We start from the raw sequence: 111,257 nt of genomic DNA, 5'->3' as shown, positions 1-111,257 counted from the left end.
TGTACGGCGGCTCACTGAGGGGCGGGGTCCAGCTGCGAGAGGCCCCGCCCCTATACCGGTCCTGCTCCCCACCCCACCACTGGTCTCGCTTTGTGAATCTCTGGGTTCTTGGGGAGGGCCGGAGTGAGGGGCGGGGACAGGACGTAGGGACACGCCCCAGCCTGTGGCTCCACCCCCAGCGCGCCCTCTGGAAAAGCAGTTTGAGCATGGACTTGGCCTCTGCACGCCACCTTTGCCCCCTCTCGGAGCACTCAACCTCTCCTTCTCTCTTCCCCATCATCTCCAGCCGCTTCCCCCAGTGCCCTCCTCCTCCATCCTTGGCCCTTCACTGTCTTCGCCCCCACAAAAAAATTCTTGGACCTCTCTTTTAGCCCCTTCCCCCCCACCCCAACTCACTCTCCTTTCCCGCAGTGATGGCTGACCAGTGAATCCAGCAGATTAGGGCCTAGTGCCGCTTTCAATACACAGATACACACACCCATCTTCCCTCCAAGTCCCCCCTCCACTGCTCCAAGGCCCCCATTCTCCTCCTCTTTGGTGGCTTCCAAAGGTGCTTGCTGCCGCCCGCCATCTCCAGTTGCCACTCTTCCCGGTACCTGCTTTTTTTTTTTTTTTAAGGCCCCACCGTGCCGCTTGCGGGATCTTAGTTTCTCGACCGGGGATCTAACACGTGCCGCCTGCATTGGGAAGGAGGAGTCTTAACCACTAATGCGGCGGGGAAGTCCCTGGACCTGCTCATTTACTACTCATTCTCCTCAAGCATTCCATCATTCCACCTCCTGTATTCACCAATGCAAGGACTTTAGCAGAGACCGCACATGGCACTGCCCCCCTCCCTACACCCCATGGGCCTCCCAATACACCACCCTGACTGCATGCAGTTGAGGGGTACTGCCCCCTCCCCCCCCTGCAATCAGTGATTGGACCCCAGAGGTCCTGGGCTTGAAGGATTACACTCCACAGAGGCCTTGGGAACAGCTCCAAGCATTATAATTAATAACTTAGGCATGCCAGCAGGGCACATAGAATATAACCCCCAGGTACCCTATGCTCCAAAAACCCAAGTCAGGTGTAATTGGGTTTTTGCATGGGACAGTGTGCATGGCGTCCACACCATGTTATGCATGGGACGAAAGAAAGTGGAGGGGTGTGCGGAGAGCTCAGACTTCATAATGGCCAGGCTGAGGGATCTTAACAGCTACTTCCGTGGTGGTCTGAAAAGCTGGCAATCCAGAGAGGCTTCCTGCTTTCTGTCCAGCCTCCAGGCAGATGCTTGCATCCCCTCTCCCACTCCTGCTCCTCTGCAAGGAAGGTCCCAAGGCCAGGGGGTCCCCTTCATTTCCTCTGTTCACTGCCCTGAGGAAGCAGCAGCGAGAAGTCCCCAACGTAGCTGGAGGGAACTGAGACCCTGCAAAGCCCAGCCAGCTCAAGGGGGAGGGCTGAACGGAGGGCACGCAGACAGAGGGAAGGGCTCCCCTAGCAGGCCCGGAATGTGCTGAATTCTGGGGGCTCAGGTGAGGATGACGTGGAGGTGGGCCTCTTCCGGGTCCCAGAGATGCCAGGTGTCACAGCAGAGCCTGAGGGAGCATCCTGGGTGGCTGCGTCTTCTTCTGAAGTCATTTTCTTTGTCCGTGGAGGAAAAATAGAGAACCGGGTGATTTGGGGTTTCAGGATCTCGGGTTGCCCCATGTTCTGAGCCTGAGACTCCCCCAGTCCATCGGGTCTCACCTCACCCCACACACACACAGCTTCAGCGCCCTGATCCTGCTGTCTGTCATGCCTTCCTCTCTGCTGAATAGGGAACCAGACAGCCTGGGATCGAATCGCAGCTCCCCCTCTCCCTGATGAGGTGTGATGGCCCCCTTTGTGCCTCAGTTTCCCCTTTTGTACAATGGGGGAGAATGCCAACACCCCCCCCCGGGGGTGGCTACGACTCATAAATATGAACACTGTATGGCATAATTTCTGTGTAAAATCCGGAATAGGCAAATCCATCAAAGCAACAGAAAGTAGAATGGTGGGTGCCAGGGCCTGCAGTGGGGGTGAAACAGGGAGTTGGTATTTAATAGGGACAGAGTTTTATTTTTTCTGGCCACACCGTGCGGCTTGTGGAATCTTAGTTCCCCAACCAGGGACTGAACCCAGGCCACTGCAGTGAAAGTGCTGAGTCTTAACCACTGGACTGCCAGGGAAGTCCCGGGACAGGATTTGTTTTGCAAGATAATGTTCTGGGGATGATGGTGGTGACGGTTGTACAACAATATGAATACACTTAATGCCACAGAACTGTACACTGAAAAATGACTAAAATGGTAAATTTTATGTCTATTTTACAATGATTTTTTTTTAAAAACTAGCAAAGATCACTAGAATTTACTGTTAAGGAAAAGAAGCATCGTTCATAACAGTGTGGCTAGCATGCTGTCATTTGTGTTAAAAAGAGTGAGGATATAGACTTGCTATTTTTGCCTTTGCTTGTATGTGCAGGAAGCTCCTAATGGTGATTTACCTGTACGTCTGTGTGCAGAGGGGGAGACCAGTGGGTGGAGAGGGATTAAGAAAGAGAAGAGAATTTTACTATGTATATAATTTTTACATTTGGATGTATTTCATAGTCAAAAAAAAATTTAACTAAAAAAAATATATTTTTAAAGTCACCAGGACTGAAATAAGTTATTTTTCTCCTTCCTTTTCTCTGTTTTCCACCGTTTCATTTTAAATGCCTTAAAAAAAAAGGGGGGGGTGCGGGGGAGGCAGTAATCACCAGGCTAGTGCCTTGAGCGGTGTGACTTCTCACAGAAGGTTTCAGAACTCGCCCCACCTGCCAGGCTTTTCTTAACAGCTCAGGATTTGTTCCCTGAGCTGAGATCTCAGAGGGCTGGACAGGCCAGTGCCAAGCCCCTTCCTTCCCACCATCTGTATACCAGTGACTGGGGTCCAGTCTCCATCTGCTCTGTGGCAGCACTGAGTGAGGTGACCTGTCTCTTGTCTCTCCGGAACTCCGCCACGCCTCCTTCTCCCTCGGCCCACTCATCCACTCCAAAATCAGTGCCGTGTTTCCCATCCCCTGAATCTACCTGACCTGCATCTGTTCGCTTCTTCCACCTCCGCTGCAACACACTGGCCCAAACTACCCGCCACGTCTGGCGCCTGAACCATTGCCGGGTCCCCCAGCTCCCGTCCGTCCACGGTCCCCCACAGTCTATCCTTCACGAAGCCGCCAGAGGGCGCCCGTGAGCACATAGATCACGTCAAGTCCCACCTCTGCCCTGAACCTTTCCTGGCTCACCCTTCACTTGGGGTCAAAGTCAAAGTTCCGCGCGGCGCCCCTCTCTACTCCTCACTCCGCTGCACCCCTACTGGGCCGCGCCAAGAACGTGTCCTGAGCCTGGATCAATCCTCCGCAGCTACCTCCTGCTTGTCGCTAATCTCAGAGACCTCCCGGATCTCCCACCTAAGTGAGCTTCCTGGTCACTCCTACCCCACATGGCATTGTCTGTCTCCCCCTGTAGAATTAAGAAGCTCTGAGGGATGAAGGGCCTCATCTTGTTCTTGTCCAGATGCCCAGGAAGGCTATGTTGAACCCATCCAAACCTCCCCCCACCCCCCTCCCCACCATGGTGCCCCGAGCAGACTGACTCCACCCCAGGCTCCCTGACTGAAGTCCCAAAGCGTCCACTTACACAGATGGAACTTCTGAGGCCGCCTCAAGGGGGACCACCTGCACCCCAGACCTGTACCCCTCTCTGCATGGAGAAGAGCTAGCTGCACATTTTCTTTTCTTTTTTCTTTTTTTTTTTTTGGGCGGGCCATGCCGCACCAGGGATCAAACCTGGGCCCCCTGCAGTGCAAGTGTGGAGTCCCAACCACTGGACCACCAGGGAATTCCCCTAGCTGGACATTTTCTTGATCCATCGTGTCCAGGGGTCGGATATCTCTAATTTAGTAAACTAATAATAATAAGTACCCCAAGGCCATCACAAGATGCAGCTGTGTAGAGGAGTCCCATAGACCTGGGTTCAAATCCCAGCCGGGACACTGTGTGATCTGGCAGAGCAACACCCCTTGCTAAGCAGGGGGTGGGGAGTGGGGATGGGAATGAGGGTTGAGACCCTCCCCCTTGAAAGGGAGACGCATGTCTGGGACAGCTAAGCTGAAGTTCCTGAAACTGAACACAAAAGTAGGCTTTTCTTTATACCAGGAGCGAACCACAGTGTGCACCAGATTGTCACAAGGCTCCATGACCCCAAAGAAGCCACCAGGTCACCCTGAGTCCCTTGTCACCATTCTGAGTGCAAAGGCAGTGCTGACAACCAGGGGCCTGCCCACTGCCCCACGAAGGCCTGGACAACGTGCCTACCTCCAATCCCCTGGCATTTTCCAGTGCCAACTCTCAGCTCACAAACAATCCCTGCTCAGTGATTCTGGGCTTTTCCCAGACCCCAGAAGCTCAGAGACAAACAGGTCAACCCAGCCTGGTGGTAGCCCCAAACTTCCCATGGTCATGACAGTCAGTAGAAAATCGGGACCGAGAAACAGGACGACTTACGGAGATGGTGAACAGGGAGTTATCGAAGGACATGTCTGCAACAGAAAGAGAAGACCAGGATGGGGGCCGGTTCAGATTTCCTGCTCACCGCCCTCCCCGGGCCCTCCCCGCAAGCCCACAGGCCCCAAGTCAACCATGAGGAAGGGCGTAAGGTCCATCACCCCTCATCCTCTTTGCCCCCTTCCAGCCCATTCTACAGGGTGCACTGTGCACAGCTGCAAATTGAACTGTGTCCCTCCACTGCTCAGAACCCTCCCTCAGGGACCTCTGGCTGACCTCTGGGAAAATGGTGCCTTGTCTCCACTTCCACTTTCCAGAACACCTCTCAGCTCCTCCCCCACCCTGGGTTGCCCGCTCTTCACCCAGCTACTCCCTGCTCCCCCCTATAGGTCTCTGATTCAACACCACTTCCTCTGGGGACTAGCCTCCTAGCCCAGACAGGGTCCGGCCCACCATGGGCTGTTTCCCCACCAGAGTATGGGCTTGTGGACAGAAACCACCTCTGTCTTGGTTATCTTGGGAGACCCCAGACCTTAGCACATAGTCGGGGTGCTCAATAAATACATGAGACAGTGAAAGAAGTACAGAGAATGGAGTTTTCTCTGCTTGGAGCCCCTTCCTGGGCATCGTACTTCACAGGCTGGGTCCCTCTCCCCACCCCCAGCAGAACAGCACATTCTGGACCACAAGTGGGGCTCCATTTAAGGACGGTGCCAGGTACTGTGAAAGCCGGGTGCCCTGATGGTGGACAAGACAGATGCAGTTCCCCACCCCCTTGGAGCTGATGGTCCAGTGGTGGAGGCGAGTGTCACACACCCAAGCACACAATGATTACTTAATTGTGTTTCTACTGAGGGGGTAAGAAGAACGACAGGGCTCTGGGGGCATGTAAGTAGAAAGAGTAGATCCTGCCTAGGAAGTCAGGGAAGGCTTCCCGAAGGAGGCGACCTTTAGACAGACCACAGGGAGGAAAAGTATTCTAGGCAGAGGGCAGAATGAGTGAAAGGCATGAGGATGGGGCAAGGAGAGGTAAGAGGTGAAAGATGTTCACACCAAAAAAAAAAAAAGGTGAACCTGGTCGGGAAACGGCAGGGGATGGGGGAGAAAGAGGGGAGCGTGTGTTCTCAACTCTAAGGGAAGTGAGCAGCTACAGAAGGGGCTCAGTAGCGAGTAGTGAGACCCGATGGCATTTTGAGGCAGTGACCCTACCCCGGTGAGGGACGGGAACGGGGAGGCACAGACCTGTGGTGGCGAAGTTAACCTGGGCCCAGCAGGATTCTCGCTCCCTGCAGAGGGTTTCGGGAGAAAGTGATGACTTGTCTCAGGCAGGAGGCTCGTTCCAGGTAGCCCTGGTCAAACTTGGCCCTTCCTCCCCACCCCACCTCCGCATCCTCCCTGAATCCCCTCAGATGGAAATTCTCTCGCAGGAGCCCCACAGCCAGGTGAAGTCAGGATTCCATCACCGGGGCTACTGCTAGTTCTCTGCCACTAGGCAGCACGGTGTCCACCCCTCTCTCAGAGGGGAGAAACCGAGGCTGGAGCCAGTAGATTCTGATGCCCAGGAACAGGGCCACTGTCTACAGGCTACAAGTTGGGCGCTGCACAACCCCAGGGGGCACCACTCGCCTCTCCCACAATTGTGGATTTCTAGAATGATTACTTAGCAAATTTTGGCAAATGGCCGTAAAGGGATGCGAGGAAGCCTCAGCTTCCTCATCTGTAAAATGGGGCCATTCCTAGTGCCTGCTTCCAGTGCTGCCACGAGGATCACGTGAGCTCAGGGTCCAGAGTCCCGCAGCACAATGCTGGGCACACTGTAGGCGCTTCCTGAATAGCACCTGTTTCTATTAAGCCAGCCTCCCACCAGAAGACGCTGTTTGGGGTGGAGCCCTGGAAGGACCCTTCTTCCCCCAGAACCCGGCCAGCTATCAGAGTGCTTAATGGCCATCAGGAACTCCTGCCTTGGGACTGAGTTTTCTTTCCCCAAAACCACCCTCTGAGGGTCTCCAGGGATGGTCTCACCGTTTCTTCTGCAAGTTTTTTACTTTAACTGGGAGAGAAAAAAAAGCGTTTGTTAGATTTTGGTCCTGGTTGCATCCTGGTTGCAAAAAGCCAAGAAACCAAAAGGCCCACATACATTTGTAGCCCAGCCTTTCCTTCTTCGCTGGCAAATTTCCCACTCAACAGGGGAGCTACTGAAGACACTTTTTCCCCCCCAATTTCATGATCAATGTAGGTTGGTAAAAACTTCAAACAAGGTATGAGCATGTAAAATTGTTGGGTTTTTTGTTGTTGTTTTTTTAAGTCCACGCCATGTGGCTTGCAGGGTCTTAGTTCCCCGAGCAGTGATGGAACCCATGGCCCCTGCAGTGAAAGCACAGAGTCCAAACCACTGGACCACCAGGGGATTCCCGCTTAATTTTGTTTTTAAAGACTGAGTTCAGTGGTGCCAGGGGCTGTGGGAAGGGGGAACGGGGAGTCGGTGTTTAAAGGGGACAGTTACAGTTTGGGAAGATGAAAGAGTTCTGGAGATGGATGGTGGCGATGGTTGTACAACCAAGTGAATATACTTAATGGTGCTGAACTGGACACTTAAAAAGGGTTAAAATGAAAAAAATTAAAAATTTAAAAATAATTTTTTTAAAAAAAGGAATTCCCAGGCGATCCACTTTCACTGCCAGGGCCCGGGTTTGATGCCTGGTCAGGGAACTAAGATCCCACGAGCTACGCAGCATGGCCAAAAAAATAATAATTTTTAAAAAAGGGTTAAAATGGTAAATTTTATGCCATGTATATTTTACAACAATTTATATATATATACACATATACATGTATATATACATATATAAATTGCCCTTGCCCACCACCATCATTGAAATTCTGGAAGGTTCTTCACTGCTAAACCTTTGTAGTAAGGACTCCCAACCGTGCTCCTAAAAATGGGTATGAGTGGGAGTGCATACACAAGTTCTGGTGGGCCATGCTTTCTCTGACTGCCGTTACCTTTCCTGACGACCAACGCAGTGGTCACCAGCCCAGCGAGGAGGAGGAAGGCTCCAGCCAGGCTCAAGGAGAGTGCCAGGATCCAGGTGGGCACTAGAGGAAGATGGGAAAAGAGAGATTGGGCAGGTCATGGAACTGTGGGGTTGCAGGGAGAAGGTGGGACTCCTGTCATTCCTCCATTTGGTTTGGGTGTTGCTAGACCCTGGGGATCTAGCAAACCTGTTTCTGGCCAATTAGCATATTCCTTCCCCCTGGCCAACCTGATTGGTTCAGGGAGGGTATGTTGCCCAAGCTGAGCCAATGAAAGTAATTTCTGGACTTTGGCTAGACCACTGGGAAGAGAGGTTTACTCCTCAGGCCAGCGTTACAAAGCTGGTAGGATATACACCTGGGGCTCCAAGGTACAATTTTGACACCCTGAGAGGGAGGGCCTGCCTGAGAATAAGACACAGAAGAAAGCGGAGCTGAGAAGTGGCACATGATTCCTGACATCAGTGAGCACCTGGATCCAGCCATGCCTGAAGTCAGTGCTGTTCAGTGAACCAACAAATCCCCTTTTGTCGCTGAAGCCAATTTGAGTCAAGTTTTCAGTTACTTGTGGCCTGAAGAGTCCTGCTGGCTGGGTAATAGGGAGTCAGACAATATCCACCCCCAGCCACATGGTGGACCCTGAGGCCCACGTAGAGGTCAGCCACAAAAGCATGAAGCCCCAGCTCCAGTTAATGTCTCTGCAGAAGATTCGGCTGCCCCTCCCTGGAGAGAGGGGGAAGCCAGCAGGAGATGCCCTGATCCCAGTGGAGGTCAGGAACTAGCCCGGAGGGGAGGAGAGGCACACACTTGGTGTTCTCAGTGTTAGCCCTTGTCCATTCATTCACCTGGGGCAGGAGGGGTGTCACTTCCCCACTCTGAGACCACAGGACCAAGGTGAGAGAAGGGGGCCTTTGATTGTGGAACTTGAGGCCGGGGAAGGACACAGAGACTGTTCTGTCATCACAGCCGGTGGGCCTCTGCTGGCAACAAAGTTCTCTTTGCAGCAGGAAAATTCTGACTGATGGTGAAGCAGAGACTCCACCCAGAGGCTCCTCCTTCCCTCCGGCTCCTTGATCCAGAGCCCAGGCCCAGCCCCCTCTCCTGGAAAGACCAGAGGAAGACATCAGCCTTCCCAGGGCTTCTGTCTCACTCAGACGAAAAGCCAGAGCCCTTGCTGCAGCCACAAAACCCTGCACAGTCCTCGTCGCCTCCCCCCTGCCCTCATCTCCCCCACCTTTCCCCCTTGCTCACTATGCTTCAGCCGTATGGGGCGCCTCTATGTCTCTCAAACACACCAGGCACGCTCCAGTCCCAGGGCCTTTGCACAGCCTGCTTCCTCTGCCTGGAACACTCCTGCCCCCGACACTCACGTGGCTGACTCTTCATCCTTCAGGTCTTTGCTCAAACATTTCCTCCTCAGAGAGACCTTCCTTGGCCACTCTCCTCTCTATTTAAAATGACACCCTTGGGGGGCTTCCCTGGTGGCGCAGTGGTTGAGAGTCCGCCTGCCGATGCAGGGGACGCGGGTTCGTGCCCCGGTCCGGGAAGATCCCACATGCCGCGGAGCAGCTGGGCCCGTGAGCCATGGCCGCTGAGCCTGCGCGTCCGGAGCCTGCGCCCCGCAGCGGGAGAGGCCACAACAGTGAGAGGCCCGCGTACCGCAAAAAAAAAAAAAAAATGACACCCTTGGGAATTCCCTGGCAGTCCAGTGGTTAGGACTTGGCGCTTTCACTGCCAGGGCTATATTTCATCCCTGCCACTTTCCTTGTCCCCTGTTGGCAGACTGAATGTTTGCCAAACTCCTTATTTATCGTTTGTCCCCATCCCTCGGAATGTCAACTGTGAGACATCAGGGACTTTGTTTCATTCACTGCCGAACCTGCAGTGCCAAGGACAGTGCCTGGTACATAGCAGGGGCTCAAGGGAGGGTGCAGGAGAGCATGCAGGTTTAACGCCTGGATTTCAGGGAGGGTGAACGCATGCCAGGTTTAACGCTCTGCCACCTGCTGGCTGGGTGACCTGGGCCAGTCTCTTCATCTCTTGTGCCTCAGTTTCCTTATCTGGAAAATGGGGAGAATGGCTGTACCCATTGCATGGGGGTGACTGTGAGGATTAAACAAGGAAAAGTGAGAAAGTCCTGGCAAGTTGCAAGAGGTGGCTCGTCCTGTGATGACTTCCAGGTGGAGGGAACAGCACCTACAAAGCCTCGGAGGTGAGAAGATGGAGCCCGGGGCAGTGAGGAATGATGGAAGGGCCTTACCTGGGAAGGAGACGTGCATGGGCTCACTGAGGTTCGACAGTTGAGGCTGCCTGAGCTCGCCGAGCACGCCATACTGGCAGCGGAATGGTCCCCCTGGAACCTCCCTGCTGCCACCACTCAGGTTGAAGATGACCTCGAGCTGGTCCACGGGGGCCTGCAGGAGCTGCACCACCTCCTCCCCTTGATACAGTGTGAAATTCGCCCCCGGGAAATCCCTGGGGGCCATGCATGCGATGTGGATGGGGTCCTTCTGGCTGCTGGGATGTGGGGGCACCAGCATGATGGATGGCGCCGGGATAGCCAAGGAGCCTGCGAAGCAAGATAGGGGAGGCTGTCTGGGTGGTTAGAGCAGAGGCCAGCCTGGCTGTGTAGCCTTGGGCAAGTGGCTCACCCTATCTGGGCCTTGGCTTTCATGTACAACCGGAGGCTAGTCTTCCCTACCCTACTGTGATGTTTAAGGGGTAGAGTGCCCAGCATGTGGTGAGAGATCGCTGCATTTGAGTCATTTTATTATAATAGCCGCGGATGTTACAGCAGCGCAATTATACTCGTACTACTTCGATCAACAGAATTGACTACGTGCCAGTCCCTGTTTAGGTGCTGGGGATAGAGCAGCAGACGAGATAGACAGATAGAGGGACAGATAAGGTATGCGGACAGATAAGGTATGCCTGCCCCGGGGAGGGGTGGGGGCTGACTTTCTCAGGGAGACAAGGGTGGTAGGGTAGCCACAGAAGGCTTCCATGGAGACACGGCACAGGAAGAACTGGGGGCGAGCATTCCAGGCAGAGGGACAGTCTGGGGCAAAGGCCACAGGCTGGAAGGGATGCGGTGTGTTCAAGGAGCCTGGGTGGCAGGAGGGAGGGTGACCGAGGGGAGAAGGGGAGGGCAGAGGGGTTCTATCTTGTTTTCCAGGCTGTGGTGAAGAATATGATTTTGGGGCACGACTTCTTGCAGGAGGGACCAGTGTCTCCCCAGCTGCTCACAGGCTCCCGGGCAGAGTGCCTGGCTCAGGTGAGGTCGACACAAGCCTTCCCTTATCTAGCTTCCCCGCCCCACCCTCTGAGCCCCCAGCAGATCCTCCTGTTGCCCCAGCCCTGGAGGTAGGAGCCTGCAGAGGTCAAGTAGGGCTGAGTCATGGGGCGTGGGCACTGCTGTCTCTTGTGGGCTGGCATTTCTGGTACCCTTGATGTGGGTGGGGATAATGAGACCGGACAAGAGAAATCCGTGCTCCTGGGGCATTTCCAAGGCTCTGGGGCAAATCGGTCAGGGCTCAGCTTCTCCAGCACCTGGTTTCTGCACACACACACCCTCCCTGCCACCCCCCAGCAGAGGCAAGGTTGGGGAGGTGGAGGGAGCGGAGCAGGGGTGGCACAGGGGCACCAGGCTCACCGGCTGCAAAGAGCAGGACGGTCCAGGGCATCTCTCCTCGCGCGTTTGGCCAGGAAATCTGGCTGAGACCAGCGCGGCCCACGGCTCACTGCCAGCTCCTCCTGTGAGGCCAGAGCAAGGAAAGAAGAACCAGGGCTGATTTGAGCCGAGTGTTTCCTCATTGGCAGGAAGTTGCACACACACACTTGGGCGCTGAAAGGGACTCTCTCCCCTCCCCACCCCTTCCATGGACGCACATCAGACCCTGGCACCTCGCTGTTCCTTAGGGGCCAAGGTTCGGCAGATGGGAGGGGAAAAATGAATGAGATGGTCCAGTGCGTGGTTTTTTTTGTTTTTTGTTTTTCCCCTGAGAACTCCTGGGCATGAGGAAGCACAAGGAACATAGGTTTTTTGGGAAACCCAGGCCCAAGTCACAAAATGTGGCCCAACCAGTGCTGAAGTTGAAACATGTGGGGTGGAAGTTGGTAGGGCATAGTGGTTAGAGCTTGGCCTCTGTGACCTCAGGCAAGACAAGGTCCTTCTTGGAAGCCTCAGCTTGCTGCTCTGAAGAATGGGGCTAAGAGTAGTAGACACTAGCTCCAAAGAATTCATGTCATGAAGTGCAATGCCTAGGGTAGTGTGAGTGTTCCCAGTGTGAGGCCACAGGGGAGGAAAGCCTCAGGGGCTTCACCAACCAGGTGGAAGGAAACACTAGCTGCAGAACTGAGGAAATGACATTGTTTGCAGCATAACTTGCCTCCCGCTGATAGCCCAGAAACTTCCAAAGGTCTGTCTTACCAGATTTGCTTTGGTCTCCAAACATTTCTGGTCAAGTCCAGCAGGTAGGTCCACCTGGAGGTTTACACCCAGGAAGGATGTAAGCATGTAGTTGCCAAATACGAAAAAGGGCCATTAGAGTGGACTTTTTTCTTTGGATACACAAAGCTCATTTCAACCTCAGGGCCTTTGCATGTGTTCCATCATCGCTGCCTGGAACACAATTCTATAGACCTGGTCAAATCCCACTTCTGCTTCAGGTCTCAGTTTAAGTGCCATTTTTTAGGAAATCTTTCCAGATTCCTCTGGACTTAGAAAAATGCCTTTGCTGAAGCCTGCCATAGTACCTTGTAATTTTCTTTGACTCCAACTAGCATGCTTGTATTTTCATGTTTGTCCATTTCATCTAACTTATCAAACGTATTGCTATAAGCCTGTTCATATTCCCTTGTTAGGCTTTTAATATCTGTGGGGTTTGTAGTGATGTCTCCTCTTTCATCCCTGATAATAGATATTTGTGTTTTTTCTCTTTTTTTCTTGATTAGCTTTGCTAGGGGTTAATCAGTTTTAATAATCTTTTCCAAGTACCAACTTTTGGCTTTGTTGTTTTCTCTATTTTCAGTTTTCTATTTCATTATTTTGTTCTTTCTTCCAGTTACCATGTGTTTAATTGGCTCTTCTTTTCCTAGCTTCTTTTATTTTTAATTTATTATTTACTTTTTTGGCTGCATTGGGTCTTCACTGCTGCACGTGGGCTTTTTCTAGTTGCAGCGAGCGGGGGCTACTCTTCGTTGTGGTGCGCGGGCTTCTCATTGCAGTGGCTTCTCTTGTTGCGGAGCACGCGCTCTAGGCGTGCGGGCTTCAGTAGTTGTAGAGCACGGGCTCAGTAGTTGTGGCTTGCGGGCTCTAGAGCGCAGGCTCAGTAGTTGAGGCGCACAGGCTTAGTTGCTCTGCAGCATGTGGGATCTTCCTGGACCAGGGCTCAAATCCGTGTCCCCTGCATTGGCAGGCGGATTCTTAACCACTGCGCCACCAGGGAAGTCCCTATAACCTGGAATTTTGAATTCAGAAATAGCCACACATACATGTATTGGTCAGCTGACACACAGATTATGCCCTTAAGAGACAGCACTGAGGAGTCATGGGCAGGGTGAAGGGAAAGCAATGACGGATGGTGACTCCCTGGAGTCAGGGAACTGTTAGCAGCCAGTTGTTGGGTTGCTGAAGTTGCTGGGGAGAAAACAGTTCTGGAACTTGGAGAGAGCTGGAGTTACAAGCTGTGGTGGAAAGATGCAGACCAACAGGGTAGGAGCCAGGGAATAGATACCTAGACCTTCCTTTCCTTCGGCCCTCAGATATCCTACCAGGGCTGAACCCAACTGGAAATAAGAGGAAAAGGAAGCCAAGTTGACCCGGTGTGTAGATATCAGCTCCCTGCCTCCCACTGCGAAGCAGTACAGGGAATGGTAGAGAACAGCTCTGGTGGGGCAAACAAACACAACTACTTCAAAATGTCCAAGTAGTGAGTCTGCCCAGCACATGGTCTTGTAATCTTTTGGTTATAATTTCAGGGGATTCCTGACCTCCAGAAGCCAGTCTGCTAACTCCCCATGGTTCTAAGAACCCCAGGCTAAGATCCTAGGCCAACATTACAAACGGAAGAGGGACTCTGTATGATGTGGCCTCTGCCGAAGGCTCCCATCTCTTCTCTGGCTACTTCTCTCACCCACCCCACCCTCGTCTCCCTTCTGCCTCTTGAAGTCTCTGAGAGCCTTTGACCTCAGAGCACTGTTCTTTTCTGCTTACCTCTTCTCCCTTCTATTTCAAACCTGAGCTTCAATGCCACCTTCTTGGGGTATCTCTCCGACTCCATCCAGGTGAGATGAACCATCCCCACCTACCCACCTAGCATTTACTTCTCAGTGCCTCTGACTTCCTGAAATCATTTAGTGGAGGAGCACTGGGATGACAGCTCCATGAGGACATTGTCTGTTTTATTCACAGTGTCACTCAGTAAATTTTATTGAATACTTGGGGAGGGGGATGGTTTTGTTTAATTGAGGGAAACAAGAATCACCCATTCACCCCAGACAACAGTGAAAATGGCAGAGCTCGTAGCTCCATGGGCCTCTACCTCCACCAAAACATCGACCAACTGAGCAGAAGTGGTAAGAATTAACTTTATCCAAACTCTGGAAAACAGCTCAATGTTGATGCCAACCAAGGAAATGCTGAATCAGGAAGAGGCAACTTGATCATGGCAGGAAAGCTTTTTATGGTGTTTTCCCTGCCCTTCCTCATCTCCTTTCCCAGCACAGTGGAGGACTTGAAGACAGCAGCCTGTGTCTTCAAGTGAAGTATAGGGCCCTGGTCCCCAGTTTCTAAGGGAGCAGAGCAGCCCTCGTTCTCACAGTATTGTGTGTGTCTGTTCGAATATGTCTGGGGGTTACCTGAGGGACTGCCTCAAGGTGCTTGTCTGTTTAACTCAGAACACATTCTTGGAAAACACAGTTCTCTGGGGCACAAGATTACAACTGACTTACCAAAAGCTGGGAGGAAAAGCTGGGGTGAGAGTTTCTTTGGGTAATTAAGGCATTCAAAAGTACCCATACACACTGGGTAACTTAGAAAGCAATGTGCATGCCCAGGGCAGGACAAATGCTCAGAAAAGACCTGAGAAGACCCTACTCTTTCATCTCTGGCTGATTTCTAAACTTGGTGCAAACAGGAAGAGAAGACTACGGCAGAGTTATAAACACCCAGGTGAAGTATGGATGTGCCCCAGCAGAGACTGGCAAAGAGTGGGAGAGGTTTTTCACTGTTTTTCTTTCTTCCTTTTCCATTCCATAATATATGAATCAACACCACCCCAATTTAAAAATGTACAAAAGACTTGAACAAACATTTTTCCAAAGAAGATATACAAGTGGCCAATGAGCGCATGAAAGGATGCTCAATATCATTAGGAAAATGCAAATCAAAACCACCATGAGCTTTCGGGAGTTCCCTGGTGGCCTAGTGGTTAGGATTCTGGGCTTTCCCTGTTGTTGCCAGGGTTCAATTCCTGGTCGGGGAACTGAGATCCCACAAGCTGTTTGGCACAGCCAAAAAACCCAAAAAACCAGAATCACTATGAGCTTTCAGAGACTGTGAAGCTGAGAAGATCCCAGGGCCGGGAGAAGGATGTCAGATATCACTGTCCTCCCAGCTCTAAGGCCCTCTCCCGATGCCCCTCAATAAAATGGCTTGATCCCCCAAAAAGAAACAAACAAACCACTATGAGATACCACTTCACATCCATTAGGAGGGACATACTAAAAATAAAATAGAAAATAACAAGTGTTGATGAGGATGTGGAAAAATTGGGACCCTCGTACATGGTTGGTGGGAATGTAAAATGGTGCAGCCACTGTGGGAAAGTTCAGCAGTTCCTCAAATAGTTAAGCATAGAATTACCATATGACCCAGCAATTTCACTCCTAGGAATACACCGTAAAGAACTGAAGGCAGATACTCAAAATACACATGTTCTTAGCAGCACTACTCACGACAGCCAAAAGGTGGAAACAACCCAAGTGTCCAACAGATACCCACACAATGGAATACTACTCAGCTATAAAAAGGAATTAAATACTGATATTATGAACATTAAAAACATGCTAAGTGAAAGAAGCCAGACACATCCCATTTATATGAAATACCCAGAATTGCTAATTCCATAGAGGAAGATTGGTTGCCAGAAGCTGGGGTGAAGGGGGAATGAGGAATAATTGCTTAATGGGTACAGGGTCTCCTTCTAGGCTGATGAAATGTTTTGGAAGTGGGTAGAAGTAGTGGCTGCACAACATTGTGAACATACTAAATGCCACTCCACTGGGTTGCTCACTTAAAATTATTAATCTAATGCAATGTGAAATTCATCTCATTAAATAAAAAAGTTATCACTCGTTCTCCACAACTACTTCAAAATGTCCAAGTAGTGAGTCTGAATGATAGACAAACTTGGAACGAAAAGGAGTACGAAGTGTGATCATACATAAACTTTGACATTACAAAGTGTTACTTCCCCAAGCTCTCCAAACGCCAAAAACAGTTGACAGCCACCAGCTGTATTCGAAGAGTAATTACCACCACCTGCCAACCTCTCTCAGGCCTATCTTGAAAGACTCAGAATTTCCATCTGAGCATTTTTCTTATGTTTATATGGAAGCACCAGAGTCCACTTCTCCAGCGACATCTTTGCTTATCTGCTTAGGTCGCCTCCAAATCCTCTAAGCCAGACTGAGGGAGAGGTTAATTGGCGGCATGCCCAAGGAAGGGCGATAAACCTGGAATATAACGGATAATATTTACTGAGGGCCTATGATATGCCATGCACTAAACAAGCATCTCACTTAATCTTCACAACAGCCCAGTGAAGGAGGACTAGTATCACCCGCCCCCGCCTTTTCTTTAAATATGTATTTGGTTGCGCCAGGTCTTAGTTGCGGCAGTTGGGCTCCTTAGTTGCGGCACGCAAACGCTTAGTTGCAGCATGCAGGTGGGATCTAGTTCCCTGACCAGGGATGGAACCCGGGCCCCCTGCACTGGAAGCGCCGAGTCTTAACCACTAAGCCACCAGGGAAGTCCCCATACCCCTTTTATGGATGTGAAAAGTGAGGCTCAGCAGAGTGATGCCTCAAGTAAAGCGTGAGGCGTGCTTTGAACTAGGCAACCTGCCTCCCAAACCCACAGTCTCTTCTCCGCTCTTCTCTTCTGACGCTAAGCACCTCGGCTGTTATTCTTCTTACCCTGGGCCACTTCAATCACTGTTTACCTTCTGGCCCTCGAGTTTGAGACCATTGGGGTGCAGGGCGGGGCCAAGCCGCCGTGCTAACTATATGCAAGAAATGCGGGGCGCTCACTATAGACCAGGCCTCATCTCAATTCTCATCACCTCTAATTCACAAACGAGGAAACTGATAAAGTGACGGTTCTAAGGCGCCAAGGAATGAGTGGTTAGGCATCCGACCCGGGACCAAACTCACAGACCTGACACAAGTCGCCCCCCACGTTAACATAAAAGGGTCTCCGCCCACCCTAGCTGAGCATTTTTAGACGAGCCCTACGGGTCGCGTGCAGGGCCATGCCCTGTCTCTATTTCCGATCCGCTGCACCCAGGCTGGATCGCACAATCCTCGTCGCGCGCGGGGTACTCTGGGAAAACCGCAGGAAGGACCCGGCCACCTCCACTACAGTTGTCTTAACTTTTGCCTGAGAAGAATGTGCCATCGTGTCTTATTTTTGTACTTTTGCCCCCCCCCCACCAGCATTTGAGACTAGAAGTGGAGACTTTGCAAAGAAAACGTCTGTAGAAAGTCGAGTGTTTTCAGGCGCATCAGTCATTCATTCGGGCAGCTATGCTCTCAGGGGGTCCTTCACTCCTGGCTCCGCGGGCTTCGGACAACGGGCAGAAGCGGCTGCCAATGAGTCCCGCCGAGTAGCAGAGGGGGCAGGGCTAACTCTTTAAAGGAACCGCGACCTATTAGCAGACCAGAGGGTGACCCGGATGATGGCGGCCGGCGCGGCCTTAGCCTTGGCCCTGTGGCTACTATTGCCGCCAGTGGGGGTGGGAGGGGCAGGGCCCCCGCCGATCCAGGACGGCGAGTTCACGTTCCTACTGCCTGCGGGGCGGAAGCAATGTTTCTATCAGTCCGCGCCGGCCAATGCAAGCCTTGAGACTGAGTACCAGGTAGAGTGTCCCGGGCCGTAAAGCGAGCGGAGCCAGGGAGAGAGGGCGTGGCCATACAGACCAAGCAATGCATGCATTGAAGAGGGAAGGAGGAGGAGCCCGTGCGTAGGAGCGCGGGGGCGGAGCCAGGGAGAGCTAAGCGGAGGGGGCGGGGACAGCGCGTGGGAGCGGAAGGGATGGGAATGGAAGAAGGCGGGGCTAGAGTGGGGCAGCGGGGAGGAGGGGCCATCGGGAGAACGAGGGAGCCCTTCAGAAGGCAGGACCCTCAAGGGTGGGCGTGGCCAAAAGGGTTCGGTCGATTGCGGGAGTTGCAGGGCGAGACCAGAATGCTGTACAAGAAAGGGCGCGGCCAACCTGAGAATTTCTCGGGGGTTGGGCTAAGAGAAGAAGGCTGGGCTCCGTCGTCTCATTTGGGGTGTGGCCAAGCCGGGACGTGGTCTCTAGGGGGGCGTGACCAGATAAAAGAGCCGGTCCTGAGGCCATCAAATCAATGGGGGCGGAGCCAAGGCAAGGGGCGCGGCCAGAGGCACGGGAGAGGGGCGGGACTGGCTTGCAGGTGTAGGTGTCGGAGCTCAGGTAGGCCCCTGGTGGTGGTCGGTACGGGTCTGTGCGGGTCGGCCGAGCCCTGGCCTTCTCTGGCAGGTGCCCTTGGCCTACCCCTAGCCCTCCACCCGCTCTTACCTGCCCCCCAGGTGATCGGAGGTGCTGGCCTGGACGTGGATTTCACTCTGGAGAGCCCTCAGGGAGTGCTGCTGGTCAGTGAGTCCCGCAAGGCAGACGGTGTGCACACGTGAGTTAAGTCCTGCTGGCTGCCCAGGTTCAGTTACAGCCCTGCCCCTCACCAGCGGCCTCGGGTTACCACCCTGCCTGCCTTGAAAAGTCTGGCTGGCCGGCCACTCAGGGTCATGTCTGTGTGTCTGTCTGCCCAGGGTGGAGCCCACGGAGGCCGGGGATTACAAGCTGTGCTTTGACAACTCCTTCAGCACCATCTCAGAGAAGCTGGTGTTCTTTGAACTCATCTTTGACAGCCTGCAGGATGATGAGGAGGTGGAGGGTTGGGCAGAGGCTGTGGAGCCCGAGGAGATGCTGGATGTCAAGATGGAGGACATCAAGGTGCGCCCAGGCCAAGCTGGGGCCACTCCTCCCAGATCTCTGGCATTGGACCCTACCCTCTCACCTTGACTGGGGTCCGCCTTGGCCTGACCCTGCCTTTCCTACATACTGGTGCCCCCAACCTAGTAACAGTAGAACATTTCTAGGTGTAAACCTTGTTCTAAGGGCTTAAATAACTCATTAAATCTCCATAACCACCTTTTATGTAGGGAGTGTGCTCTAATTATCCCCCATTTTACAGTTGGGGAAACTGATGCACAAGATGGCTAAGTAACTCTTCTCAGGCCACACAGCCAGCAACTGACAGAGCCAATATCTGAACCCAAGCAGTCTGGCTTCACCTACTGCTATTTATTAATCACTAATATGTTCTTTATACTTAATTAGGCACTCAGGAATTTCCCCGGCAGTCCAGTGGTTAGGACTCCAAGCTTCCACTGCCAGGGGCCGGGGTTTGATGCCTGGTTGGGGAACCGAGGTCCCGCAAGCCATGCGGCACGGCCAAAAACAAAATTAGGCCTTCAATTCTCATGGCAACTCTGAGGTTTAATTCTGAGGAGGAAACTGAGGCCCAGAGAGGTTATTTACTTGCTTATGGTCATACAGCCATGGAGTGGCAGAGGGATTTAGACTCAGGCAGCCTGGCCACTGAGTCTGTGCTCTCAGCTGTCTCTCCCTCTCCCCCCAAACATGAACTCTCACCCCGTTCTGCAGGACAAAACCTTGACCTCCTTCTCCTTCTGTGCCATAGGAGTCCATCGAGACCATGAGGATCCGGCTTGAGCGCAGCATCCAAATGCTGACTCTGCTGCGGGCCTTTGAGGCACGTGACCGCAACCTGCAAGAGGGCAACCTGGAGCGGGTGAACTTCTGGTCTGCTGTGAACGTGGCTGTGTTGCTGCTCGTGGCTGTGCTGCAAGTCTGCACGCTCAAGCGCTTCTTTCAAGACAAGCGGCCCGTGCCTACGTAGCCCGCTGCCATGGAAGAACAGGCGAAAGGAAGAGCAGCAAGGCGCATGCGTGTGAGACTTGGTCGGGGGTGGGGTCCCTTCCCCAGCTTAGTTTTCTACGGGAGGGGAGGTCGTGCAGTTCGGGCCTGAGGTGTGGGTCCCCCTGCATCTCCTCCCTTCAGGGGCTGGGTAGGGAATACCAGCTGGCTTAAAGACATGGACGCTCCAGGAGGGGTGGCTTAGCACCCGGAAATTGTGCATGGGGGGCACTGCAGCGTTCGAATGCAACCCTTGCGTTTTCTGGCCCTGCCTCTGTCCCCTACTGTAAAATGTGCCTTAGCCGGAGTCTTCCAGCCTGTACCAGCCCTACGCGGTACGGACGGGGCCCAGGAAGCAAACTCCCCCTCCCTTCCCCACTGGCCCTCCAAGCCAGGTCCCGGTAGGAAGGGGCTTGCTGTGGGATGCCATGCCTCCCTTCTTCTCCTTGTGGCTCCGCCTGAGGGCTGTGCTACTGCTGGGGGTGGCCTGCTCGTGCTAGGGGCCGGGAAGGAGACGTGGCCACAGTGTTCTTGCGAGAACAGTCACTTTATTGACAGGAAGGGGCCCAGCCCCTCGGCCCAGCTGGGGGCAGGCTGGGTGTGAGGTCTGGTAACAGAACTCCAGGAGCGGGGCCTCCAAGACCGCCTGCCCCTCCCGCTGTCCCTGCAGGGGCCCCAGACAGGGCTGAGGGGTGGCCTCGGCCAAAGCCCGCACAGGAGCCTCATGGAACAAAGGGCAGTCTGGCCTGGGCACCAGAGTCAATAAATTATGGTCAGAAAAATCACAGAGCCTGGTGATTGGGGCTCAGGGACACCAGCTGGGACAGACCTGCCCCCAAGGGGGCAGCCAGGCAGGCGGGAGGGGTCTCCCACGAAGCTCAGAAGAAAGGTCGGGCAGAAGCCGATGGAGGTGGTCGCCTGGGCACAAGAGAAAAATCAGAAAAAGCAAAGCTTAACTGTGTCCCCGGCTGGGCTGGAAGGCCTGTGCCCCGAAGAGGGCGAAGGGGGCCTCTGGGGAAAGTCCTCAGGAGACTGCGGGTGGGGAGGGGGCCTGACTGCGGCACAGTCTGGGGCGCAGGGCCAGGAGGCCCTCTCCCCTCAGTAACTGCAACGCCTGCTGCAGGCCCCCGTCCTGGCCTCTGTAACCAGTGCCGTCTGGGGTGCAGGTGGGGGGACAGCCAGGCCTGTGTGTGTGGCTGTGTGAATGTCTGCTCCTACTCCTGAGGTGTTAAGGAAAGTAAAAGGTCTCCCCTCCAGAAGTGAACGCTCTCCCCAAGAGCAGTGCCGTTGGGGGTGCAGGGGGAAGGGGGAAGGCCAGCAGCCCCCGTCCTCAGCCTGAAGGTCAACACAAAAGGCCCACACAGCAGCCACCAGAAGCGTCTTCCCTTTATTTTAGTTTATTAATAGGATACAGAGTGCAGGCACTTACAGTGGTCAAACCGAGCGAGCGAGAAGGTCTGCTCACAGAGAGGCCACCTGGGCCCGACCCGTGGGGGAGGCCTGAGTGGGAGCCCAGAGGCCCCCGAAGCTTCCCCACCCACTCAGCCCTGAGCCCAGGCTGCCCCGGGGACCCAGGAGGAGGAGATGGCCCAGGAAGAAGAGAGCGAGGTTGGCCGGGCCGAGTGTTCCGGACCTGGGAAAGGCACCTCCGGCAGCCGAGGCTGGGCCGTGCAGTTAATACGGCCAAGGAAGGAATATGTACAACTTGGGTGGGCGGGTAGCGCTGGGCCCACTGGGCCTGGCTCGCCGCTGGGAGCTCCCACTGCTGAGAAGCAGACACACTCCTTGTGCCCCAGCAAGGACTGGGGGTATGGACACCCTCGGTGCCGTTTCTAGAAAGCCTGGCCTACTCAGGCTTTCCTGGCCAGAGAAGCCCCTGGGTGAGCACCGCCACCCCAGCCTGGACCCCTCATTCAAGATGGCACTCAGGACGCAGCTGCCTCCTCTGCTACCTGAGACCCCATCCCCCAAAGTGCAACACCCCGGCTCCCCTCATCCTGGGGCTCCAGGGCCCCTCCATTCAGTGCTGTGTCCAGCTGGGGATGGGGGCCAGGCCAGCCCCTGACTGGGGCCAGGGTTAGGGAAGAGTCAGGGGCTGCCTGCAGGGAGCCTGGTCCCGCGTGGGGACTGGAAGGCCAGGGGTGGCGGTGGATGGGCCCGGACCACCGAAGCTCCTGCACCGAGGGTCCTGCTCGAGGACCCCCGAGAACATGCTGCCCGCAGCCTAGTCGAGCAGGGATGGCTCGGCTGGGCGGATAATGGTAGGCCGGCTGGGCGCAGCAGGGGGTCTTCTGCTGCAAAGAGAATAGAGATAGACGGGGAAGGGGAGAGGGCAGTGAGGCCGGAAGCAGGGCAAGGAGGAGGACCCAGGCCCCACCACCGCTGCCCCAGGCTGCTGCCCGAAGTCGGCTGCTCCTCTAAAGGCTGCTCGGGTGCTGGAAAGGAGTGTGCCAAGCCTGGACATCAGTACCCCCGTCATTACTCCCTTGCTCTGTGACCCTGGGCAAGTCCCCCGCCCGCCCTGGACCTCAGGTTACTCACAGGAGAAGTAGGGAGGAAAGACCCTGGCCTGCAGGGTGGGGAGAGGCAGGGCTGGGGCGGGCAGTGACTGACGTGCGTATCCTCAGAAAGGGGACAGGTGAAAACCGGAAGGGGCCCCGTGGAAGGGGACCCAAGCTACGTGGTGGGCCCATTTGCTCACAAAGAGGACAGGCCCGAGAGCCTGGGAGTCACCCTGACTCCACCACTCCATGAATTTGGCCTCTCTGAGTCTCAGTTTCCCCACCAGCCCAATGGGGATGCCAGTGACTCCTCCGCTCCCTGCAGGGCACAGGCTGGTGGCTCTAGGTGGCAGGCAGCGAGGGGGTCCAGCCTTACCTGGGCACTCCAGGGGGGATGCCGGGTGGAATCCGAGCTGGCCGAGATGGGATCTGAGGCGGGGCGGAGAAGGGGTCATTGTTGGCAAACACGCTGGGGTGGGGTCCGGGCCGGGATGGGATGGGGGGCGCTGAGAAGGAGGCTGCTGCCCCCACCGGCACAGGAATCAGGGGGGGCCCCGGGGTGGGGCCCCTCACTGCTGGGGGCCGGCCTGGGGGGTGCATGCTGGACACAGGCCGGCGCTGCGGAGTGGGGCTGTGGAGGAAGGAGAGGGTGTGAGCTGAAGATGGGGGGTGGCAGCACTGGCCGCATCCGTGTGGCCGCGGAAGCCCGAGGCGGGGCGTGGGGTGCTGGCCACGGTGGCCTCCTCTGTAACATGGGCTGGCACCAGCTACCACCCAGCCAGATGCAGGTGACTGCCCGGTCCTGGGCGTGGGGCAGCGCAGATACACTGGGCCCCTCCGTCCAGCCCCAAGACCTGAGCCAGGGCGCAGCACCTGTCCTCAGCTGCGAAGGGCTCCTGCTTCCCTCTGGCCTCGTTCCCGTGGGCATTCCCCTCTCACTGGCCCCACTCAGGCCTCCCCTGCTCCTCTAATCCCCCCTCTATAGCCAAAGATCCTTTCAGAGCCCAGCCCTGCCCTTCAGATCAGGTCCAAATGCCTCCAGAGGCTGCAGGGCCCAAAGGCCTCTGTCCCAGGTGCCCCCCCCCACCCCGCCCAAGGCTCCCCTCTGGGGCCAAGCACTTGATGCCCCTCAGGCTGGTTGCTGTGCCCTCTCCCCGAGGAACTCCAAGGCTCCCCAAGGGCTCAGTAGGGCTGGCACCTTCTGAGATTTCCCTGACCAATCCTCTCTCCTCCCACTATCTGTCCTGTCACTGGTTAGATGTCCCTGCCCAATGCTCTGACTTGCCCATGCCAGGGCCTTATTTCCATCTCAGCTCCAGGGTGGACAGGGCGGGGGATGCTGGTTACACCCTCCACGTGTCCCTCCAGTTCCCCCCCGCCCGCCATTCTCAGCTATGCTCTATGCCCCAGGAGCTCACCCGTATGGCCGGGGTTGCCCAGGCCCCTTGCCCTCTCTGGCTTCTGTTTGGGGCTTAACCAATGGAAGGCACCAGGAGACAGGCAGGCCTTTAACCCTCTGTCTCCAGTCCCTTCAGGCCTAGGCGAGGAGGCAGTCCCACACTGTGGCTAGCCCTGGGTGCTGAGCCATCCGTGGTGGGGGCCCCTGCACCCCGCCCACCCGTGGGTTGTGCCCTGATGGACACATGGGGGCGTGGCAGGGGGTGGAGCTGGGATCCCGCAGGCAGCAGCCTCTGCAGCCTGCAGGCGACCAGGCCTCGCAGACCTGTGGCTGCTGGTGCTCTGGAGCCAGGTGTCATCAACGGGCGGGGGCACGGGTGTGGACACGGTGCTGGTGCTGATGTCCCCGATGATGCTGAGCGCCTCCTTAAGCGCGTGGTACATGCGCAGCATGTCGTCCCGCCGCTGGGCCTGGTCAGCCGACTCCTCCATGAGGCTGCTCTGGTCCGCCGATGAGTACAGGTACGCCAGCAGCTCATGGTGGATGAAGGCCTTCGTCTGAGGACAAGGGTTGGAGAGGTCAGGGCTTCCCACCACACCAGCCAAGAGCTCAGCCAACCTTGCGAAGGGCCAGAAGAGCACCCAGCGTGCTGGGCGGGGCTTCGTCTTTCACCTGACTGCAGAACGTGGGAGACACTTACAAGGAGGTGAGCTCTCCACTCAGTGGTCTCCCGAGTCTCTCAGGGGTGCTTGCAAGTGTTCTTCCAACCCATTTCATCAGATTCTTGTGAAACTTATTCCTAGAATCTTATCTTTTTTCTTTTTTTCCTTCCACGTGGCTTGCGGGATCTTGGTCCCTGGACCAGGTATTGAACCCAGGTCCTTGGCAGTGAAAACGCGGAGTCCTAACCACTAGAAGGCCAGGGAATTCCTGAATCTTATCTCTTTTATTGCTATCTTTTCTCCCATTATATCCTTTTTTTTTTGGCTGCACTGGGTCTTCGTCACTGTGCGTGGGCTTTTCCCTAGTTGTGGCGAGCAGGGGCTACGCTTTGTTGAGGTACGCAGGCTTCTCATTGCGGTGGCTTCTCTAATGGAGCATAGGCGCTAGTAGTTGTGGCTCGCGGGCTCTAGAGATCAGGCTCAGAAGTTGTGATGCATGGGCTTAGTTGCTCCAGAGCATGTGGGATCTTCCCGGACCAAGGCTCGAACCAACGTCCCCTGCATTGGCAGGCGGATTCTTATCCACTGTGCCACCAGGGAAATCCCTCAGTTACTTTTCTTGGGATTTCTAAGTATACATGTTCATGTTTACATACGAACAGTTTTTCCTATTCTTTTTGACGTTCACAGCTTTAAATTATTTTTCTTGGGACTTCCCTGGTGGCGCAGTGGTTAAGAATCCGCCTGCCAATGCAGGGGACATGGGTTTGATCCCTGGTCCGGGAAGATCCCACATGCCGCAGAGCAGCTGGGCTCCTGCACCACAATTACGGAGCCTGCGCTCTAGAGTCTGCGAGCCACAACTATTGAGACCGCGTGCCACAACTAACGAAGCCCGCACGCCTAAAGCCTGTGCTCTGCAACAAAGAGAAGCCACTGCAATGAGAAGCCCGTGCACTGTAACCAAGACCCAACACAGCCATAAATAAATAAATAAATAAATAAATAATTTTTCTTGTCTAACTTCATTGCCTAGTCACCCTACAAGAAGATTAAATAAAAGTGGAAATAGCCAACTTGTTCTTGATTTTGGAGGGGATGCTTCCAGAGCTTCCCCATTAAGGGCAAGAGTGGTTTTGAGACTGAAATATCAATTCAATGGATGTATGAGATCTCATAAGAGAAGTCTCCTTCTACAATTGTCCTTTTAAGAATGGATGTCGGGGACTTCCCTGGTGGCGCAGTGGTTAAGAATCTGCCTGCCAATGCAGGGCACATGGGTTCAAGCCCTTGTCAGGAATATCCCACATGCCGCGGAGCAACTAAGCCTGTGTGCCACGACTACTGAGCCTGCGTTCTAGAGCCTGCGAGCCACAACTACTGAAGCCCGCGTGCCTGGAGCCTGTGCTCCGCAACAAGAGAAGCCACTGCAATGAGAAGCATGTGCACTGCAATGAAGAGCAGCCCCCACTCGCTGCAACTAGAGAAAGCCCACACGCAGCAACAAAGACCCAACGCAGCCAAAAATGAATAAATTAAATTAATTAATTAAAAAAAATGGATGTTGATCGCTAATTATAAGAGAAGTACAAATTAAGACTACAATGAAGTATACCTCACACCAGTCAGAATGGCCATCATCAAAACGTCTACAAATAATAAATGCTGGAGAGAGTGTGGAGAAAAAGAACCCTCCTACACTGTGGGTGGGAATGTAAATTGGTGCAGCCACTATGGAAAACAGTATGGAAGTTCCTTAAAAAACTAAAAATGGAATTACCATATGACCCAGCAATCCCACTCCTGGGCATATGCCCAGACAAAACTATAACTGGAAAAGATACATGCACCCCTATGTTCACAGCAGCACTATTTACAATAGCCAAGACATGGAAGGAACCCAAGTGCCCATCGAGAGATGAATGGATAAAGAAAATGTGGTACATCTATACAATGGAATACTACTCAGCCATAAAGAAGAATGGATATGATATCACTTATGTGTGGAATCTAAAATATGATACTGGGCTTCCCTGGTGGCGTAGTGGTTGAGAGTCCTCCTGCGATGCAGGGGAGACGGGTTCATGCCCCAGTCCGGGAAGATCCCACATGCCGCGGGGCGGCTGGGCCCGTGAGCCATGGCCGCTGAGCCTGCGCGTCTGGAGCCTGTGCTCCGCAACGGGAGAGGCCACAACAGTGAGAGGCCCACGTACCACAAAAAAAAACAAAAAACAATAAAATATGATACAAATGAATTCATTTATAAGACAGAAACAGACTCATAGACACAGAAAACAAACTTATGGTTACCAAAGGGGGAAAGGGTGGAGGGATGGATAAATTAGGAGTTTGGGATTAGCAGACACAAACTACTATATATAAAATAAACAACAATGTTCTACTGTATACTGCAGGGAACTATATTAAATATCCTATAATAAACTATAATGGAAAAGAACATGAAAAAAATACATATATGGATGGATGAATTTTCTCGAACTTTCAACACATACAAAGATGACAGTGCTGGATAGTTTTTCATTTGCGAACCACGTAAATGCACTAGCTAGTCAAACATTTAAATTCTGAAAAATGAGTAAAAGGGAAAATAAAATATAACCTAAAGATACAGTGAAAACTCCTTTGTCCACTCTGGCCTCCTTAGGCCCCCTGAGTTCTCCCTCTAGGGAGCAACTGGTCACTAGGTCCTTGTACAAACTTCCAGATTTCTAGGCATATTATAGATAGACAAATAGATAATTTCCCTTCCGTTTTTACAAGGAGAACTGCTGGGTCAAAGCATACATGAATTTAAAAGATCATAGCTGCGGCAAATCCCATCTATACGTGAACAAGGTACTAGGACACCCATGAAACTTAACACTGACCACCACTGAAGAAGAGACTGGGAAGAACGGAGTGAAAGGGAAGGGACATGGGATTTTTGCTTTAGACTCTGTCGTATTTAGAGGTTTTATAGTCACAGCATAAACTGAACCTGGGTTACATAGCTTTCTGACTGCCTAGTGCTGAGCCCAAGGCCTGAACCCTCCCAGCAGCCTGGAGCAGGAGACATCAGTACAGCTGCATTTCACCGAAGAGAAGCCTGATACCCTGAGAGGTTCAGGAGCCCCGGAGGTAGCAGGTAACACCCTGGGGTGAAGGCAGGCCGGGCTGCAGGCCACCAGGAGGCCACAGCTGGGGACAGACTCAGCCTGGGTTTGAATCCCACCCCTCACTCTTCTGAGTGACTTGGGTCAGGCTTCTTGACCTCTCTGGGCCTCTGTTTTCCTGTCTATAAAATGGGGATGATAGCAGGCCCTCTCCCAGGGTTACTGTAAGGCTGGAAAACTTTAGAGCAAATGCACAAGCGTGGTGATAGCTTCAATGACCCGATTAAACGGGGGTGTGAGCCCCGTGTGTCTGTACCTTCTCATTTCCCAAGAGAGGCTGAGGATCCTGACTGTGATGTTTAAAAGGTGGTGAGACTCACTCTCATTTTTTTTTTTTTTGTGGTATGTGGACCTCTCACTTTTGTGGCCTCTCCCGTTGCAGACCACAGGCTCTGGATGCGCAGGCTCAGCGGCCATGGCTCACGGGCCCAGCCACTCCGCGGCATGTGAGAACTTCCCAGACCGGGGCACGAACCCGTGTCCCCTGCATCGGCAGGCGGACTCTCAACCACTGCGCCACCAGGGAAGCCCTCACTCTCATTTCTGATTTTATACAGACTGTGATCAGCCCAAATCTGGCTGTGGCCGCCCCGTCTTGGGGGAAGGGGGACCTGGAGGGGCAGGCACTCACATTGTTGATCATGAGGTGCATGATGGTCTTTGGCATGAGGTCACGGATGGACTTGTTGATGATGGCCACATAGGAGTCCACCAGGTTGCGAATGGTCTCCACCTGCCGCTCCAGCTGCGGGTCCATGGAGAAGGTGTTCTCCTGGGCTCCGTCCTCATTTTCTGCCTGCAAGCGGGGAGGGGAGGCCATGAGGGGTGACTGCAGCCTGAGTCCAGCGTGGGGAGCACCCCTCCTCTGGGGATTGCTTGCCCTACCCCACCCGCAGCTGACCCTCTGGGGCTGGCCCCTCATGGCCGCGTTGGCACCACGTGGCCCTGCCTGCCCCTGGGCTGAGCTGCCCGGACCTGGGGGTGACCACAGTCCAAAGATGGGCTAGTGCCTCTCACCTGGGGATTGGAACATGTTAATTTGGGGGCCATGTTCACTCCGCCTCAAGGACAGGAAAAAAGGATAGAGAACAAAGCAGACAGGATCCTGGTCCACGTGTGTCCCTGTCCTTGACTTTAGTTGGAGAACCTTCTGGGCGCCGATGACAGAACCCTCCCCAGCCCTTTCTGCTTTGTCTGCTCAAGAGGGTATGGGCTACATGCCCTCAGAGAGTGCTGGCAAACACAGCCTGAAATGACCCATCCCGTGAGATGCTGGCCGCCCTTCTCCCAGGTGGGGTCAGCTCAGCCCAAGGTGTGCCGGCCGGGCAGGGCGCTCCTCACCTGGTCCTTCTCAGGGTAGACCCCGGCTCGGAGGAATGAGGCCTTCCAGCTGTCCACGTCCTCCTGGGAGTCACAGGCCAGCTCAATCTGCCGCAGGTCCTTGTAGACGTTCCTGCGGTGAGAGGGAGGGAGGGAAAGGCGCATGCTTGACCCTGCCCGCGGGCCCGGTGGGTGCAGTGAGCTGGAGCTCAGGCCCTGGGGTTGGCCTGACTGACCAGGATTCACCCCTGACCGGGGGCACTCGTGACCAGAGGCCCCAGGATGGCAGCAGCCCCTGCACCCCATTGGGCTGATGGAGGTACCGTGATTTCGTGCCTGTAACACCCAAAACCGTGCCGAGAGCAGGGCGTGTGCTCAGCAAGAGTCTGCATCTAGCGGCATCTGCAGCGTTTTGTTTGTGGGCTCAGCTACTCCTCTCCTTCCCCTGGGAACTGCCCATCCCCTCCTTTATGCTCTCCCGGGGGAGCCAAAGGCTGCCAACGACCCCTCCAGAAGTGGGCAGTGACCCACGACACCCTCCGCCAGTTGGGGAGCTCCCATCAAGGTGTTTTCTAGAGAAGCTACAGCCGCATCATCCAAAAGAACGTTCTGGCCTGACGCAGCAGCCACGAGCCACAGGTGGTTTCTTTCTGAGCGTCAGGAATGGGGCCAGCGTGGCCGAGAAAGTGAATGTAAATTTTTATTTTATTTCCATCAATTTACATTTAAATAGTCACATGTGGAAATCCAAAAAAGAGGAAATATATGTATACGTATAGCTGATTCACTCTGCTGTAGAGCAGAAACTAACACAACATTGTAAAACAACTAAACTCCAATAAAAATAAATAAACAGTCACATGTGGCCAGTGGCTGCTGCCTTGGACAGTAAAGGTCCAGCATGTGCCTCGATTCCTGGGAGGGAGGTGGAACTGGCCAGGGCAGGACTGAAACTCCCAGCAAAGGCTTGTGAACTGCTGGGCAAATGTGGGTCTGTGAGCGGAAGGTGCAGAGCCAAAAGGCTGGGGGAACAACGGACAGACACTAACCAGTGTTTATGGGCAGTGTTCTCCATATATAGGCCAGGATCCATGCTACACGCATGCCATCCTGTCCCACAAGGCAGGTGTGACTGAGACGGCCAAGCTGTCCCAAAGTCTTCGAGTGAGATCTGGGTCTGAAGTTAGGCACAGATGGCCTCACAACAGTGCTCAGGCCAACCAGCAGTCAGTGAGTGGCTGCCCTGAGACTTCTGGAAGGAGCTGAGAGCAGGGAAAGGGAGCATGTTTTTGTTGCTCCTCCTCCTTCCTGCTGCCTGGAACATCATCATGATGGCTGGAGTTTGAGCAGCTATCTTGGACAAAGAGGAGGAGAGCTGAGAAATAAGAAGGAGGGCCTGGGCCTGGATGCCTGTGGGGTTGTCCAACCTGCCCCAGATGGTAAAGTCTGGACTTGATTTACATAAAAAACCCCAATTTCTATCTTGTTTCTGCTACTATCATTCTGGGTTTCCCGAACTCACCACTAAATGATACATTAGGTAATATCTTCACCCCCACCCCGCCACCGCCCGCTGCACAGGGGATCACAGGGCCAGGGAGGTGGGATGGCTGTCTGGCGTTACACAGCCAGGAAGAGCTTCCCAGCAGGCCTGTCCCGTCGCAGAACCCAGGTTCTCCCACACACCCTAGGGTTTCTTAGGCAGGGGAGGTGGGGGGTAGGGAGAGATGAGCCTAAAAGGGTTATAAAGGTTTTTGGAGCCAGCTGATGGTCAAAGTGGGTCTCAAGAGTTTTAGGCCAGCCCAGAACAAAGCAGGATAGAACGATTCTTGCACAAAACAGGTGGCTCAGCTGGATTTGGTGCGTGTGGATGGGCAGTGGGGAAGGTGGTCCTGGGGCCAGGAGGGAGGATGTCAGTGCCTGCTGGCCAGTCATGAAGAACCACCAGGCCCTGGCTGACAGCTGACCCCTGACTTGGGGGTTCCCTGGATGAGGGTGTGAGTCTGGGCAGGGGCCCTCCTGGGTCCATGCTCAGCCCTTCCTCCTGCTCTCAGACCTCCTGCCAACTGGGTCTCTTCCTGAGCTGAGAGAAGTATCTTTGCTTTTGCTAAAGTCTCCCACCAACGCCCCTTGGCGTGGGTTTACTGAGAGCCTCCTGGGCCCTTCTCTTCTCTGTTTTACTGGCCCAGGGAATCTCATCCCATTAGACTTGAAACACCTCCACACAACGACAACTCCCCAAATTCACGTTCCTGTGCCTGGAGCGCACTCCTGAACACCAGTCTCTCATACTTACCCAGCTGGCTCCCCTGTGCCCCACGTGGTGTCTCACAGGCCCCTCTCCCTCAGCATCACCCCAACCCAGCCTCCGACTGGCCTACTCTGCCTCTGCCTTCCCCATGTCAGCCAATGGCAGCTCAGTCCCTGAGCAACACCTTTCTTGCTTTCATACCCACACCCGCCAGGAGTTCAGTCGCTCTACTGGAATCCACCCCTTCCTCCTCTATGTCCTCAGCCCCACTTGGGTCCAGCCCCACCATCTCCCACCTGGGCCAGTGCAGGCGTCTCCTCCCTGGTCTCCCACGCTCGCCTCCTCAGCCTGTTCCCCTCGTGGCCACCAGGGGGCGCCGGTGAGCACCAGAGCCAGGTCCCATCGCTCCTCTGCTCAGAACCCTCCACGGCTCTTGCATCGTTTCAGCCTCCCCACCCCGCTGACCACCCCACAGAAGCACTTTTCTGTTTCTTGACTGACACCCTTTCTGGAATGTGAGACCCCAGGGTAGGGACTGTTCACAGCAAGTGCTTGGTGGACACTGAAGAATGATTGAACGAGGGCCACTGGTCTCCCTGGGACCTTGGGGGATGGGGGTCGGGGTCGGGGGCACTCACCTCTGCTCCGTGTTGAAGATGGCGAAGACGTGCTTGTTGGACATGAAGCCCTTCTCCACGTCGCGGATTTTGAGGTTGTCCAGAGGCAGCATGTACTTCTTCTCTTTCTCCTGAGGGTGAAAGGGGAGGGGTCACCCTGGGCTGTTTAACTGAGGCCCTGAGGCTGCCCTGGGCTGGACTCTACCGGGAGGACCACCGCCAACACCTGACGCCTCCCATGCTGCTTTTCCTCGGGTGAACTAGTCTGGCACCGCCCTCCCCCTCGCTTACCTGCCCCAGCCACGCTAGCCTCTGTGACTCTGAACATCCCAAGCGGGCTCCTACCCCAGGGCCTTTGCACCTAGCATGCCCCACCCCCACCCCCGCCAACACCGGCCTGGTGCCCTCCTTGCCTCTTTTGTACAGAGGGACCCTCCAGGAGAGGCCTGCCCTGACCCCACCCCAAACTCTCCCCCTACTTTTCCCCTTGGCGCTTCCCCTCACGTAACACAACACACCACGTATCTTTTTTTTTTTTTTTGGCTGTGCTGCGCGGCCTACGGGGTCTTAGTTCCCTGACCAGGGATCAAACCGACGTCCTCGGCAGTGAGAGCGCGGAGTCCCAACCACTGGACCAGGGAAGTCTCCCCCGCCACCCCGCATTTCTTGCTTGTTGACCTAGGGTCACCTAGACCGACTCATTGGGTCCTCGGGGGGTGGAGACTCCTGTCTGTTTGGTTTACTGCTGACACACAGTGGATGCTCAAAACTGGCCGACTCTGACTCTACCCAGATTCCAACCACTGAGTGAATGAAACCATTAACATGACTACTTCTTCACGACGAGCCTGCAAGTGAGTTACCAATATGATCCCATTTTCGAGAGAAAGACACGCACAGACAGAGGCACAGAGGGGCAGGCAGTGGGGGCGGGGGAGGGAGCTGGAGAGCGAGGCCCCCGTGAGCTGATGGCCGGGGTGGCCCTGTTCAGAAAGTGCCAACCGAGTGCTGGGCATGGCAGTCCTGACGGCTGCTGGGGAAAGCAGCTCAGAGAGGACGCGTCCCTTGGTCAAGGGCACGGGCCTGGTGAGTCTCTGAGCTGGGAGTCCCACTCCGCAGCCCACCTCCTGTTAGCTAAGCACCTACGATACGCCTAGGCCCGTGCAGATGCATTGCTATTAACCCTTACTGGGGGCGGGGGGAGGAGGTGGCAGTGCATTCACTGGGTTTTCTACACCAGGAAACCAAAGCACAGCATCAGGGTACCCCCCCGCCCCTCCCCGACTCCCACTCGACCCACAGCAGCTCTCAAGGGCTGATGGGAAATGCTGCTTATCCAGCAGCTCACGGAGCCCTCTCACGCATCCCTGCCAGGGAAGCATCGCGCTCAGAGGGAAGCGGGCCGCCCTGGGCCACGCAGCGGGTGGAGTGGGCCGCGGTGGGACTTCAGAAGCCAGGTTCTCCCCACGGCCCTCCTGGTCTTTGACCTCCTGGGCATCTTTGGAGAAGAGAGACCTGCCCCCCTCACACAGCAGCTCACTTCTTTTCACCCATCCTACCCCTGACCTCCGGAAGGCCTCAGAACAAAACCCAACGTGGCGGTTCCTCCCCAAATCAACAGCAGCCACAGTGGTGGCGGGGAAGGGGCCCAGGGGCCCTCCCAGAGGGTGGAGGGCCACTTGGAGTTTCAGGACTACTCAACGGGAGGCAGGAGCGAGTGGCAGGCTCGGTGCGTGGGCTCAGTCCTGACTGAGGCATGAGAAGCTCAGCTGGGCCTGGCCCCTCCCCAGCCATGTGCCCTTGGGCAAGTCACTGCCCCTGTCTGCCTCAGTTTCCTCAGCTGTCAAAGATGGGTAGGAGTCTCGTCCTCCTGGTGCAAGGTGAGGACGGACACTGTGAAAGTCCCGAGCACATGCCCACCCCAGAGCTGGTGCTTGCGAGGCGCCAGGGGTTTTCTTTTGTCTGTCTGTCTGTCACTCTTATGCTCCAGGGTCAGTCAGTCCACCGGGTTCTGGGCAAGGAGAGGAGCCAAGGAGGTGGGAACCCCATTCATGCTGGGAGCCAGGGCAGGGGAGGAGGGTACAGGCAGGCCAGGGAATGCGGAGCCCGGGGCCCTCCAACCTCTCAGGGAAGAATTTGGGCGGGGGGCTTTAGAAAGGGCCAGGGCAGGAGTTCCCGGCCCGGAAGTTTGTGAAGAGCCTCTGCTGCCCCCACCCTATCATGTCATGAGGCAGGAAGCTTCCAGTTGGCCGGCTAAGGCCAAGTAACTGAGTCACAGTCCTTTTGGGCCCCGAGTGAGACACCACATCTGGAAGTGTTTATAGCGTGATTCCGCCCAGAGCACAGACGCTGCCTTCCTGATGCTGCCCGCACGCACGCATACACACTCTCTCTCTACACACACACACACACACACGACACAAACACACCACACACACACACGCACGACACAAACACACACCACACAGACACGGAGGCGTGCATGTACTCTGCCCCCACCCCCAAAGAGACCTTCTCCTGCACACAGAGGCCACGGACCCAAACCCTCCCTCCCAACCCCCCCCGCCCTCCCCCCTGCCCCCCCACCCCGCCTCCTTAGGATTTCCTGAAAACCCACAACTTTCTCCAGATGCGCGCTGGCCCCGGCCGTGCCACGTCAGAAGAGACGAAGCAGATCGTCGCGGGCGGACCAGTGGCTTCCTCGCCTGCTCGGAGGTGCTGGGGCGCTGTGGCCCTGCTGCTGCCCAGGGGGCCCGCAGGACAGACAGCCGGCCCCGCCAACCCAGTGTTCAGACTACCTGTTCAGGGGGCTCTGAATGTGTACAGTAGTCTGCACATTGGTTAGGCTGGGCTCGGGCGAGCGGCGCGTCAGGATGGGCCCCCCACCCAAACTTGCTGCCACCCACGCAGCGAGGCAGACCAGGAGGTGAGTGCCACTGCCCACCGCCCTCCTCCCCACAGGCTGGAGGCCTGGACAGAAGATTCTGGAATAAAGAAGAAGGGCTTGGGCGGGGGCGGGCGCCGGGGAGGAAAAGAGGCGCCGGGCAGAGGCAAAGAGAGCCCCGACACCGGCTGAGGGGTCGGGGGCTCTGGTGGAATCAGTCTCCTATTCCTACCCTCCAGTAACCACCTCCTCTTGTTTATTTTTTTTAATAAAGAAATATGGTGTCTTGCCTCTCTCTGAGGCTTCTCTACGATGGTGGCCTGACCCCGGGGGTGGCCACCCTGTTGTGTGATTTTCAGGGCCCTTGCTGGGATCCTAACTTGGCGGGGAGGGGGGAGGGCGGGGGACGGACAGACAGACAGACAGGATTTCGCGACTGCCCCTCCCCAATCTCAGGCAGCTCTGTGTCTGGGGTGTACACAGGGCCCCATTCACAGGTCTGCTGGTTCTCATTACCGCCGGCGGCGCTCAACCCTCCTCCCAGCACTGCCCCTGCCTCTGCTCTGGGGCCCCGAGGGAGGGTCTGGGGCTCCTGCTTTCAACCCCTAGATGAAGAAGAAACGAAGGGCCCCTCCTTAAGTCAAAAACTGAGCTCCCGATGATGCCATACAGCGAATCGCCAGGCTAGGGTTTGGGCCCAGAAGCCCCCTCTCCAACCGCCCGAGGCCCGGCATTCCTGCCCCGGGGACCCCCAAAGCCCAAAGGTGCGAACCAGCTCTCAGCTTATCTGACAGCTGATGCAGCACAGAGCAGACTGAGCTTCAGACTGCGGGGGAGGAAAGAGAGGGAGAAAAAGTGCAAGCGTCATCCCCACCCACACTGCACCCCGGCCATTTTGAGGAGCGGATCTGGCCACGCAGGTTCCTTGAGAAATGCCCAGTCCCACCCACCCTCCCTCTGCATCTCGACCCAGGAAGGCGCCAGGGTCCTGGACAACCCCAGTTTAGAAGCAGCCACCCAGACAAGGTCCCTTGGGGGACTCGGGGCTCCCAAGCCTTCACGACATTCCAGCGGTGAGCTCTGGCCTCACGGGGAGTGGGATGATGACATTCTACTCTTAAACACCCGCCACTTGTGGGAACCGCTTCCTGCCTGGGCAGTGGGGAGTGGTCCAGGTGTGGGGCTGAGGTGCCTCGGGTCAGGGAGCCTGTGTCCTGTACCCACCGCATGGGGACACTTCCCCACGCCGTGACATGGGGGCAAGTCACTGCTCAGAACCTCAGTTTCCTTCCCTGACAAAAGGAATGTGAGTATCTACTGAGGAGGAGGAAGAAGACAATGCTCTCCGTGTGGGACCACGGCAGGCTCTCCCAGCCAGTGAGGCTGGCACAGGGCAGGGGCTTCATAAACAAGACAGGGCTACCCAGGGGCGCCAACAGAGTTCTACCTGTCTTGTCTCTGAGCCTGGGTGGAAATACACATGGTTGGGCACAGGCCTGCCTGTCCCGGGATGGGGTCAGCTGCCGGTGAAGCCCCAGGTGTGGGGGTCACCCCAAAACCCCAAGGGGGGAGAGCCAGGTAGGGCAGCTCCAGGGGTGACCAGAGAAGCCCAGCCTCTCCTCTGGGGGCACCTGGGCCGGGCTGGAGGCTGTGCCATCCCATGTGGGCAAAGCACAGAGCGGAAGCAAAGATCCCGGAGCATGTGTGCAGAGGGATGCGTGTGCCTTCCTTGTCAGGCACCTCCTTCCCTCCTGTGGCCACGTGGTGATGGACATGGGGCAGCCATCCTGGACCACGAGGAGGAGCTATGTATTACGATGGCCATGGGGGAGGCGGAGCCAGGGCCCTGGCCAGCCTCACGACACAGGGCTGCCAAGCTCGCCGGGCGGGCAAGAAACAGACCACCTCTGTAAGTGCCTTCATTTGGGACCTCTGTCACAGACGCAAATCGAGAGCCACCTAACACCACCTTGACGACAGGGAGCGCCTGTGTTATCTCTCACAGGGCAGCCCAGAGAAACACACTGGCCCTCGCTGGTGGCCCCTGGAAGCCTGTGTCAGAGTGGCAACAGGCAGTCACACCAGAGGAGTGGCTTCACTCCCAGGCCACTAAGCCACAGTACTGTCGTTCTGTTAAGAGAACTAAGCCACGAAATGGGCCACTCAGGACGGGAGGATGGGCCGAGGCGGAGGAGGGACCTGCATGGCAACACCCGGTGGGGCTGCCCGCTGGGCCAGGGAACAGGGGTGCACTCACTCACAGCCCCGTCCACAGGCTCAGGGAGACCATGGCACGAGGCAACGTGCAGCACCACCCCCTGTGCTTATTATTCCTGGTGCTGTTCCCAGAGGCCTCCCTCATCCCTCTGAGGAGGCCAAGCACATGTGGAATGATCTCAAGACAGACACCGTGACGGAGCACCTCAAAGATGCAAGGGCCGTTCTACCTCACTTCATGGATGGGGAAACTGAGGCCCAGAGAGGCTAAGGGCCTGGCTGAGTCTGGGTTAGCTGTAGAAAATGGAACCCCAGCAGCCTCGGCGTGAACCTGAGTCCCCGACCCCAGGCCGTGCCCCCTCTGAAAGCCCCCACCTTGCCATGATTTTGAAGGGTGGGATCAGTTTGGAGCCTCCCCCGTGCCCCTTTCCTCCTCAGGGAGCCCAGCCCCCACGAGGCACAACCGCACGGGGGGCCGTGAGGGGCTCGGATATGATGCACAGTGCCTTTGGACACCCTGCGGCCCTGGCTGATACCATCCTAATGGTAAGCTTCGGGGTATGGTGGCGCTCAGGGAGCCTTTCCCGAACGAGCAGTAAGTTGAGGGAGCGCCACCCAGAGGAGGGAGGTGTGGAGAGCACGACCCACCATTGCCCAACCGTCCCACCCCTGCCAGCCACTCACCTCCTCATCCTTGTACCAGGACAGTGACTCGGCCGTCAGCACAAACCAGTACTCCTTGGAGCCGCCCTTCATCAGGCTGATGTTGTTGATGGTCAGCCAGCCCCTGCGGATCACCTGGGGGGGGAGGGCGGGGCTCAGCAGGGGACAGCGGCCACCACCCAGCCCGGCCTGCCCCAGCGCGGTGGCCAGCACCCTCGCCCCTAGCAAGGCGGGAAAACGGGGACCACGGCAGAGACACCTCCAGCCCAAAGCCAGGCACCCCGATTCCAGGCCACCTTGCCCCAAGCACTTCCCAACGGAGACCAACGTGGGGCCCTCGGGTGGGCAGACGTGGACTCACTCACAGTCCCCAGGGTGATTGGGAACTGGGTCCCTGGGGAGCCCCTCTGCGCTTGGTGTTAGGTTGAATTAGCACAGGTGGCAAAAGGTACTCCCAGCTGGAAGGGGCCCAGAGGAGGGCATCCCAGGCTTGTGGGGGGGGCCATGTCACATTGGATGTGACTGAAGGAATCACATTTGTCTTGGTGAGACGCGGTACCAGCGACACCCTTGGGCCCTGCCCCTCGTGCCCTGTGGAAGGCGGCTGTGGATGTAGAGCTGGAGGAGTCGCCCAGGCAACGGGCAGAGGCTTGATTCTGCTGCCCGGCCCACCCAGGCAGGTGCTCGGTGGGCACAGGGACCTGCTCTGACCAGGAGTCGAGGCCAGCCCCCGCCCCAGGGCTCCCCTCCCCACAGGCTCTTTTCAGAATACGAGGATAAAGAGACTCCTCCACCCAGAGGGCTGGGGACAAAAGTTTGAGCCCAGGGGACCCGCCAAGGATCGTGCCCCACTCTGGCTTTTTCTCTGACTGGCACATCCGGGTTCTGGGCTGTGAGACCCCCTATATGGGGCTCGTCTGGCCACTGCTGTCATCTGAGCAGGAGACAGAACCCAGGCCTGCGTGGGGGACTCACCTGACAGCTAAACGCAGGTAGCCTGGGGGAGGCCACACTCCCATGTTCCCCGGGCCATGGAGGCGCTTGTGGGATGGAGCCTCCCACCACTCTGGACTGGGGATCCCGGGGCGGCGGGAAGCACGAGTCTGCGCAGGCAGGGACACCCGGGGCCAAGGCAGCGACAAACTGGGCTAAGCTGCAGGAGGTGGGCTGCCAGTGGCCATGGACAGCGGGGAAGGGCTGGCGCTGTACCCCCAGGGTGGGGTAGGGCTTTGGGGCTGCCTCTGGGGCCCACATGCCTCCCTAGTGGATGCGGCTCAAGAGGGCCTTCATCCTGTCTACTCTGTCCTGCCCCCGGGCACACCAAATCTTCACAGGGCCACCACCCGCCTGTGGCTGGAAATGAGCTCTTAAGTCTCAGAGACCAGGAAGGCAGAGACGGCCACAGAGCGGCCAGGGACCTCTGCACCACATAGAAGTCCCTGCCCAGGCTGTGCCACCGTTGAAATGCCACCTGGCAGCCCGTGCTAAGCTTCTCCCTCCCTGGTATGAGACAGCACCTGGGAGTCTTGTGGCCGTCAGGCAGCAGGCAGAGACTGTCAGCCCCAACGAGGTCACGGTCTCAGTCCTGGCAGCAGGGTGGCCGACCCGCCCTGGCTTGTCCAGGAGGCCCCTAGGCTTAGTCCTCAAAGTCCTGGGAATGCCCTCAGTCCCGGGCAAAGTGGGACGGGTGGTCAGGCCGGGGGCGGAAGGAGCCCCTGCATCTCCAGAGCTGCGTGGGTGCCTGTCCCCGCCTGTTCCTCGCTCCCCCAGGGGCAGGGTAGGGCCTGCCTTGTCTTAGTCCAGGTCTAGAGTGGGTGCTTCTAAACTTCAGTCATTGATCGACAGCCGGGGGCAGGGGGGAGGCTGTGTGTGTTGGGTGCTCCCCAGAGAAGAAGTCCTCACATGGCAAGGCCTCCACGCTTCCAGGCCCAGCCTCGTTCCCAAGGGGGCAGATGTGCCCCCCACCGCCACCCCTTGGTGGCCGAGCTGGCTCGCCTGCCTCCACCCTGGGTCAGGTAGAGGTCAAAGCTAGCAGATGGGGCCCTTGTCATGTTCCAGGGCATGCGGCCATGCTGGAAATGGCACCTCTGAGCCTTGGGGCAGGAGGTTGCTAGCTAGGCCTGGAGAAGCACTGACCCCCTCAGGTCCTTCTGCCCTTGAGCCACCCAGAGAGCTGCCTGTGTGGGAGCCCAAGGGGATTCAGAGACAAAATCCCGCCCTGGGGAGGGGCAAGCTGCCGGTGGCAGACACAGGCGCTGAGTCTAGAGGAAAAGGAGTGGTCGGGCCTTCTCATCCAAAAGCCAGATTTGTGCCCAAGGGACTGGGCTTAGAAAAGGGGGGCGGGGGCGGCGGGAGTAGGGTCAGCTGGGGAGATAGAAGAGGCAGGCGGGGTTCCTGTGCTCCGGGGGGCAGGCATGCCGGGGGCGGGAGGAAGGGCTGCCAGGAGAAGTGACGCAGCTGGGGCCCACCTCCTCCTCCCTGGGTGAGTCGCCTGGGCAGGGATGGAAACCATGGCTGGAAGACCGAGGAGCAACAGCCACGCACACGGCAGGGCTGGGCTTCGTGGCTAGGGGTGTGGAATCTGGCAGGAAAAGAATGACTAAACTTCTCAGGGTGTGGGTGTGGGGAGAAACATGCCTCTGGGCTGTTTGGAGGGAAGAAACCATTAAAAGGGGATTGGGGGTGACACATGGGAAAGTGGGAACCATGGGCCCAAGGACGATCCATTCCTCCCGCAACCGCCCCCAACCATGGCAAGCTTTGGCCTCTTCTGCATCTTCCAGGTCCTGTTAGGGGTTCAGCTCAGCTACTGGAAAGATCCCGGGGTCACCAGAAGATCCCTGCCAGAGGGCAGCAGTAGGGCCCGCCCAGTGTGGGGGGAGAGAACCCGGGAGAAGGAGGCCTCGGTTAGGGCTGGTGGCGCAGGCCATGGTCTCCAAGGTGGAGAGCTGGGGCGGAAGCCAGCTGCCCAAAGGCAATCACCTTGAAAAGAGCTCAACTCTCAGAAGTGGGCATTGCCCGCTCCCTGCCGGGCTGGGCTGGGCCACACACAGAGAGGAGGTGTTACCTAAAACAGGGATGGCAAATACCATTCGCCAATCAATGGGTAGCACTGTGGTGAGAATTCTGGGCACTGTGGGAAAGGACACTAGGATCAATTAGTGATGTTTGCCATTGGCAAAGGGACAGGGGCAAGTGCAACAGAACAGCCTAATCAATCGTCGTATCTGCTATGGAGGCAGGAGGATAGTGGCAGCATCCAGGAGAGAGTCCCCTGATCAATGTCTGTCACGGGTACAGGAGGGGTATCACGTGCAAAGCTATCACATGGGGGAAAAAATTCCTTGACCAGTTAGTCACATCTGCCACGGAATGGGGAGTAGTGACATGCTTAGGAAACAAAAATGCCAGGATCAATTAGTGATGTCTGCCAGGGGCACAGGACAGGAGAGAGGTACAAGGAAAAGAGTGCTGGATCAATTAAGAATGTCTGCCTTGAGTGCAGGAGGGGAAAATTTCTGCATGGTGTTGTCTGGAAACAGAGTGGTGGCAGTGGCAAGAATAAGCTCTTGCAGGGCTTGAGCAAAATCATCCCCGGCCAGGGAGGTGAAGGGAGAAAGGCCTGGGGTGTTAGCTGAGTATTTGCCATCCCTGACCTACAGGAAACTAGGAAACCGTGTCAGGAATGGGCTGGAGGGGTGGGCGCCAGATGGGGGCAGTGGTCAGGTTAGTGTCTGTGTGAGTCAGCTTAGCCCAGGGCAACACGAAGCCTGGCAGGCGGCAGCCACGGCAGAGGTTTTTAAAGGTTAGCTGGATTTTTAGTTGTTCTGTTATTTATTTATTTATTTTTGGCGGGGGCGGGGGGGAGGGGATATTATGGGGTGGCGTGGTCTCCACCACTACCAAGTTCTCTAATGTTTGCTACCACACTAAGTGAGTACTTACCAAGATCTCCCCCTTTGAAAATGCAAAGTTAGGGTTGTGGGGAAATCAAAGAAGAGCAGGCGGAGGAAAAGAGACGTAAGGGACATGAGGGGATGGAGAAAAAGCAGGAAAGGCACAAAAATGAGGAGAGAGAAGAGCAGGGGGAGAAAACAGCAAAAGAAAAAAAAATTACATGCTATTAATTATATTCATGGTGTTAATATTTAATTCATTATCATCTCCCGAAATGAAAAAGCAACAATATATGTATTACCTATGGCAAGCGCAAAAAAAAATCATGCAGTGGTTACACCCTTCTTTTCCAGAGGGCTCTGTCATCGTGCAAGATAAAGAGCAGAGCCCCCACCCCCACCCCCGCCCGATGTGGAGAAGGCAGGGGACACCGGCAGAAATTTTTGCAAAGATGATGTGTTTTCTTAAGCAGGAAAAAAAAAAAAAGGGCACCTAATACTGGCCTATATAAAGCTGTTGTTACTTCACAAGGCCTCTGGCTGGGGCATGACATCAAGGTGGAGAACCCCCCATACAGCTCTGGGTTTCCCCAGGTATGGGGATCAAAGCACCCCCAGGCTCCCCAGACCTGCCTGTCACAACCAGCCTCCCCCCAGGCTCCGAGTCTCCAGGGCTGGGCCCGGGAACCCAATGTGGCTGCAGACACCAGAGGGACTGGGCTGCCCCCCTCCTTAGTGTCAAGTTCTAGCCGTGGCCTTGGATGTCAGACAGGGCCTTCTGCAAATCTGCCCCCTAGGCCCTGCCAGAGCTGCCGCTCAAAGACCGGTTTCCCAAAATATCAAAACCTAAGTGGATTTGAGAGGCTGGAGGGGTGGGGGTGGGGGTTTCTGGCGGGACATGCTATGAGCCAGGTGCCATCGCTGGGCTTGGTGGTCCCTTAGTGCCCTCCCACCCCCGAGGGTGGAGCTGCGGGCCGCGGAGGGTGCAGGGGTGGGCGGTTACCTGGTTGGGGATGGCTCTCTTCTTGTTCAGCTGGGTGCTCCTCTGCTGGGCGCTGAAACCAAAGCACAGAGAGAGCTCATGCGGCAGGAAGCCCATGAGGCACGAGGAGCAAGAGGCCCTCGTGGCCCAGGTGGGGTTCTCTCCTGAGTGGGGGCCAAGGGCAGAGGCAGAGAGAAGCCCCCCGTGTACGAAGGGCTGCCCAAGGGAAAGAGAGCGGGCTCATGGAACGAATGAGATACCAAATTAAACCCTGACTTCTCATCCCTGATCTCGGCCACTCCTGAGAGCGCCAGCTATTTCTAGGAGTCACTGGGTCCTGGTACTTCCAAGAGAGGGCATGGGAAGCTGGATTCCCAAGTGGCTGGGAGGTAGCCATGCTGGCTTCAGAGTAACCTTCAGTGTTTGGGGGCTCAAACTTGAGGCTTCTTCCCGCTTTCTCCTCCCATCCTGGCCCGGGCACGAGGCCCAGAGCGGCTCTGACCACAGGGCCATCCAGACTGGGAGATGAGGCTATGGGACAGCTACTCTCCATGAAAACGCTACTCATCTTGGATGGCTCCTGACCCAAGTCAGAGGACAGTCAAGGTCAATGTGTTTCTGCAAGGTCCCTTATTTATCTATAGTCCCAGATCTCTTTACTTCTTCATCTATGTTGTTTCCTGGCTAGTTCACACAGACAGACGAAGTCTCCTTTATTTTGTACGTGGGCACCTACTCAGCTCCCTTGTTTGTCCTAATATATTTTCTACTCGGACCATCATTATCACCACCAGCAACCAACTGTTAACTCCTGTTACTTAGGGGTCATATTGTCTTTTCTTATATTGTTTTAGCTGGAACTTTTGACTTTACTGAATGCCTCTGGGATTTTACCTTAAAGTTCAAGCTGGCTGTTGGATAAGGTAGTGTGTGTGCGTGCGTGTGTGTGTGTGCGTGTGTGTGTGTGTGTGCATGCGTGCGTGTGTGTATGTTAAGGAAGTAGGCTTCTGTTCCTAGATCAGTAAACGGTGGAACATTAAGAATGGAAATGAGGGACTTCCCTGCCGGTCCAGTGGTTAAGATTCCGCGCGTCCACTGCAGGGGGCATGGGTTCAATCTCTGGTCAGGGAACTAAGATTCCCACATGCCGTGTGGCGCAGAAAAAAAAGAAAAGAATGGAAGTGGAATTTATCCACTGATTTCCCTAAGATCAATATATTTACTACAAGGACTTTTTCTCTGGGCCTTGTTTTTAGTGTTTTGAGGGCAGTGAGAAAACACCCCAGAACTTCTATGCACAGCAAGGAGGTGGATCAATAGTGTCTGAAGGACACAGAGCTAAGCCACTCACAGTGCTATCTGGGTGCTGGTGAGGTCCCAGATGCTCTACTTCCTAAGGGCTTCCTGGGTCTCACACATGCCTCGCAGCCCCTCTTTCCCTTGCCTCCTTGGTGTGTATGTGTGTGTGTGTGTCTGTGTGTGTGGTGTGTCTGTGTGTGTGTGTGTCTGTGTGTGTGTGTCTGTGTGTGTGGTGTGTCTGTGTCTGTGTGCGTGGTGTGTGTGGTGTATGTGTGTCTGTGTGTGGTGTGTGTGTGTGTGGTGTGTGTGTATGTGGTGTGTGTGGTGTACGCATGTGTCTGTGTGTCTGTGGTGTGCGCATGTGTGTGTGTGTGTGTGCGGGTGGTGTGGGGGGGGTGGTGTGCGCATGTTTGTGTGTCTGTGTGTGTGGTGTGCGCGCGTGTGTGTCTGTGGTGTGCGCATGTGTGAGTCTGTGTGTGGGGGGTGTGTGTGTGGGGGGGGGGTGTGCTGGGGGGAAAATCCAAAGTGCTCCCCTTGGCCTGCAGGCCCTCCTGTGACGAGGCCGTGACCTCACCCCTCCACCTTGCCTTGGCCTTCATGCTCCGGCTTCTCAGCCTTCCTTCCCTGTCTCCAGTGCTCTCTGACCCCGCTCCGCTCCGGCCCCACCGCCTGGCTGTCATGACTTCCTTGGGAAGGTCTCTCCAAGCCTCATCCCTCACTGCCCTCTCCCACAGCCCCTCCACCTGCCCTCCTTTCCCACTGTCATCCTCCTTATGAGAACTGGCTTAACGACAGCGTGTGGGTTCTCAGCCTCGGGGTTCTGAAAAGGCAAGGCCCAAGTCTGGCTTGTTCACCATCCTAGGACAAAGGCAGTGCTCCGTGGCTATTCCGGGGGCCCCTGCGACATCCCACCCAGGGCCGGGGCCTGGGCCTGGGCCGGGTGGAGCCTGGCACCCTGGGCCCCGCCCCCAGCCAGGGCGTCCCCCGTTCACACACTAGGGAAAAGGCACACAGCAGGCAATACCCACCCGGTCACCAGCTGCTCAGTATAGTAACAGCTGGGGGAAGTGGGAAGGCCCAGGAATCCAGAGGAAAGAGTGGAGTGGTCAAAGGAAAAACAGGAGAGATTGTGAGAAGGAACTGTGGATGAAGTGTGAGAAGCAGAGACATCAAGGTGAGGAAAACAGCAGCAACGTGAAAAGGGGGACCGGCGTTTCCAGGCCCCACACACCCGGCTGCTGGGGGAGCAGGAGCAAGCGGGGCTGCGACCAGCCTGGGGGCAGTGCCCGGCCAGGGCCCCTCAGCCTTCCCCACAGCGGGGACAGTCCGGCCGGGGCCCTCAGCTCACCTGGGCCGGGGCAGCAGCTTCTAATCATGCCCCCCATTCATTCGTTCACTCATTCATTCGTTCCACTCACCAACCACGTGTCCAGCACAGAAGGGCTGAGTGCACTGATGAATGTCTACCCAGGGAACTACTCAGCCAGCAGAGACCCTGGACGGGAAGACCCTCTTGCCCAGCCTGCTAGCCCCTTCCTCCCTGCACCCCCAAGGCCAGGCCACAAGGCCACCCTCCGGACTCCCACGGGCGGTGGACAGCCCCACCCCGGCACTGACCACACTGTGTCTTAACTGCCTGGGGGCAGCTCTGTCCCTGGCGCAGGACTTTCCTTTCAGGGTGGGGACCTGGGTCTCGGCCTGCTCACTGCTGTTCTCACAGGGCCTGGTGCAATGAAAGCACACCAGCGATACCGGCTAAACAAATACAAGGAGGCTGGCTACCAACCGCCTGTTATTCTATCAGGCTCCGGAAAGAGGACCTTCGCGAGCCATCAGAACAATCTGTGTGATACTCACCGAGGCAGGGGGCTGATGGCATCAGCGGGTGACGCTGGAGGCCACCAGCATTTATATTTATATCCTGCTGAAATCAGCGCCCTGCTCTTCTGGCCCCTTATCCGGGCGCCGTGGAAGGTTCTAGTTTTAAATCTACAGCATATGGACAGAAGCCATGCAAATCCTGGCAGCACTTCCCCAAGAGCAGCCCCTGGAGCCCTGAGCCCCTGAGCTGCTCAGTGAAAGGGCCCAGTGCACGTGGGGGAGACTGGGAAAGCTGCACGTGAGTCTACGAAAGGCTCTGAGAAGCCCTGCAGGAAAGGAAGCAGTGAACGCTAGTTAGCCTTGCCCTTTCTTGAAGCCTCTGACCACTGGACCGCCCTTTCCTCCTTAAACTAACCATGGGGGTGCCCCACAGGAGGTGCATTGGGGACAAGGAGGCTGGGGGGTCGTTGCTACCCAGCAAAGCTTCCAGATGCTCTCCGATGGCCCTGCGCTTCACCTGGGGACCCATGACAGAGAGACCTTCGTGCCCCGGCCCAGCAGCGGAATCCCAACTTGACCGCCTTTCTCAAGGTGTGGCTCTGAGGGTGGACACTCATGCCACCCCACCAGCCGCTATCTTGAAAAGTACATACTTGGCAAATCCAATGAAGTCTTCGTGGTTCGTGTTGATGTAGGACTGCTCGATGTCGATCAGAAGAAGAATCTGGGGGAAAGCGGGGGTCATGGTGAGTACAGAGCCCAGCGTGGCAGGGAGGGGCTGCTGCCAGAGCACTTCCCGCACCCGCCAGCAGGGGGTGCCCCGGAACAACCACACTGTCTCCCAGTTAGGAGAAGAGTGCTCACCCACCCACTCCTTCCCATATCCTGGGGTCCATCTGCAGGGGGAAGGGGGCATGGGTGCTTCCAGACACCAAGGCCTCACAAGTGAGAAAGACTGGGCCAAAAGAGCAGAGTGAGGCAGCCGAATGTGGTAGCCACAAGTGCGGCCTCCGAGGCCCGGAGTAGGGCAGTAAGGCCTCACTGCAAAGGCTTACGTAGGTCACAATATGTCATGTTGAGAGTAGTGCCCGGCATGCTATAAGTGCCTCATTAAAACGGCAAAGGTGGAAACTATTCAATATCCTGTGATAAACCATAACAGAAAAGAATATGAAAAAGAATGTATATACATGGATAACTGAATCACTTTCCTATACAGCAGAAATTAAACAACACTGTAAATCAACTATACTTCAGTAAAGGACTTCCCTAGTGGCGCAGTGGTTAAGAATCCACCTGCCAATGCAGGGGACACGGGTTCGATCCCTGGAAGATCCCACATGTTGCAGAGCAACTAAGCCCGTGCACCACAACTACTGAGCCTGCTCTAGAGCCTGCGAGCCACAACTACTGAGCCCGCGTGCCTACAGCCCATGCTCTGCAACAAGAGAAGCCACCACAATAAGAAGCCCGCGCACCACAACGAAGAGTAACGCCCGCTCGCCGCAACTAGAGAAAGCCCGCATGCAGCAACGAAGACCCAACGCAGCCAAAAATAAATAAAATTAAAAAAAAAAACAGAAAAACTATACTTAGGTAAAATTAAAAACAAACAAAAAACTGGCAAAAGTAATTTGGCCAGGTAAGGACATTAAAATGAAACACACGGGCACAAAGGCACACACCAGCCAGCCAGGATGTCGTCTCAGATAAGACACGGGCCCTTAAACAGCCCTGTCACTTCACTGTGCCTCTGAACCCTCAAGCATAAGGCGGGCCAGGCACTCGGATCTTGGGGGGTCGTTGGAAAATGCTGGGGTGCTCGGTCCACGGGAGACACTGTCGCTGGTTTAAAAGGTCTGAGTCCTGTTGCCCCAGAGCCCAGCCATGACAACGGTGGGGCAACCGGGGCCTCTGGTGTGTATGGAAGGGACAGTAGCATTCTTGCCAACCATGACAACAAAACAAATTAGAATATCTCAAGCTTTTCACAAAACTTCCAGGTTACAGAAGCTTCGAGGGAATGGGGGACCCTGTGAAGGACAAATGAGTAAGTTTCTTTTCCGTCAATGTCAAGGGGAGAGGGACTATTCTAAACAAGGTGGTCTCACAACCAAATACAAGAGGTGGGCTTGTTTCAGTTCCAGTTTGAACAAACAGCGGCCAATCTCCTGGGATAAACCATAATGGGAAATAATATATATATATATAAAGCAAGTCTATGTGTGTATAACTGAGTCGCTTTGCTGTACTGCAGAGATTGGCACACACTGTAAATCAACTATACTTCAATTTAAAAAAAAAAAAGAGAGAGAGAGAGAGAGAACACAGTGGACCACCGTGGGGGAAATAACCCAAACCAGGCGTCGGGCCACATGAAGGCAGGATGACAGCCCTGGGCTGAGCAGGTGACAGGTGAGACTTGAACTGTGGCTGTGTGGGGCATCTCACTCTCTACCTTTGGGTATGCTTATGCAGTCTTCATAAGACAGTGTGAAAACACAGAAAGCACTCAAACATGTTCTGGTGGGTGAATGGATAAGCAGGCTGTGGTCCACGTGCACCATGAAACACTACTTGGCAGTCCTAAGAGAAACACTTTGGCTACACCACAAACAACAGGGATGAGTCCTGAATGCATGGTGCAGAGTGAAGGGACACAGGATCAAAAGGCTACCACAGGGCTTCCCTGGTGGCGCAGTGGTTGAGAGTCCGCCTGCCGATGCGGGGGACAAGGGTTCATGCCCCGGTCTGGGAAGATCCCACATGCCGCGAAGCGGCTGGGCCCGTGAGCCGTGGCCTTTGAGCCTGCGCGTCCGGAGCCTGTGCTCCCCAACAGGAGAGGCCACAACGGTGAGAGGCCCGCGTACCGCAAAAAACAAACAAACAAAAAAAACTCACACTGCACGACCAAGATCTACTGCACATAAACTGTATCTGAAGAATGAAACAAAAAGCCAGTACCTGGTCCTTGGTCCTCCCCTCCCGTTCCCGGATGTAAGTGGTGACGATTCGTTCGGTCTCCTCTCGCAACCGGGGGTAGGAGCTGAGCTGGAGGGAAAGCAGAGTGGCGGCGTCGGCTGGGTCTTCGTGGCTTGGGCAGCAAAGTGAGCCAAAAGGAGAACATGGGAGGAGGGGGGGTGACGTGGAGTGTGCCCACCGGTTCCCCACCCCGCTCCTGTCTCAGAGCTGCTCCAGCCGGGAGACAGGAAGGGGACGGTGAGGGGACGGTGGGCTGGAGAGACCGAGAGGGTGCCCGCACACAAGCAGAGGTGCTTTTCGAGAATGCGTCTCGGAGGTGGAAAGTGGCAGAAAGTGGAGAAAGCGGGTGACAGCCACCCCCCTCCCTCGAAGTGCTGGGTGAGAGCAAGGACACAGTGTAATTAAAGCCCCTGGGCCGCCAGGGCGAGGGCCTGAGCGCAGCTCAGGAGTGCGCAGCAGCGCCCGTTCTAGCATAGGGGGAGGGCCAGCATCTGGGCCATCGACCTCGGAGGGACTCCCTTGCGGGGGGTGGGAAACTGCTCCCAATCATCTCACCTTTGGGATCCACTCCTCTGGCACCCCCGCTGCCCCAGCCTTTGCAGCAGCAACCAACCCAACGCACAGAAGCCCACCTTCCATGGTTTGGGGAAAGACCACGAGTTGGGAAAAATTGAGCCAATGGTCAAAATCACTAGAGGAAAAATTCCATTTTCTTTTTTGGCTACACCACGCGGCTTGTGAGATCTTAGTTCCCCGACCAGGGGTCAAAACCTGAACTGCAGAGTCCTAACCACTGGCCCGCCAAGGAACTCTGAAAAATTCTCAGATGCCTTGTGATGTAAGAACACGCAGACCAGCACACGGGCGAAGCGTTTCACCGCGTTGGTGGCAGTTTGGAAACCACCTTTCTCAAAGCGTTCCAGGGATGGGCATGGACACTCATCCCTGCTGCCTGCTTAGTAAGTGCATCTGGCGACATCAAAGGCCTTCCATCCCCGTCAGAGGCCCAAGATGCAAAGGTGGAACGCAAGTGCGACTGGCCCACCCCCTTGTGTCAGCCAAGGCAAAGTTGAGATGTCTCCAAGCGACCACTGGTCCACGGAAGGGGGTTCCTGCCGAGGCAGAGTTTCCCAGATGCTTGGGTTAAGACTCACGATGGGAAAGAGGAGATGGGGGACAGAGGCATAGGTGATAATAATGAAACCTTCTGTTACCTTCTCAGCACACTTTTTAATGACCGTGGCCAGTTCTGAGACCACGAGATCAACACACTTCAAACTCGGCTCTTTGAGTTTTACAATCTGTTTTTTCACAATGGCTTCAAAGGCCATGTCGGGGGTGAAGAGCCCCGTCCTGGGTCATGCGGAGGGCGGGATGAGGTAAAAAGACACCCAGGGGGCAGTGCAGGCCACACACGCGGGACGGGAGACAGAGAAAGAAGAAACGAGAGTCAGCTGGTTAGTGACATGCATGGAGGAGCCTGCGCCCGCATTTGCCCCGGAAGCTGCTTCGGATCAAGAGGCGACCTGGGTCCAAGGGGTGGGCTCAGTCTGGGGTTTAATTATAAAAGTGCTACGGGTGGGAGTCAGCCTACGAACAGCTAAAGGTTTGGGGAGGCCTTGCCTTTTCGTATCTGTGACAATGGGCTCTAGGACGAACATCTCCAAACCACCTGGGTTTCTTTCCCTTCCCTTTTCCAATCGAAGAAGCTTAAGAAGCAAATGTGGGCTTTTCCAGACTGAGAACAGAAGGATGAAGCAGAAACTCCTGCCTTGGAAGGCCGACCCAGAGCTCCACGGCCATGGGGGACGTGCAAGCACAAACTGGCCACTAGGAAGCGCTTCAGCACCTTGGCCAACACGTGCTGCCCCGGGAACCAGGCCGGGGGTCCGAGGGCCACTGCCTGGGGACAGCACTGCTCCTGCGGGAGCTGGTGGAGGCTGTTAGGGGCGAGCCCAGGGCCGAGCACTCCTTAGGCCGTTGGCGTTTGGGCCTTTCTCGGCGCCTTGGGGACAGAGAAGTGGCTGGCTCCGGGAAAGCCTGAGGGTGCCAGGCATTCGTCAAGAAGGCATTTGTGAGGGGCAGGGAGGTTCAGGGAGCTTGGCCTCCAGCAGGTGACGCGAGGTCCCTCTCTGCTTCCCAGAAGACAGCAAAGCGACAGCCCAGCAAGACCCCCATCAGACACATGCTAAGCTTGGTATCAGGGTCCCAGGGAGCCCTGCCCACCAGTCTGGAATCTGGAGGCCTGGCACCCCCAGGCTGCACCCAGGCCAAAACGCTTCTGCCCCAGCCTCTGGGTAGAGGCCACGTTCTTGGAAACTGAGGCAATCTGGGAAGGGGAGGGAGGGGGACCAGCGGGGCAAAGGCCAAGCAGCCATCGGGAGCCTGATACCAAACTCCCACAGCCCCGTTTCCACAAGGCCAGGAGTCACCCTGCCGAGGGTCCAATACCTTACTGGTACACTGCCTAACTGTATTGATTAGCTCCTGGATAACCAGGTCGACACATTTCAGACAGGGCTCTTTCAGCTTGACGACCTGCTTTTTCACAATGGCCTCGAATGCCAAGTCCGGGGTGAAGAGCCCGGTCCTAAAACCATCCGTACCCGGGGAGGGGGCAGGGGAGATAAGTCAGAGAGAAACAAAGCACGGTCAGCGATTTCATAGGCATGGGCTGGGTTCCCGAGAGAGCCAAGGTTGCAGCAAGTCTGGGGGTCGGACGCCCGCGTCCGCTACCGGGAACCCCCCAGGGCGATGTGAGGACCCCACGGCGACACAAGCGTGGAGGGCGGGAGCAAAACGGTGGGGACCCAGGAGGAGTCCAGGGCACCCATGACGGGGACAAATGCTGGGGTTCCTGCAATCGTGCCTTGGGTCTGACTTCCTCCCCACCCCCCAGGGCAAATCTGCAGTGAGCTTTCTGACTTGGCTGACCACGGTAACTGGGCCCTTTAACCCACGTTTAACCCAAGGGCAGCGGACAGCCGCGGGGCTTACGACAGATCCACACAGAACTAAGCACATCCACCCTCGAGTGCCTTTGGAGACCCAGAGGGAGAGACTGACAGCTACTGCAAACCATCCCAGAGCCCTCTCCAGGCCCCCCCCAGTTGGGGCACCCCAAGGATTGTGGGGACTGACTCGCTGCAGGGTGGCACCATGGAGGTGAAGGGAACACGGCGCCTCCCCCCGTGGAACTTGCCTGACTCCGTGGATATTCTTAATGGCGTAGCTGATCTCCCGTCTTAAGTCCTTCTCGTCGAACTCCATCTGAGAAGAGACAAACCAAACACATGCAAGGAGGTGCCTGAGGCACCGCCACATCAGGTCTGTAGCGAGGGAATGTCACCTCCCGTGTACCATTTACATTCACAGGGCAGAATGTTTAACTGGTCAGAATTTTCAAGAACACTAAAACTCAGTTTCAGCAAGGATGCTCTGAAACTAACACTCTTGCTCTCTTGGAAGGAAAATCAACTCAAACTTTCTTCTGGGCTATGTGGCAGTAAAAATCAAAACATACCTATACTGTCACAAGGTCGTTTTTAAGAGCTCTAGGAATTTATCTTGAGGAATTAATCAAGGATTAGCTACATTCACAAAACCAGCCGTAACTGCTGAAAAATGTGCAAAGAACCTAAATGCCGCGAAATGGGAGACTGGTTAAATGAACGATGGGACAGTCATAAAATAAGATAGTGTTCTGCCATTGACAACGCATGAAATGTATATACTAGTTTGGAAAGATGGCAAATCATTTAAAAAAAAAAAGAATACAAAGGTGCATAATTAATTTTTTTAAAAATACATATGCACACACTGGTATGGATGAATATATGTATTGTGTTTGTGGACGCAGGGAGGCTTTTTGCCTGCATTTGCACAGAAATAATTCTCAAAGGACATACATCCAGGTGCTAAGAGGCGTTGTCTGTAGGTGTTAGGATTATGGGTGTTTTTTTCCTTTTAGCTGTTGCTCTTCTATTGAAAAGAACATGACTGGTTTTTACAAAGATGGCACGTGCTCACTGTAAAAAAGTATAAAACTTCAAGCAATTAAAACAAAAAGAAAACCTCCAATCCCAGCACCCAGAGCTGACATTTTGTGAATATTCTTGCAGGTCTGTCTCTGCAAAAAGACACACATCTAGACATGCGTGTATGATTTCTTATGAAGGATGTTGTAACTATCATCTGTATGTTCTGTTGTACATGCTGGCTCCATAATCTGCTTTCTCCCTTTCAACCACATGCTGGGGACATTTTCCCGTGTGAGTTTACCTATATTTTCTATGTACTTTGCAAAGAACATGTATTCAGAGGAAGAAAATGGAACTTTTCCTACAGCTCTGCTGGAAATCTCTAAGCTCAGGGAAGGAGGCCCGGGCCTGGAAGTGGGAGCTCGAGACCTCGTGGCCTGGGAGGAGGCCGGGTTCAAGGTGGACTGAGCAGAAGGGTCAAGGCTGACCAGAGGGCCTGGCCCGGGCAGTGCTACCTTCACCAGCTCGAAGGGAAACCGCTCGTGGAAGATGCGATTGATCCGGGCACCCCCGGAGAGCTCTAGCGTGTCCACTTGGTCTCCGGAGCCCTCGATCCTCTTTTCGAAGTCCACCCCAAACTGCTGGACCATCCTATGAGGAAACAGAAGACCCGAAGGTCAAAGCAGAGGTTTTAACACAGCTCCGGAATTACGTCCCTGGTCAAGCCGTGGCTTACTTTCCTCCGCAGTGAATGCACTGTATCCTAACCACTAGGCCACCAGGGAACGCCCACCTTTTTATTTTTTAGCAGCAAAACCAGACAAAATCCAGGAGCAGCCAGTGGCAAGCACTTGCTACACACCAGGCCCGCTCTATAGGCCTGCTACGACTATTCATTCATTGAGTTGGGGGCTCGGGGCGGGGGGCAGTTATTACTCCCATTTTGCAGATGGCAAGAGGGAGGTGCGGGGTGTGTGTCGGGGGTCACAGTTTAGCAATCTCTGCCCTGAGGTTTGGCCTGATCCAGCAGGACCATAACGTGAAAAGGGAGCCCCTGCCCACAATTCAGGTGGCTTCCACTGGTTCCCGCCACCTCCCAGTCTGTTTGGGTCAGGACTCCACCACTGATGGGCTGAGAGGCCTTGGACAGGTGGCTCTGCCCTCTGAGCCTCAGTTTCTTCATCTGCAAAGTGGGTTGGTTGTAACAGCACTTCCACACAGGGTCACTGTAATAAGGATTTAAGGAGTTTCTAGATTTCATCAACTCAAAGCAGGCATTGGTCCCCAAATGCACTAATGGCCCTGGACACCCCCCAAAAAGAAAAATGTTGCTAATTAATGGTAATTCATCTGAATCATCTGGTTTGAGAACTTAAAAAAAATTTTTTTAAAGTGCACACCTAATTGATGAAATGTGGTAAACGCCACGCATGGCCCCTTAGAACCCAGCCCAGCCCTTAAAAAAAAAGTGTCTCAGAGTATTGCTGATTAGTGCTGTGAAGAAGTGAACAGTAAAGAACCAAGATATTTATCAGTGTTTTGGTCTTCTTTAGCATTTCTAATTGTTTTCCCCAGTCCCTTGCACTGTCTGTCTGAATCATTTCCTCATTTCCATTCCCCCAATTCTGGATCTCCTCAAGTACTGTGTGGAGGTTCCCCAGAAGAGGAGCTGCTCCAATCGGGACCAGCCCCGCACTGGGCTGGCAGCAGGGAGCTGGCAGTTCCCTGGCACAGAGAAGCCCGGCTCTTACGGGCAAATACAGCTGATGCCTGCAAGCTGCCAGGGCGGCCAGCCTCGGCCACCAATGGATGGGGTTTTTCCAGAACACCCAGGGGGTCACGCACAGGGCGTCCCAGATCCCCAGAAGCTCTCTGCCCACGTGAAGCAGACAGCGCCCACGCTTGACTTCCTTCCCAGAGACACAAAAAGGCCTACGTTAATGCTGCACGTGGAATGGGGACCTCGAACGGTGGCCAAATCAGGGCCAAGGTCGTAAAAGGCTGAGCACTACAGCAAGGACGGAGCACGGAGCAGGGACTGGTTTAGGCAGCGGGATGAAGACCACGCCAGCTGCCGCCAGACTCGGAAGGGAAAAGACGGAGCATGCATGAGCATCAGCCTCCCAGGGGCCCTGGAGTCCGAGCTGCACGCAGAGAGCATACTTACCAACTGTCATGAGTTAAATTGTGTCCCCCCCAAATTCATGTTGATGTCCTGACCTCCAGTACCTTAGAATGTGATCTTATTTGGAAACAAGAGTCTTTGCAGATGTCACTAGTTAAGATGGGGTCATACTGGAGAAGGGTGGGCCCCTAAGCCACTGTGACTGGTGTCCTTAGAAAAAGGGGAAATTTGGACACACAACACAGGGAGAACGGCATGTGAAGATAAGACAGAGACTGGGAACCCCAAAGTTGCCAGCAAGCCACTCGAAGTCCACAGAAGAAAGCAACCCTGCCGACACCCTGATTTTGGACACTCAGTGTACATAACTATGAGACGATAAATTTCTTTTTCTTTCTTTCTTTTTTTTTTTTTTTTTTTGGACACACTGCAGGGCTTGTGGGATCTTACTTCTCTGACCAGGGATTGAACCCAAGCCCTCGGCAGTGAGAGCACAGAGTCCTAACCACTGGACCGCCAGGGAATTCCCAATAAACTTCTATTTTAGTTTAAGCCACCCAGTTCGTGGTACTTTGCTGCAGCCACAGCAAATAAATACACCAAGGTACAGGGCAGGTAAGATATCTAAAACTGACCAGCGGTCCCTAGAGATGAATGGTCCTGAGTTTAGAGCCACAACTGCACGTCTAGGGAACGTGCATTCCTGATCCTAGTTCTAGAAGGAGAGAGATCCAGGCGCAAAACACAAAAGCTGAGGGACAAGGGCTGGTTTGAAAAATGTCCCCGATCACCTCTGCTTGGGGAAAAAAACCTGCCAGGGTTTTAAGTGATCTGTGTTCTATGCACAGGATGGAGCTGAGGTGAAGGTCATTGTATAACTTGGCTCCCCGACATGCAGCAAGGACCAAGCTGTGCCTGGGAGGAAAAAGCTCGACCCAGAACAGTCGATCATGGTAACGAGGATGATTAGAGTAGACAGTTAGCTTTCATATCACTGGCTCCAAGTGAGCCACATACCATATATACCTGTGTGGGACCTGAGGGGGTGCCCAGAACGAGGCTGGGAGGACCAGCGGGCATGGGGCCCCCTGGAGGCCACGGAAGCGCTACTGATTCAAATTCAAGTTCTCCTCAAGCTAGTGATCCCTCTTTTAGGAGTCTGCCCTGCGGGAATCCTCGCTTGTGAGCTCAACAATGAATTCGAGAAGCATCTAGAAGAAGCAAAAAAATACCCGAACGTCCCCTATGGGCATGGGGTCACGGGAAGAGCGTATGGGATACTCCAGGCGGCCGTGGGAAATGGAAGGCTCTCGATGCCACTTCCATCAGCTGCGAGAGAGCAGAACTGGGGGCTAGTCTGATGCCACTGTTCTCATTCTCTGGTAAGACAAGAGCCTGGAGACAGGAACCTTGGTGCAGAGGAGGGAGGGGAAGTTTTCACCCTCTGTACACGTGAAGGCAGTCATTTTTATAATAAAGGCCGAGGAGGAGGTCACGCAACAAGCCATTCAAAGGGACGCCCGCCAGCAGGGAAGGAAGAAGCAAGGGCCTCTGCTGAATGCTGGTCTGTGTGGCCCATAGCCTGCAGGAGGATCTGGGATTGCAGATAAGACGCTAAAGAAGGAACACCAGCCCTCGCTGAGGGGCCGCAGATGATAGCGGTGCACCTCCGCTGTGATGTCAAAACCACCCGGGCCAGGCCTCAGGGCACTGGTGAAAGATGACACGAACCTTGGGGGATGGGTGCTGTCGTGGAGGGTGTCCCCTGGCCCGCCCCGCCAAAGGCCCCAAAAGCGTCTTCACAAGATTCCCCAATGGCCACGTGACGTTGAGAGCCGCTGCGGGCTGCGGTCGTCATTTTAGGGGCGAAGAAAATGAGGCTCAGAGGGGTGTGGCCACCTGCCTGTGGTTGCCCATCAGGCCCAGGTTTAGCCCCAGGCCGTGGCCTCTGCAGCACGCGCTACACCAGATCTCCTAAAGCCTGCAAGGGGCCAGCGCTGGCGCTGCAGAAAGCTTTTCGGAATGGGCTGAGGCCATCTGATGTTAAAAGCATTCTCACCCCCGATCCAACCAGTGTGCAGTGCCACTTGGCAGAGAGGGTAGGGGGACGTCAGGGCTATAACGGCCACACAGGACAGTGTCCCTCTGGGAGGGGTCTTGTACGCGGCACCATCTGCCATCTGAGGTGCCAAGGAGCTTCTGGATCCCATTCTAGCCAAGCCAGCTAAGGGTCCCCGGCAGGGCAGACACCTGGAGTGCGGAGGCAGGAGAAGACCCGGGTGAGAAGCTGAGATCACGGGGCACACCCACTCCTCCGACTCACAGCTGGGTGGCTGCCGGGAGCACCTTCTTAGAGTCAGGGTGAGGATTCCAAGAAAGCAAGCAGAAGTAGCTGACACATGGCTCGGCTCCCTCCCCCCATGTCTGTCCTCCCTGCAGCCGCCAGAGGGCGCCCGTGAATACCTGAGTCAGGCCACGTCCTGCCAATGCTCAAAACCCTCCATGGCTCCCACCTCAGAGCAAAAACCAAAGCCCTCCCCATGGTCTACAAGGCCCTGTAGGCTCTACCCTGTTCCCTCCCCGCCCTCCCTTCCTCCCACTCTCCCCTCGCTCACTCTGCTCCAGCCATATGGGCCTTCTCCGACATGCTGGATGAAATCCTGCCTCAGGGCCTTTGCACTGGCCGGGCCCCCAACCCCAGGACTCTGCGTGGCCCACTTCCTCACCTCTTCAGGTCTCTTCCTGACTCTCACTGTCTCAGGGGGACCTTCACTGGCCACTTTATTTTAAATGGCACCCCTATAACTACCCTGGCACTCTCTAGCCCCTTCCCTACTTCGATACTTGGCCATTTCACAGAGTACACATGTTCTCATCTACTTATCTTGCCTCATCCTTTCCCCCCTCCCCGTTCTGAGCATATGGTGTGTCTGCCCAGCACACTGGGGAGACCCCAGTGCTCAAGACATGGCCTAGCACACAGCGGGCTCTGGCCAAGTGTTTGTTGAACGAACAGACGCGACGGATGAGTGGGGGAGCCTGAGGCCAGGTGGAGGCCCCGGAGCGCCAGGCGGGGGGAGGGGCACATACTGCAGCAGGGCTTTGGTCTTGCGCGTGGGGTCGTCGGGCCGGAAGTTCTTGTACTCCTCCACCTCCTTCTCCAGGGACAGCAGCTGGCTCTGCAGCTTGCTACGCAGGGCCGGCAGTGACTCCCGGATGTGGTTGGTCAGTTGCTGCAGGAGAGAGGCTAGAGGTCAGAGGTCAGCACAGGCAGGATGCTGAGAAGGGGCGGGCCCGCTCCACCCCCAGCCTCGAGGGTCCAACAGAAACATCCAGCTGGAGTCACACTGGCGTGAGAGGCAGGGAGAGGTGGCACAGCTCCGTCCACAGCGCGAGATGCTGCAAAAAGCCCGCGGGGCCTTGGGAGGCTGTCACACCAAAGAGTACACGCAACTGTTCGCAAGGACCAGGCAGCAGGACCCAAGTGCTGACTGGGAACAGCCTCCCACAAGTGCCGCTCGGTGGGGGAAAGCCTAGAAGCCAACGCAGGACCCAGGTACAGAAGGACTGTCAGACGGGCGATGGTGCATCCACACTGCAGAATGCTGGGGGAACGTACAGATACGGGGACGGGCCCTACAAACTACAACAGAAACAGTTTGCCAAAAAAGGCGCGGAAGACACCTATGATGTGCTCCCCTCTGTAAAGACGGGGAGAAAGTAAGAACACATTTTCATTTGCACGAACAGAGTGAAGAATGGTTCACAAGAGAAGGGCAGAATGGACCAGGTGGGTGGAAGGACCCTTCCCTGCAGCCCCCTTTTCCTCTATTGTTCTGCCTTTTGTTTTGTTTTGTTTTGTTTTTTGCGGTATGCGGACCTCTCACTGTTGTGGCCTCTCCCATTGCGGAGCACAGGCTCCGGACGCGCAGGCTCAGCGGCCATGGCTCACGGGCCCAGCCGCTCCGCAGCATGTGGGATCTTCCCGGACCGGGGCACGAACCCATGTCCCCTGCGTCGGCAGGCGGACTCTCAACCACTGTGCCACCAGGGAAGCCCTACTGTTCTGCCTTTGAACCACGGGGATTTGTTCCTTATTCACAAATTTTAAAAGGGGGCAAGAGTGCAGAAAAAGTTAGGCAATGAGCCTCAAGATGGGTCGTTCAAGAAAAAGCTAGTTACAGAGCAGTGGGTAAATATCTTAACTGTTCAGGTGGTGAAAAGGAAGGCGGAAAAGGAAAAGAAGGAAAAGAGAAGCAGGAGGAAAAGGAAGGCTGGCGGTACAGACACATCAGTGTCTAGCGTCTCGAGAAGGAAGCCCAGGAAGTGGTGACACTGGCCGCCTCAGGGGAAGAGAGCCATCGCGGGATGGGAGGAAATGGGACATTCACTATATTTGCACTGTCTGACTTTTTTAAAAACTATGATAAAAGAGAAAGAGAGAAGGGAAGAAAAGAATAATAGCCATAACATCAGCTAAAACCCACAAAGTGCAAAGCAGTGTTTTGTGGCCACATCTGTCCTACAAGACAAAAGAAATGACAAACTCTCCATCAAGCTAGAAAAAAACACATGAAGGAGCCTCACACTCCGCGGAATAAATCTGATGGTCACCCCAAAGCCCTATGTGAGCTGGGGCCCCTCCCTGTGGAAGCTGCAGGTCCCTAAGGGTGGCAGTCCACTCCGGCCCCCGACAGCATCCTGGGGCGTTACAGTGGCCCCATTTAGCTCGTGAGGCAAAGGAGGGGTGGGGGGACCAGGATGTGGAGCTGGGCTGCTCACCTGCGGCTCTCAGAGGGGGCCCCAGGCACTTGCAGGGAGTTTTACTTCCCTTCCTCTCCCTCCACCCCCTGCCCAGGCAGACCGCTGCTTCCTTTCCTGGAGGGCCCCTCCCACCAGACACTTACTTCCCTCTTTGTTCTGCTGAGCTGCCTGCTCTGCCTTCCTGCTCTGCGCCAGCTCTCTTCCCGGCCCCATCACTGCCTAACACTCGACTGTGCCCCCACCTGGTGCCCCCAATTAGAAACATCCCTTCCCTAAGGACAGGGCCCAGCTCCCACGTTGCCACTGTGTCCCACTGCAGTCATGAAGGACTCAGGCTGTCGGGCCCTGCCCCATCCGAGATGCTACCATATAGCACTGAGGGGGAATTCCTCGTAACCCCGGGGCCACTAAGGACCACACTGCCTGCTAAGATATAGCTACATAATCCCACATTAGGGATTTTACTCTCGTAGAAAGTGGCACACATGCAAAACGATGTTACTAAACAGCAGCCTTTTACTGACTAGGAACATTAGAAACCAGCCTTCCAAAAAGAGCCTGCTTAAACAGACTAAGACCCATGTGTTCAGAGACTACTACAGGGCCACGAAAAAGAGTGAGGAAGCTTTTTCTGTAGGGACAGAGCTCCAGGAGATACTGCTGAGCAAAAAAAAAAAAAAAAAAACCAAGGGGCGGTTATCCATGACTATGCGAGAAAGAGAGAAATGTGATTCTCAAAAGTCCTTTTTGCTTTTATGAACAGAAAGAAACTCAGGTGGTGTTAACATTGGTGCCCTAGGGGTAGGAAGCAGGGGCAGATGGGGGTGCTTCACTATATACTTTTTTTTTTTTTCCGGTACGCGGGCCTCTCACTGTTGTGGCCTCTCCCGTTGCGGAGCACAGGCTCCGGACGCGCAGGCTCAGCCGCCATGGCTCACGGGCCCAGCCGCTCCGCGGCACGTGGGATCCTCCCAGACCGGGGCACGAACCCGTGTCCCCTGCATCGGTAGGCGGACTCTCAACCACTGCGCCACCAGGAAAGCCCCCCACTATATACTTATAAACACTGTTTTTTTAATGAGCCCTGTGAATATACTACCTGTGGGAAAAAATAACACTAGAAAAGCAGTGAGATACCAGAGTTGCTGGCATTTGCTCTGTGCTGCATTTCATGGAGCAGACGGCAGCCCTGGGGGCAGGGATGCGGACGATTCCCGCCTGATGGACGGGGAGGCTCGGAGAGGCGGGGCTGGGCTTTGGACCAAGGAAGGCCAGACTCCGAAGTCCTCCCACTTGGCTACTGTCGAGCGCTGCTAGCCAGCCGGTGTTGGTTCAGGTGAGGCATTCGTAACCCAAGTCATCAGTGTCAGGAACTGTATGCAAACTTCTGGGTATGTGACTAAGTAATTACGGTGGTAATTAAAATAATGGTAATAAACAACAGGGTCCCACTGTATAGCCCAGGGAACTATAGTCAATATCCTGTGACAGACCATAATGGAAAAGAATACGAAAAAGAATATATATATGTATAACTGAACCACTTTGCTGTACAGCAGAAATTAACCCAACATTGTAAAGCGACTATATACCTCAATAACATTTTTTTAAAAAATAAAAATAAAATAATGGTAACAATAGTAGTGATGGTAATAACAGTACCAGTACAGACTTACTGAACACCCACTCTTCTCCAGGCCCTGAGTCAAATGTTCACTGAACCCATTTTGCTAAAACAAGTGCTGCTCTAGACCAAGGCCAATGGCGCTGTGCATGGCAGCTGTTGTGCAGTGCGCAGCCTGAGCAACTGCACAAAACCCTTGCCGTACCTGATTCAGAGTCTTCTGCAGGTGTGGGGTGCCCATGCGGTCTGCCATGTGCCGGTAGGCCGGGTGAGAGAGGAAGAACTTCCTCTCTGCCGCCAGCGCTGCGCGGATGTCCTTCTTGCCCTCAATGTCCTTCTGGCTGCGGTTCACCACGCCAATGTAGCCTGTGGGGAGAGAGGGTCAGGGCAGTGCCAGGCAAGCCAAGGAGCCCAGATGTCCCCTTTTTCGCACGGGACCGGGCAGTGTGCGGGTGTAGACATGGATCTTGCCCTATAAGTCACTCACAGAGGAGGTGACAAGCCATACGCATTACTCAGGAGCAACACGGGGAATGCAAACACCGAGTACAGTCCTGAAAAGCAACGCCAAGTGTTTGGAGGAAGAAGTTATATTCAGCATAGTGTGAGGGGCTGGACAGAGAAAAGCTCTGGAGAAGATGAATTCCACAATCCGAGCTTTAGAAACGGAAAAAAAACCTTCAAAATTAAGGGCAATGGGGGACAGCTAATCTTGCTGGATATTAATACCTATTCTACACTGTGCCACAGTGAAAAACAGGAACCAACCTAAGTGTCCAACAAATGGGGTCTGAGTAATGGTCCATGTACCCCCATAGGAGGAACCCCACAGGATCTTTTACAGTCATCTTGAAGAGTATTTGCCTTCAAGGGAATGTTCACAGGGACACATTCTGCTATTTTGCTAAGTGAAATGGAAAAGCAGGTCACCAGGCGGTGTGGCGCTGGAGAGCTGGCGTTCCAAACCAGCTCCGCCACCTGCCAGCTTTGCGAGCTGGGGCAAGGGATTTAGCCTCTTGGTGCCTCCGTTTCTTCATCCATAAAATGGGGATGATCACAGAGCCACTGCATTGGATTGTTACGGGGATTAAATGGGTTCTTCCACACCAACAGTGCAGAACCGTGCCTGATACGTAATAGGTACTTAATACATGTTTGCTATTCTCACTTTACTGAAAATAAAAATACTTGGGCTACTCTTGTCAGAATACCTGAAACTAAACTTAAACACGAGCCTCATCAGCCTCTGTCTAGATCAAATGACTGGTTTATAGGGAACTACAATGGCCAGATCCCAAGTGAAGCAGTACAGATAAAGTGGCCAGAGGAGGAGCTGTTTGAGCAGAATCGTAGGTATTTATGTGTCAAATGATAGGATGCCTAGGATTTGCTTCGTGATCCCCCAAGGGAGGAAAGAACAACAGGAGAGGACATTGGGGGCATTGAAGGTTAGCTGTATGTGATTAGCAGCGAGGCTGGGCCAGTGGTTCTCCTTGCACTTTTCTCTCCACTTGAGAGAATGTTTGAAAGCAAGTACTGAACATTAAGAAAAGTTACAACCCCTCGGGAACTCTTGGGAAGGAGTACCACAGAGTATTAAATAGGGGGAGAAGCTGCGCTGTGGATGATTCGTTTCCTTCTTCTGGACACTTGTTTTCTGTTGCCAAAGTAAGTAGGCATTCACTGTGTAACTGAAAAATGCACGCAAATCAGAAGAAAAAGCTACCTGTGTTCACTCGGGCAGAAAAAAAAAAGAAAGGTTCTACAATGGAACAGAAAAGCAGTTACTTCTGGGCAGTGGGGAAATGGGATGGTGAATGTATCTGTGAGCATTTGCTGGGGTTTCAGTAAAGATAACAAAAACAAATCATTTTCCAAAAGCAAAGGTGCACCAGCTCTCCTGCTGCTCGAGCCCACCCATCTTGCCTGCCCTCCCCTGCCCTGTAGCCCCCAGGCCCTCCCGGGCCGCACCTCTTCTCAAGGGGAGCAGCTTGTTCTCCAGGATGTCCCTGGCGTCAGTGCCTTCATCCATTAGGTCGAGCTTGGTGATGACGCCGATGGTCCGCAGGCCTGAAAAGAGCACAGAGGTCAGAGGGCACCATGAGGAAGGAGCACGGGCTGGCGACCCCGGGCCACCTGGGGCCCAGCTGGATCCCCCCACTTCCAGGCCATGTGACCTGGGACAAACCATAACATCACCTGCCTGGACCCTAGTTTCCCTCACGTCAAATGAAGGCAGTAACACACCAATCTCAGGGGGTCGTCCATGAGGATAAACCTGGCATGTGGCCAATGTTCAATCAATAAATGCTGGCCACCGTCATCACTGGTACGACCAGTGACGGTGTCTTGCTGCCGCATCAGGGGGCAACTTCATCGAACTTGAACCCCAGGTCAGAATCTCCATGCTGTGCTCTCTGAGTGGCATGCAACGTAACACACTAACCCGTGACAATTCTTTCTAGGGTTACCTCTCATCTGAATGGCCAAAATTCCACACTGGAAACCACCCCATGGAATTCCTCTTCGTCCCAAGTTGCCCAGAATCGAGGGAACCCTGCAGATCGATCAACTGCCCGTGCTGGTGCCTGAGGACCCCTCTGTTCTAGCCGTGTGTGGTGTGTGTGTGTGTGTGTGTGTGTGTGTGTGTGTGTGTGTGTGTGTGTGTGTGTGTGTGTGTGTGTGTGTGTGTGTGTGTGTGTGTGTGTGTGTGTGTGTGTGTGTGTGTGTGTGTGTGTGTGTGTGTGTGTGTGTGTGTGTGTGCAAGCACCCACAAAGCTTGGGGAGGGTAGAGGCAGCCCAAGGTAGAGAGATATGACTGGGGAGGGGGTCTGGGGGCATCTACTTTATTAGAAACGTCCAATCTCACTGAAGCACTGTTCCTAAAAGCTCAGAAACAACCCAAATGTTCAAGAACAAAACAAAGACAGCAGTGGGCCGCGTGGTGGATGGCTATGGACCTATGTCCCTGTGGTAATAGGCAAACACACACCACTACAGAAAAATAAGGAAAGACCATCCCATTTCTAAAAATGTAACTTTACGTGGAAGAACAAACTCTGAAAGGATATTTGCCAAGTGTGGCCACCAGTATCTGCAGGGGGAGAGGAGCCGTCACATGTTAGGTCCTACATTTTACAATGGTGACATTTTGGGGATAATTATCAGGAATACTTTCAAAGTTAGAAAGCCACTTTTTTCTGGAAGAATGCCAGCATCAAGTTCACTTAACTGTTTTCAACCACACATCCTCACTGCCTGATCTAGCCTCTGCAGTCACGGTCACACACTATTTCCTGGGACTGGACTAGGGGGACAGGAAGGCTTGAGCGGGGTGCTGTGGGCAGGGGTGGCCCCTCCCAGGAAAGCACACCTGGATGACCCTGGGGAAGAGCTGCCAGAGCCCTGAGCTTTGAGGAGCTCACAGTCCCGGCGGGAAAGGAGCCCCCTTCGCCGACGGTCCCCCAGGCCTACAAACTAGGGAGCGTGAGCCACAGAGCCTGTCTCCCCCAACTCCACACTGGTCCCCAACTCCTTCCAAAACACTGTGGGACCCAGGCAGTCAGCGGACAATTTGGAGAATGTATTTCGGTATGTGTCGTACTCTGCTAACCCCCTGCCGCTCTCAGAGCACGGCCAGCTCCCCACCGCAGTCCACGGGGCCTGCTCGACTGGCCCTGGCCCCTCTCGGCCCTCGTTCCCGCGCCCTCCCTTTAGCTCGCTCTGCTCTGGCCACACCGGCCCCCCTGCTGTGTCCTGGGCACCCCCGCTCTTTAGCACCCACTGTCCATTTTCCTGGGTTTTGCCTCTTTTTCTCATTCTGATCTTGCCCAGAACCTCACATGTTCAGAGGCCCGTGACTGCACCCCCTTCCACCCCAGCCTCTCTCAGTGGGTTCTATTTCCATCCAGTGCTTACCCCTACCGGAAGTTATTCCACTTGCTTATTTCCAGTGGGGGATTCTGTCGCTCCCACTGGAATATCAGCTCGCTGGTGGCAGGGGGCCCCTCTCAACTTTGTCCCGTGCCGGGTTCCCAAGGTCGAAACAGCATGTAGCCGGGGCTTAACTGACATTTACTGAACGAAGGCCCTGGGCCAGAGATGCCCCAGTCTCCACCACTCCCTCCTGCCCCAACTGGCTTCATTAACTCGTCATCCTTTCACCTTCCCTGCCAGACCCCCCGAACAGTGATGGAGAGACCTCCAGTCCTCTTGACAGCTCTACAAGTTAGGACCGCTGTTGCCATTTCGACAGGAGGGACCAAACCTCGGGGAGGAAGAGGAACTTCTAGAGGTGGGATTTGGACTCGCATCTGTGTCCAAGGAGGGCTGCCCTCTTCCCACCCCCCTGGACTAGCTTTCTGCACAGGCGAAGCAGGGACCAGCCTTCCAAGGAGCAATGCCAACTGCCACACACTGGCCTCCCAAGGGATGCCCCCCGGAACTGCTGGCCCTCATGGGAAATTCTGTGTCCCAGGCCTTTTCCTGGGGAGGCTGTGCGCCAAAGAGAATGCCAGTGACATGGAATCGAGGATGTGGGGCAGGTCGTGATGCTCCAAGGCGCCGGGAAGAGGGAGCTGCTGCCGTGGGGCTCGGGGGATACCTTGGGGGTCGACCTCCTTGGCCAGCTTGAGGGCATCCGAGTTGGCCAGGTCCATGTTGGCGGGCGTCACGGCGAGGATGAGGCTGCTCTCCCGGCTGATGAACTGCAGGATCATGTCCTTGATCTGGTACTCAATGTCTGGGGGCTGGTCCCCCACAGGCACCTTGGTGATGCCCGGGAGGTCGATGAGGGTCAGGTTCAACACTGGGAGGGAAAGCAGAGGGAGAGGCTGTCAGAGCCAGGGCAAGGGAGGCACGCACAGCCCCGCAGGGACCTGGTCCACTTCTCCAAGTGCTGGGGGTCAGGCCTCAGGATTTCTCCTGCGCTCCAACTGGATCCCACCTTTTGACCCGATAACTCCCTCCTAGGAATCCCATCTTACAGACACCCTCCTGTACTCTATTTCAGTGAGACAGCTTTGTTTCTTTAATGAAGTGACTACTTTTTTTTACTGAAACATAGTTGAAATACAATATTATATAAGTTACAGGTATATAATACAGTGATTCACAATTTTTTAAAGTTATACTCCATTTACAGTTATTATCAGCGATACAGTTTTAAATCTGGACATTTGCATTTGCAGACTGGAATTACTCTCAATGGCTGAATAAATTTCAGCCCATCAATTCAGCCAATACCAAGGAACTACTAAAAACAAAAAGATTATACTCTGGTAAGAAACACACTCTTGAGATGCACTCATACAAAAAAGACGCATCAACGACTTTTATACCATGCTACGATTTGAGTAAAAGTTGTGAAACACACATACACAGTATATACACACATGTTCATAACTGCCCACATAGGCACTATGTATCATTTCGAGAACATGAAATATATTTGTAATCTGGGGGGGCAAGGTAGGTTTTCGCTGGATATACCCTTTTATAACTTGAATATGAGCCATGTACAGGCATCATTTGTTCAAAAATAAATAAACTGGGAATTCCCTGGCGGTCCAGTGGTTAGAACTCTGCGCTTTCACTGCCGAGGGCGTGGGTTCAATCCCTGGTTGGGGAAGTAATATCCTGCAAGCCACATGGCACGGCCAATAAATAAATAAATAAATAAATAAACGCATCACGAAGAACCCACACTGAAGTGTTAGGAGTCAGCTGCGATATTCACCAAATACCATTTAAGTTAGCAATCCATGCCTCTGGGTCAGAGGTTATACATGGCTACAGGCTGCTTGCTTTGTTTAAATGATGCAGTTTTAAAATCGGGATGTTATGCAGAAAAATCTGGCTCTCTGGCTCCTCTTGAAGAACCAGAAGACCTGGCTGCCTTGGGCTGGCATCACTGTGTGGCCACCATTCACCTGGGAGCCGAGCCGTGGCTGCCCCTTTAAAAGGAACATACGAGCTGCAATTCACCCCAGACTCCACCATTCCTGACAGTCTCCCTGGCCTGCTGTTTTTCTTAGAGCTGAGATCAGACGTGGGAAGATACAGATCCAGAGGGCTGTGTTGTGCGTGAAGAGAAATGGGAGGGGCCATATTCTTGAGAGTGAGGCCGACCCGACCCGTGACCCGCGGAGTCAGCCTTCCGCTGCCCCCGTATGTGAGGGGTCCCTGTTGCCTACCGTGTGGTGAGTAGACCCGCAGGTTGATGGGCACTGGGGAGATGCCTTTGTTGGTCCCCGTGACCCTGTCGGTCTCGGCTTCAATCTCCTGCCGGACTTCATCAAAGTCTGTAAACTTTTTGGACTTGCAGTGCAAAAACTCGGCATATTCTGAAGAGGGAAGAAAGATGCTCAAATGAGAAAGAGAAGCGGTCTCGCTGTGCGCGGGGGAACAGAGGGCCTTCTGGGACAGGTGCTTTGTCAAGCAGAGCAAGTGAAGAATCAGTTACAGGCCTTCCAGGAATCTGGGGAGCAACAGATTAATTCTCTTGACAAGTATTTGAGGGGGGCCCTCCTATAGACCATGCCCCCCTTCTAGACCTCAGGGATTCCACAAGGTACAAAACTGGCAAAAATTCTGACTCTGTGGAACGGACATTTTCATGAAACATTTTGCAAAACAACACGTCATGACATATGAGTATTAAAAAAAAAAATCAAAACCAAAACAAAGGGCTTTCCCTGGTGCTGCAGTGGTTAAGAGTCCGCCTGCCGATGCAGGGGACACGGGTTCATGCCCCGGTCCGGGAAGATCCCACATGCCGCGGAGTGGCTGGGCCCGTGAGCCATGGCCGCTGAGCCTGCGCGTCCGGAGCCTGTGCTCCACAACAGCAGTGAGGCCATGCTGTGGCCAACAGCAGAGGCCACAGCAGTGAGGCCCGTGTACAGCAAAAACAAAACAAAACAAAACAAAAAAAACCCACAAAAAACAAAAGACAACAACCAACAGGTGGATGTGACCAGCACTTATTCTTTTTTTCTGATGAACAGGATACGAAGGATAAGCATGTATCACCCAGAGTGCAGTGATGTACGTTTGACGAAGTTTCTGCTTCGGTTTTATATTACATGAGATGGTCCTGGGTCGTGATACAGAATCTCAGTCAAAAGGGCCGCAAGCCACTGCCCTGGTGGGATCCTGAGCCGCCAGCTCCCTCTAGCCAGGTGAGATCCCCGGTGCGTGTCCCTGGGACTCACTGTCCTCCTTCCCCAAGGCACCCGCACAGGATGGGGAACAGGCAGCACCACTGGCCTCACCAAAGCCCATCTCGCTGCCCCTCCTCCCCTCCTGGCTGTTCATGGGGCCCCCCAACCTAGACGTGAACCCCTCAAGAGAAAAGCTTTCTGGCTTCTTCAGGCCTTCTAAGCCCGGGGTGTCTGAAAGCCGTTACTGACACTGAGATGAAGGGAAATAAAAGTGACTAACGACAGTGCTGGTCCTATCATCAAGGCAGAGAAATCCAAAGCACAATGTGGATAAAGCAGGAAGAAAAAATGTTCATCGCAGGACGTAGGTTCTGAGTCTACAGGCATTTGCTGTACAATTCCTGACTTTTCCATGTGTTTGAATTTTCACAGTATATGTTGGGGATGGGGGACCTTCTAGGCCCAGAGAGCATGGCTCCTGCAAGTGATGCTAAAAAGAGGGAAGTAAGTCTCACTGGCAAACAGCCTAAAGAATTGGTCCATGGCAGAGATGCAAAGATGTTGCAAACAGCGTTGTAGCGCTGTTTCTCACAGTAAAAGACTAGAAATTGCCTCAATGTCCACCAGGAGGAGACCTGGCTACATAAATCACAGCATCAGCTGCAGCAGAAGAAAGGATGGAGAAAGACCCCTGCGACAGAGAAAGGCCAGGCAGGTGAGGAATCTCTACCCAGACGTGGAACACAGCAGCCAGAAATGAATGCAAAGAGGTTCGCCATCCCATCACCATAACCAAACAAACTATGGCCAACAGTCAGGCCTTGCTTGCTCTGGCCAGGCCCTGCCTGTGGTCCCATTTGTTCCTCACAAGTGAGCACCTTAGCAGGTAGGCACCTCCATAATGCCCATATCACAGACAGGGAAACTGAGGCCAGAGAGGTGACACAAGCTGGCTCAAGCTCAGTGGCGGAGCTGGGATTTGGAGTTCAGATAATCTGTCTCCAGATGGCGGCTCTCGAGTCACATGGCCTCTGTGAGGCCACAGACAGGCTCTTCACCTCTCTAACCTCTGCTGCGGGGGTCAGGGGGACTCTGCGCTCAGATCACCGAGGATCTTACCCAATGTGGGCGCTGGCCACTCGGGAGCAGGGCAATGAAGACGCTGGCTGGAGGGTACAGGACCAACCACCCCAACCCCTTCAGCTGACCCAGTTCCCAAGGACGGTCGTGCTCCAGCCCTCCACAGGGACAAGAGGAAATACTCCGCTGCTCTTCCTGCAGCAGCCACCAAAAATGGAACAGTCCTCCAATCCACACAGAAAACCTCAGCTCTCTTCCGGCTCAAGGCCCTGGGCTCAGCACTTGCAAGGTACCATCCCCCTTCCTAGAGTGCAGGGGAATGGAGGATGGGAAAGGGGCTGCGGACCAGGACACAGGCCCTGTCCCTTGCAAAACTCTGCCCCGCCAGGCCGGCCTGCCTGTTGCCTCTTCCAGGGAGCCTTCCCTGACTCCATGCCACCTGGAACCCCACTGTGCATCTTGGACCTCCTCCCCTGGCAGAGCCAGGTCACCCTGGATTGTGTTTATGGGACCAGGACCTGCCAGCTGTAGCCTCCCAGAGCCTAGTGTGTGTGGCAGCCTTCCCTTCTGCCAGACCCTTTGTGCCTTTGTGTGACTGAAAGATGTGCAGGAGATGGTGCTGGAGAGCCACTACTTCTTCCCCAGAGGGTCAGTGGACAGCAGAAGCCATACCCTCTGTGCCTAACAGGAAGGTCAAAGATTCCGCCAGGCCCATCCCTCCCAACCTGCCTTCTTTACTGGGCTCCTCGTCACTTTGGAACCATGGGCTAGATTCCAGGCTCATACCAACTAAGAAAGGTTCTGCCAACCCTCCTTCCTCTCCGCGCACAAGCACTGACCCTCTTAAAGCCAGACCTCAGCCTCTGCTCCTTGAAACCCTCCATAGCTCCCACCTCACCCCAATAAAAGCCAGTCTTGGGACTTCCCTGGCGGTCCAGGGGTGAAGATTCTGTGCTTCCAATGCAAGGGATGAAGGTTCGATCCCCGGTCTGGGAACTAAGATCCCACAAGTCACACGGTGCGGCCCCCCGCCCCAAAAAAAGAGCTGAAGTCTTCACCACATGTCGCAGGGCGCTACAAAATTTCCTTCCCCCCAGCTTCTGACCCCAACTCCCTCCCCTCCAGCTACACTGGCTTGCCTGGTTTCTCACACTCCCAAGCCCTCCACTCCTGCCTCAGGGCCTTTGCACTGACTCTTCCCTCTACCTACAGATACCCTTACGGGTCCCTCCCTCTCCCCCTCTAGGTTTCTGCTTGAATGTCACCTCTCCTCCATGAGGCCTGCTCTGACCCCAAAGTGAGATGACAAACCTCCTCAGTCTCTTTCCCCCTTCCCTTCCTTAGGACCGTCCAAGTACCTGCCACCTTCTAATATGGTTTACCTGGTCAGCCTATGTATTTTCTCTGATCCCCAGGAGAAGGTCCACCCCACGGGGCAGGGATCTGAATCTGTGTTGTTCTGTGTCCCCGGGGCACAGTACTCTGAGCACACAGTAGGTGCGCTGTAATTACGTTTACAACTAAAATGACTGCTGGAAAGGTAGTATGGTCCCTGCTCCAGCTTCCGTGAGGTGGCCCAGCACCACCACGGCCACCAAGCTGGATATACGGGAGACTAGACAGGAACAGGGTCTGATGGGACCACCTGCTATCTCCCCCTCCCTCCCTCCTTCCCAATGCACTTCTTGACGGCACAGGTCCAGCCCAGAGCCAGGGTCCTGGTCTGACGAGGAAGATGGACTCGGCACAAGCATGTCACAGCAGATGCCAGAGGCGCTCAGAAGAGAGACTCAACGTACCAGGAACTAGGAGGCATCTCCTGGAGGGGCGGCCTGCCCGACTCAGCCCCGGCCTACCTCACGGCCGCGTGATCTTTCTGAAGTGGACACCTTTCCCCATGCCCTGAGGATGCTCTGGACACAGGGGAGTCTACAGGAGATGGAGAGAAGGTGGGGCGGATGCCCACTGGCCAGGCTCCCCCTCTGTGCCTCAGTTTCCCCGTGAGGAAAATTAAAATATGACATGGGCTTCCCTGGTGGCGCAGTGGTTGAGAGTCTGCCTGCTGATGCAGGGGACACGGGTTCGTGCCCCGGTCTGGGAAGATCCCGCATGCCGCGGAGCAGCTGGGCCCGTGAGCCATGGCCGCTGAGCCTGCACGTCCGGAGCCTGTGCTCCGCAGTGGGAGAGGCCACAGCAGTGAGAGGCCCGCGTACCGCCAAAAAAAGAAAAAAAAAAAAAAATGACAAATAGGCGGAGTGTTTAGCCTGGGTTTCCACAGCCCTGTAAGTGCTTGGATGGGGGAGGTGATTTTTTTTAACGATGTACTGTCTCAAAGAATAATTCAGGGGCCTTGAGGCTGAGCTACTGGCCTGCAATGCCTGGAGAGCGCCCTCTCAACTCATCCCCAGCAGCCCAGGTCGAGCCACCACCAGCTCTGCCTGCCCTGGTCCCCGGGCCCCGTTGCAGCGTCGGTCCATCCCCAGAGCAGCTGCAGCGTTTTCAAACCTTCCTTTCCTTGTGCTCAGATAACAAAGCCAGTCCCTCAGGTCCCTGGGCCCTGCCACAGCATTTCGATGGCCACACAGGCACCCCACCGGAGCCCGGCAGCAGGCTTCCCTGGAAGGAGGGCCAGCCACGTGTGATCAGTCCCCGGAGGCTCCACGGGACCAGCCCAGGGCACAGCAGGAATCAAGGATAAAGCAGGCCCTTGGCGAGCAGCTGAGCTGCCAACTCCGAAGAGCCAGCCACCCTTAGCCACTGCAGGGCATCCCACCCGCGTCCCATGGGGTCAGTGAACGCACTTGCAGTTTTTTTCTAAAAGGAGGTTCTGCCCTCCGCCCAGGACTTGTTCCCTGCCTCCTTCAGGTCTTGGCTCTAAACAACGCTGCTTGGGGAGGCCCACCCAGACCAGCCGGCCCTTCGCGGCACTCCTCACACTGACTCACCATGTGCTTGTGTGTCCCCTGCTAAAATCAGAGCTGCAAGAAGGGACTGCGAGGGACTTGGTTTTGGTCTTTGTACTCCACGGTGCCTGATGCATAGTAACTGCTTAATAAAACTTAATTACTAGGTGGCCTGTTACAAAGCATTAGGTGCCGAAGCGTAGGAGGACTTCCCCCACCCCATGACTCCCATGTGGGTCCCCATTGTGTTCAGTAGCCAACACCCCACCTCGGGCATCTCCCAGGCATGCCCTTCAAGAAGGTGCCCTCAGGACTTCCCTGGTGGTCCAGTGGTTAGGACTCTGCGCTTCCACTGCAGGGGGCCCGGGTTCAAGCCCTGGTTGGGGAACTAAGATCCCATAAGCCGAGTGGCGCGGCCCAAAAAAAAAAAAGAAAAAAGAAAAAGGATCTAGGATATAGAAAGAAGAAAAAGATAGGAGAGATGTGTATTAAGAAGAAAACATTTACTGGATATCTTTAGAATACAGGGGCTTCCCTGGTGGCGCAGTGGTTAAGAATCCACCTGCCAATGCAGGGGACACGAGTTTGAGCCCTGGTCCGGGAAGATCCCACGTGCCGCAGAGCAACTAAGCCCGTGCGCCACAACTACTGAGCCTGCGCTCTAGAGACCACAAGCCACAACTACTGAGCCCGTGTGCCACAACTACTGAAGCCCACACGCCTAGAGCCCGTGCTCCAAAACAAAAGAAGCCACTGCAACGAGAAGCATGTGCCCACAATGAAGAGGAGCCCCCGCTTGCCGCAACTAGAGAAAGCCCGCGTGCAGCAACGAAGACCCAATGCAGCCCAAAATAAATAAAATCAATAAATTTATATGGAAAAAAAAGAATACAGAACGCTAAAACTTGATAAAGCATTAAAAAAACGAATTTTTTAAAAAAACAGCCCCTCGGGCCTGGAGAACACAAGTCAGGCACCACAGCACGACTTGGGGAGGTGACAGGAAGATGAGAGGGAGGTGGGAGCGCCTCAGTTTCCCCACAGTGAAACAGGACAACACAGAGCCCAGGGTTAGCGATGTGATAAAGCAATCAAACCGTGCCAGGCCCAGAGACAGCATGCAGATAGCTCAGCTGCCGGGCTTAGGGCAACTTCCGATGCTCCCTGGGGTGTCGGTGCTTCAGGGGGGTGTGTGACGGTTCTGTCCTGACCTTTGGGAGCACGTCCCATCCCTTCTCCATTCTCAACCCAACGAAGAGCAGAACAACCAGGCCGACCCCGGGCAGCAGAGATGGGGGTCTGCCTTCCTCAACCTGTCAACAAGCATGCTGGTCCGGCCGACACAACCCAGGAGGAACAACCTGGGGCTCAGAGACACCTGGGTTGCACTTGCAGTTGCACTCAGAGAGGACCCTGCGCACCACACAACCGAAGGGATCCAGACTTGAGGAACCCTTCAGAGCTTTCAGCTGAGCAGGAAGGGGGCAAAGCCCGTGGCATCTCCGAGTCTGTGTGGTCCTCAACCCCCCACCCCCACCCCCAGATCTGAGACAAGTCGTGAACACCTCCCATCCTAGGACACGTTCTGGCCACTGGGAAGGTATGGCATTACGATTTATAATAAGAAATATGTATTTGGTCTTCCCTCCACTTCTGACACAGAGCTTCTAAAATCCTTGGAATGTTCCAGTGATAAGAGTGATATTCATAATAAGCCCCTCTCAGCCATACCTAAGTTTATGTTAATGAGGTGACGTGGAATGCACCTAAGGATGGGGGCTGGTTATCAGGGAAACCAGCCAGCTGTGATTAGAAGGTTGGAAACTTCAGTCCCACCCCTTGACCTCCGGGGAGGAAACAGAGGCTGAAGGTTGAATCAAGCACTAATGGGAATGATTTAATCAACCATTCCCTACATCCTCCAGAAAGCCCCAAAAGGATGGCGTTCAGAGAGCTTCCAGGTTGGTGAGCAGGTGCAGGGACCGAGGGAGCGGCAAGCTCGGACAGGGCGCAGAAGCTCCTTGTCCCTTCCGCATACCTTGCCTCATGCATCTCTTCCATCTGGCTCTTCCTGAGTTATACATATCTTTTTATAATAAACCGGGAATCTGGGGAGTAAAATGTTTCTCTGAGTTCTGTGGACCACTCTGGAAAATCGATTGAACCCAAGGAGGGGCTCACAGGAACCTCTGATCTAGAGTCGGGCGGTCAGAAGCACAGGTGACAGCTTGGACCTGGGATCGGCATCTGAAGCAGGTGCGGGGGTACAGTCTGGTGAGACTGACCCCTTGACCTGTGGGATGTGATGCTGCCTCCAGGTAGGGAGTGTCAGAACTGAGTTAAACTGGAGCACACCGGACCAGTGTCCACTGACAACTGGCTGTTGGTGTGGGAAAAAACACACACTGGAGAAGGTGACAGTGCCAGGCTGCCATCCTGACCAGCTCCCACCTGACCCTCACCAGCTCCCAGCTTGGTTTCCTTATGTAGACACAAGGCCACACCCCGACCATGGCAGGGTCTATAGGCTTTATAGAAAGGGCCCTGCCAGGGCCAGGCTGGCCAGGGAAAGGTGCTGCACACACAGTCGCGGATACTCTCCCACGGGAGAGAAGGAGCCCAGCAGCAGCCCTTAAGAGCATGGCTAGCCACCTGTCCCATGATGACGGAGCACCTACTGGGTGCCAGGCCCCATGCTGGGCACAGGGGAGAGCGACGGACAAAGCAGGTCAGCGGCCCTGCTCTGGTGGCACTGATGTTGAGGCACGGGGAGAGAGAGAAAGACCATCAAGAAAATACGAGGGGGGCTTCCCTGGTGGCGCAGTGGTAAGAGTCTGCCTGCCAATGCACGGGACACAGCTTAAAGCCCTGGTCCGGGAAGATCCCACATGCTGCGGAGCAACTAAGCCCGTGTGGCACAACTACTGAAGCCTGCGTGCCCTAGAGCCCACGTGCCGCAAACTACTGAGCCCGCGTGCCTAGAGCCTGTGCTCAGCAGCAAGAGAAGTCACCGCAATGAGAAGCCCGCGCACCGCAATAAAGAGTAGCCCCCGCTCATCGCAAGTAGAGAAAGCCCACGCGCACCAACAAGGACCCAACGCAGCCAAGAATAAATAAATAAATAGATAGATAGATAATTAATGAATTAATTAATTTAAAAAAGAAAGAAAGAAAGAAAATACAAGGGACTCCCCTGGTGGTCCAGTGGTTAAGTCTCCGCACTCCCAATGCAAGGGGCCCGGGTTCAATCCCTGGTCAGGGAACTAGATCCTGCATGCTGCAAGTAAAGATCCCGCATGCTGCAACTAAAGGAACCCGCATGTGTCAACAAAGATCCTGCATGAGGCAACGAAGATCCCGCGTGCCACAACGAAGACCCGGCACAAATAAATAAATATGTATTAAGGGAATAAAAAAAGGAAATACGAGAACAGGATGGTGCCTCATAACGCACGCTGTAGAAGAACTAAGGCAGCAGTGACTGGGGTGGGGCTCACCCAGGGGAGGAGGAGGATGGGGCAGGGCGGTCCAGGCGGGACGCACAGTGAGGGTGAAGGTCCAGAGGTGGGAACAATCGAGCTGGTCCTGAGGATGAAGAGGAAGAGTGTGGCACCAGGAGGAGGTGAGGTCCCAGAGGCCAGCAAGGCCCCGTGGGAGCCACGAAGCCTCAAGGAGGCTGAGAGCCAAGCCCTGACATCCCCTCTCTGGCTCCTGTGAGCACCGGCCAAGGTCAAGGCTGGGAGGGGAGGCTCGTGCACATTCCACACAAGAACAGTCCCCAGCACCCAGGGTTTACGAGGTCCAGGGGTGGTTCCCAAGGAGGAGCAGGGTTCCCCCGTGAGCCACCAAACTTCCTGGTGGCTGCGGTCTAACGTAATTTTTAAACTAAGCCAATTAAAAGTAATGGCTCACTGAGACCAACCTGGACGAGGAGAAGCAGGGCGCCACTGGGCGCTGCCGAAGTCAGAGAATTAGGAACTTATGGTACCAGGGACTCCAGACCCTACAGGAGGCGACAGCCACACCACAGACTCATGGGGTGCCAGGGCCACGAGGGAGTCACCACTACCACCCCATTCCACAGACGAGGAGGCCGAGGCACAGAGAGGGAAGTTACTTGCCCGAGGTCGCGGATAGGAAGGAGTGGCAGCCTGGCTCTGGAGTCCTGTCCCTGAGAACCACCTGAACAAAACTTTAATCTCTAGGAGCAATGCAGCCCCGTGTAGCCCCTAGAAAGCTCTAAAGCCCCAGCCATCACCAAGTCCCACACTGCGCTCAGCTTCCTCCCTCTTATCAGTGTCACCCTCAGCCCTGGTGCCTTGGTGCCTGTCACCTGGGCTCCCCACCTCGAGATCACTGTAGACTCTGCCCTTGCCAGCACAGCACGGCCCTGGGCCAGGCCCCAACACCTCTCACCTGGCTCCAGGCCAACCTCTCCCTGGCCTCCCCACCCGCACTCCTGCGCCTGTCCATCCCTCCTCCACAAGGCAGCCAATGGGCTAAGCCGGTCTCTACAAACCCTGAATGCCACTCGGGTTCCCAACGCCTGAACCCCTTATCACACCTGCCAGGATGTGCCACCTGCCTCCCAGGCCCTCCCCAGCCTCACCTCACAGCTTCACAACACAGCTGTTGCCCTGCCTAGAATATTCTCCCCGGGCCCCTGGCCCAAAGTAGATCCAGTGTCTGGTATACTCTCCCACAATCCCCTGTGCTTTCCCCTCTCAGCTGGACCACAGCAACCCCGCGTGTGCCGCACCCAACAGGCTGAGCTTAGGAAGGGCCAGGACCCTCGGAGTGCTCACGCTGCCTCCCTGGCATCTGGCCAAGGCCCAGCTCACATCTGCTTGGGACATCAAGAGACTAGGAAGGGACTTCCCTGGAGCGCAGTGGTTAAAAATCCATCTGCCGATGCAGGGGACACGGGTTTGATCCCTGGTCCGGGAAGATCCCACATGCTGCGGAGCAACTAAGCCCGTGCGCCACAGCTACTGAGCCTGCGCTCTAGAGTCTGTGTGCCGCAACTACTGAGCCCGCATGCCACAACTACTGAAGCCCACGCACCTAGAGCCTGTGCTCCACAAGAGAAGCCACCGCAATGAGAAGCCCGCGCACCACAAGAAAGTAGCGCCCGCTCGCCGCAACTAGGAAAAGCCCACACGCAGCATCGAAGACCCAACGCAGCCAAAAAAAAAAGAGACTGGGAATGCCATGGTCGGTGGCGGGAGACTGTGCAAGCTGGGACACAGCAAGAAGCACTCCCACGTGGGACACCCTGGACCCCTCTCCCCCACCCCACACCCCCAGGCCCAGCCCAACAGGATCCAACTATATGTCTCCATCTCCACGGATGCCACCCCATCCCTACTTTCTGGGTCCCCCTGCCCCAGAGCTGGTCCCTGTGGTCTCTTCTCCACCAGTGGCCACAGGATCTGATCAAACCACACCTCGGCCTAAGGCCACACTCCCCCAGAATGAGTTTAAGCCTTGGCTTTCAAGATGGCCCTCCCATGTGCCCTCAGGCAAGGGGCTTGGAAGCTTCAGTTCCCTCCTCTGTAAAGTGGGGTGGCAGGAATGGAGATTTCAGCATCATCGGGGCAGGCGTTGGGCAGATGTGCTCCCACAGGGCTGTCACTTGTCATGTGCTTCTCTTCTCTCCCCCAGCAGAAGGAATTTCAGTTCCTCCAGCAGGCCACGCTGGGCCTCGCTGCCTCACGGTCTTCACGCATACCACTCTCTGCTAGGAGGGAGAGTTTCCCCTCCCCCAACACACCCCAAAGCACCTGTCAGCCTCGGCTCAAACATCACTTCCTCCGAGAAGCCCTGTGATGCTCCCAACTGATGGACTGCGTCACCCCACCACCACCACACATATTCGCATCTGGTGAGGGCCATGTCTACGTGTCTCCCTCCTGCTCTCAACCCAAGTCTCCCCCTACACTGTCCCTCAGCACCAAAAGAAGTACCAAGAGGCAAGGTGACAGGTGGTGGCAGCACCCCTGGTCCTGCTCACCACTGTGCCCCAGCCCTGCGCTAGCTTGCGGCATGCAGCAAGTGCTCACTGGATTATTGCTGGGTGACAGCCACTGGGGAGGTGATGGGGGAGCCCTCCCGCCACGACAATGCCACGGACCTTCTGTTGCAGGAAGCCAGCCAACCTGTTCCCCAAACAGCAAGCTGTCCCCAAACAGGCTGGCAGCAAGCACAGACCCACAGCCAATGGGATGGTACCACTACTGTTCTACGGGCTGTACGTGTACTGAATAATACGGTCTTCATGGCAACCGACAAAGGCAGTACTATTATTATCTTCACTGTCCAGACAGGAAACACAGCTGTGAGCAGCAGTCCCTCCCCAGGGACCAGACAGCCAGTAAGCTACAAAGCCAGGATCTGAACCTGGGCAGTATTAGCTCTCAGCCCCCACCCACCAGGGCAGAGGTTTTCCCAATGTAGTTTTCCCAAAAGCATCAGCATGACCTGGGAACTCATTAAAAATTCAGATTCTCACCCCTCCACCCCCCACCAACCTACTGAATGTGAAACAGAAACCCAATAGGCCAAGCCCTATGTGACTCTGACCCCGCTGACATCTGAAAACCTGCGGCCCTGTCGCTGCCCTTCCTGGCACAGCTGATTGGACACCTGAACCCAGAGGAGGCAGCCTATTGGCTTGCCCGTGGCGGGCGCTGGACCAATCAACTGCCGTCTCTCACTGGTGTCCTGCCCTCCTGCAGGTGGATTTGGTGAAGGCCCGGAGGATGAAGGTGAGATGAAGGGACTAGAACCAGCTGAGAGTGGAGTCTGAGGTCTGACCCCACCTGGGTACTCATCCCAGGTGAAAGGCAGGTAACCTGGTTAAACCTCAGTTTCCCAATCTGTAAAATGGGAATATGTCAGCTGCCTTCCCCGAGTGGGGGTGTTTAACATGGCCTGTGGTGACGCTGGCACAGCGAGTGCGGAACCGACCATGGCTGACATTCCAGGTCAGTGGGGAAGCAGCATGGAGACCCCCTGAGGGCTCTGGAGAGAAGAGAGGCCCCACCCCCAACGGCTCCCCTCTCCCCTTCCAGCCTCTGACCTGAGATGCTTTACAAGGAAGCCAAGTGGGTTTCAAGCTGGGAGAGATGCCCATGTTATGTCAGAATTGTGTGGGAAGAACGGAGGCCGCCGAGGGAAAGACAGAAAAAAATCTACATGTGGGCCACTCTATATTCAACAGGCTGGGTCTCTCCCAAAAGTCAGTGTTGTAGTTTAAAAAGAAACGGTGGGGGAAAAAAAAAAAGAAACGGTGGGGATGCTGCTCTAATGAAAAGAGGAGACACGACAATGAAGGGTAGTGTGGGACTGATCAGAGCAGCTGTAGAACCAGCCAGGGAAGATATCTGGGGGACAATTGGCAACATGAGTATGGACTGGGTGTAAGATAACAGGCAGAAATGATGACTTTTCTTGGGTGTGGTTCTGTGAGTGTAAGAGAGTGTCCTTATTGCAAAGGGAGATGCACTGAAGCATTTCGGGTTGACGTGTCACAGTGTCTGCTATTGATTCTGAAAGTGTTCAGCAAAAACGTGTCATGTACGACAGAGCCAGAAATATGGCACCTGATGGCCTGGTCACAGCTGAGGATGCTGGGGGCGGGTGGAGGTGCTCAATGAACTGTGCTTCAACTTCCCTGCATACAAGGAAAAAGTGAATTCAAACCCAAATGGCAGCCTAGGACCCGAGACTCATCAGAAGGCCCCTGGCTCCCGCTGGGCACCGCATCCACGTTCGCTTCCTGTTTGGGCTACAAGCCACCCCATCGTACCTGTTTTTGAGAAGATGAGCTGCAGGATGAGAGGCCGCCGAGTGACGATTCCTGAACCTCGGGGAAGGAAGTCCCTGTGGGAGGGGGAAAGGGTCAGAAATTACTCACGAGGCCAGCTTGCAGGGGGGGCAGGAAGTGTGGCCACATGGAGTGGAGCAATCCCCTCTTGCAATCTGGGTGATCTCAGCAAAGACACCAACCCCAGCAGGGTACCCGGGAACGCTCTGGCCTTGGAGGGTCTCGAGGCCACAGAGGAATTGGGGAGGGGCTGGATTGGAGGTTAGCGACAAACGGAACCATTTCCCTCCAGCTGGCTATGCTCCAGACCCAGCATGCCCAAAGAGCCCTTTCCCTGCCAAATATTTGAACCCCCAGACCCAAAAGAGATCAGTACATTTCTTCTTCTTCTTCTTTTTTTTTTTTTTTTTTGCCACACCGTGTGGCATGCAGGATCTTAGTTCCCTGACCAGGGATTGAACCCATGTCCCCTGCGGTGCAAGTGCGGAGTCTTAACCACTGGACTGCCCGGGGAAGTCCCCAGATCAGTACATTTCCCACCTACATTTTTAAAAGTAATATAATGCCATACATATGATATAAAGACTAAAATAAAAGGAAAATATTTAATGACAAAACACGATGTGTTTCATGTCCCAAAAGGACAAATCGATAGAGGCGTGGAGTGGATCAGTGGTTGCCCCAGGGGTGGGAAACTGAGAGCAGAGAAGCTTTCTGGAGTGATGGAAATGTCCTAAAGCTGGACTGCAGTGCTGTTTACTAATACTTACTATACATTTACTAAAAATCACTGCATTTGAAATGGGTGAATTTCCTAGCATGTAAATGAGCCCTCAATAAATCTGTTTAATAAAAATATATATATATGCTATGTATTTCACTATGGAAATACACAGGCACTACCTGCACTGACTTACACTAATACACCTGGATTCATGCAAAGTGGGAAAGCCGGGAGCCACCCTGGACCATTAAGAAAGGAAAGCAAGGGAATTCCCTGGCAGTCCAGTGGTTAGGAGTCCGCGTTTTCACTGCTGAAGGCCCAGGTTAGATCCCTGGTGGGGGAACTAAGATCCCACAAGCCGCATGGGCGCGGCCAAAAAAAAAAAGGAAAGCAAAAGAGCAGGGGTCCAGGCAGGCACAAAAGAAGCAACATTTTCAGAGATCACCAAAGCCAGGCAAAGGATTCTTTGTTGTTCCATGTGAAATGGAGCAAGGTTCTGGGCTCAGGGAATTTTAAACAAGTTTTGCACCCAGATAAACATTCAGATTATCTGAAATTTGTGCAGAACACTGGGCAGGTGTGTTTCATACAGGCAAGCATCCTTGGTGCCACCCCACTCCCCAGAACTGTGACAACCAGTGTCTCAGGGGCACCCTACCTGTATCGGGAACACCAGAGAGAGCCCCAGGGGAGGTTGCTGGTTCTCAGCATGGGCTGGGTGTCGGAACCCCTGGGAACCTGTTAGCCCAGTGGGCGGAATGAGGGAGGAGGCGCGCCCTCACCGCACGCCAAGCACTATGAGGGTCGCGCCCCATCGGCCTGTGGGCGGTCCCACCACGCTTATGCAGCGCCTCCTCTGGCTGGGCACAGGGACACGGCAGTGACCACGCAGCAGGTCGGCCTGTGAGATGAGGGACATCCCAGGGGCAGATCGGCTCTGGAGGTCCTATGGGGGTGCCGCTGTGAGCAGCAGAGTGGGGCGCTGGAGTGGACAAGTGAACGGGCCCAGAGAGGGGTGGGGTGACGGTGGTGCTGGAGGTCACGGGGAGAAGGAAGGCTGGTCGTCATTCTTAGAGCAAGGCCACTTGCTGTCACTGTTAAGGGACAGTCAGATCATAACCCTGTGTGCTTTTAAAGGTATGTGGCTTTAAAAGACCCCTCTGGGGACTTCCCTGGTGGTGGTCCAGTGGTTAAGACTCTGCGCTTCCAATGCAGGGGACACGAATTCGATCCCTGGTCGGGGAACTAAGATCCCACATGCCACGTGGCACGGCCAAAAAATAAAAACAATAAAAAATAAATAAAATAAAAGACCCCTCTGGCAGCTTCAGGGGTAAGGGTGGGAGCCAAGAGGCAGGCAGTAGGCAACTGCACACAGAGGGAAGAACGCCCCAAGGGCACACATAAGCCCCAGGGGGGATAAAGCCCACAGCCCCTGGCAGCAGGCATGGTCAACCCTCCACACGCCTCAGATGCTCCCCATGGAGCCACATTCCTGAGGATGACAAAGAACCCTGCCCTGCTCGGAGTACTTCACACCTGCGTGAAGCCCTGAGCGTGACTCCCATTCTCCCATTTGGCAGGTGAGGAGACTGAGGAGCAGCAAGGATTTGTGACCTGGCCAAGGTCACAAGCTTGTTCACTCAAGTATCACTCACACGTACTGAGCACCTTGGAGGTGCTGGGGACACCAGTGCCAACCTCCTGACAGGAACCACATGAGACGGTGTGGGTGGGGACAAAGAAGACACATCATGGGGGTAAGAGGGCTTTGGTCAGTGACCAAACAAGACAGGAGCAGCATGTGAATGGAATCCCCAATGTCCCGCCCATGCGGCTCCTCCACGCTGTCGTGTGTGATCAGGGCCGGTTCCTTTTCCTAGCTGATCCGTGAGCCACTGCGTGGATGGTCCACAGTCTGTTCATCTGCTCGCAAGCTGATGCGGCTTTTGGTGGGGAGCGAGGGGTTGTCTTTCCAGCTCGGGGCCATTACAAATAAAGCTGCTATGAACATTCTCATCCATGCCTTTTGTTGACATATGCCCTTGTTTCTCTTGCTGAGTCACAGGGCAGACCTAACCCTGAACAGGCAAAACTAGTTTCTGCTGATAGAAATCAGAGCAGTTGGTCCCCTCTGGGGGAACTGACTAGACGGGGCAGGAGGGGACTTTGTGGGGTGATGACAACGCCCTCTATCTTGATCTGACCAGTGCATGCATTTATTTTTAAAATGAAGGTGTACACGTAAGATTAGGACAATTTACCATATCTAAGTTCAATCTCAAGCTCACAAGCACAAGGAGGCCCAGGAACACGCACTCGTGAAGACTTCAGATACAAAGCACAGAGAAAGCAAGCACTCCATTAAAATTTGCCCACAGAAACATTATAATCTGGGCTTCCCTGGTGGCGCAGTGGTTGAGAGTCCGCCTGCCGATGCAGGGGACGTGGGTTCGTGCCCTGGTCCGGGAAAATCCCACATGCCGCAGAGCGGCTGGGCCCGTGAGCCATGGCCGCTGAGCCTGCGTGTCCGGAGCCTGTGCTCCGCAATGGGAGAGGCCACAACAGTGAGACGCCTGCGTACCGCAAAAAAAAAAAAAAAACATTATAATCTTACTAGTTTCCCAGTAATAGCTCAGATGTAAAGAACTTTAAAGCCCATGGGGGAGACTAATTATATTATGGCCCATTCGTGTCACTGTGCAGCCACACACACATGTACACACACACACACCCCCAAAAACAACAACAAAAAAGAGCTTTTTATCTCCTGACATGGAATTTCCTTCTGGGTGTATTAAGTGAGGAAAACAAAACGTGTGGAACAGTGTGTTTTGTAAGTAAATAAAAAGCCTCAAAACAGAGCCCAGGGTGGCTGGGGCCTGTTGCAGGGGGTTAGGGTGGGGGGAGAGGCACTGCACTGTTTTGGAACATCTCTGAATTCTGCATCATCCACATGGATTACTGACTCCAAAAATAATTTTTTTTAAGAGTAGCTAACAGTTGTCGAGAGCTCACTGTATGCCAGGCAAAAAGCTGAGAACTTTCCATGCCACTAAATGGGTTCATTTAACCATGACAAGATCCAACAAGGTGGTCTGTGAGCTCCATTTTACGGAGGTCACTAGGCCCAGAGGTTGGGCAACTGCCCACGGTCACTTGGCAACCAGGGGTGGCAGGAGTGTAGACTGAAACCCATGGGGTCTGAGCTTCTGACCACCAAGGCCCCCGGCCTCTGGGCCTGCATGTCTGCCATGGAAGCTACAGGCATCTCCCCGGCAAGGACCAGGCTTTCCGCCACTGGTGTTGACACGTGCTGTCCTGTGACTGCTCGGGGTATGTCCAGGAGGCCCAGGCACCGTGAGCACGATGGTGACACCACACACAACAGACAATGCGAGCCTCAGAAGAACACGAGGGCCAGCGTGATGAGAGCTCTGGGCCCTCGCAGGGGAAGGCTGCGACTTGGGCTGGGACGTGTATCCGGAAGCCGCCGGACTGCAACACCCACCCTCAGCCTCAACAGTCCCTGAAAAGCAGCCCCCCAGAAATCTCGGAGGGGCTCAGTAAGGAGGCTCCTGCCCGGCTGGGCCGTAAGGCCCACCCACAGGGTTTCCTGGCACGCAGCAGCAGGAGCACTCTTGGGGCCCTCCTGGCCTGGGTGGTGGAAGGAGACCGCCTCCCCCAAGCAGCTCTGCCCGCAACACTGACTGTCCACTTATCAGGAGGCGACTTTCAAGCCTCAGTCATCAGCTTCCTCCTCCCTGACCCCACCCACACTCCACTGGTCACCAAGTCCCTCCCTCTGACTCTAAGTGCCCACCCCCTCCTCTCTCTTCCCAGCTGCTACAAGGGCCACTGTGCCCCGAGGTGGCCCTGCATGCTGTGTGACCTTGGGCCAGCTTCCCAGCCTCTCTGATCTGGGTTTCCTAGTTAGTAATGGGGAAACTCCTCTCACCTCAGAGGGCAGCTAGGTAGCAAAACAGGCCGCCCATGACTTGCGCCCCACAGCTCTGGCTCAAACGACACCTCCCTAGGGAGATTTCTCCCACCCTCATTCACTGCTCCACCCGCCCCCCCATCTTCCTCCCGTGCCTCATTTTTCTCCAAAGCACTAACCCCTTGTATGTCACTTATCTGCTTCTTGTCTGCCCCTCACCACCCCCATGTCAGCTCCCCAGAACAGGATCTAGGGTTTATTCTGCTCCCTGGTACACAGTAAGTGCTCAATAAGTGTTAACTATGGTCATTTAAGCACCATCTCTGGCCTCTAAGCCATTGGGCCCACCCCTGGTCCCAGGCTTCTGACCCATCCTCCTCTCAGGCTATATGTGGTCATCCTCCTAAAACAGAGACCTGGGCCTCCAAGCCTCCCTCCTGCAGAGGTCACATGACCAATCCCAGGTTTGACAGGGTCCCCCACCTGCCCATCCCACCCCCCCCCCCAGGGCTGCCCCCTGGTAGCCGCCCCCCACCCACCGGCCCCAGCCTCTGGGTTGTTCCCTGCACTGCTGGCCTCCAAGCCTTTGCAAGGGCTGTTCCCTCTGCCTTCCTCTCAGGCTCTGCAGATGCAGCGGATCGCACCTCTCCCTCCCAAATGCATGCCCCTTCCCACTACCACCAACTTGGCCTCCAGTGGAGGTCTAGTCCTGTGTCAGGATGGGACCTCTTCACCTAAACTGGTCACCACTGGATCTCCAGCATCTAGAACAGAGCCTGTCATACAGCAGGTGCTCATTAAACGTTGAATGGACAGGAGGAACGTGGACGCTGGAGCCAGATGGCCTGGCTTCAAAGCCCAGATCTGCTCCCACCGTGGGCAGGTCTCTGTCCTCTCTGGGCACTGGCCCAGCCACCTGTGGGATGGCAGGACGCCGCCCATCACTGGGATATGTGACCTGGCAAAAGTCACTTCACCCTCTTGGAGCCTCAGTTTCCAGGCTCTAAAATGGGCTGCCTCTCCCTAGAAGGTGATGAGGGCTCCGGGAAAGGCAGTAGGGGGCAGGGAGGGGAAGGGCGCAACAGGAGGTGGCACCGTGGGCCACTCAGAAGCCCAGGCTGTTTATTTACTGTCTTCTGAATGGAGCACAAGGCCTCTCCAGGAGCACTTTGATTTGCAGTCCCCAGGAGGGTAGAGATGCAGGAACAGTGGAGACTAAAACCCCAGGAGAGGGAAAACAAACACAAAAGCCGGCAGAGGATGAGTCAGCCTGAAGCCAGAGCCTGTGAGGGCCCAGGCAAGGGCCCCATACTGGGATCCCCTCCTCATCATCAATTCCTCAAGGGGTCACCCAAAGCCTCAGTGGGGCTGAGAGACCACACACAATGCCAGCCACAGCAAGAGTCCCTGGGCAGGAGCATGTGCCCCAGGGTCATGTCTGGCCTGACTCTCTCAGGCTCTCACAAAAGTCCATACAGGGAACCCTGGCCGCCCACCCGGCCCAGCTCTAACCCCATTTTAGGTAACATCTCAGTAAACCCTCTAGCAACGCCAAAGGAACGATGCCAGGGTCAATACGCCCATTTCACAGATGGGTAGACTAAGGCTCAGTTTCGAGACCTGCAAAAGCCACTCAGCAAGGAAGGAGCAGAATCAGGATGGGAACCTGGGTGGGACACCAATGAGGCAGAGCCCCCAGTCACCCCCACCTGCCTGGGGGGACTCCTCTGTAGTTTTTCTTTTTTTTAGGCTCCGGACGCGCAGGCTCAGCGGCCATGGCTCACGGGCCCAGCCACTCCGCGACATGTGGGATCCTCCCGGACCAGGGCACAAACCCGTGTCCCCTGCATCAGCAGGAGGACTCTCAACCACTGCGCCACCAGGGAAGCCCCTCCTCTGTAATTTTGCTAGAACAGAAGCAGAGGTCATCATCGCTCAGTCTCCGAGGCCACAACATCCGGCCTGTGCACACGCCCTTGGTCCCTGCCCTGGTCCCTGCCTCGTCCACATCCCCTCTCGATACCATCCAACAGTAACCATCGGCTACCTGGAGCCCAGCCTGCACTCAGTGTCCCTAGGCATGTGCCACTCAAGGACTCAAGGACTCAAGTCCTCCCTGTGGCCCATGTGACCCGCCCTGCGTGATCTTCCCAGTCACCTCCCTGTCCTCACCTCCTCCTTTTCTCCCCTCAATGACCTAGTTCTGCCACACTGGCCTCCTCCATGTTCTCCAAACACACCAGGCACAGTGTGCCTCAGGGCCTTTGCACGGGCTGCCCACTAGACCTGGAACCCTCTCCCTGCAGCATTCACAAGGCCAGCTGGCAACTCCTGGCCAAACGGTCTCCTCCCTGCACCCACCCCCTGATATGGAGCAGCTCCCCGCTGTCACCCACCATCCTGCTCAATTCTCTCTTCTACTCATAACCGCCCCCTTCTGGTTTACTGATTTGTTCACATGGCTGTGGCTTATCCCTTCCCACCTACCCGCCCATTAGAAGAGTGGCAGCCTCACGGGGAAAGGGTCCTCTGCCTGGCACGAGGCAGGGGACCAATGCTTGTGGGACGAAGGACCAAACCTGCCATTGTACAGATGAGGAGACTGAGGCTCGGATGACGATGGAACGATGGGATAGGTTGTGGGTGCCCCCCGCCGGCTTTCATCATCTCACTTCCAGGTGTCACCCTTCACAAAATTCCCAGCAGGCTCCTCCCTGCTCAGGAATCTTGCAGGTTCGCCAGGCACTCAGCCATAGTGTCACTTGCTCTGTGGTCTCATCTGGCAGCCAGGCCAGGAGCAAAAGCAGGAAGTGGCCCACAGCATACAGCAGCCCTGGCTCTGGGCCTTTCAGACCCCGGCTGGAATCCTTTCTGGACAACCTGTGCAGGTGGGGTGACATCTTTGTGCCTCAGATTCCTCATCTGTTAAGTGAGGTAAGGTAGAGTGGAAGGTTTGCAAAAGTTCTTACCACTGTGCCCAAAAGAGACCATCTGCCCCATGCAGTCGAAGAAAAACCCAACACAATATGAGATCACATCCCTCCTCTGCTCCAGAGTGCTCCCTGTGGCTTCCGAGGCCCTGGGCAATCACCCCATCACCCCCCTTCCCTCACCCCGACCTTCACTTCACGCACTCCCTCTGGCCACACTGGTGGTCAAGGTACAGCAAGCAGGCCGAAGCAATTCCTGCATCAGGGCCTTTGCACATGCTCATTCTCTGCCTGGAATGACCTTCTCCCTGGAGCCTTTCCATAATCCTGGCTTCCTCTGGTCACTCAGGACTCAACTCAGATGCCACCTCCTCTGAGAGGCCTGACTGTCCTCTTCTGACCCTTCCTGCCCCACGTCACCGGGTTTTCATTCTCCTGAGTGGGTCTGCAAGGACGGCCACTCCCTGCGGCAGTACTTTCCAGAGTGAAACCCATTAACAACCTAGAGGTCCGTCAGCAGGCAATTGGCTAAATCAAGCTTGGAACTGGCCCAGGGAGCAATCCAGGCCGTAGTGCTGAAAGCAAAGCGTGACATGCAGAACCGTTTGTGTCCTCCATTTTTTCTTCCTGCCTGTGTAGGGACAGTAAGTTTGGAGGTGACACCCTGAGCCCTTCATGGAGGTCGTCTATGGAGTAAGAATGGAAAACCTTCTGTTTCTTACAGTCTCCAATGTGATTTGGATTTTGGTCTTTTATAACTTTTTAAATAACTTTTATAACAGGCAAATATTAATTTGTAACTTTAACGTTTTTTTTTTCTTCCGGCCACACCGTGCGACTTGTGGGGGCCCTGGGCAGTGGAAGCACAGAGTCCTAACCACTGGACCACCAGGGAATTCCCACTAATTCATAACTTTCCATTTGTACTGAGGCTCCAAAGCAACTGGTCAGCCAAGCCACATTTTCAAGGGTGATGGGGAAACCACCAGTTTTGGGGGAGCTGAGCTCTCAACTCCACCCTCGCGGGCGTCCCTCTGACACCTCCTCACGGCTCTACACTGCAGCAGGTGGCCTGACTTGCGCAGTGTTGGCCGTGCGACCTTGGCAGCAAAGTCACTCATGTTCTGGGCTCGGTGTCCTCACCCGTAAAATGGGATGTGCTGGGGGAGGGAGGAGACATCGCAGGTGCTGGGGAGGTGGTGGGCGCTCGCCGTGAATCTGTAGCCCCTGGACGGTGGGTCAGCCACATGTGGATTTCTAGCTCTGTATACATCGCCACCCAGAGGGGCCCAACCGAACGCAGGGGCAGGGTGTTGGTAAATACGTGGAAAGGAAAGCCAGGCAGCGCCCCAGCCCACTGCCAGCATTCCAGAGCCTTCCTCCTTGCAGGCTTCCTTCAAGCAAGAGGGTGGGCATTGGCCTCTGGGGATAAGTGCACCCCCTCCGCACCCCGTCTCCTTCCCAGAGCCTCTGCCAGCATGATGGGGTGTCACACTGTGAGGAACCCTCAAGGCAGACCAGGGGCACAGGGACACACGAGACAGGACGGGTTTCCCACCCTTCCCTGGGTGGTCTCTTTCCCACCTCCTAGGGCCCACCTCTCAGCAAATCCTGTCGCCACTGCCTTCAACAGACCCAGATGCATCCCCTTCTCTCCTGCTTGGTCCCAACATCCTTAGGCTAAGTCCCCTGGGTCACAGCCACACTCCCCCACCCACGTCTCCCTCTCCCGGCCCCATATGTTCTTAGCCCAGCAGCCAGGGAGAGCTTTTCAAACCGCCCGTCACGTGCTTAAAACCCACCTGTAGCTTCCCGCACACCCTGGGACAAAATCTGTGGCCTCCCCGCAGCCCACAAGGCCCTGCCTGAACCAGCGCCCCATTGCTCCCTACCATTCCCTCCTCTCCCACCTCAAGGCCCTGCTGGCTGAGGCCTCCACCTGGGCTGCTCTGCCACCAGACACGCCAGAGCGCCCTCCACTCTTCCTTCGGACGCTGGCCGGACGGCACCTCCTGGGAGAGGCTGCCCTCACCGCCTCCCCGGGCCGGGCTCTGCACCCCTCCACGCTTCCTTCCTGCTCACTGGTCCTCCGCCGCAGACCGTCAGCCCCGTGAGGACAGGGATGCCTGTCTGCTTTGTTCACTGCCGGTGTCTGGCACACAGCAAGTGCTCAGTAAATGCCTGCTGAGGAGCAAACAGCAAGCCCGGCTGGCATCTCTGGGGTACGACATGCAGGCCCTGAGCTGGCCTCTGCACACGCAAGTCCCTGTTTCTCTCTCACGGACACTCTCACCCACGCCGTTTCTCAGATGGGGAAACTGAGGCGAGAGAGGTTAGGTCATCACCTAGACCAAAGCCTCACAGCTAACAGCACACCCCTCTTCCCCAACCACTGAGGCACCCATCCAGCTGGACTCGTTCCTGTCCCCACTGTCAGGCACCATCCCAGTCACTATACCACACATCCGGAAATGAAGATGGAAAGGAGCCCTGAATGCTGAAGGCAGGACAGCCAGGCACGGCTGCCTGTGGAGACAGGAGAGCCAAGTGTGGTGGTGCAGAGCACAGTCTGCAGCCAGATAGCTCAGCCACAGCCTTGCTGTGGGACCTGGGTGAAGGTCAGGACTTCCCCGGGCCTCAGTTTCTCCATCTGTAAAATGGACCTAATAACAGTGCCCACCCCGTCAGGTCATTGGCAGGACTAAGACAAGTCACATGAAGCCCAATGCCTGGCACACGTAGGGCCCTGTTCCACAGGACAGTTCACAAGGGTGATGCAGATGGAGGGGGGGTGTCACCCCCTGGCACCACAGACCCTCCTTGGTACCCCCAGAAGGTCTCTGGCAAGATGATCCTATATCTGCTCCCTCTCCAACACAGCAGCCCCCTTCCAGGGATCAGCCCTGAGCCTAGCAGATGTGCAAGCTGGTCGACCCCCAAGGCTCTGTCAGGAGGAGAAAACTGGAAACAACCTAAAAGCTCATTCAGAAAACAATCTTATGGTTACCAAAGAGGAGAGAGGGGTCAGGGTGGGGGGGATAAATTAGGAGTTTGGGATTAACATACACACACTACTATAGGAAACAGATAAACAACAAGGAACAGGGAACTATATTCAATATCTTGTAATAACCTCTAATGGAAAAGAATCTGGAGAAGAATATATACTATATGTATAACTGAATCACTTTGCTGTATACCTGAAACTAACACAACATTGTAAATCAACTATACTTCTACTTAAAAAACAAAAACAAACCAAAAAAACTCATGCAGGAGAGTGACCGGATTTAGTGGGACTGAGGAATACTACACAGCCGTAAAGAAAGCACAGGGCAAGGGAAATACAGCCGAGTCAACGATAATAGTTGGAGACATCAATACCCCACCTTCAATAATGGATCGGGACTTCCCTGGCGGTCCAGTGGTTAGGACTCCACGTTTTCACTGCGTGGGGCCTGGGTTCAATCCCCAGTCAGGGAACTAAGATCCCCAAGCCGCATGACGCAGCCAAAAAAACAAACAAAAAAAAAATGATAGAACAATGGACAAAAGATCAACAAGGAAGCGGAAAACATGAACACCACCATAAACCAACAAGACCTGAAGGCATGTATAGAGCACTCCACCCAGCAAGAACAGAATACACATTCTTATCAAGGGCACATGGAACATTCTCTCCAGGACAGGCCATATTTGAGGTCATAAAACAAGACTGATTAACTGTGAAAGGACTGAATGAAATCATACGAAGTATGTTCTCTGACCACAATGGAGTCAAGTTAGAAAACAGTAACAGAAGGAAAGTTTGAGACATTCACAAACATGTGGAAATTAAACAATACATTCCTGAACAGCGAATGAGTCAAAGAAGAAATCACAAGGGAAATTAGAAAAATACTTTAAGATGAATGAAAATTAAAGTACAACATACCAAATCTTATAGGATACAACTAAAGCAGGTCAGAGGGAAATTTATAGATGTAAGCTCCTATATATTAAAGAAGGAGATTGCAGATTTCTATATATCAATTATACCTCAATAAAGCTTCATAAAATTTTTAAAATTAAAAACAATTTTTCTAAAAAAAGAAGAAAGCTCTCAGCCTTAGCGCCATCTTCGGAGAAACCTCCGCGCCATGAGAGCGAAGTGGAGGAAGAAGCCAATGCGCAGGCTGAAGCGCAAAAGAAGAAAGATGAGGCAGAGGTCCAAGTAAACTTGTACACCCATGGAAGCCACAGGAGCAGAAACAAGGGAAGCCAGAGGCCAGGGACACTGGTACAAATTGTTGGACTGCTTGCCTACTGTCTAGAATTTGTCTCAGTGGATCTGGAACATCGATGGCCATTCTGATCGCCTCGACCGCCTTTGAGAGACCCACCTTGCTCGTATCAAAACGGCCCCTTTTGGCCCTTTGCCCTGGACCTTTGACATACTGGACTAGTTCTATTCTCAGTTGTGGCTGAATGTAACATGTAACAATAAATCATATCTTTTGCTGTCTTAGCTGAAGAAGAAAAAAAAATTTAAAAAAATAAAAAAAGAAGAAAGATTTCAAATCAAAAATTAATCTTCCACTTAAGAATCTGGAAAAAGAAGAGCAAACCAAACCCACAGTGAACAGACAGGGAAAACAATAAAGATCAGAGAGGATATAAATGAAATCGAGAATAGAACAATACAGAAAATCAGTAAGATCAAAGTTGGTCCTTTGAAAAGATCCACAAAACTAACAAACCTTTAGCTACATTAGCTAAGAAAAAAAGAGAGAAGACTCAAATTACTAAAACTAAGAATAAAAAAAGTGGATATTACTAGCCCTCACAGAAATAAAAAGGATTACAAGGAAATACTATGCAACAAATTAAATAACCTATATGAAATGGACAAACTGCTAGAGAGACACAAACTACTGAAACTGACTCAAAAAAAAAAAAAATGAATAGACCTATAACAAGAGATTGAATTCCTGATCAAAAATCTTCCCACAGGACTTCCCTGGTGGCACAGTGGTTAAGAATCCACCTGCCAATGCAGGGAACCAGGGTTCCAGCCCCGGTCTTGGAAGATCCCATGTGCCGCAGAGCAATTAAGCGCATGCGCCACAACTACTGAAGCCTGCGCGCCTGGAGCCCGTGCTCCGCAACAAGAGAAGCCACTGCGATGAGAAGACCGCACACCGCAACGAAGAGTAGACCCCACTCACTGCAACTAAAAGAAAACCCACGCACAGCAACAGGGACCCAACACAGCCAAAAATAAAATTAATTAATTTTTTAAAATCTTCCCACAAAGAAAAGCCTGGCTCAAGTGGCTTCACAGGTAAATTCTAACAAATATGGAAAGAATTAATACCAGTTTTTCACAAACTCTTCCCCTAAACCAGGACAGTTTTTTTGTTTGTTTGTTTTTGTTTTTGTTTTTGCGGTACACGGGTCTCTCACCTCTGTGGCGTCTCCCGCTGCGGAGCACAGGCTCCGGACGTGCAGGCTCAGCGGCCCATGGGCCCAGCCGCTCCGCGGCATGCGGGATTCCCCCGGACCGGGGCACGAACCCGTGTCCCCTGCATCAGCAGACGGACTCTCAACCAGTGCGCCACCAGGGAAGCCCGAACCAGGACACTTTCTAACTCATTCTATGAGGTCAGCGTTACCCTGATACCAAAGCCAGACAAAAATATCACAAGAAAACCACAAATCCATCATCTTTTATGAACAAAGACACACACACACACAAATCAACAACAAAAACTATTAAACCAAACCCAACAACCTAAAAAAAAAATTATGCGCAGGAATTCCCTGGTGGTCCAGTGTTAGGACTCCACGTTCTCACTACTGGGGGACCAGGTTCAATCCCTCGTCAGGGAACTAAGATCCCACAAGCCGTGCAGCGCACCCAAATTAAAAAAAAAAATTACGTGCAATAGTCAAGTGATATTTATTCCAGGAATGCAATGTTGGTCCAAAATTGGGAAAAATCAATCAATACAATACACCGTATTAATACAGTAAGTGACAAAACTGTATGCTTATCTCAACAGATGCAGAAAAAGCATTTGATAAAATCCAACACCCTTTCATGATAAAAACAGTCAACAAATTATGAATAGAAGGGAACTTTCTCACCTTGATAAAGGACATCTGCACAAAACCCACAGTTAACATCATACTTAACGGCGAAACACTCAAAGTTTTCCCTCTAAGATCAGGAACAACACAAGGATGCCCACCCTCATTTCTACTCAACATTGTACTGGAGGGTCCAGCCAGAGCAGTCAGGGAGAAAAAGAAATAAGGCATCCAAAGGAAGAAGGAAAACCATTCACAGATGACATGATCACGTCTATAGAAGACGCTGGGAAATCACAAAATTTTTTAAAATTAGAGGTAATAAATTTAGCAAGGTTGCAGGATGCAAGATCAATATACAAAAATCAGTTATATTATTACATACCAGCAGTGAACAATCTGAAAATGAAATTAAGGGGACAATTTCATTTATAATAGCATCGAAAAGAATAAAATACTTAGAAATAAGTTTAACAAAGGAAGCACAAAACGTTTACATTGAAAACTAAAAAACACTGTTGAAATAAATTAAAGCCCTAATAAACGAAAAGACAGCTTGTGTTCACAGATTGGAAGACTTTTTTTTTTTTAATTATAGTTGATTTACAATGTTGTGTTAGTTTCAGGCAGTGAATCAGTGAATCAGCAGTGAATCAGTTATAAATATACATATATCCGCTCTTTTTTTTAGATTCTTTTCCCATATAGGTCATTACAGAGCATTGGGTAGAGTTCCCTGCCCTATACAGTAGGTCCTTATTAATTATCTATCTTATATGTAGTAGTATGTATATGTTAATCCCAATCGCCTAATTTATCCCTCCTCCCTGGAAGACTTAATACTGTTAAGACAGCAGTACTCCCCGAATTGATCTAGAGATTCAATGCAATCCTCCTCAAAATCTCAACAGCATTTTTTGCAATAAGTGATAAGCTGACCCTAAAATTCATATGGAAATGCAAAGAACTCAGGATAGCCAAAACAAGCTTGAAAAAGAAGAACACAGTTGGAAGACTCACGCTACCCAATTTCAAAACTTACTGCAAAGGTACAGAAATGAAGACTGTGGGGTACTAGAATTTGGGTAGACATAAACATCACTGGAATAGATTTGAGAGTCCAGAAATATACTCTTGCATTTATGGCCAACTGATTTATTTTATTATTTTATTTTTTTGGCTGTGCTGCGGCATACGGGATCTTAGTTCTCCAAGCAGGGATCGAACCCTTGCCCCCCTGCAGTGGAAGCGTGGAGCTCTAACCGCTGGACTGCCAGGTAATTCCCCAACTGATTTTTAACCCAAGGTGCCAAAACTATTCAATGAGTAAAGAATGTTCAACAACTGGTGCTGGGACAACTGGATAGCTATAAGCAAAAGTATGACATTGGACTTCTACCCCACACCATATATAAAAGTTAATTCAAACTGGATCAGAGACCTCAATGTAAGAGCTAAAACTACAAAATATTTAAAAGAAAATATACGGGCTTCCCTGGTGGCGCAGTGGTTGAGAGTCCGTCTGCTGATGCAGGGGACACGGGTTCGTGCCCCGGTCCGGGTAGATCCCACATGCCGCGGAGCAGCTAGGCCCGTGAGCCATGGCCGCTGAGCCTGCGCGTCCGGAGCCTGTGCTCCGCAATGGGAGAGGCCACAACAGTGAGAGGCCCACATAACGCAAAATAAATAAATAAATAAAAATTTAAAAAAATAAATAAATGAAAGAAAATATAGGAGTAAATCTTCATGGATTGGTCAATGGCTTCTTGGATATGACACCAAAAGCATAGGTGAAAAAAGAAAGAAAAGACAGGAGTTCATCAAAATTTAAAACTTTTCTGCTTCAAAGGACACAAGAAAGTGCAAAGACAACCCACATAATGGGAGAAAATATCTGCAAATCATTTATCTCATAAAGGGCTGTTCTTGATACCAGATGTAAAGAACTTTTGCAAACCAACAAATGAAAAGACAAATAACCCAATTTAAAAATGGACAAAGGGGGACCTCCCTGGTGGCGCAGGGGTTAAGAATCCACCTGCCAATGCAGGGGACGCGGGTTCAAGCCCTGGTCCAGGGAGATACCACACGCCACAGAACAACTAGGCCCGTGCGCCACAACCACTGAGCCTGTGCTCTGGAGCCCACAAGCCACAATTACTGAGCCCGCGTGCCACAACTACTGAAGCCTGTGCACCTAGAGCCCATGCTCCGCAACAAGAGAAGCCACCGCAATGAGAAGCCCGTGCGCCGCAATGAAGAGTAGCCCCCGCTCACCGCAACTAGAGAAAGCTCGAGTGCAGCAACAAAGACCCAACACAGCCATAAATAAATAAATGTTTTTTAAAAATGGACAAAGGATTTGAATAGACATTTCTCTGTAGAAGATATACAAATGGACAATAAGCACATGAAAAGCTTACCGTTAGCCATTAGGAAAATAAGAAAAAAAAACAACCCATGATGAGCAAAATACCACTTCACACCCACTAGGAAGCTGAATTCAAAAAGACATATAATAACAAGTGTTAATGAGGATGTGGAGAAACCAGCACTCTCCTACAATGCTGGTGAGCGCGTAAAATGATGCAGTCACTATGGAAAACTGTCTGGGGGTTTCTCAAGGTTAAACATAAGGATTACCATATGACTCAGCAATTCCACTCCTAGGTACATACCCAGAAGAAATGAATGCATATGCGCCCACAAAACTTTGTCCGAAAATGTTCACAGCAGCATTATTCCTAAGAGCCAAAAAGTGGAAACACCCCAAATGTCCATCAGGTGAGGACTGGATAAACATAAGGTGGCATAACCATAGAGTGGAATGTTATGCAGCCATGAAAAGGAATGAAGTTCTGATAGATGCTATAGCAAGGATGAACCTTGAACACATTAATGCAAAGTGAAAGCAGCCAGACACAAACAGCTACAGAGCATATGATTTCATTCATATGAAATGTCCAGAGCAGACAAATTCATAGACAGAAAGTAGATGAGCAGCTGCCAGGAGCTGGGGTTGGGGAGTGACTTGACTGCCTAATGGGCACAGTTTCTTTTGGGGACATGAAAATGTTCCAAAATTAGATACTGGTGATCACTGCACAACTCTGAATACACTAAAATCAGCCGGATAGTACCCTTTAAAAGGATGAATTTTATGGTCTGTGAATTATATCTCAGTAAAGATGTCATTTTAGAACAAAAAGCACAAGAGCCACCTATGTACCAACAAGGGGAAAAGTCCATCTTAAAAAGCTTTAAGATAAAAAACTACTGCTGAGGGACTTCCCTGGTGGTCCAGTGGTTAAGAATCTGCCTGCCAATGCAGGGGACATGGGTTTGATCCCTGGTCTGGGAAGATCCCACATGTCGCAGGGCAACTAAGCCCGTGCGCCACAACTACTGAGCCTGCGCTCTAGAGCCCGCGAGCCACAACTACTGAAGCCCGCGTGCCTAGAGCCTGTGCTCCAAAACAAGAGAAGCCACCACAATGAGAAGCCTGCGCACCACAACGAAGAGTAGCCCCCGCTCACCGCAACTAGAGAAAGCTCACATGCAGCAACGAAGACCCAGAGCAGCCAAAAAACAAACAAACACAAGAACTGCTGGGCTTCCCTGGTGGCACAGTGGTTAAGAATCTGCCTGCCAATGCAGGGGACACGGGTTCGATCCCTGGTCCGGGAAGATCCCACATGCCGCGGAGCAACTAAGCCCATGTGCCACTACTACTGAGCCGGTGCTCTAGAGCCTGGAATTCATAACTACTGAGCCCGCATGCTGCAACTACTGGAGCCCGCGCACCTAGAGCCCGTGCTCCGCAACAAGAGAAGCCACCGTAATGAGAAGCCTGTGCACTGCAACGAAGAGTAGCCCCTGCTCACCGCAACTAGAGAAAGCCCACGCACATCAACGAAGACCCAATACAGCCAAAAAAAAAAAAAGAATCTTCAACGCTTCCAAGGGATAGTGTACAAAAAGGAGAAAAAAAGTAACTTTGTGGCAAGGAAAGCTGACAGACATGCCATCTCACCCAAAAGATCAAGGTCAACATCACCCACAGGAAGCTTTATTGATATCATGGACCACGGATAGGATGTGAGAAGAGTACCTCATCTTTGTGGTCCTCTTCCCCACAACCCACAGCCCCACTCAAACCATGAGAAAATACCAGATAAACCCAAATTGCGGGACAGTCTATAAAATACCAAGGTCATGAGGGCTACCCTGGTGGCGCAGTGGTTGAGAGTCCGCCTGCCGATGCAGGGGACACGGGTTCGTGCCCCGGTCCGGGAAGATCCCACATGCCGCAGAGCAGCTGGGCCTGTGAGCCATGGCCGCTGAGCCTGCACATCCGGAGTCTATGCTCCGCAGCGGGAGAGGCCACAACAGTGAGAGGCCCGCTTACCACAAAAAAAAAAAAAAAAAAAAACCAAGGTCATGAAAAGCAAAGGCTGTGGCGCTGTCATAGCTGGGCGGAAGCTAAGGAGACGGGATGACCCAATGCGATGTGGGATCCTGGATGGGGTCCTGGGACAGAAAAAGGACGTATTGGGGACAACTGCGGAAATGTGAATCAATTCTGGCTTTCGTTAATAATGATAATATGCCAAGGTTAATTTCTTAGCTGTGAGAAATACACCACGGCAAGGTAAGAGGTTAACCTTAGGTAAAGACGGGTGAAGAGTATATGCGAGCTCTCTGTGCTATCCCCATAACTTTCCTGTATGTTTACAGCTTGCTTACTTTCTGTAAATCTAAAGTTATGCCAAAATAAAAAATGTCTTAAAGAAACGAAACAAAGGCAAAAACCCCTCAAGACACTAAATAGCAAAGAACTTGGCGTGAGGCATGACACATTCCAGCGAGATTTTGGACTATCAAAGATAAGACCTGGGAATTCCCTGGCGGTCCAGTGGTTAGGACTCAGAGCTCTCACTACCAGGGCCTGGGTTCAATCCCTGGTCAGGAACTAAGATCCCGCAAGCTGCACGGCACGGTCAAAAAAAAAGAAGAACACAAAACCAAAACCAAACAAAAAGACAGACTTAATCCTGGCATTTAATGTGGTGGTGGGGGGGCATTCACACATAAAAAAAATAAAGAAAAAGAATCTGAGAAGAGCTACAAGCTGATGAAGGTGGTCCCAAGCAAAAGGCAAGAAGAACCTCCACCTTACTCTTCCTATAGGAGAGAACTGTATTTTACAGCGAGTAAACAGTCCAAGAACTCTTGTAATTAAAAATCAAGCTAGATGGACCTAGAGACTGTCACACAGAGTGAAGTAAGTCAGAAAGAGAAAAACAAATATCGTATATTAATGCATATATGTGGAATCTAGAAATATAGCACAGATATTTGCAAAGCAGAAATAGAGACAGAGATGTAGAGAACAAATGTATGGATACCAAGGGGGAAGGGGAGGGTGGGAGGAATTGGGAGATTGGGATTGACACATATACACTATTGATACTATGTATAAAATAGATAACTAATGAGAACATACTGTATAGCGCTATGTTAACTCTACTTAATGCACCGTGGTGACCTAAATGGGAAGGAAATCCAAAAAGAGGGGATATATGCATATGTATAGCTGATTCATTTTGCTGTACAGCAGAAACTAACACAACATTGTAAAGCAGCTACACTCCAATAAAAATTAATTTAAAAAAAATCAAGCTAGGACATCCTTTTGCCAGGAGCGTATTCCAGGTGGGGGCCTCCCCACCTCAGAAAGTGGCCTGCTCTGAGCTTGCTGTCAACCTGTGCCAGGCGGTGCCACCGGGAGATGCCACTAGGGCAGAGGCCGCTGGAGCCGGGCTTCCTCCTGAATGGCTTCCGCCTAGACGAGGGGAAGTGTCGCAAGATGAGGAGACGTGTCAGCCCAAACCACAGGCAGCCTCTCTCAAGCTGAGTGGGCGGCTCACAGCCCCCGGTCACAGGCCCCTGATCTTGACTTATAGATCCCTGGGACTCCATCGCCCCACCAGCCAGAAAAGAACAACTCTGAGGGTATCATCCTCAAAGCCACTGGCTCCCTGGCTGCAGGGCCTGCTGAGGGCCTTGTAGGCAAGCAGGCTGTGACCCTCCAGAAGGATCCTGGCCATGAGCACAGAAGACAGAGGCCCCGTGGCTGGGACAGTAGGGGCTGTGTCCCCAGCCCACCCCGGGGCTTCCTCCAGGGCTGGCCTGGCTGTGCCAGGGCGTATCACCCGGCAAGCAGACGTAACCCCAGCTGGGACTGTTCCTGCCTGCTGTGCTCGCCTGCTGGCCTGCCAGTCCCTAGAGACTCTTATGGCTGGGAAAACGTGTCATGGGGCAGAGTCTCCAGGGTGCCTCGTCCTCCTCCTCCGTCTGGGCATCAGGGTGTCATCGGGGCCCTGGGCAGCTCTGCTGGCCACCTGTCCACACGCTATGGGTCTGTGATCCAAGCGGGTTCAAGTTTAGGCAAAGGAGGTCTCCCAGAACAAACAGAGCATGGTTCTCCATGCTGTGGCATTTGACTGGAATCCCCCTGGGAGTTTCAAGTTGGTCTGGGGAGGGGTCTGGCACTGGGCATCTCCCCGTGACGGACACTAATGGGCTGCCAGGACTCAGAAGCGATGACCCCAGCAGCTTCCTTTCCTTGGTTCTTGGTCCAAGCAGGCACTTGGGTATCCTCGGGCAGGGGGGTGGGGGTGGGAGGGAAGCTGCCTTCAGACCTCGGGTCCCCGTTGAGAGAGTGTGCGAGCGCCCAGACAGAGTGGCTGCCTGGTACCCAGGCAAGAAGCAAGAGTCGGAAGGGATGGCTCACTGGAAGCTGTGCAGGACCTCAGTCACCTCAGCCCAGGGAGGGGGCCCTGCTCGGCCCCATCTCACAGCCAGGAAGCCGGTCCAGAGAGACAGCCATGCCTGGCCGGCCCCGAGGTCTTAGCCTGTTACTGTTATTACCCTGTGCCCAAAGGGCAAATCACAGCCCTCCCCATAAAAAGGATACACTTGCTTCTGTCCCCCCTGGAGCACCCCAAAACCCTCTTCTATTCTCAGTCCCACACAACCCAGGTGGGCTATGAGCCCCTAAAGGCAAGTCACAGGGCTGTCCGCTGGTCCCCTTCTCAGTGGACATCTGTGCAGTGAAATTAATCCAAGTTTGGTCTTAAGGTACCTTCAGGGAACAAATATGCGTGCTCCTACCCTGTGCCAGAATGGCGAGGAACGCTCAAAGATCCCTGCCCTTGTGGACCTGCCGTCCGCGGGGTGGGGAGAAAACAACACACAAAACAGTTTCCAGTCCTAAGATGAGCTCTGAAGAAAACACATCTAGGCACGCGGTCTGAGTGCCAGGGCCCTGTGTGAACCAGGGTAGGTCAGGGACGGCCTCTCAGAGGGGTGAGGTTTGAGCAGGGACCCAAGGAGAGAGGGGCAGGGTGTGGAGAACTCTGGACAAAGAGGAGATGTGGAGGAAGGAAGAGAAAGGCCCCGAGTAGGCGTGAGTCTGGGGGGTTCAGGGGCGGCCAGGAGGCTGTGTGGCCGGCGGGATGAGCTTGGGGGGCAGTGGGAGCAGGCGAGGGCGGGGGTGTTGGGGGGCCAGTGGAGGACTTGGACTTTTAGCCCAAGCGTGGGGGCCGCAGAGCGTGGCGGGCAGAAGAGGGACATGCCCAGACTCAGGTGTTCACAGGTACCCTGTGGACACTGTGGGCGGTGGGGGAGGCAGGGCGGGTGCCAGGGGACCAGGGCAGAGGCAGCTGCACTGGTCCAGGTCGTGGAAGGGGTCGGGACGGGTGAAGCGCGGCGAGGACACGCTGATGTGGGAGCCCTGGGATGGACTCTTTGGCCAATCCCAAGTCCACTCATTCAACCCAGGTGAACAGCTGCCGGGCAGCATCCTGGCCTCCACACCCAGGGAGGGGAGGGCCACACACCCAGTGCTGGCCATCCATCTCCCCATGTCCTCCTCTGTGTAGACACGTGTTCTACACAGGTGTCCCATGTCCACGTGCAAATCCTGGGAGTGGGTGACTAGACACAGCCTGAGCATCCATCACCACCAAGAGGCTGGTGAACAAACAAAGGTGGCTTTGTGCCATGGAGTACTATGCAGCCGTGACAACAACAAGAAAGCACCCTGTGTAACAGGCCATGAGCCTCGAGCCAGGGCCCACAGCCAGGCAGGAGGGCACAAAGGTCCTCGTGTAGCAGTCACCTACCTGCTTCCAGGCAGCTGCTGCCTGTCCTCGTCTAGACAGAAAGACCTACTGCCTCCTCCAAGAAGCATTCCCTGACCACCATTCCCACCCCAAGGCTCCCTATGGGGCCGCCGTCTCCCACATGCCTCCACTCCCTTCTCACTGGAAAGTACCTCCTCAGAGAAGGACCTCTAGGGCCTCTCAGGTAGAGTGAACAAGTGGGTAAGGATGGGGCTCAGAGCCTCACCCCCACCGCCTGCCCCATTTCTGCCCCTCAACTGCCTCATCTGTAAAATGGGGCCAAGCTGAGGGGACGTACAGACAGCACTCAGTGCCTAGCACACAGTGAGTATGTCAAGGGCAAGGAAAGTCCATTCAGTGTGACAGGAAGACCAGAGCCGCCCCCCAATCGCCACCAGAGGAGGCAACTCGAGCAGCTGAGCCGTGGCACCGGGCACCCCAATGGGCACTGCAAAAATCCCCACAAGGGCTTCACTTATTCCTCAACACCCGGCTTTGTTCCAGAAACTTCTGAGGTACAAATGCAGTGCAGAGGGAGGGAAAACTGGACCCTGTGAAGCTGGAGCCAAGGGGAAAAGGGAGGCTGGAAAATCCAACGGAGCCAGGGGTGAGGATGCTACTTCAGGTACAGGACAGCAGGCCTGGGGGAAGGGGGCCACCCATGAAGGCCGAGGCTCTGGGTTCAAGTCTGGCCACTTGGGCAAACCTCTGTGACTCAGTTTCCTCGTCAGTAGACGGAGATCAAGCACTGGCCTCGAAGTAGGTGAGGCGCCTTGTACCCAGGTCCCAGCATGGATCCTGGCAAGCAGCACGTGAGACAGCACTGTCCTCTCTCACTGGGACAGCCGCAGTGACTCCTGCTGGCCCCCCACCTCCATTCTTACCGCTCTGGGAGGGTCAGGAAGCTCCAAGCAGCAATTACAAACATTTCGACGAAGCAGGACCCCTAGGATGTGCTGCGTGGTTGGAAAACAAGTTTCTGAACAATATAAACAGGGTAGTCCCAGTTCTGGAAAGAAGATGTACCCCCAAAAGAAGCAACCCCGAATAGTGCTGTGTATTTTCTATAGGTACCAGCGTGTCCATATGTACGTAAACACGAGAGGGCTCTGACAGGATATATGCCAAACTGACAATGGTGCTTCCACATGGAGCTGGAAGGAAGGGACAGGGTGGGCAATGTATCCTTCATCTGTCATGGTTTCCCTTTTTCCGAGAACTCAGTCTTCAGTGTTCTACTTATGTAATTAAAATTAGGGGGCTTCCCTGGTGGCGCAGTGGTTGAGAGTCCGCCTGCCGATGCAAGGGACACGGGTTCGTGCCCCGGTCGGGAAGATCCCACATGCCACGGAGCGGCTGGGCCCGTGAGCCATGGCCGCTGAGCCTGCGCGTCCGGAGCCTGTGCTCCGCAACGGGAGAGGCCACAGCAGTGAGAGGCCCGCGTACCGCAAAAAAAACCACAAAAAAACACAAACAAAAACTTAGGAAAAATAGGCATCTGACAGGCAGTTTCCTGACCCCCATGGGCCCAGTGGTCTTGCCTTCAACTCAGGTCCCTTTCCATATCTGAAGGGGGCACCTGTGGAGCCCTCTGCCTGGGACACCCTCCTCTGGGGTCTGCAAGGGGCTGGCTCCATTGCAGGCCCGCCCTGACCACCCCGTCTGAAGCAGCCCCTGCCCAACCACTCTCTCACTCTCCCCATCATTTTCACTGCACTTCTCCATCTTCAGAATGTCACTGCTCATTTAACCATTCTGCTGACCTCTGTCCATCTCGGTCCCCGCTGGGTCCCCAGCACCCGGCATGCTGTCAGACACAGAGTTAACCTCAAGGATCCGGAAAGCCAGAAATCGCTCCATCCGTCACCTCGGCCCCAGCCCCAGATACAAGCACCGTAGTGTCCACTACTGACCTGACAGCCAAAAGCCATGGCCACAACTTCCCAACCCCACTATCCCCGGGCAGTGGGCTCTGGAGGAGACAGGCCCGGCTCAGGGCCCGCTCCTGCCCTCCTCCCTATGTGACTTCAAGCCAGTCCACCTCTGAGGCCTCAGTTTCCCTACCTGTGAAGCAGGGATGCTAAGGGCAGTATCTGCCCCCAAGGATGGCTGGGACCATGTGGTCAGATTTTAGACATAAGTCCCTGGGGCACGACACACAGTGACTCCCCACAAACATCAGCTCTTACTGTGTTATAAACATCCATCAGCAGGTGAAACCGAAAGGGCCACCCAGCTCCCTGTTCAAGGTGAGGGTGACTCCAAAGGGGAAAATCCCCAGCATCTAGCAGGGACCTCACTGCCAATACTAACAGGAACCCCAATGTACCTGGAAGCAGGAGCCTTTTCTCTCTAGTGCCATTTTGCCTCGGAGGCAGGGTAATTTTTTTCTTTATTCGGACTGGGGCTAATGGACTATAAATATCTCATTATTGGCTTGCATTTTTCCAAAGCTCTAACAATAAGGGCTTAATTACAGTATGCGGTTGGCAACCCCAGTAAATTAAGGGTTAGCCGACGTCCCCATTTCTTTCTGCAGCTGAGGGGCCTGTAATTTCGGCATTTTCATTCAAATCGGGCAAAAGCTTGGCAGATGTGGCTCTGAACCAAATGCAAACACCGGAGAGACACAGGGTTCCATGCCATGCCCAGCGTTTTCTGCCCGCACTACCTTTGAAAACTCCAAATCTGGAACTGTCCACGAGGCCATCCTCTGCCCTCACCCACAATGAACTGGACTTTTTACCAGAGGATTTCAATCCGTGTACCTAGCAAGGGCCATTATCCCCAGACAAATAACTCTGAAAAGCATTTGGGCAGCCCAGAGCTGAGCTCTGGAGAAATCTGTCTTCCTGGTTATAAACATAATCCCCAAATGAGCCAAAACGAATAAAGAATTATGTGGGGAGACAACCCACATGTGGGGTTCAAAGCTGTACATTTTTCCAGGCTTTTTACTATGAAAATACAACTGTTTGGAATAAGATGGGCTCACACGTCCATTTGGTCTGGGCCCTAACAGGTCTTGCACAGGCTTTCTGGGTCATTCAATTCTCTTCTAGATCACTCTGAGTAGTTATTTCGTAGTTGGTTGTCTGGACACATTGTCTCGTCAATTCGATACTGTTGGGCCTTTTTTGCTCCCAATTTCCCACCATCATATGCTGAATGAGCATAAAAAAACTCTCATGGCCAGTCACCATTCCCACTGAGAAACAGCAGGAACGGGCTCCCACAAGCATTTCAGGACCTGGTTCACCAGCTGGTTCCAGCTGCCTCCCCAGAGCTCAAAGTACACTGACAGGTGCTCAATGAGTGTCTGTGCTAAAATGAGGTGTTACTTATATTAACAATCATGAATTCCTTTTCTTTAAGGAAAGAGAAATTAACAACTGATCTTCAGAGTCCTGACCCAGGGCTATACAAAATGCACAGGTCTAATGTTTCACAAGGATTAGCTCATTCGAATGCTCAGCCCGCTCCCAGGAGAGAGGAACCATCATGAACCCCGCTTTCCAGACAAAGAAACTGAGGCCCAAGAAGTGAGGTCATTCAGCTGATGGATGCCACCTTCCCACAGGTGCCTCTGGACTCTGCCTGCTCCGGCTGGCCTGGGTACTACAGATCACACAGGCAAAGGCCCTTCGGCTTTGCCTGAAAGGAAGGACCATGGAAACAGCAGCTGTCATTTGAACACCGAAGAGCTGTTAAGGGACAAACCAGCCCAAAGAGCAAGCCATGTGCCCACCCCTCAGTCTGGCAGGGATGTGAGCCAACGGTCATCTGACACGCATTCATCCAGTACCCACTGTGTGCCCCGCAGCGGCCCCATGATACAGCTACGTCTCCCTGCAGGGACCCATCACCCGAGACCAAATGGAAACGCAGCTGGAAACGGTAGAGTCCGTGGGTAGCTGCTTCTTGTCAAAAGAAAAATGGCACCGGGCCCTACATGTGCTCACAGCCACTACTCACTGAGAGCGCTGAGGCGGAGCTGCACATCAAAGGCAAGAGCTCTCAGCTTGCCCAGAACCAGATCCAGAAGGATCACAACAGTGCCACCAGCAGCTCTCCCTCTACCCAGGGCCCTCCCTGGCCTCCAAGTCTCCACGTGGCCTGCACCCCGCCCCACCCCAGTACCCCCCTCACCTCATCTCCCCCCACGCGCCCACTATACCGTGTTCCAGGCACACTCCCACCTCAGGGCCTTTGCCCTGGCTGTTCCCACAGCCTGGGACGCTCTTCCCACAGATCTCCACAGGTCCTCCCTCACCTCTTAAGTCTCTGTTCAAATGTCACCTTCCCATGGAGGCCTTCCCTGACCCTCCATTTAAACCTATAACCTCCCCCTGCCCTCTCCATAATCTTCTCTTTTTTTTCCATAAAACGGTTATCTTCTACCTCGTTTCTTCTTTATCTGCGTCCTGCTGGAAGGTCAGCTCCCCCAGGGCAGGGGCTTTGGTATCTTGCTCAGGGCTGTGTCTGCAGCCCTAGAACAGAACCAGGCACAGAGTGAACATGCTCAGAAAACACTTTTCAATGAACGAATGAAAAATGCATGACCTTTTACCTTTTAAGTGCTTTTTCACACCAGACACTCTTCCGAGACTCATTTAATCCTCACTCCACCCTCAATGCCCTAAGAGGTGAAACACACCCAACCTGGTGGCCTGCATGGGGCCCATGAGGAGGTAATGTTAAGAGCCCCATTTCCCAGCCGGGGAAACTGAGGCTCGGAAGACAAAGACTGACAGGATCAAGTCCAAGACTGGGAGACTCCAAGCTGGAGGCCTCAACCTCTGCCTCCCCTTCCTGCTCTTTTCCCAAGGGAATATTTCTACAGCCCTTCCCTTTGCCAGACCCTGAGGCTAAGTGACAAGGGTCACCAGGGAGCCACATCCTCCCCTCTCTTTAGGGCCACAGGTCTATCTGCTGGTACAGGGCAGGACAAGCCCTGGGCCTTAACCTTAAAGGTTTCCGGGGCCAGGAGGCTCCGGACAAATATGAAATGGGCCTGGGCAAGCACTAGGGAGTAGTGGGGACTCTGGCAGCTCAAGGGGCCACTCCTAGTCTGATGGGGCAGCCAGTGGCTGCTGCTTCTGAGACCCAGGCAGTTGGTGCCAGGCACAGGCCCAGGGAGGCCAGAATACGATGATTATAACAGCAGCAGCCACGGGTACAGGGTCCATGCACTCAACACAGTTAGCTCACCCTGTCCTGCAGAGAGGGCCTAGTAATCACCCCATTTTACGGAAAAGGAATCGGGCCATAGTCACACAGCCAAACATGCTAGAGCCAGGCCTAGGGCCCAGAGCCTGTGCTCTACACCACTAAACCCTAAACATCTTTGGGGTTTTTGCTAGCATGACCAAAATCTGATTTTGATGCAAAATCTCACTTTTAAATGTTGACAGCTAATTAAAAACAAAACATTTTAGGGCTCCCCTGGTGGCGCAGTGGTTAAGAATCTGCCTGTCAATGTAGGGGACACAGGTTCGAGCCCTGGTCCGGGAAGATCCCACATGCCGCAGAGCAACTAAGCCGGTGCGCCACAACTACTGAGCCTGCACTCTAGATCCCATGAGCCACAACTACTGAAGCCTGCGCGTCACAACTACAGAAGCCCGCACGCCTAGAGCCCGTGCTCTGCAACTAGAGAAGGCACTGCAGTGAGAAGCCCGCGCACGGCAAGGAAGAGTAGCCCCCGCTCGCCGCAACTAGAGAAAGCCCGCGTGCAGCAACGAAGACCCAACGCAGCCAAAAATAATAAAATAAATAAATTTATAAAAAACAAAACAAAACATTTTAAACTCCATGCTGGTGAAAAAAAAGACGGAGCAAGCAGGCTTCGGCCCCCGTGGCCATGGACCTGCAACCCCTGGTACGGGGCTGGGCTATCTGGGCTATTCTCACTCTCGGATCAAGTTCTTAGAAAAGCCACAAGGAGGAGGCAAGGAAACAGAGCAGCCCGTGCTGCCCCCAAGGCACAGAGCTTGACATGCTCTCCTGTTTGTTCCTTGAAACCAGCCGGGAAACCCTCTGTGTGGGTCCAGGGCGCAAGGGAGGAAAAGGGTCTTCAGCTGCAGCACAGTTTAGCCAAAGTCACAAAAAGAAGCAGGCAGTGGGACTCAAAGTGAGGCCTGCCTGCCATCCCCCTATGGCAGGGCTTTGTAGATGAGAAGCCTTACCCACACTCCAGAAATAAAAAGAAGTTGGCTCCTGTCTGAGCACCCCATACCCAAAGAGAGGCCTTTTTACAGCTTTGGCTCTCGGGCCCTGAATTAATGCGCTTAACGACCGACGTCACGCTGCAGGCTCTAGGAGGAGGTCGCCACAGGAGCCAGCTCAATAGCAGTTGGCCGTTGCCAGATGCCAGGGTGGGTGGGAGGGAAAGGTGAAGGGCAGGGGGCCCGAGAAGAGGTGGGGATGGGAGAGAGACCCGGGGTCTCCAACCCAGAGCCCTCAATCCCTCACTGAACAACCTCGAGCAAGAATGCGCAGCTCTCTGAGCCTCAGTTTTCTGCTCTAGAAAATGGGATCACAGCAGTGCCAGTCTCATAAGGCTTAAATGAAGTCCAGCGTGTAACTGCAGAGCACTGTTAATTCTGACTAGCCTTTGTTGTCGATACGTAAGGAACCAGCCCGGGGAGTAACAGCCCCATCCAAGTACACCTACTGTGTGCCAGGCACCATGCTAAGTGAGCACTTTCAACACACCATGTCACTGCATCCTTCCAACAGTCTTGTTGAGGGTCCATCACCCCATTTTTCAGAGGGGAAACTAAGGCTCAAAGAGGTCAAACAATCTGTGCGAGGTCACAAGGCAGGTGAAATGGACAGAGCTTTACAGACGCTCACCGGAAGCCTGGGCAGACGGGAAGATGGCCAAGCAGGGGGCCCACAGCCCAGCCCGAGGCTCAACCCACGCCGCGCTGATCCCAAGTACACACCTTTCCGCCACAGTAGACAGAGGGCATTGAGCCAGAGACAAAGCAGCAAAGGAGGAAATTCGTGCTGCTGGGAGCAAAACCCCAGGCCTCTGGGAAGGCAGGGGCGGGGCTGGGTGCCCAGCTGGTCTCCACTGAGTGCCAGCCTGGTGGCCTTGGGCAAATAGCAAGTCTTTTCTGAGCTGAACCAAGAAACAACTCAGCTTGGGGCCTGCTGGATGAACATTATCTCTTAACATTGATAACAACAATAATAATAATGATGACTATGACGTTATTATTTGGCAGCCACAGTCACAAATGGAGTCCTTCCCAGAATGCAGAAGTGGCCACCCATCTGGGAGGCAGAAGGACAAGAGGTGGGGGAAGGGAGAGGGGAGAACCAACCGCCCTCAGTGGCCACAGGGTCCATTCGCATCCATTAGCTTCCTGAATCCTGGAAACAGCCCAGAGAGTGGAATTTGTCCACTGGACAGATGGGCAATCTGAGGCTTCTCAGGGCTGCCTAGGGAAGGCTGTATACCAGCTCTTGCCACCACAACCTGATCAGGCAAGAAGTTCCTTCCCAGGATCCAAGGAGGGCCCCCAATTTTCAGGCTTTAGCTTGGGGTTTGGACCCTATGTTCCAGGGCCCCGGAGGCACCCTGACATGGGCCAGGAGAGACTCCTGGAGGAAGTTCCCCCTGGGGTCCTACTTCCAATAGAAAGGAGTTCAGGTCTCATCCTTCAGCTCCCTTCTCCTCTGCTTGCTCCCACCACCCCCTGCCACAGAGGTGACGGCTAGGGCACTGACAGGCAGATTAGGAGAAGGACAGACACCAGGACAGACAGACAAAAGGGTCCACTTGGAGGAGAGGAGCCAGCGTTCACCAGGCACCAAGTTGAAGAGTCAGCCCAGGAGAGCCAGACAACAGGGTCTCCTAGGTCCAGCCAGCCAGTCAGACAGACAGCAGAGGCCAGCTGGGTAACCCAACAGAGGAACAGCTAAGTGTTAAAGTCTGGGAAGGGCACGGATGGGCAACCAGACAGGACAGGTCATTCTGGATAGCTAGCCAGGCAGCAGGGGGCTGCCCTGCGGTACTGGGCAGATGGATAGCCAAATGGTGGCGGCGGGGAAACCTATCCAGGACAGAGAGACAGCCAACCAGACGACAGAAACTGCTCCAGATAAATGAACAGCCAGCCAGACCGCAGGGATCGGCCCAATAGATATCTAGGTGACAGGTTTCGGACAGAGAAGGGGAACCTATCCCTGACCCACAGACAACCAGATGGCATAATTCACCCACTACAGCCGGGGGCCAGAGAGTCGGCGGGGGTTCACCGTACCTCCTGGCCCACGCCCCCCAGCCCCGGCAGGGAGCCCTCCGCCCAGGGCGTCCCACAGGGCCCGCCTCCCTGTCCCCGTCCCCGTCGCGGGCACGCAAGCGCCGCAGTTACGCCGGCGGCGCAGGACGCGCCATTCCCGGTCCGCCCTCCGCGCCCTAGGCCGCCGCCTGCCCGCTGTCGCCGCCCCGCTCGCTCACCGGCCCACGAAGTTCTCGAGCACCGAGCTCTTGCCGGCGCTCTGGCCGCCCACCACGGCGATCTGCGGCAGGTCCAGGTGGCAGCTCTGGCCGATGGAGCTGAAGGCATCCTGCAGCTTGTTGACCAGCGGGATCAGCTCTTCCATCCCGCGGTTGCCCATGGCGCCGGCGGCCCCGGCCCGAGAGCCCAGCGCTCCCCGCCCGCCCCTGGCCCTCGATGATGCGGCCCCGCGGCGTCCGCGGCCGTTGCTCCCCGCCCGCCCGGGCCTCGGCGCGACGCCCGCTCCCGGCTCGGCCTCACGGTCGCCGCCTCATCCGGTTCTCAGGCAACACCCGACCCAAGCGACCTCCCACCCGGGCCCTGGGGCTGCACCCAAAGCTCTCGCGCCACCCTCGATTGGTTGGCTGCGCTGTCACTCGTGCACACAAGCCAATGAAAGCGAAGCACGGGCCTACGGCCAAATGAGTCTTCCCCCTGGGGACCTTCTCTCGGACTCATTGGACGAAAGAACTGTCGCTATTGTGCTAGAAGCCAATAGCGGCGGGAAGCGAGTTATCCAGGCCCGGAGGCGGTGTTTCGGGAAAAGGCATTTTGGCCCCGCCTATTAGGGGCAGTTCCAGGATAGCAGGAACATCCGCCAATCTTATTGGCAGGGAGACCGCCAGTCAACAAAGCTGGCCAATGATACTAGGGATCGGTTCTTAACCACCGTCTGTCACTTGACGCTACCTAGTTCCCTAAAAATTTCCCATTGGTTTATATAAATATCACCCCGTTTCATCAGCCAACAAATCAAGAGAGTGGGACTTAACCTCCGAATCTTGACTCTGATTGAAAACTGTACCTGTCCATCAAAGAACCTCCTCCAGTTCTCGTGATTGTCGTGTCTACTGGAGTCTTCCGGAGCAGAGGGTAGGCCCGCAGTACTCGCCAACGCGCGCCACCTCCTGGTAGGATGCCCTGGCGATCCTCACTT

The 111,257-nt window shown here is 54.2% G+C and overlaps 3 protein-coding genes across 6 annotated transcripts; 1 reads left to right on the top strand and 2 right to left on the bottom strand.

The window, feature by feature from the left end:
- Positions 1–1,476: 1,476 nt before the first annotated feature.
- On the bottom strand, positions 1,477–11,265 carry LOC309960391 (protein HIDE1; the record flags this gene model as incomplete). Its single annotated transcript, XM_082837132.1, has 7 exons — positions 1,477–1,623; positions 4,550–4,584; positions 5,792–5,835; positions 6,572–6,599; positions 7,553–7,645; positions 9,843–10,151; positions 11,235–11,265. The coding sequence occupies 7 exons, from the start codon at positions 11,263–11,265 to the stop codon at positions 1,477–1,479; spliced, it is 687 nt and encodes a 228-aa protein (XP_082693258.1).
- A 6,273-nt stretch (positions 11,266–17,538) lies between these two features.
- Positions 17,539–20,560, top strand: TMED1 (transmembrane p24 trafficking protein 1; the record flags this gene model as incomplete). Its single annotated transcript, XM_082837129.1, has 4 exons — positions 17,539–17,721; positions 18,414–18,511; positions 18,651–18,834; positions 19,586–20,560. The coding sequence occupies 4 exons, from the start codon at positions 17,539–17,541 to the stop codon at positions 19,802–19,804; spliced, it is 684 nt and encodes a 227-aa protein (XP_082693255.1). The 3' UTR covers positions 19,805–20,560.
- A 677-nt stretch (positions 20,561–21,237) lies between these two features.
- DNM2 (dynamin 2) lies at positions 21,238–110,466 on the bottom strand. Of its 4 annotated transcripts, none has more exons than XM_082837042.1 (20): positions 110,281–110,466; positions 79,935–80,008; positions 67,176–67,325; positions 65,585–65,788; positions 62,953–63,051; positions 61,187–61,347; positions 57,684–57,826; positions 52,984–53,119; positions 51,691–51,758; positions 50,940–51,078; positions 48,471–48,557; positions 46,160–46,230; positions 42,408–42,459; positions 37,530–37,643; positions 31,766–31,875; positions 28,898–29,009; positions 28,188–28,352; positions 24,046–24,278; positions 22,699–22,953; positions 21,238–22,115 (listed from the first exon to the last, which is right to left on the bottom strand). In XM_082837042.1, exons 1-20 carry the CDS (start codon positions 110,439–110,441, stop codon positions 22,046–22,048), a joined length of 2,604 nt encoding a protein of 867 aa, XP_082693168.1. In that variant the 5' UTR covers positions 110,442–110,466; the 3' UTR covers positions 21,238–22,045. The 4 variants fall into 4 exon arrangements, with proteins under 4 accessions (XP_082693168.1, XP_082693170.1, XP_082693169.1 ...); XM_082837044.1 differs by having other exon boundaries at positions 21,238–22,112; XM_082837043.1 differs by lacking the exon at positions 50,940–51,078 and adding an exon at positions 49,703–49,841.
- Positions 110,467–111,257: the final 791 nt, after the last annotated feature.

Source organism: Leucopleurus acutus, assembly GCF_964270905.1.
Source record: "Leucopleurus acutus genome assembly, chromosome: 3".
NCBI lineage: Eukaryota > Metazoa > Chordata > Mammalia > Artiodactyla > Delphinidae > Leucopleurus > Leucopleurus acutus.
The sequence above is the reverse complement of the archived record's forward strand: the minus strand, read 5'-3'. Positions and strand labels throughout refer to the sequence as shown.

Excerpts from the sequence above, each read along its gene's own strand:
- DNM2 (XM_082837042.1), bottom strand. The coding sequence starts at position 110,441 with ATGGGCAACCGCGGGATGGAAGAGCTGATCCCGCTGGTCAACAAGCTG. Across the intron at positions 61,348-62,952 it reads GCTGCTCCCCTTGAGAAGAG|GCTACATTGGCGTGGTGAAC; the intron begins GTGCGGCCCGGG and ends CTCTCCCCACAG. Across the intron at positions 48,558-50,939 it reads TTAGGCAGTGTACCAGTAAG|CTCAGCTCCTACCCCCGGTT; the intron begins GTATTGGACCCT and ends CTTTCCCTCCAG.